General features: G+C 42.3%; 3 protein-coding genes across 4 annotated transcripts; all 3 read right to left on the reverse strand.

Moving 5' to 3' along the window:
• Positions 1-800: 800 nt before the first annotated feature.
• Positions 801-25,940, reverse strand: LOC104690338 (ovostatin-like). The gene is made up of 36 exons (XM_019286713.2): positions 25,861-25,940; positions 25,159-25,342; positions 24,684-24,840; positions 23,494-23,546; positions 22,590-22,610; positions 21,363-21,531; positions 20,693-20,777; positions 19,784-19,895; positions 19,336-19,450; positions 19,018-19,127; positions 17,689-17,847; positions 17,105-17,332; positions 16,726-16,783; positions 16,110-16,255; positions 14,888-15,037; positions 14,146-14,316; positions 13,712-13,844; positions 13,004-13,100; positions 12,276-12,504; positions 11,593-11,716; positions 11,152-11,270; positions 10,654-10,705; positions 9,773-9,856; positions 8,721-8,897; positions 8,122-8,203; positions 7,493-7,649; positions 7,002-7,076; positions 5,843-6,008; positions 5,364-5,584; positions 4,607-4,822; positions 4,055-4,179; positions 3,787-3,877; positions 3,154-3,222; positions 2,137-2,242; positions 1,728-1,801; positions 801-997 (listed from the first exon to the last, which is right to left on the reverse strand). Exons 1-35 carry the CDS (start codon positions 25,923-25,925, stop codon positions 1,740-1,742), a joined length of 4,368 nt encoding a protein of 1,455 aa, XP_019142258.2. The 5' UTR covers positions 25,926-25,940; the 3' UTR covers positions 801-997; positions 1,728-1,739.
• An 8,887-nt stretch (positions 25,941-34,827) lies between these two features.
• LOC104690276 (ovostatin-like) lies at positions 34,828-64,659 on the reverse strand. Of its 2 annotated transcripts, XM_010400983.3 has the most exons (36): positions 64,519-64,659; positions 62,789-62,972; positions 61,977-62,133; positions 60,998-61,050; positions 60,500-60,520; positions 59,577-59,745; positions 58,825-58,909; positions 58,042-58,159; positions 57,292-57,412; positions 56,975-57,084; positions 55,939-56,097; positions 54,969-55,193; positions 54,702-54,759; positions 53,510-53,655; positions 52,998-53,141; positions 52,220-52,390; positions 51,512-51,632; positions 50,360-50,450; positions 49,456-49,684; positions 49,115-49,241; positions 48,151-48,272; positions 47,460-47,511; positions 47,062-47,145; positions 45,902-46,078; positions 45,333-45,414; positions 44,288-44,444; positions 43,738-43,812; positions 42,290-42,455; positions 41,519-41,739; positions 40,212-40,427; positions 39,948-40,072; positions 39,662-39,752; positions 37,152-37,223; positions 36,295-36,397; positions 35,446-35,520; positions 34,828-35,055 (listed from the first exon to the last, which is right to left on the reverse strand). In XM_010400983.3, exons 1-35 carry the CDS (start codon positions 64,581-64,583, stop codon positions 35,468-35,470), a joined length of 4,350 nt encoding a protein of 1,449 aa, XP_010399285.2. In that variant the 5' UTR covers positions 64,584-64,659; the 3' UTR covers positions 34,828-35,055; positions 35,446-35,467. The 2 variants fall into 2 exon arrangements, with proteins under 2 accessions (XP_010399285.2, XP_010399284.2); XM_010400982.3 differs by having other exon boundaries at positions 34,828-35,520.
• A 32,699-nt stretch (positions 64,660-97,358) lies between these two features.
• LOC104690279 (transforming growth factor beta activator LRRC32) lies at positions 97,359-108,471 on the reverse strand. Its single transcript, XM_010400984.4, has 3 exons — positions 107,972-108,471; positions 104,482-104,572; positions 97,359-99,876 (listed from the first exon to the last, which is right to left on the reverse strand). Exons 2-3 carry the CDS (start codon positions 104,566-104,568, stop codon positions 97,945-97,947), a joined length of 2,019 nt encoding a protein of 672 aa, XP_010399286.3. The 5' UTR covers positions 104,569-104,572; positions 107,972-108,471; the 3' UTR covers positions 97,359-97,944.
• Between the last annotated feature and the right edge of the window lie 5,287 nt (positions 108,472-113,758).

Consider the following 113,758-nt stretch of genomic DNA (forward strand, 5'->3'; position numbering starts at 1 on the left):
CCTTCCGCGGCGGGTCCCGTTGTGCCCGCGGCTCCCCGCCCGGTGCCCGCCTCGCTCCGTGCCCGCTCCCGGGATGCGGGCGGCGCGGAGCCAGGGCGCCGGCGGGCGGGGACCCGCGGCTCTGGGAGCCCGGCGAGAGCTGCTGGCGCCGCTGCTGCTGCCGGGAAAGACGAGCAGCATCCCTATTTCTTTTCCGAGCCCTCCCGATGCTGCTCTGCTGGTGTGTTTGTGTTTGCAGAAACCACCACGACTCCAAGCGTAAGGGATGACCGGAGGGGCAGGAAAACGGGGAGGCTTGCTGCCGGTGGCTGGTAACACGATCCATCGTGGTGTGGTTTGGACAAACTCTGGCCAGGCGTGTGGACTGGAGGGCCTGACAGGGTGAGAGCCAGGGTGTGGGACCGGGCACTCACCAGGCCGGGACTGCAAGCTGCCCCTTTCCTCAGCCTGTCCCCTGCTAAGCATGATACGGAGTCGCTCTGTTGTGTCCACACCCAAACCCCTACTCTTATGCCACAGGGGCAAAGACAGTGTCCCCGCAGGCTGGGGAAAGGTGAGGGGCTGTGCAGCAGCCATGAGCAGTGGGTGCCATCTCTGGGTGTGGGAGGCACTGAACACGATGTGTATTGCAGTAGAGGGCAGTGGTTACCAGCTGTAGCTGAGGGAGGAGGCAGAGTGCTGCAGGCAGGACCAGTATGTTCCTCTCCCTCCCCCAGCCAGCAGTCATGACACGTGGACTATCATTAAAATGCCTGTTCCGTGACGCTGAAAAAAAGCCAGTGCCCAGTGTAACAGGCAGGTTTATTGGTGGAAAGGTATACACGATTATGCTACAGAACTGGAGAGATGTGATGTGAAAGGAAACAGAGAATCAGACACCAGCTCAATCAATGTCACAGAGTCCCACTGTGATTCCTAAGGTGATATGGCCCTTTCCAGGACTTCATGACAGAAGAAAATAGGGTGCTTGGCCACTTGTTCAACATTTATGATGTTCCTGAAGGTGAAAATCCAAAAGAAAATAACCTCAATGAGATCAAACCAATAGCTGCAGGTTGCAAAACACAGGTATTTTTTTTCAAGATACAGGGTAGTCAGTTCTTTCTGTGCAAAACAGACAAAAGCTGGACCAAGGCCTTGCAGAAAGCTGTGCCTGGAATGCTCAGAAACTGCTCATCAGATACCAGCCAGCAGAACTGCTGTGCTGAGCAGGATGCAGACCTGGACCTCCTCTACAGCCAGGCAGCATCATACCTCTGACTAGCTAATAAACCACCTCTGTGATTCATGTCACCTCGTGTTCTCCTCAGATAATGTATTAACTGTCCAAGAAAAAAGTTTCTGTTAGTCCATATGGAAAACTTTGCTTGGGCCTGGGAAGCATAGGCTCCAGAGGGAAGACTTTCAAGGATGGCCATAGGTAAATGGTTCTTTGCTATGTATCCATGCTTTTGAGGAAGCTTTGAAGGTATTTCCCAGTCTTTCCATTATTCTGCACTTTGGCTTTCATTCTAAAAGCTAAGCTCTTCCCAACAGGCAGTGACGTGGTCCCCACTTGGATTCCACTGGTGTCATGGGACAGGATCTGGCCACTGTCTCTGCCTGCTCTCTGAGAAGCCTCATGGAGACTTCATTTTTTGAAGAGTGGTTACTGTTCTACTCACTCTACTCCTGCTGCTTTATACTTCACTTTCTTATCTGCTTGGTTTTTTCTGGCTTTCACTTACCTTTTTGAATCCTTAGTCCACTTCTGCAACAACCTCTTTGCAAGGTGATGTGTACTGAGCAACAGCATACTCTTCTGGAGAGGAATAGAAATGTTCCTGTTACCTTGAAGGTGGATATAACTTATGCATGCTTAAACTGGAGATCCTTGAAATGTCCTTTATTCTGGTGCGTGTATTTTCATAACTCTCTACTCATGCCTACTGGTCAACTTGGTTGGGCATGAGACCAAGTTTATTAAAGTGAAATGAGTCTCTCCTCTGGCCTTAGATTCAGATACTGATGGAGTTCAGAAGAGTGCTGGTTGCAGCAGGGCTGGTTCTGGGTTCTGGGTCTCCCTGAAGCCACACAGTGTCTCTGCTGTCCCTGTCCCTTCCCCACTCTTCAGACTGGTTGAAATCAAAGACCTACCTGTTTCATAGTAATCATAGATCTGCACAGGAGCTGGCTTGGGGTGGGTCACTACAAAGTCCTGCTCAACTGAGAAAGTGATTTCTTTCCTTTCCTTCTGTGAGATCTGGAATGGAAGGTCAGAGATCGCATCAGTCTTTTTATTTGTACAACACCATCTGGAGCAGGTGAGGGTGGTAACTGACAGGTTGCATATTCCAAATCCCACTGATGGCACACATACAGATATGGGACAGCCATTATCTCAACATGCCTGGAGAGTCCAAAGGGAAACTGAACTGAAAAGCTAATAGGTTTTTTATCCTGCTTGTATCACATGATTCTGTAATTCTGTAATTATTACATATCCTATTGCCAGAGGTGGAAAATTATCCAAAGGGACTGGGTTTAATTTTCCAGGGTCTCCCAATTGTCAGGACAATAAAGTTTTGTATTTCAATCCCTCCCATTTCAGAAATGAATATTATATGCCACCAGCAAACTGGGAATCAATTTACAGTGTGCATCACTGGGGTATTGGCTTCTACTAGTTCTACAGGGCCTGAGCAAATTAATACTAAGAAAACTCTGACTCAGGGATTAGATTATATGTACAAGAGAGGCAATGAAAATCTTTCCAGAGGAGAATGAAAGCAGTGTTCCCTGTCCTGTTGGATGGACTAAGGTTTATGAGAAGCCTGCCAAAGAGACATACACACAAGGGAACCTCTTTTCTGGTGTTCACCTGCTTTTGACTGAAAGGAGAAAGATTTTTGATTAATTCCAATGTGCTTTTTTTTAATTAACTTTTTTGTTTTTCTAGTTGCTGGTAGGACAGGTGTTAGTTTGAAGCCATTTGGAAGGTTGGGATGTTACATGCAGTTTGGGAAGTAAGCAGCTTAGTGATTACAGTAAAAAACTGATGAGGAAGAGAACATGATAAATGCACCTTATAGGGTATATCCATATTATGGTTATACCTATTACATGCTGTTTCCATCCTTTGTGGAAATCAAATTGTTAGTGACCAGAACTTACATTTTGCAGATAAAGGAGGACGTGATTTTTCTTGTTTTCTACTTGCATCACTGCATGACTGTCAATGAGCTTTGAAACAAGAAAATGGAGATAAATATGTTTGCAAAACATTAAAAAACAAGTGCTGCCTCAGACCCTACCACTGCATGTCAGTGGTATTCATTCTTCTCCTATTCAAATATCAAGGGCTGGAAGCTAACTTTTAGAGTCCAAATGTTGCTGAATACATTGAAAGGATGGATAAAAACCTACCACTTGACTTAGCTGAGGGTATGAGCGTTTTCCAAATGCACTGATCACTGCAATTCCCTTGGGGAATACTGCCTGACTCTGGTGTGATCTACATCTCAGAGCTAGTCTGAGAGGTTTCTCACCCTTTCCCTACCTGGGCAGTGCCAGCTCCCAGTTGCAGCTGCCAGCTGCTCTGGCTTGAGTTGAAACCCTTCCTAGTTTTAAATATAGGAAGGTCAGTGTGTTTGAAGCTCCCTGGAGGGCATTCCCTCCACCCAGTGAGGAATAGTGCAGCCGTGCAAACACCTCGCACAGCCTGGGGCTGAATGATTCTTAACCACGCCTCTGGTTTTCTCCTCTGTCCCTGTGGGGAGTAATTTAGTCTTGCTCCTCTAAGTTTACCTTATCCAGGGAAGACTTAACAGGAACAAAGCCAGAGAGCATCTTCACATCAATAATGAGCATGTTGGAGCTGCTTCGTTTCCCCGTGTAACTGAAACAACAGAGGGCCCTGTCAGTGGTCCTTTGGGATACTGTGTCTCACAGGCTGACCTCATCAGCATGTCGATCAGCTTGTGGTTCTTGACTTCAGAAGCTGAAGTGAAAACACACAGCAGTGTTCTCTGTGTGCCTTGTCATCTGTGCAGCTGGTTTGCTGAGGGCACATTACCTGCTTATGAGGACAATATCAAATTTTGCTGGTCTATCCCGTGGGCAGGAAGCATTTGGTGTCTGTACTGAAAGCAGAAATCCAAAGTACCCCTCTGGAAGGTGAATGTAGTATCTCAGTGCTGTCTGGAAGAGGAAAAAAAACCAAAAAAACCCCCCTTTTGTTCAAGCATGCTAAGGATTTTTCTTTGCATTCCAAAAAAACAAATGTCACACTTAGTGAACTTTTCTGGCAATGTTGCACTTGGTTTTATGTGGAAGATCCTTGCTTGCATCAGTGATAAACACATCAGACTTCTACTCCTTAACAATGAAGGTGCTTGTACTCAGAGTCACCTCCCAGAAAGAAACCAGACGTTGATCAGAAAGGACTCTTTTTTCCATGCCAGATTTCCCCAGGAGTCAGAATGTGGGACGGGGAAGAGTGTTTAAAGGGTCTAGGGAAATCAAGTAATTAGGAAAAATAAAGAGAAATCAGCTAGAAAATCATCAAAACAATGGCTATCTGGTCTGCAAAATGTGAGACACAATGAAGCAGGGAGAAGACATTTACTTGCACAAATACGCATCCACTGCCATTCATTGTCAGGCTGTATTTCCCAGGGACCTCTGGAAGGGGAGTCTGTTGCAGCAGGAGCCTGTTCTCATTGTTGACAATAAATACGTTTTCAAAAGGCTTTTTGGAAGTGATCTTGACTCTGTTTTGTGAAGCAGAGTTGTAGGTGGCCTCACCATAAGCAGCAAGGGCTTGAAGAGCAATGACTGTGTCCTGAAAAAAAAGGAAAATAATAAAAGACAATTGGCTGCATAGTGTGACCAGTGCAGAGGAGATCAAAGTCACTGTTGCAACATCAACTGCAGTTGCTTCATCCTGAATTTGTATAAAACTCCAGAGTTCCCATGCATGCTTTAGGGTAGAAGAATCCTAATACAAAGGTCTCAGAACATAAAATCTGAGCACCAGAGTACACTTCTAGATTTTTTTGTGGTGATAAAGCCTGTGTTTTCTGAGGAGGTACACAGAACTCATGGGTCATCTAACAGATGGGACTTGCTGTTTTCTAGGCTCATCCCTGACACAAATATCTGTATTTGTTGCTAGTCAAATTACTCTTGTATTGCTTTAACCTTTCTATAGTTGAGAAGAGGGGGGAAAAAGTATTTTGGTCTCCTAACAGAAAGGTTTGGTTTCTCTCAGAGACAGCAAATAGAAAAGATAAACAGGACTAGGTAGTCAGAGCTCTGCTGGAACGCTGAAACAGTGCCCCAATTCCTAGGACTGGCTGTGGAGTGGAAGGTAGTTTTGGCACCTGGGTAGAAGAGAAACCTCCATAGGGATTCTGCTGCCTGATGAGCCACTGCACAATCCCTGAGGCCTTTGTGAGATCGTCTTTATTCCGGTTGGGTTTGTAGAGCAATGCCAGCAACACGTAACTGGTGATCTCAACTTCAGCTGAAGGGGCGTGGTCAAGGAAGGAGGGAGATTTGTCTGATGGAGACCTCTCCTCCTGCTCCCAGTGCTGTGAGCCATCTGGATAAACAAAGAGAGGAAGGAACCCATATTGATTACAGGTGTCACTGCTCTGTGCTGCCTCAGTGTCCCACTGCATCCAGGCCTCTTCCTCAACAGGGCTCTCTGCAGATCAATGAATGCACTGCAGATTAACTCCACAGATTATTTGTGCAGTTTGGTTCATGTGCCCATACTCTCAATATTGTCAAGGTTAGACCATCAGTAAGATCTGTTCCATCTTCCCACATCCCAATTCCCCAAGTGACTGAAACTCACCAACTTCCTTTGCTGATTTCTGTAACTCTGCAAGGAATGATTCACATTTTTCTGCCTTGCCAGCTAAGCAGAAAGCATAGGCCATGAGTGCCTGAGTGTAAACATCACTGATTCTCTTCTCAGATGCAGTCTCCAGACAAAAAAAAGCATTTCGGATTACAGGGTACTTAAAAACAAAAAAACATATGGCTCTATTCAGGACAGTAGTCTTCACCTGCTCAAAAATTCATTTTCCTTAAACCTGTTCCTCATCCTGTCACTATCACAGCAATGAGAGTGGGATTTCAGCTTGTATAATGACTTCAGGAGAGAGAATACAGAATTCTTCAAAAAGGGATTTCACAGGAAGCATCAAACAAATCAAATAGCTTTCAGTGGTGTTCTTAAAGAAGCTGGTCTATAAACAGAAGACTCTTCTGTTTCATTCACAGATAATTCCTTCTACTTACCTTCATAATAATTTGCTCTGCAGTTCTGTAGTCAAGAGTTTGTTGTCTTGAACAAATCTAACTTAGTAGTTTCTATCCTCACTGACTTTGGTGTAACTTTAATTCTGTGATGTTGTACTAGGTTTACACCCACAAAAAATCTACAGTTTGACTCCATGTCCTCAGAAAGGATACGACAAAGTGGAGGCTAACTCACCTATTGAAGTCTAACATCTCTGTAGTTGCCTTTGTACTACCAACTATTTGAAAAGGACAGATCAGCTTTTGCTCTGATGGACCTTTGTTTTTCCAACATAGCTTTTAGTTCCATTTGTAGATTTTATAGATTAACCTGCAACAACTTACTTTCTTGACTGGGCTGTCTTTGAGGCTAAGCTGTAGTGTGTGTGTTACTACCTGTCATGTGTGGGTTTCTACTTGTCAAGTCTTTTTGTTGGAAGACAAGGGGTGTCACTACATATTTTGTGTCTGTCAAATGAGAAGATCTAACCCCACTGAGGTTTGTATGGTTTCTACTCAAAGACTGGTGGTTTAGAGGTATAGGGATGGGGACCTCCTCTATCACAGCAACCAGTTCAGATGCAGAGCATGGTCACCTACTCTGGGAGCTCTCTCCCTCTCTTTCTCTCTCTTTACTACCCAGACAATTAAGCAGATGCTGGACCCAAGTCAAACTGGGGACCAGTTCCATCTGAATACCAGGACCTTACCAAACTGGAGTGCCCAGCTTCCAGGATGGCAATGGTGATGTAGGCAGAGAGCGACAGCTCGTCATCTACTCCTCCCTGAAGACAACATGGAGAGAGGAATAATCAGCGAATGCCACAGATGAGAAGCCTTTAAATATGAATTGCCATATCTCAGCTGAGAGAGTGTGGTTGGTTCTGGAGGCAGTCCAAAAGGAAGGAGAGCATTCTCATAGCTCTTGAAGAGCTCACAAATCCAGAGAAGCCCTTTGCTATTAAATCCAAAAACACTACTCCTTCAAGCTTACAGTCCTGTAACCCTATCTCAGGTGCACATAACATGTAAAGTAGGTGTAGGAAAGCTGACTGAGCTGAAAATAGTCATTATTAGATGTGGAGAGTTAGCCCTTGGAAGAAGACAGGCATTTGGAGTGAAATATAGTTCTTGGCAGTAATAGGAGAGCATATTCTTAATGAAAAAGTGTAAATTTGGCCAAGTAGTAATTCTCTGCTACCTTCAAGGCATTGTTGAAGAGTGTCCCAACACTCTGGAAACAGCCCTCTATCTTCTGTTTGCTTGCCAGCCACATCAGGGTTTGAGACTGGACACTGTCATCAATATAGATTAAGTGGCCAGCTTGTGCAAATGATCTGTACACAAAGGCAGTGAGCCTGCAAGAGAAAGATGAAGCTGTGAGATGAGCACTGGAAGAAACAGAAGAAGCCAGTCCTCCTATTTGTGCTTTTGAGGAGCATGAAGAGTTAAAGCCAGCATGTTGGTGGGTTGCTTTCTCTTTGTGTGCTCCTCCAAGAGAGAGAAGTTACAGGATGAGCAGCTAAATGGGACATGGGAAGGAGGTCCAGCACAACTCTGAGGCTGATCCTGTCTACAGAGCACCACAGTGCAATGGGTTTCATGGGAGACAGCAGGAGCGTGAATCAGAAAGTCAGCTGGGTCTTTAGGGACCAACATCTCTTTGTACACCCTGCCTGACAGCGGATGGAAGGCATTTCTTTAGTACTTACCAACCCCCAGTCCTAGACAGCTCTGTGCATCTGATTCAGCCAGTAAACTGCCACTTATCTGCATCATGATATTGAATGCAAATTCTCCTCTGAGCCACTTCTGCTCCCAATCACTCACCAGGTGTTCCCTTCTTTATCTCTGGTGCCAAAGATGCTGTAGGACCCATCAGGATGTTTGTATGACAGCTGCTTCTGGTAGCCTGCAACAACATGAAAAAGGAAGTGTTCTTGGATGTAAAAGCAAAACCCTATTTTGTTTGCTTACATATTTGTCTGAAACCACAGCGGGTGAGAATGGAAAGGCCATGTATATCTACCAAGCAGGAGGGGAGCCCTGAGGGATCCTGTGAATGGAAGTATGGAACATCATGTCCTGCAGAAACACTGAGTCACAGGGTAGGCAGAGCTCTGTCAGCTCTGTGCTCCAACTAGACTAACAGAATCAGCATACATACTGTGCCTGAGTGGAAAAAGAGAAGGGGACTGAAAGACTAAACCGCAAAGGAAACGTGGCGGTTGAATGCCAGAAAAAGGCATAAGATAAGAAGATAAAGAAAAGTAAAAAATATCTTGATCAGGGCAAACCCTTGGGTCACTGGGCTGTGCTACAAATGTGATGCCATCAGCCAGGGTAGCCATGCTGCTGCTGCTGCTTCTGCTCACTGGCCCTCAACAGGAATTTCAGCACACATTGTAAGGGAACCACAAAGCTCTCACCGCTCACTAAGTATCCAGTGGCCTTGGATTTGACCTCCCAGCTCAGCTGCCCTGTCTTGTTCAGGTAGTCCAGGATGTAGATGTTGGGTGCAAAGAGGGCCATGTTCTGCTCCCCACAGCCAAAGGGCATCTGGAGGAGCTGGTGCAGGTTCTGCATGGCAGTGCCCATGATGTCACCTGGGGAGCAGGAGATGGGAGGGGGGATTAGCACAACTCATGGCCACTGAAATCACCAGTAATTTCAATTCCACAGGCAGAGTCATAAAAGCCTAGCTGGGGTTGGGAGCCACCCGAACAAGCATGAAGCTCTCAGTGCTGAGTTCTGTTGTGCTTTGCAGCCAACAAAGAGTCCCTTTCCTGCCTCTCCTTACTTAGTCTAAATTGCCCTTACCAGAAACACTTATTTTAGTGCCACTTCAAGCAGATGCTTCTTGTTGGAAATGAAAGGAGCTTGCAGGAAACTTCTGTTTCCAGAGGATGGAAGGGAATAGCCAGAGCTGCTACATTGCAACATTTATTGCAGAATTAACAACTAATGCTGCAAAGAGACATTGATAGATGTGTGATAGACCACCTCTAAATTTTTATTTCTAGGAAAGGTAGCACAGACCCAGTAAGGGATTTCTGGAATGAGCTTCTGAAAGTCACCAACATTACAAAGCAAGGATTTTATGGCTAGTGACTCATGTAACTAAGTCCATGTCCTGAAAAGACTGAAAAAACTCTAATGGCATCTCTGATTTGCAGGTGGGTGTGTAGAAAAAAGTCATACTGGCATGAGTCTGGCTGAGGTCATAACTCAGAACTGTGCTGCAGTTTCATGCAAAGAATTTCAAATGCACTAAATTTAAGCAGAGTAGTGAAGTGATGCAGTGATATCTAAACTCCATCTTGATGATGCAGAACATTGATGGACAAGAAGAGAATCAGACTCTTTTCTCAAAAGTTTCCCACACAAGGAGTGGAAACTCACATTCTGAATCCTGAAAGAGCCTTCTTTTTATATTTTCTACATTTTCTTTATTTTTATATTTTATTAATTATATATTTACCAACAACAGAAAATGAGGCTCTGGCTGATCCTTCCAAAACGTTTGTAGGTAGCTCTAGAGCTATATCTTGAATAACTACATCATCTGTGGAGAAAAATATTTGTCATTTGTATAGGAATATTAATTGTAACAGTGAAATGCTCCTGGTACAAACTGCACGGTACAAAATTGCACACAAGAGACAGCAATAAAGTGAAACTCACAGCATTCACCAAGAACAGACACAGCAAGAGAGAAGAGAGAATGGACACAGCAAAATCAAAATTGTGAAAAACAGATCAAGTGGTGCAGTCACTGTCATTGCTCAATAGAAAACAGTAAAACAGGGAAAGATTAGTGCTCACAGGCTGCAGTATCTGTGAACCTGGGGATTTCTTCAGTGACAGAGTGGGAAGAGGTGTTTGGTGGGGGTCAGAACTGCTTTTTTGCCTCTTTTAGGCCAGCCAGGAAACCTTAGGAACTGTTTGCTGTCAGCACTGAGATGGTGTGGAAAGGAATATTATATTTGCCCTTCCCACTAGAGGTGGAAAGCTGTAAGCTGCAGGTATCCAAGGAATAGAGGACAACAGTCACCATGAGTGAATGAAACACAGGACATACTTTGCACAGAAAGGTCATCTCCCTTTGAGAGCTTCACAGCAGTCTTCCTTCAGCATCTGAGCACTTCTGACCACGGCACAGACTCTGCCTCGGTGATGTGCACCAGACCACACAGTAATTTGGTAGCAGGGAATTGAACTATTACACTATTACACTCATACTAGCTGTCATATGGACAGCTCTGGTAAAAAGGGAAAACATCAACAAGCACTGCAGGAAGGAATGCAAACTCCAACCTTCCTTTCAGTTCTTCTCGAGACAGCAGTATATAAGACCCTTACCTTCTGTACAGATTAAGGAGTTTTGAGTCTTTTCCCTTCTGATTCCTTCAGGCTGCATGGAGATGGAAAGAGGAGACACAGGCAGTGGATGAGACAAAAGCATGCAGAAGAAATTCAGTGACAAAAAGGCCACACCCTTGCCCAGTCTGCTGCATGATAAAACAGGTGGATTGAAACAACAGTTTACAAGCTCATGTACAGTTTGGCTACTCCTAAAAGGGAGATCCCATCAGATGGAGTCCCTCATTTCCAGTTTCTCCTCTGCACGAGGGAGACATGCACTTATCAACACCCACTGATCCTCATGGAAGAGGACATCAGATGGGAGTGGACTTGGACTTGGGTTGAACAGCCAGACACTGTCCCACACAGGTAGAGCCATACCAGGAGTTCTTTAGGGAACCTGAAAAACTTTTACTTGCTTTTGGTACTTCTGCTGTGTTTTAGTTTCTGCAGGAAAAGGAGTACAGGACAAACAGGAAGAGCTGTCAGCAGTACCTCAACCAGCAGTGTTCTGATCTGGGTGTCCCTGTAGTCAATACTGATGTTCCCAGGGGCTTTGTCTCCACAAGCTTCATCATCCTTGGTCTCTGCAGTAACGCTGAACACTACATTACCTTAAATAGCAGCAGAAAAGGAAAAAAATGGACCTCTATCATAGAGGATGATTGAGAAAGTAAGAAAAGGTTGATGAATAAGATAAAGTAGTTCAACATAATGAATGGTCAGTCACTGTAGGTGAGACATACGGGAAGAGAACTGATCTCTAAAAGTGGGAATGATAAACACACTGAAGTTGTGGAGAAGCTCTTTAACCCAACTGAAAAGACCAGTAGTAGACCAAACTCCCTAGGTTGGAAAAGGATTAAATTTTTTCAGGTGAGATCTAAATTAGTATCAATCTCAGAACAGAAAACCAAGTAGATTCAAAGCACATACCAATTTCTTGGGGGAAAATATTCCAGACATAGGTCTTTCTTTGCTTGGCACATACACATCCATCATCCTCTGGGGAGATGAGTTTGGCTTGATAATCAAGGGAATCCGACAGTGAAACATTAATCTGAGAACAGAAAGAGCAGTGTAATGGGGTGAAGGTTTTGTACCATATGCAAATGGTGCTTTATTATTAGAGAGGGGTGAAAGACTATCTCTTTATGTCCAGAGTAAACAGTGTAAAGCAGATTTAATGCCTGAGATGATAGCGTTTGATTAATCATCCATCAGATGTGACCTGAACATTTTTCCCTCTTGTTTCTCACAACATTCTCGTTGAGATGTTAAACCATCCTATGCACACCTGATTCCTAAGGAAAAGACCCCACTTAAGCCATTGATAGCTTGCACAGCTGTGGATGGCGAATGATACTCTGCAAAGCACTTCTTTCTTTTCTCTATGGATCTTGAGAGAGTTGCTTTATAGACCCATTCTAGTTATAGTTCACAGAGATCTCCCTTTTCTTTGTAGTGGTTTAAGAGGACAAATCCAGTCATGATATCTGTTGTCAGCTACAATGAGCAGTACCTCAATCAAGAGCAGATCCAACCACCTGCACCAATCATTTTGCTGCAGCTTCTTTGGAGATGGGGTAAGGTCTAACCATCTGGGCAGAAGTACACACCTTAATGCACTGGTTGAGGTAGTTGAAGACAGTGGCTCTAAGCAGGAAATCTTCTCCTCGGATGATAGAGTATGGCAAGGTCAAATCAACAAAGAAAGGCTGCAAGGCTGTCAGGGTGGCAGGCACAGATGTGCCAAATCCAGCCAGCTCTTCCACACAGAAAGCACTGGCTTTCCATTTGGTGATGGTGTCAGGGATGGTGTATGAGATGCTGGCTTTTCCAGTAGAGCTGATGGGAATGGAGAAAGGATGAAAGTTTTAGAAAGGGTAAATTTCATATAACTTGCTTCTCAGTAGAGGCAACATGTTTTGAAAACCAGAACTACCGTTATTCTATCTGCAGACATCCCATCCCACATGAAATTTATCACTAAAATCTGAGAAAAGTCCATTTGAGAGTTCTTCTGCCCATCATTTCCTTGGGTTTGGAAAGACAAATCAGAGTTCTTGTACTGCAAATCCGTATTTTAAATAGAGGTGTCCTTCATCTGAGAAAGGGAATATGGCTCATGGTACACACATTGTGGGGACAGGTGTCTTTAGGGACATCTTTGATATTTTGTTCATGGAAAAGAGAAGGGCAGATGGGCAGCTGGTGATTGAAAAACTGGGTTTTATGGGCCAAAAACGAAGAAGAGTTGGCAAAGGATTGCCACCTTGCAGGACATCAGGGGGCATATTTACCAATTCCTTAAGCAAGGCAAGGGGATTAAAGAAGCAGTACTCACTTAATTTGAACTATATCCCAAATCCAAGCTTCAGGGAAGAATTCCCGAATAGTCTCAAGGATGAGTCGCCTCTCTCGTTCCTCCCTACCAGCTTCAGCTGGTAAGAGATAATGAGAATTTAGTAAAACCTGGTTCACAGAACGGAGACTCCCAGAAAGGACAGGTTTTAATGTACATGGGCCAGTATGAAGGACAATGAGTGTTTTACCATTTCCTTCTAACTGAGACTATATGCAATGCCACACAAATATTATTTTATGTTACTAATGTATCCCCGGTTAGGTATAACCTGCTGTCAAAGGAAAAAGAAATCATTATTTGAAGAGTTTTGGTCTCCAAATATAAGCGTGAGACCTAGGGCTAGAACTCAGGTCACTTGGCTCTTAACTCAGTTTGCTGTCCCACAGTCACACAGTCTTTCCCAGCTAGCTCTGGTCAGAAGGGAATCATAATAACTAACAGTGTTAGTTTTGTGTGACACTGCCAATTGCCAACAATTCCCAGTGTGAAACTGGACATGAATCAGAAGTGTAGACCTGAAAGACTCTTTGGGGCATTGGCCATTAGCTTAAGCTATCTCATTCTGTGCCAGGCCAGTACTCAATATCAAAACCAATGTGGTTAATGAGTACTGTCCATGTTCCTATCACATGAATACCACTTCCTTTAAGGAGAAAGGTAAAATCTCCTTCCTGTCCCCTGTGTTACCTGATGATTTGACATGGTGTGCAGAAGCCATGTGTCCTTCATTCAATGCATATGGTTGACGTCTTACAGTCTCACTAGTGCATACAACTGGTTGTCGAACCTTTGAGTTGGTAAAAAATTTAATTCCCATATCCTGTAAAAAGCACATTTTGGTGTTAGCCATAACCATACTGTAACTGAGGTTTGTTCCATTCTTCCCTCTTTCCCATTACTGTGTTTCCACCACAGAGGTGCCCAGAGACATGTATGCAGAGACTTTTGGGAGCTTTGTGCGTGTTGGAAAATCACAGTAGGCACCAAAATCAATTGAACATAGAGGTCCAAGAGGAGAGTTTGTCATGTATAGGTTTTACTAACAGGATCATTAGCAGAATCTAGCACTACAGTAGCAGAAACTTACTTCAGCATATTTAAGTAATGTACAGGACATTTACCCTGAGGATTTGATACACATCTGGGCCTAATCCAGACATTACAGGTGTGTAATACAAGCCTTTGTGAAAGATGTGGTCAGATGAGACACAGGGCTCTTGGGAGTCTTCTTCTAGATTGAACCCCTGGAAGATGTAGCCTTGAAAGTCTTGTAGGGGATGCAGGCTGTATATCTGTGAGGGGTAAGGAAACACAGAAAATGTGTCTGTGTGAAGATCAACCTTAATTTCACTGTCAAATACTGCAAATTGCCAGAGCTGAGATGTCAGCCTGTTTGACAGGCTCTGTTTGCTCTGTTTCCTGGACTGAGAAATGGCTGAATGGCTGGGATTAGAGGGCAGTGGTCAGTGGCATGAAGTCTAGTTGGAGGCCAGTAATTAGTGGTGGACAGTAGGGTGCACCAATACTGGGTCCAGTCTTGAACAACACCTTCACTGATTGCCTGGATATTGGGACAGAGTGTACCCTCAGCAAGTTTGCTGATGGCACAAAACTGGGAGGAGCGGCAGATATGCTGGAGGACTGTGCTGCCAGAGACCAGTCACAGGTTAAACTGAATCCCACATGAAAGAGGACTTCCAATCCACAGGAAACAAATCTCTTTATTGCCTACTAGAGATGGTTTATGACCAGAACAGGCCTAAAGCTGTAGAGCTCTAACACAGTCTAACAATATCAAGTGGAGAGACACTGTAATGGAGGAGGAAGAAGCCGTGGAAGGAGACAAGGCATTTGGCAGCTTACCATTTCCGTGGTCAGCTCTGTCTCAGGCTTCAGGAGCAGCACACTCTGATCCACTGCCCTCACAGCACAGAAGGAGTTGGCAGCAGCCTCAATGACCAAACTGACATTGGAAGCTGGGTTCATTTGCTTTTCAGAGAATTCCAGGTGGACCTGAAATTCATTGAACAGATGTTGGCATGGGTAATCCATGCTGCTGGGGCTGAACTCTGTGTGTGAGTGGAAGGCAAGAAGGAGAGGGAAAGGATTTTCTGTTAAAGCACAGAAAATCTGCCTGGTCTCCACCAGGCCTCTTTTATAGCAGGGACCTAGGCAATAAGCACTCTTAGATTCCTGTGATAGCTTAAGTGAAGCCCACCTCAAGTAATTTAAAACAAATTGTGATTCTTTTGCTGTTATTATCAAATCAAATCAAACCTTATTATGACTTGTCTACATGCAATAATCACTACAGTGAGCAAATAATGTTTTTCCTAGGTCCATGGCCCATGTTAGCAAATATATAAACCAGATTCTGTTTTGGACCCGTTCAGAACAAAATCAATTTCACATTTGTGTTAGATAAGAGGAAAAGAAATAGGAGGGGTAACTAGAAATGGGTAACTAGAAGTGGGTAACTAGAAACATTTTGTTTCATGTCACTTGGTTTGCTTTGTCCTATAATTTCATGCATTTTAGCTTTCAGGAGCTAAAGATTAGAAAAATCTTAATGATGAAATTTGATTTTTAAATTATAAATGAAAAGGTACCATTAAAAAAAAAAAGGAAGAAAAACTTAAACCCCAGATTGATTTTTTTTTCTTTCTTTTCTGTGTGTATTTAGTTCTCGTAAACCTAAAATGCATTTTTCAACAAAAAAGTGTGAAAAATTAGATTCAATAGTCTAGGGCTAAGTCTAAAATGTGTTCAGTATCCTGAAGGACAGAAAGTGCAGAAACTAGATGGAACACTAGTAGAGTTTAAGAGAGGCAAGAATTATTTAGGATTTATGTGGATTTCCTGAAATGTTTTTGACATTAAAGGAAGATCTATCTTTTGACAATAAGGCCAGGCGGTAGAGGAAAGATGTAAGGCCAAAGAGAAAAAAGAAAAATGAAAGGACTGATGCAGAGAGAAGTGGAAGGAAACAAGAAACACAACTGGAGATCTGTTGTTGAATGTATACACAAAGAATTTGTATTCACCTGACAGCAGGTAAGACTTGCTATATCTTAGTGCCTCTCACCTTGTTTTTGAAACACTTCTCAACTGGCAATTGAACACTGTCTGCCACCAGCTCCTTGTCAGGGTGTAAGGTGTACACCAGCAACCGAAGGGCTGGAGCCATTTCCTCACTGACCACAAGTGGAATGATGAAAGTGCCATTTTGGCCTGTTAGAAGAAATAAAGGCACCAATAAGGAAGGAATATCAAAGATTTACTGTAGTAGTAGCCAAACTCAACAGGCATGGAATTGTACCAGTCAGTGGAGCAAGCTAGATTTAGATGATAAACTGAAACATTTTCCAGGAGGTGATGTGCCAAGGTTTAATCCAGGTGGTCTCAGATTTATTGTAGATTTGAACATGCGGCCATATTCAGATTAGCTCCTAAGGCAGACACTCTGCATTCCCTACATCATCCTCTGGGAAGATCTTTAGAGAATGCTATTTGACTGATATCAATTGAACTTATTGCTGGACTAAACCTGACTTTATAGTGATCTTAGTGGTCGTGCTACTATCATGCACACAGGCATGGACAAAGAGAGATACAGCCCTCCCAACAGCTTCTAGATTCAACCATCTGGGTGTTTGTTTGTTTGTTTTAATGCAAAAATATGGATTGGCAACTTAACTTACCAGCTTGGATATTAACTTTAATTTCCCCTGTAAGGACAATCTTGCCTTTTGCCATGCCCTGTGCAGAGAAGATCAAGACATGTATGGGTTGGTAGAAGTTGGAGGGAGAAAGCAGCAATCGGGTTTGTTGTGCATCGATAGGACTATCCACAATGAGATGATCTCGAAAGCTTAAGCATAAGCCTTAGGGCACACTGAATGCTCCCACTGCTGCTGCTGGGAACAATGCTGCTGGTCACAAAGCAGAAGCAAAAGGAAGGGAAGAGAGAGGCAGAGAATACCATGAAGAGCTCTCACTGCTGTAATTCCTGTAGATGGATTGCCAGATAGCTGCCCAGTAAAGCCCTTTCAGCAAACCAACCCACAACCTCCTACTCACCACATAGTAGAAGTTCATGGCATTGATGCTCCTGTATCCTTCTGTGTTTAAGACATAGTGCACAGTGATCATCCTCTTCTGCCCACATTTCAGATCTTTCCATAAGGGCCCAATCCTCACAAAACTGCTAGTCCAAGAGTAGAAGCGCTGGACGGAGAGAGATGCTTCTGGGTAGTAAGGCTCTATCCAGCCTTCGTAGTGGCAGTGGTCACTGGTTTTATAAATTGCCTGATCAGGAGAGGGAGTGGGGAAGAAAAGGAAAACAAACATGTATTGCTAGGGAAATCATCATCACATTCTGACATCAGAATGATTAGTTCACATAATGCATATAGATAAGAACTGCATCTAAAGCCAAACTGGTAAGGGAAAAGCAGCCTTGCAACAAGCCATTGCATTGCAACAACTCAGATGTTTTCCTCACTCCTCTTATGGTCATTTTTGAGAGCTCTAAACTGTAAAATAAGATGGAGAAAGTACATTTTTATTACCAGAACTCAAATATAATTCCATCTCTTCTTTTGGTCCAGTTTGAGACCAGTCATCTCTCTCTGTGTCTCTATTCAGCCTTGTTTTGTACTCACTTTCAGACTGATCTCAGGATCAAACATTTCAGATGTGTCAATGCTAAACTCAGCAACACCCTTATGATCCGTGGTGAAGTTGTCTGTGTTCTTGTTATTGACAAATAGCTGAATAACCTCATTGGAAATAGGAGAGTTGTCTTTGTCTACCAGCTTGACCTGTAAAAGGGAACATGAAACATGTTGAGCATATTGTCTTTCTGTATGTAGATACTGATATTTTGCACTCCTTTGCTCTCCAAACAGCAAAATTGTTTTTTCATCTTCTTTCAAAGCAATACTTGACAACTGAAATGTCTCTCTTCACTTTCTGGCAAGTATTTGACTTATCTAATGAGGTTTGGAGCAGAAGCTTCCTCAGCATATGCCACACCATTGATAATGTTGTTTTGTGGAGCAAGAACTTGTCATGTCTCATCTCTTTCCTGATCAGTGCCTTCTGACTATACATATTAAGTTTAAAAATATTTTTTCTTTTCTCCCTTCCTTTTTTTCTTCCTTAGTTTTGAGAGTCTGTTGATGCTATTTTCAGTGTCTGAAAGCCTTTTATCCACATCTTTTTTTTTTGAACATTTTTCTGATTGTCTACAGGGTCTCTGCTGTTTATGTGTTAAACAAACAAATAGGAAAATAACAGGCCCCACTAAGTAAATTTTATGTTGCTAGAAATGAGCGTTCATTTTGATTTTTAAAAAGAAGAGAACAGAGTGAGAATGGGAACCAAATAAGAAAGTTATATAGACTTTCCAGAGGGGAAAAATCTCCACACTTGAAAGACAATCTTATCTCCTTTCAGTGCTACTGGTCCCCCTTATCCTTTCCTCATTGACAAAAGCTGAACTGAAGGAGAGAGATTTATCCCTACCCTTTAAACCACTGACAGAGTTATGTGGGTATTATCATGAAACAAAATAATGGAAAACCTTTTTGAGAGAGAAACTGTTGTTATCTCCTAGATTTTTTGTGTGTGTCTTAGATTCCTTTCCCTCTTTCTTCCCTCATCCACCAGTGTTTTTATTCATGTCTGGCTGGCATGTGGTGGTCAGTTCTGAGGGGAGAGGCAGTGATTTATAGCAAGCTTAAAATGCAAGTTAGAAAAATGCTAGTTAATGAATTGTTCTGATTTAAAGTGTTTCTGGCAGAATCAAACTCAGAATAAACAAATAGCCTTCAGTATTCAGAATTACCAGTAGGGCACTGTATGTAACAGAAGAAGCTAGGGGAGAACACCCCCCCCCCCCCAAACAGTCCCCTAGATGTTGCCATCGTTGTTGTTATGTGATTGCCTGTCTATCATCTTCAATACAAGCCCTCTAAGCTCTTGCTTACCTGTCCAAAGTAAGGAATTCCTCTTCTGTAGTGGTGATCCATGTTCTCAAACTGTATGGTGCTCATCACCTGAGTTATGGAAATAACCTGAGCAGCTGTAAATTGCAGGCCTGGAAGACATGGCCAGAGTCAAGAGAAGATACACTTTGTCCTGCACAGAGCATCATCAGAGTTTGCCTGGAGATGCTCACTGTGCTTGTAAAAAGGGACCTTCCTCAGGGAGACATTCTTGTACTCAGCAAGTAGAGGCTGAGTATCTCCTACTCTCCTCCTTGCCCACACCACTGCTGCTGTTTCTGACTGTCCAGAAAGGATTACCTGTTCCTTTCTCTGTCACAGTGGCTTTCACGTCAAGGTTCCTCATGTAACCAGTGCGATGTAGCTCAAAGATGTTGGAGCTGAAAACACGGGAGAAGCAACCGTCTGTCTCCAGCTGGAAAGGGAAGAAAAAGCCTGTTCTCAAGGCTCATAGTTTGCAAAGGGTGTTAACAATACACAGGACTCTTTAGTGAGTGAAATCTTTTCCCAGTACTTTTAACATGATTTACACATGTTTATAGGAAACAGAGTCATGAAGATGAAACATGCAGGAAGCCAAGAAGAGAAATGAGGTGCCCTGAGCTCCTAGCTAGTGATACAAGCAAAGAGATGAGTAGAGTGAAGAGAAGGATCAAAGAGAGAAAAAAAATGTGATGGGAAAAGGGGGAGACACAAGAACAGAGGAGAGAGGACAAGCATGAAGAGGAATATAAATTATGTATCATACATTTGTGGTAACGGATTGACAAACTGGGCTCTTCTTGCACCTCCCATATGAATCAAAATCCCTGCACACACTGAGCTGGACTTTGCCTTCAACAGGCTGGCCATAGGTGTACCTAGGGGAAGAGGAAATATGAACTGATGAGGTCTGTGAGCTAACAGTTGAAAAATAATCTTAAACTAATGTGTGCAGGAATAGATCCAAGACAAGCACTGAGCTGGGAAGCCAGAGCATGGAATAGTTTCACAGGCTTTTTACTAACTCTCCAGCTGTAACAAACAAAAAATAAAACTCAGAAATCAAAATTAGTTCTTTTTCGCACCTAAACCCATGAAACTAAGACACAACTTAAATGAGAAAAAAAATACCTTCATAATGAACAGACATGGCTACTGACCAAATTAAGACTGTTGTCTCCAATCTTCAGCTTTGACTGGAGTTCTAGACTCACTGAAATCAAAGCAAAGCTCCTCGTATCTGCAAGGGGATCAGGATTTCAACTCTGGAATTCAAATTACAAGATCTTGGTGTTGCTGTAAGCAAGCTCCTTCTGAAGGACCAAGCTTGGAGGAAGAGTTAGACAGCTGGAACCATAAGATCCCTGCTAGAATTTAATGGTGCTCTGCTTTATGAAGGTCTCCCTCTGAAGTGGGTTTTTGGGAGTGGACACATCGTACTTTGCCAGGGAACCTCTCAAAAGATTTATCCAACATGTGGAACTGAAAACTCATACAATAAAATGAGATGAGCACACAAATAAATGAAAGCTCCAATGACCACATCAACCCTGACCAACCTCTTCTGGGGCCCTGCATATTTTGGTTTCTTCTCCAAGCCCTGGCTTTTTCCCCAGTTCTTGGGAAGTTCTTCCTCTTCAGCATATTTCCTAACAACTCTGCACTTGGTACTTACAAACCACAGACTTTCACTGTGAACTCTGAATCCAGGACTGTAAGGCTTTCTGGTACAGTGACTGTGACATCAAATTTTGGCAACACTAGGACAAAGAATGGAAAGAAAAAACCCAATACTGGCATACAGTAAATTTGCAGACCTTCTTAAGATGAAAGCAAAAATGAGGATATATCTCATTGTTAGTCACAGAAGGAATGGGATCTCAGAACTGGAGTGGCAAAATGATTAAGAACTGGCCTGATCTGCAACAGCTTACTGAAATATTTCTGCAACATTTTGAAGAGAAGACAGGACTTCTGAAGTGAATCCTGTGATGTCTAGACTCCTTGCAGATCTTTGTCCAAGAAAGTTCATGGACATAGCTGGGAAAAGTTTAGTTTGTCTCACTGAAATTTGCGAATTACTTGATTTCTTATGGAGATTATTTTGCTGGCTGAGTATGTGAAAAATGTTAAATTTTTCTTCTTCGGTTTGTGGGGTGTTTTTTTTGTTTTTGTTTTTGTTTTGTTGGTTTTTTTACTGTTCTCTTTCTTTTTTTATCTCTCCAGTTCTTAATGGCAACTAATTGGAGCTGCCAGAAAGCTGTTTGAAGTTTTAGCACTCAAAAGGGTTGCTTGATATGGGCTCATCTCTAATAATGTTTTCTACACTGAGTAAAAAAAAATACCATATTCCACCACAAGGAAGGAGTGACTTGTTTTATCTCCTGACTTCTTTGCTACGATAATTTTGTAGTTCCCCAGGATAGGCTCTTCAGTGAGTGGGAATTCTAGCTGAATAATGTTCATCTCTGACTTCACATTTTGCCACTGAAAGATCCTGTTGCCTCTTGGATCCTGAAGAAAAAAAGAATACAGACTCACAGGCTTTTTGGCTTGGAAATCTTTTGCTTTTAGCACACAAACCCAGCAACAAAGTAGAAAACAGAGCAGATTGCTTTAACTCATTGGAGAAGCTGCTTAATGCAAACACATTGAGTTAAATCACGCCTTTGTACTCGGATTATTCATGTTATTATTGATGTTGCTAGATTCTCATCTATTGTTCTCAGATTTAGGCATCCTCTGCCAGCCTACTTATTAGTCTCAGTCATCAGGGGAAGTTGCATAATACTGCTCTTCCTGCTCTTTAGTATATGTCGCTCTAGATTTGCACCACGAGGGGAGAAAAAGAAAATCTTCTTTGTGCTTTCCCTTCAGACAAGTTTATCCCATGCAAATCTTGGCCTTTAGCAACCCCAGACTTTTTTTCAGCTGCCAGGAAAAGGAAGGAAGCATTAACTGGGGTGGCATTTTCCTCTCAGTATATGTTATGCTAGTTAGACTAAAGAAAACACATTCACACCATTTCCTTGACTCTTTACAGCAATGACTGGAAGCAAAACATGTGGAGAGCTCAAAATATGTATGTTTTCACTGCAAAGAAAATAAAGTCTCCTCACTTCACAGTGTAAAATGAAAACTTGTAAGTTTGTATGCTTGTAAAAAACTTGTATGCTGTCTAGACATGAACTGCAATTGTGTTAAAAATCACCAGAAAATGCCATGAAAGTACTAAGATCACTGGTAGTTGTATTCACAACCTATATTTGTTCATTGTTTTTAGCAGCACTAGAGTTATAGAAAGATATATCCCAAAATAAGTTGAGCAAACTGGGGGAAGGGGAGGGGAGTCAAAGGCAGATACAAGAACACTACAACTTTTGACTGCTGGAATGATTATAGGTGTGCTTTCCATGTCAGTCAGGCTCAAAGAGCATGCCTGTGTTTTGTGGAGTTTCTGTTAATTTTTGCTGGTGTACTCAGCAGCAGAATTTGCCTGTGTATGGACACATACAAACCCACATAAGGACGTGTGCCCTGAGTAATGCAGTACAAAGACAAAACTTTCTTACCTGAATTGAAATCAGTGGGTACTGAAATAGGAGAAAACAAAGTGGAAGAAGAGATTAGAAGGCTGATCAAACAAAAATTATTTTTTCTCAAGACTGTGAGAAATGTATAACCAATATTCAGTATAATACCATTAATAAGAGGTGCTCATCTCTTACTTTGATCAGCTTAACAGCAATTTTACTTCAATAAGAAGCTTTCATAAAGGAGAGAGATGAAATGAGAATGGTGGGACAGTTTCTGATCATAGTGTTTTTAGTGCAATCTCAGAGCATATGAGTGAGCAGAGTTATAGAGGTGCACACAAACCATGATTTGGGCTTCGTTTTAGCACCAGCTCTTTTGTTACTGCAGTGCTGTCTCCTGCATTACAAGCACAGGAGAGGAGGTCAGTGGAGACCCTTCCATTGATTGGCTTATGGACTACGAGCATGAAGAGAGACTGCTGGCAGTGGAAAGAATACCTCTGAGGAGATAAACAATTGCGATAACAACTTCCTCTTTCATTTCCCCCATTTCTAAAATGGGCAAAGTGCCAGGTGGATGATTTACTGATGCCTGCAAGCAACAATTGCTGAACGGCAATAGCAGGAGACTGAACCATGGGCTTTCTGGTCAGAGCAAAGATAATGTCTGTGGCAATGAAGTGGAGGGGTTTTTTAAGCCTCTTTCCCAGTGACAGCAGAAGTTGTTGTGTCAGGAATTCAAACTGCTTCACGCTTGCCTTCTTCCCTGTGCCTCTAATGACAGGGTGGATTACAGCATGTGCTTACGAAATCAGGTAAATTCTTTGGCATTTAGTCTCTGCAACATCTCGTTTTATCCACAGCAATCCTTTATGTAAAATTTGAGAAGAAGTTGTCTCTCAGAAGTTTTAAATCCAGGGGAATATTACTGGTCACTCACCTTCTCCTGAACAGGTTTAAAATTGAAATCCAGGGCAGCAACACGAAACCTCACTGGAAAGGCAAGGAACAGGGTGTTAGCATTGACCATGGTTTGTTTGTCTGAGCATGATTTTTGCATTCATTAGTACCCCCAGTTTCACAGGATATTCCAACAGTCCCACTTGCACAGGATGCACATAATGAAGTGCATCTGAAGGTAGAAGAATCCTACACAGACTTTGATTAAGGGACTTTTCCCTAGCATGAAGTTCTTGTACTCTCTCATAAAAGTTTCCTTTAATGTTACGAGTGAAAATTTTACTTTCATAAAAGTTTAACCTCACAGAAAGGGGATGACTGAACAAATAAAACTGCATTACCTTTTAATAATTTAGTTTAGTCTGCTGCTTTTCCCAGCTCAAAACCAAGCCATTTGACCAATAAACAACCCATGTTGGACACCTTGGTGGCACCAAATTCCAACTGGTAAGCTTTCCTTCATACTATGTATCTATGTAGATAGAACTCAATTAAAATAAAACTAATCTAGTCTTATGGCTGCATTATGTGACTATTCTCTGGGAAGAAGTTTTCTTCTAGTATTTCCTAAAGTGTGTGCTAGAAGCCTTAACGCCTAGAAGTGAATTGAAGAATGGATCTAGATAAATGTAGCCCTGCTTCATGGCCAGGTGAGAAGCATGGGTAAGGGAATAGCATAAGTGCAAGAATGCAACATGAAAATCCAAAGTCCAAACACTTCAGGAGCCAGAAGGTAAATAGTATGATTTTGTCTTTAACCACTTATAATTAATTTCGAAGTAATGGATTTCACTCTTGGTGTTTAGACTATTTTGATGCTGACCAGCACCACAGAGGGAAGACTCTGGAAGCATGGTTTTATGCCAGGTAGTGATCTATTCACCTCTTCCCACTATCCTGGCCTGTCATCAGTAATGAAACAGCAGCAGTGATAGCTTCTGCCACCTGGGAGGAAGGGACAAAGAAAATAATAGAGATCATGGGATGACGGTCTCCTGACATCCTGAAGATGATTCCCTAAGCTACACAGCAAACAACTGTAATAGTTTTAACAGAAACTCTGAAGAAACTGCCTAGAGTGTAGCTCAGCCTGAAAAACACCGGGCAGAGAAATTCTGTCTGAAGAAATTGCCTCCTAAGGCCCATGTTATAGACAAAGTGAACATTCACCGGTCTGTCCTGGTCTGTAGATGGGTTTGTCTGTCTGCACGAAGACAATGCTGTCTGTGTTCCAGATCATCACTGACCGCCGCTCCTCTAGGCTGATGGTGGTGCCCTTGGCAGAGAAGGAGATGAAAGCCAGTGGTGCAGAGTGGACAGGAGGAATCTGTGAAAAAAACAGGAAAACATGGAGAGGTTGTTAGTCCTGAAGTAATTTGCCCCAGAACCTGCTGGATAGCAATATCTGTGGCCTGGGCTCCTATGAAGAGACACAATCTCGCTTCTACCAACTTCATCATCTTACTACTGTTGTCCATAAAAAATGTCTCCTTGTCCATTACTGTGTTACTCTCCTATGCTTCCTTTTGCCTTTAACAAGTCTTATTTCTTTCCCTGCTTGTTCCTCTCCTGTGCTCTCTGCTTTAATTTTCTTGTCCCTGTTTGCATTTCTATTCCATGGGGACATAAATGAAAATTAACTTACCTTGAAATTGAAGCATTGTAGACCACTGTTTGCTGTCACGGTTTTCTTAAAAATAGTGGTACTAACAGAGCTGTATTCTAGGGTTACTCTGACGGATATTGTCTCATTGAGGTTAAGGAACTGCAGGCAAACCTGACCTGGAGAGTCATTTTGGAGGACAGCAGGCACCATCAGGACATACTGTCTGTGAGATCCAAACATCAAAGTGATCACACTCATATATAAAGGAGAAACAGCCTCCACAGGATAAAGCAAACACATAACACTGTTACTACTCAGTACCCAGCAATTACTTTACATTAAATATGACACACTGCCAGTGCTCCTCATTCTGTCCTGCAGCTCTGAACTAGCCCAGCCCTGGTATTGCCCCCAACTCTGGTATTGCCCCCAACTCTTGCCCTTTTGCCCTTTATTTGAGCCCTGGGCCCACCTGGCTTTAGCAAAACATCCTGCTGTCACTACTGCTATTGCCTTTTCTGGACACATGTCAACTTCTATGGAAGTTCTGCAATAGGTAGGAGGTCTGATCATATTATATGAGAACGATTCACTTGCCATCCCCATTCCACTTCAGCTTTCCAGATATAAAAGATGAGCCCTGGCAGTATTTAATATTTAGAGCAAAATGAATAACACTGATTAGCACTGTCTTTAAAGCCTTTCCATAAATACTAGTAGTAGCAATAGGGTAGTTCTTACGGCTCAGGTTCCTTTGCAGCAGTTACATGCCAGAGAAGAATAGCCAAAAGAAACTTCAGCCACATTTTTCTCACTGGGAGACAGAAGAAAGAGATAAGTTCTCTTCCTGTGAAACAATTCCTTGCCTACTAGTTTAACAGCTCTGCAGCATTGCTCACCCAGTGCTCCAGAGGAGAAGAAGTTGGCTCTTCAACTCCTGCCTGGCTCCTTCCTTTGATGTTAGTGCCTTTATAACTGCAGCAAGGGGTGGAGATCCCAGTCTATCCCATCCCTTGCAAGAACCGCCCCTAACACTACTGCAATCAAAATCAACCCACCGTCTCCAGACTGTAACACTTCACTGCAGTTCTCTGAATGTCTGCACAAAATATCTTTAGTGGTCTTGTTTTCAAGGGAAGGGGCTTCGGTTTTTACACTGAAACTTGTCCCAGCATGGAAAAGCACAAAGTGACCTAAACCAAAATAAGTCTGTCAAACCAGATTAACAGTTGAAAGTTTTCCCCATTGTTCTTGGAATTTACCATCTGGATTGACAGTCTGGGTGAAGTAGACTAATTTTCTATACTTTGTCACCAGATTCTGACTAAAATAATAGATTGACCTCTCTTTTCCCTTGCTTTATAGGTATTTTGAAAATTGATGAAATGGAAAAATAGAGAAGCTAGAAACAGAAAGAGATCTAAAAAGTCTTAGTTACTTCTACCTTAGCCATTGAGCACTTAACAGCATTGCTGAAGTTTGATTCATTTCAGCTTGGAATTAGCCAGTTGCTGGGTCAATGGAAATTTGTTAGTTCCCCAGGTTTCCAGTTTTCACACCTGTGTGGAAGCTAATTGAGTTTTTTATTAGGGAGAAGGAAGGTCTTTTGTTCTTTTGTTCTCTAAAGAGAAAACAAAGCACTCAGGTGGGCTGCTCCCCACAAGAAAAACAATGCTGGAAAGCAGTTATTTGATAATTGTACTTAATTTTTTTTCCTATTAATATTGGTACAGTGTCTGTCTGGGATGAGGTTATGAAGTCAGCTTTCTCCGCAGTAGCCTGCTGTGCTTTGCATTTGAGGCTAGAACAGTGTTCGTAACTCACCAGTGTTTTGGCAATTGTTGAAGAGAGCGTGCAGAGTGTCAAGGCTTTCTACTTCCCCCACCTCCCAGCCAAAAGCCAGCAGGCTTGGGGTGGGCAAGGGACTGGGAGGGACTATAGCCAGGACAGATGACCCAAACTGGCCAAAGGGATATCGTGTACCTACCGTATGACACCATGCTTGGCACTAACAGGTGGGGGAAAGGAGGAGGAGGGACAACATATGTGGCAACAGCATTTGTCTTCCAAAGCAACCACTACAAATGCTGAGGCCTTACTTCTCAGGGAGTGGTTGGACATCTGCCTGCCAGTGGGAAGAAGTGAATAAGTCCCTCTTTTAGCTTCTCTTTCACGTGCACCTTCTGCTTTCCTTTTTAAACTGTTTTCATTTCAACCCACTAGTGTATTTGACTTCTTTCCTGGAAAATGGGAGTGAGTGAAAGATTGGGTGGCTGTTTGGCTGCTCCCTGGGGTCAACACACCACTGTACATTATCAACATGGCTAAATACTGTAGACCTGGAGCCAGAGAGCTATGGGTCCAAAGGGAGAGTACCTGTATGGGAACACGATTTTCTCTAATATCCTGATATATTTTGTGACTGTTCCTTCTAGTTTCTTGCTAGTGTGTGAAATTTTCTTCAGTAGAAACACAGGACATATAGGATGGCTGTGAAATGTTTTTCACTTATGCCTTCAAATTTTTCACAGAAGTCTCAAACCATATGGAAATGGAACAGGGCAGAAGTAAGAGGTGTTTCCTCAGAGGTCTCTCTGTGGCATGGTGCGGGTGCTTAGAACACAGACAACAGTCTGAGGTTCTGTTCTGAAAGCCTGCTTCACTGTCTTTTCTGTTGAAGAGGATCTCTACAGACTGTACAGTTTAGGAGCTTCACTAAGTATCAGGCTTTATTTCCTCTGCCATGGAATACCCGTACCAGGAGCTGCCAAGAATAGAAATTCACTGATGAAGGCTTGAACTTGAGCTGACATTGTGAGAAAAAGACATGGTCAGAATTGCATGTTCTTAATTTTTGTGACTTTCTCCAGTAGTTACAAATTTATTGCAACATAACAAAGCATTAATTCCAAACAAGTGGATTTGACAATCATTACCATGCAGAAGCTTTCTGAGGCTGCTTTTGAAAGTTTGATCAGAGGGTCAGGTAGGTTAGGTGACATTCAAAGGTTGTAAAAGTAGAGAAGGGTAGTTGTGTATAGCTTACTGTTATAATGAGCAGGGGTTTTGCCCCAAATATAAGCTGGATTGTGACTTTGGGGCACTTTTGTATCTCCAAGAACCGACACTAGTCACAATGTCTTCTGTGCACATACACCTTCTGAGCAGTAACCAGATCAAGGACAAAGATTACCCATGCATCCCATATCCAGATAATTCTCTGCACCAGTTTAAACCCTCCACTCACCACAATGAAGAAGGTGCATGTGGTAAGGAAATACACAAACAAAAAATGCAATCATCTCTAATAGAGAAGTTATTGCATCAATATGTTTGCAACCAAACAAGTCTCCTGGGTGAAAAAAAGCCTTTGTACACAACAAAGGAAACTAGAGGTCATCCCATCTTCTTGGCTGTAACATATAACAATTTGTCTTTCACAGGAAAATCAAACAACGTTCTACTGGATACAACAAAAATGTTGTTTTCAGGGTTATGAAACCATTGACTTTTTTAAAATGATTTTTTATCATTATTATTTGCTGACTGCATGTCTTTGCTTTTCAGATCCTACACAGTCTTTTTAACTCAACTGCATGTGTGCAAGGAGCTTGTGAAGATTGCTCTATGGGGAAGTTAGACAGATGATACTTCAACACCAGGTCACAGGACTGTATTTCATAGAATCAGAGGATGGTTTGAGTTGAAAGGGACCTTAAATACCATCCAGTTCCAGCCCCTCTGCTGTGGGCAGGGACACCTTCCCCTGGACCACATAGCTCAGAGCCCCAGCCAGCCTGACCTTGAACACTCCCAGGGATGTGGCATCCACAACTTCTCTGGGCAACCTGTGCCAGTGCCTCACCAACCCCACAGTAAGGAATTTCTTCCTAATATCTAACCTAGACCTACTCTCTTTCAGTTTGAATCCATTCCCCCTTGTCCTGTCACTACCTGGGCTTGTAAGTTGTATCTCTCCATATTTCTTGTGGCTTCAGATACTGGAAGAGGTTCTTGGTTTTGGGTAATGTTGGAGAAATGTCTGTATACAGACGGATTATCTTGCATTCTTGACTCAAAGGGAGCTTTTTGCCAGGCTAACTTTGAGTGTTACCTGAGCCATAACTTCAGACCTCAGTTCCTGGTGCTTAGCTGTAGCACATAGAGAGAGATCTGTGTGTTTGTAGCTGGAGAGTAATGAGAGGAAGCCTTGGCAATAGTAGAATGAGCTGTTTGATTTAGTTAAATTTGGTTTACTTACCTTTATTAAAACATGTTCCACCAGCTAAGTACAGATAGTTTTCTGCCACTGAGAGGGTCCTGCTGCAGGCATAGTTAGCAAAAATTGTGCCTTTATCGTTGTGGTTTGGTTTATTTGAGGCACTAGATAAGTTCTACCAGTAAAAGATTATCTTTACAAATAAAATCTGTCCTGCTGTGAAAAGCTACAGTAATACTACTAAGCTGCAATTATTTTTTTCATATAGAGCTGCTCAGTTACAGTAATTTCTCTGTCTTTCTGTATGATTTCTTGACCTCAGTTTCACTCACTATTACTCAAAAGAGCTCTATCTCTTTCCTGTGGGAATCATCAAATGGCTCTGGGAAAATTACAACAGTCTCTGGAGCTCCAGGTTTTTTTCCTGTTTTTGAAGCATTTGTGGCTGCTCACATTTCATTTAGTTCTAGTACTCCTTCTCACTCATGCAGTCTAAAGCCAGCTTGGATGTGTCTGCAAGGTCTGTAACCATATATTTGTGGTGTAGGCACTGTCACCTTTCTTGTGAATGGCTTAACTGCTGCATTCAGAAGAGGATCAACGCAAAGAAACTTGGCTATTAAAGCTACAAAAATTAGTTGAAAAGCACTGAATCAATCTGTGATTTTGGCTATGACTGCTTCCTATAAAACCTTCCTTAAGAAGATTAGATTGTAACAATTTGTTTAGACATAGTAAAGGTTGAAATGCTTGGTTTGGCCCAGGTGTTTGGGGAACAATGCTGAAACATGGTAACTACAGATAAAGCCCTGCTCGGTCAATAGGGTCTCTAGTCAAGCATGCAAGATTTCTTTCATTGTTCTAAGACGTGAGCCTTGGCAAAGCCCTCTAGCAGCTCTGCAAGCTAAAAGGATAGTGAGGTCATAGAAGAAAATAAGTATATCCCTAGTGGAATAGTTGCAGCTTGCAGTGATTTTGATGAGTGATGGAATTTTTTTCAACAACATGTGGTGGGGGGGGCGGGACCACAGTTTATTTCAGTGGTCTATGATGCCTGAAAAAAGCAGCCATATAAAAGATGGAGGTAGTTGAAGGTCAGCCAGTTGCAAGGATTCTGTTATGCCAATGACTCTGTTGAGTGAGGATGGGTCATCCATAACCTGTTTTCAAAACTGCGATCTTTCTTCATGTAAGTGTAGAGGCTGAGGTCTGAGCAGGCATAACTGTGTGAGCTGAACTACTGAGACTGTCTTTGCTGTGCAGCTTTGGTGACAGACACCAGAGAAAGGTGAGTGAAGCTGGAATCCGAGTACTGTCACTGCCCCTGCACAAGCCTCAGAGTGGATGCTAGTGGATATACAAATTAAATTATCTTTCCTAGTTATACACAGATTACCTGGCAGCTTTCAGGCTAAGCTACGAATGCAGTGCTACAGTTAGGCTAAAAAGAGAGTCTGCATTACTTTTGGGAAGGCTTTGCAGTTTTACTGTCCTGGCATGGACAGGAACCAGAGTTTTTCAGCCCTCCTTTCTTTGTGGTCTTTATAGGCAGCATCAAGGGTTCAGCCCAAATGCGAAGAGGTTACCAATAAAATATCTGAATAAGCCGCTCAAAAAATCTCAGGTGCTTAGTAATTCATTCTTCACACTTGCAAATATAAATCAGGTTTTTATGACAAAGGGGAAAAGAAAATACTTAACAATGAGTATCAAGAGGGGAACATTTGACGTGTAATTCATAAAATATAAGTAGTTAAGCCTTCCCCTGTGGTGGGACAACTAGTCTGGCTACATGCTGCCCCCCTAAACCTCTCATGCCAGCAATCAGCTCATGACTGGTTCTGAGAAATCATCCTGTGTACCAAGAGCTGACACAAGCTGCACAGGATTTTGTCATGCATTGGCTCTCCTGGCTACCAGAAAGGTGTCTAAGACCAGCCATCTCTAGCATGCTGAGGGATGCCCAACTCATTCTCTGACCTTTTCATCTCTGACCAAACCCCTAAGCCTTTGTTTCTATTTCACACCTGTGCACAACTATCCTCTCTTTACAGCTTCAACTTCTGCACTCTGAAGGTAGAAGCTTTTACTTTCATTTCAGGTGAAAACTCATGACAGACACATGTGGAAAGAAGTAGCTCTCTGAGGCTTTCGTATTGCCATGGCTTTTCTCTGCTTTATGGAAAGCCTGTTTTTAAATTTCATTCTGCAGAAATAACTCATAAATGTATTGTAATGACAGATTTGTAAGTGTTTGAGGCTCCATTAGTCCTTATTTTCTGCTCCTTCCCTGGCTGGTTGCCCTTCTTCTCTGGATTGAATTAAGAAGGGTCATACAGTTCTGCTTTCCCTTGGGATTTCAGCCATCAGCCTACAGATCCTACAAGGGCTTTACTGATGTAATCATACCCCTAAAGTCCTTTCCTGGAGCTGCAGCCACTGTTGACATAAGAGACTTGAACTCTGAACTGCAGGTTGTCTGTGGGAGAACTGTGAAGGAGCAGTGTTTGTACATGTGTCTTTGGATGCAGCTTTGTGGGCCAAAGGAAATTTCTTGGTCATATTTTCTGGGAAATGCTGTATGTCTAATCCAACTGCTCTGAGAAAGGAAGTGTGGATCTCACTCTAAGGCTGTAAAATGATGTTATCAGAACCAAAAGTTCATAGGAGTTGAATGCAAGATGTAAGACTTACATCTTTTAGAGCAGGGGTTACCTCTTCTGATTTCTTTGAAGTCTGTCTTCAATGTAGGCATGATATTGCTAGGACTTGAATGTGAAAGAGAGCTTGGGGTTAGGAGTCTCTCACAACTGACTGATAACACTAAACATTGGAGCCTCAGTCCTTGTGAGTACTTTGATCTTTTTGCCATTGACCAACATCTACCTTCTAAATCCATTTGTTGTTGTTGCAAAGGCTTTTTCTTTCCACGACGACATACCAGAAATGGAACTTGTTCCAGACACATTATGGAAGGCATGCAAATGCTATTCAGAGCCTGCAGCTTTCTCTCCCTTTATCTGTTATTATTATCTACTTGGCAGCAAAACAATACTCTTGTGTTACCCGGTATATTAATTGCACTACTTTAAGGATGCCCCCCAGGGAGAGCCTGTTTGTGCCTTCAACCCCTGACCTTATGCCTGAAAAGTTTTTTTGACCCATTCCCTTCACATAAAGGCTATTTCTGCTTTGTCTGCAGTGAAAATATATTCTGCAGCTATACACTGAACTGCTGAGCACTGTACAGAACAAGCTGGAGGATCTGTCCTTGATGAAGACTTGTCAGTCTTTATTATCTTTTATTAGCTTCCTAAACAGTTGAAGTTTCCAAGTTGTCTCAGGGCAAATAAGCTGGCCTCAGGCAAACAGGGAGTCAGAGAAAGTCCTGATTGTCCTCTTTTGAAGAGCTAGGTGGTTTTTATTGTTATTGACCCATAAATGAACAGCACTAGGCAAAACTGTCTGCTGGAGAGCACTGTGTGGAAATGAGGGAGTGACTGGAGCATCACATCCATGTCTAGTGTCACTCATAGTTGCTTGTAGCACAAGTGCTTTGCTATTACACAAAGCAGTGGCAGAGTCCTGGCAGTTTACACCTCTGTAAAAACCCCCCAGACCCTGTCCTGGCACATTCCCTTGGACTACAGCAGATGGGCCCCATAGGAGCTGCTGGAAGAAGTGTAAGGAGGTAGATGATCTTTTTTGCACACTGAAAGTAAAAGGGAAGATTGATTCATGATAATTTTAGAGCTCTAGAGCATCTTTTTAACTATAGCAATCAGAGTAAGGAAACTGAGTGTAAATGTATCGCATTTGGCATTTTTGGAGATGGGATACAGCCCTTACTATTTTCTGATTGATTCACATGGTCCTACAAGCTCAGTATCTGAAGCTCCTTTCAATTGTCACATCTTTTCATCTGACTTGCATTGAGATTAAGCAAACTGAGTTTGTGAAGCAGCAGGTTCACATGATGCAAGTTCCATGAGAAAAAAAAATTGATTCAATAGTTGCACTGCAGTTAAAAGAGTTAAAGAGGTAAAAGAAGGCTGTAAAACACAGATTTTGCTAGGTACTGCTGGCATTGTTTTATCCACTCCCTCTCAGCCTAGTGCTTTGGGAATTTGTAGTAAAATTTAAATGCTGTGCTTCTGAAAGAATCTGCATTTCATATCAGTTTCCATCTGACCAGGCTTGCAGTTGGCCATTCACTGCAATGGCATTAAACAAAGGCTTTTGTTTAGCAGCAGGCTGAGTTTACACAGCTGAGGAAGGTGGATTGAAGTAGCCTGACTGACCCCTCTTGAAGCTCACACAATCTTTTTTTGCTGACAGGGATGGGAGAGCAAGGGGGAGTTTAGGGTCAGAGAAAAGCAACTTGTCCCCTTAACATCTGCAGAGTCATAACTTATTTCTCAGCATGTGTCTGTCTGTAGCAAAAGTCACCCCAGGTCTCATGCAAACATGAAAAAATTGTTTTCAGTGTGACTTTTTGGGTCAAGGGTTGTGCCCAGCGGTTGCTTCTGATGGGAAGAGAAATGCTGGGGGTAGAAGCTCTGTGTCTTGAGCAGAATTGAAAGAGTTAAAACCCACTCACCTCACAATATATTTTTTCTCAAAATATCGTTATTTTTTTCACAAGGTAGAAATTCCACCAGAATCAGCAGGGAAGAAGCTACTCTTGTTTGTTGGTAAACCAAGCTTAAATGCAATTAAAATAAAAAAAAAAAGCAGAGAACGCCATTCTCACATTTCTGTCCTTCTTAAGGAAAGTACCCATAAATGTAAGTGGCATATGTGCTCATAAATGTTGTTTTATGCATTAAAGTGCCCCTTCAGGCTCACCTGCACGCACAGTGCTACCACATGAAAAGCTGCTCTGTGCCTGATGCTTTCAAATGCCAGAACGCTGAGAGAATCAGTGCATGGGGCCACGTTCTCAAGGGTGTTAAGGCACTTAGCTCACATCTGCCAGAATCTAAATTCACAAAGAGCCTTAGGTTCCTATGTACAGTTCTTCATCTCTTTAGTGCAACTCTCTAGCTGCTTCCCAAGGTTTCCTAGGTCCTGGTGTTGCTGAATTGCTGAAGTCTGCTTTTTTTGCCTGAGCCCCAGTGCCACTCTCAAGCTGAACACCCTTCTGCTGGTTAGCTTCTGTCATCGTAAGCTCCTTGTGGATATCTTTGTTTTTCACTCCCTCCAAACCATTTTATTTTTCTCCCTCCAAGGGCTCCATTGGACCCACCATTCCTCCCTAACCCCTTTTCCAAGTTTCTGTGTTGCAACTGTCTAATTTTTCCCAGCAATTGCCTTTGGATGGAAAGCTTCCATCACATGGGTCAGGGCCCCCATCATGGCTGTGCCACAAAAAGTCCTTGATGTCAGGAAGTCGTTGATTGACCTGTCCAAGCTTTGAATATTTTAGCTTATAAAATACCTTGCATCACCCAGTTCTAGATAAACCAAGGAGTGGAGACTGGGACAAATACCATTGCTAATCAGAATGTTTTATTACAAACAGCAGTAAAACATGAGATGCTAATCTGAAGAAAATCTTTCTAAATAGAGGCAAAACCTGCAAAAAAGTTGTCTTCCTGTGAGTAGAATTCTGCCATCTGTAAATGATTCAGTTCAATTGCTGAAAAAGGTGAGGATCAAAGTAATTTCTTCAGGATTTTCCTTCTGGGTAATGGAAAGACTAAAACAAGTAAAACCTACAGAAGCAGAAGGAGCACATTATTCTCTGAGATTGGGATTTCTTAAGAGGAATCTATGGCCAAGAACACACATTTCAAGTGTTTACCTTTACACAAATCTCCCACTGGAATATGTCATAAGTTTCAAAACAAGATGGATGGTCAGAGTCAACAATTGCACAGTTGTCTCCCTTGTCAGGAAAAGCACTTTATCTGCAGTTTCTAATCCACATTGACCCAAAGTTCTTTTTGAAGTGTGGGCCAGAATGGGTCATTCTGATCTACGGCAATATGGGGTTTGCTTATTCCTCATTATTCTACATGTTTTTCATTGTGCTCCCAGAAACAACCAAGTCTCTTATCCTTTTTGCTCTACAATTGCTCGCCTGGTACTCTCTGAATCATTACCTCTTCTGGCACACATCTGGTTTCATTTGGAAGGTGGGGAGCAGGGTGTGTTGTACTCTGAAAGGGCATATTCGTCTGGAAAGAAGAAAGGAAGAAGACATTTGTATGAGAGTAAGAAATCATTCTGACCCCTGTCTATCTGCACCTGTCACTAACACACTACAAAACAGAAGACATTTGATAAATTTTGTGGTAGACTCCCAATTGTCAAGGCCCCCAGTTGCAAGGGTGCATAGTCAGAGACCAGTGCACTCCTCTGGCTATGTTTGTTAGGACACATCATTGCTGTCACCATGCAAGATGTGGATCAGGCGGCAGAAAACACACTCCAGGGTCAATTCTCTGACTGCTGCTGCTGCTAATCTGCGAGGATGTTCAAGAAAGGTGGTCAGGCACTTAATTTTATAGTTTTGTTTACTTAAACTCCTCTTTTGTTAAGTGGGACTGTCATTCCTACTTAAGCATTTAAATTCCACTAAGGAAGGTCTTTTTGCTGCAGTCTACTATGGCAATATTAAGTAAAAAAATTAGATAATGCAGTTCAGGGAAGTCAGGAACACTGCTGCCTTTGAGTTATTGATTTTAACCATCATGACCAAACTGTGGAAAGAAAGTAGAACCACACTTCTTTTTGTATGTGCTTTGTAAGAAAGAAACTCCTCATGTATCACTTTCTTAACTGCTTAATGTTGAAATGAAGCAAGAAATGAAAACACTGGAGGACAGGAACTGCCTGTGCTCTGCAAAACCTTTGCAGTCTAGTAATCAAAACCAGCAGAATTGCTAAGTGGGTCCCCCCTTGTCTCTCCTTTGATATCACAGGTTTTATTGACTGCTGGGATCACCTACCTGTTTCATAATAATCATATATATGTACAGGCACAGGTTTGATGTCTGAGACAGGCAGGCTTTGCTCCACACCAAAGGAGAAGCTGATTTCCTTCTGGGACACCTGGAAATGACACAACAAGAAAATGCATCAGAATTTTCATAACTATGCCTGAGGCTAAGGTTGAGCAAATTAATTTCTGAATCAGACAGTGTGAAAATGTGTCATTCTACTGGTCCCTCCAGTTTGTAAACTTGATGTCAAATCAGATAATTGTTTAAAAGCTGTTGTTAAATACATTTTATTGCTAAAACTATGTGCTCTTTTCTTTCTTCCTCTTCCTATTTCCATTGCCAATTATCCCAACCTAATTCCCTGCTAGTGTGGTTTTCAGCACATCGGCATTCATCCTGTAATTGAAAATTACTGTATGGAAAATAGTTTGTTTCCTTGCCTTTTCCCAGCTAAAATCACCTTCAGTACCCCTAAGAATCTCCTCCATACTTTCCTCTCTCTAATTACTTTGATCTCAATAGCCCCATTCTCCCCTGTGATTCTGATCCTCATTCCATACTCTTGCAGCCAAATATACTGAACTACTTTCCTCCTTGCTCATCTTCCTCTGATTTTCAAGCTTCCTCTGGAGTGAGAAGACTACAGATCGACCGATCCATCTATCTATCTATCTATCTCTCTCTCTCTCTCTCTCTCTATCTATCTGTCTATAACCATTTAATTTTGGATTGAGTGAAGTACATCTTTAAGGCATGTGTATATGTGTATTGTTAATATGCCATTAATAAGATTTTTCTTTTATCTGGGAGCATGTTTTAAACTTCCAGTTTAATAAAACCGAAAGGAAACCTCCCAGACTTACCTTCTGAAGGTAGAAGAGTATGTGGTTGTTCTTGATGTCTACACGATCCACAACAGAATTCTCATACCGAAGCTTTAAACAAGGCAAAATACAGCAATGTTAGCCCGGGAGACTTGTCAAGGAGACTTAGAGATTCCACAGCCAAACGCATTTAAAGCGGCTGTCGCGCTCCTTTTATGCCACCCCGCCATCTAGTCGCCAAAAAAAGAAATGCAAGTTGGGTGTTTTTATAACCTGATGCATCCAGACTAGTCACAGTGGTGAACAATTTTACCACTCGGCTTTGATACTTGTGACTTTTATCATCAACCTAAACATGCTCTCATTTCAAAGAGAATTTACAATTAATTTCTGCAGCTCAAGCTCATTTGCTAGTCCATTGTATGTTTCAAATAATGAAAGTTTAAAAACATTTAGAAAAGAATGTGAACAAAATTATTTTACTATCAAAATATACAAACCTAAAATATTCCAAACTTTGAAAACCAGCTATTTTTCCCCCAAGTGTTTATGAAGAGGAGTAGGATGCCAAACAGAATAGCATCTCAATAGAAAAATCTTCCGAAGAGAATTTATTAATTTCATACAGTTCTAGCCAAAAAACAAACTCAGGCCTGAATGCTGAATGATTATAAGTGCACAAAGCTATGAGCAGACTCTACAAAGAACTTCATTCTTCTTTTATCTACTTGAAAATTCAGCTCATGGCTTGAAGCTAACTCATCTATAGTGAATCTAAATTGCATTAGGAACAGAAATGAGGTGCTTATCAGTGCTGTCCCAAGCATTCTCATCATCATAACCAAGTTTCTGGATAATAAAGGAGGAAGATCAATACCCGCTTTCTTTTGTTGTTTATGAAACTGTACTGGAGAGGAAGAAATAACCTTTGTCAAAGGGATAATAATGCAAAATGCCAATTAAAGCAATTAAACGATGGTGGAAGTATTTCTCACATGGATTCTGTTAGGCTGTGTGACTACAGACTCATACACACAAACACTAAGGAGCACAGGGAAACCCCAGCAACCTGAGCTGAACCACTAGAGCACTCTGACCTGGTTCCCATTGGAGCTCCCACAGGACAGCAGCCAGTCCATTGTCAGCAAGTGAGACCCACCAGGTGAGTCAACAGCAGAATATTCCCAGATCAGCTTGCAGACTGAAGGGGAATGCTGCCTATAGACCATGGGGCTGACTATGAGATGCTGGGACTCATGAAACAGGTGTTTAGGGGAAGAACCAGGAGTAAAAAAGAGAGGGATAAAATCCAATTGGATGGAAAAAGGGTGGAAAATTAGATAAAAGAGGCCAGTTACACGTTAACAGGTTGGTGGTTAGCACATTTGTCTGCCCTGCACCTGGTCACCACAGCCTCTCCTGCCTTCTTATTAATCTCTGCTCCTGACAGTTTTCCAGGGTGAAAGGCTCTCTATTCTGTGTGAACGTGTGTGTGGGGAGTGACAGTCACTGAAGAGAGGATCAGAGATCACAGGGACCATGTGCCTGGAGTGCCAGCATCCTGAGACACCAGACTTCAGGGTTCTTGTTGGGGTATGTATGTCAGTGTGTGGTTACTAGTGATAAACTGGCCTAGCAGCCAGCTACTGAGTCAGGCATAAACCTGACCCGGGTATTGAAGGCACCAGAGGATCCAAGACAGCTACCAAAGAGACCAGTATGTCCGAGCCATTTTCTGGAGAAATCATATGGTCTTGGAGGAGGACACTGGTCTGGCTATTGGTCTGGAGCAGCTGGTGGACACTCATTTGCCTATGTCTCTGTATGTGTCTGTGTGACATCACTGTGAGACCAGGGAACCCCAGCCCATCTGCTGCATGTCTAAGACAGCTTAGAGAGGTCCCACCACGCATACATGTGGGTGATGTGGACCTCAGTTCCAGGCACTGAAGTGGGGCTCAGGCCTTGAGCAGGCACATGTCCATATGCCACCAACTCAACAGAAGAAGGGTTCAAGGGCAGCTACTGGGCAGACTGAGTGCCTGAGGTCAGCTACCATAAGGACCCACATTGTGTATTTGCATGTATATATGTGCATGTGTATATTTATGTATTTATTTATTTACCTTTTCCACAAAGTAGATTTTAAGCTGATCATGCAGAAAAGGGAACAGGATAAGGCCATTTGTGCTATCTGTGTTTGTGGAAGTGCTGTCTTTCCTGTCTACTACTCTGTGTGGCCAGCATGTATATTATGGATATATGGATATATATGTGTAGTGTGCATGTCTGCTTATTGGGAATGCACACTGAACCTTGCTGTTGGTTGGACCTGGGGATACGAATTCTTAGCTCTCCTGGGCTACTGGATTTGGCAACTCCCAACAGATTTGTCTTCAACACATAAACAGCTACAAATTTGAAACACAGAGTATGTGAGAGAAGGACTTAGTAGTGCTCCCATGGGCTCAAATTTGCTAATCAGAGACTATTTTTATCAACTGCCTATGTTTTTAGGCTTTCTTATTCACGTTGGTCCCATTTTTCACCTTTTTCAGGGAAGATTCTTCAGGAACAAAACCTGAGAGCATTTTCACATCAATAATAGCCATGTTGGAGACGTTGCGGTTTCCTGTGTAACTAAAATGAGAAAAATTCTGTTAGTCTGTTTTGAAAATGAAAAGGAGAGCAGTGAATGACATTTTTAGCTCTCAATAATCCTGTTTTTTCTTCCTATAGCTTCAGGGAAGCCATTAACTGCATATACTTAGATGCTTTCTCAGATGCTTTATCAAACTGTGAATGCAAGGGGGTATGTCAGTGAAAGGAAGTTACCTGGCAGAGAGAACAAGGTCAAACTTTGGTGGATAGTTGCCTGTGCAAGACACATTTGCCATCCTTATGGACAGAGAAAATCCCGCAACTTTTTTTGGCAAATGGATGTTGTATCTCAGGGTGGTCTAAAAGAGAGAGAAAGTGTGAGATGGTCACAGACTTAAAGGGTTTTATGTCTCCAGCACAGCATGTGGAGAGGAATAAAGCATGGGGAACCCCCTGCTGAGTTCCCAGAGGGTGGTGCTGAGTTCCCAGCTTACTTACCTGCAGATAGACACAGTCAGTGCCTTCCACCTCCACACTGTAACTCCCTGGAATGGTGGGTAAGGAAGTCTGCTGCAGTAAGAAGCGGTTCTCGTCATTCACCTGGAAAATCTTACTGGGGGACTCCATGAAGTGGACTTTGACCGTATTAAGACTTTTTTTGGAGAAGGTGAGGTATCCGTATTGGGCTAAAGCTTGGAGAGCAACCACAGTGTCCTGAAAAGAATAACATGATCCAAATTAGATATCCAGGTGTAAGATGGTCGGTGAGATTAGCACAGATCCTATTTCCCTGATGCTTTGTCGGTACTCATAAATGCAGGGGGGCTCTGCAAAGAGCCAAGGAGACAAGACACGAGTTCTTGTAGAACCCCTCCTGGTGGACAAAAAGCTGCCCCTGAGCCACCAGTGTGCTCTGGTGATCAGTAAGGCCATCTGTGGTACATTAGGAAGGGCTTTGGCAGCAGGTTGAGGGAGTTGATCCTGCCCCTCTACTCAGCCCTAGGGAGGTGTATCTGGATTGTTGTGTCCAGTCTGGGCTCCTCAGTACACAAGAGACATGGAGCTCCTGGAGCATGTCCAGAGGAGAGTGACAAAAATGATTAAGGGACTGGATCATGTCTTGCAAGGAAAGGCTGACAGAACTGGGCCTGTTCAGCCTTGAGAAGAGACAACTGAGAGGGGATCTCACAAATATCTGAAGGGAGGGTGTCCAGAAGATAGATCCAGGCTCTTCTTGGTGGTGCTGAGCAATAGGACATGAGGCAATGGGCAGAAACTGATGCACAGGAAGTTCCACCTGAATATGAGGAATAACTTCTTCGCTGTGCAGGTGACCGAGCACTGGAACAGATTGCCCATAGAGGTTGTGGAGTCTCCCTCACTGGAGATTTTTGAGAACTGTCTGGACACAATCCTGTGCCATGTGCTCTGGGAAGACCCTGCTTGAGCAGGGAGGTTGGACCAGATGACCCGCTGTGGTCCCTTCCAGCCTGACCCATTCTGGATTCTGTAATTCTGGAGCAACAGATTTTAATTATCCCAGAAGACCTGGGATAATGTTGTATCAGCAGTGACTGCTGTCCATGGCTAACTTCAAGTTCAGGTAAATTCTCATTGCTTAAAACCAAATTGTGTGTGAAGCTATGAAGAGCATGGTGTGCCCTGAAAAGGCAACCAATGCAAGCACCAATTATCCAGTATTATTCAAATCCATATGCAGTCAGAAAGATTTGTCATACGTCAAGATTCAGCTTGCAGAACAGACTGCTCCCAGAAGCTTTCTTTTTGCCACACTGAGTTGTTACCTGGCTGGAGGAAAAGCCTCCATATGGGTTCTGTTGTTTGATAAGCCAGTACACAATGCGGGAAACGTAAGATAAGTCTTCTGGAGTGAGTTTGGTTCTGCTGAGCAGAGCCAGGAGCACATAGCTGGTCATTTCAATCTCAGCAGAAGGGGCACGGGAATAGAAGTCAGAGAAACGTTCTGCTGGTGGCTTGTTTTCTCTCTGCCAGTGAAGAGAACCACCTGAAAACAGAAAAGTAGGGTATAAAAAGCATGGGAAAAAAAGTTTTTTCAGATCTTGGTGTCCCAGACTGGGTAGGTTTTACTTCCAGGATGGAAAAGAAAACAGGAAGAGATGGAAAGGGAATTAACAAAAGCAGCCTGTGTAAGTCAAAGAGGGATTGAAGCGAAGGCAGTGTAGTAGAAGGATGCTAAGGCAGTCACAAACAGGACCACATGACATAGCCAAGGGAAGTGGGTTTGTTCAGCATGTAGACGAGAAAGCTAACTGGAAAATTAGGTACAATCTTCCAATACCTTGGACTGAGACATGCAGGGGACTTTCTCTCCACCTAAATTACTTCACAATTTCATAAATCAGACCACAGCTCAAACTTTTGTGAAGCCAGAAGAGACAGACAGAAAAATTCCTAGAGATAAATTCAGCAGCATAGCAGGCACGAAATGAGAAGGGAGAACATGCATGACAAAACTGTCCATCAGAGCAGCTTACATGACACAACAGGCCATTCCATCAGCTGCACTGCCCGCACCATGGCCACGCTGCACTTACCAGCCCTGACACCTGCCCCGTCCAGCTTCTCAAGGAAGAACTGGCGTCTTTCCTCTCTGCCAGCTAAGCCATAGACATAGGCAAGGAGGGCCTGGTTATACAGGTTGTGGACCCCATTGCTAAATGCTGTCTCCAAACAGTTCATGCCACTCCGAATGACAGGATGCTGGTAATGCAAAACACAGTAAGGTGTCAGGTACATGGATTTGTGTCTCCACTTCTCTTTAAATACTTCCATCATCGCTTAAGCTGCAATCTCTGACTCTTCATGCTAGAAATATACATGATCCATGGCATGTTTAAGGGCCTACAGAGTGTATCCTGCAAAAAAATGCCCTTCCAGTCATGCTGCCTCCTTTCTGCATTTATTTAGAGGCAGCATGGCCAGAATAACAGAGCACAGTTTCTTTTCCTGATTCATGTGATAACCTTATGCAAGTGAATCCTTTGTCCCTCAGTTGCTTTAGCAATAAAATGTGGGCCATTTTTACTGAACTATGTAAAGTGTGTTGAGACCTCATGAATAAACAGGCTCTCTCAAATGGACATTGCTCATTTGCTAGCTATAACTATCAAGGCAACTCTTCAGACCTTTTAGCCTTACCGACTATCTCTGTGAACTCTTCTTCATCTCAGATAACACCAGCACACTACTAACCATGTCTTGTCTCTGCAGCTTCACTTAAACAGGTTTTGGAGTTTCTTATGAAGGCATTGGAAACTAAATTCATGATGCTGAATAACTATATGATTATGCATAATGTTTTCATCCTGGTGGTCTCATGTACCTTAATGATGGCCCATACCCCATGTCTGAGTGATGTGCAAAGAATCAGCACATCCAGCACACATTTGTCAGATTTGGAACACTTCTCCTCCTCCCCATTATACAAAGAACAAAGTCAGCATAAAAACAAGGTCACAGGGATGTGCAGGAAATATATTACAGAGAACAGAACTTGGCTCTCATTTCCCAATGCCTAGTACTACAACCAGCAGATCATAGTTTCCTTCCATTATTAAGATTTCCGTAGGGAAATGGAAACACAGCTTGGAACTAAAAGCACAAAGTGAGTTTGTAGACTGAAGATTTGGATAGCTTGAACTTTGTACTGGGCAAATTCAGAGAAAATTTCAAAGTGGACTCTGTATGGAGTGGCCAAATTCAGTCTGGATTTTGATCTACTTAGACTAACATTGTCTAAAAACAGGTGGATTCCTCAGGGTTTTTTCAAGTGAATTCATAGGCACTGGATATGTAACTGATTTGTAACACTCATTAAATACTCGCAGGGGACTGCAGGGCTCTGAAAACTGCTGTCTACAATCAGCTACTGTCCTACAATCAGTATTCGAGTTCCTCACTGCAAAAGAACACTGATGTGAGGACTGTGACTTGTGCAGTTTGACAAATGGCTGACTGGGCTAACAGAGTACCAAATACCTACTGCAGCAGAGTGTCCAGCCTCCAGCAATGATGCCACAACATAGGCTGTGAGGGAGTATTCAGCTTCTTCTCCACCCTAATGAAAAACAAGCAAAGAAATGGTTAGGACGAATGTCCTAGAAAGAAACAACATATGAATTAATTCATAGTTCATATATCAGTTAGATTTGAGATCAGCAGTAATTTCTGTCTTCCCGTGTGCACAGGAACAAGAAAGATCAAGTTCACTGAGGATAAAGCCAAAATAATTGACTGCATCTTCTTGACTTTTGTATGTGTGTAATAAAGCACACCATAGCCTGTGACTGAGCATACAATGCAGTGGTGGAAAGTAAAACCTAAGACTTGTAACTCAGTAAGTTCCGCTTGTTTTCACCTCATCATCAAGAGCACACATAAGAATCATGCCCTGCTTGTATAGGAGAGACATGAGATAGCAGTACTAGAAAGAGTAAGGATGTGGTGAAGAGTAAGCTTATGTCTGGCAGAAATTATCCAAATCAATCCAGATGGCAGGACTGGAAGTTTGTGGCTCTACTTATCTCAGTTACCTTCAAAGCATTGTTGAAATGTGACCCAGCATTTTCAAAGCAGCCATCTGACTTCTGCTTGCTTGCCAGCCAGATTAACGTTTGAGACTGGACGTTGTCATCAATGTAGATGTAGCGTTTGGCTTGCTCCAGTGACTTGTACACAAAGGCAGTGAGCCTGCAGGTGCCCCAGAAACAGAAAGCAGGTATGGTGTGAACAAGACCAAGGAGATTTACCAGTGCATAGGATGTGCATAGAAAATGACGTAAAATGAACTTCATAATGTTTGAGGTTAAAGAAGAAGGTGTTTTCTAAGTTTTAAATAAGTAACATATGTAAAATCCTGATACTAAAAATTGACCTGCTATTTCTCCATTACTGTGCTGAAACCATTCTTTTAGAGCAGCAGTAAAGTATAGGCACAGCTTGATGATTGATGTTACCAATTTCTGGTCTTAATTAATTGAATTATGAAACAAACCAGGTTGGAAGGGATTCTTGGAATCTCCTGTTCAACCACCTGCTTAAACTAAGACCAACTTAGAGCTATGTCAGGCTGCTCAGTATTTTGTCCAGTCGTGAAAATCTCTAGGGATAGAGATATCTACATCCTCTCTGGGCATTTGTCTCAGTGCTCCAGCCTTCTCCTGGGGAAGACTTTTATTCCTTCTACCCACTTGGAGTTGTCTCTGTAGCAACTTGAGTAAGGACAAACTCTTGTCCTTACTCTGTGAAGATCTGATAAGAGTTTGACTCTGTTTTTCCACAATGTCCATCTAGGCAGCAGAGAGGTTTACCCAGGTCTCCCATTAGCTTCCTCTTCTACAGGCTAAACAAACCCAGATCCTTCAGTTTCCCCTTGAACATTATGTACTCCAGCTCCCAACCATCATACCATCCTTCTGTTGCCCTCTTTCCAGTTATTAATCTCTCCTTTACTGGGGGATTCAAATTAATTGAACTGTATTCACTTAGTCTATTAAAAATAAGAATCACTGAATACTTGCATCATTTTTCAAAGCCTAAAGATCCTGTGCTGGGGAAATAGAAAGTGTTGTCACTTACCATACACTCCCTTCTCTATCTCGTAACCCAAAGGAGCTGTAGGATCCGTCCCGGTGTTTGTATGACAGCTGTTTCTGGTAACCTGAAAGCACAATAAAGAAGACATGTTTTCTAATCACAGAAGAGGATTAGTTCTGCTGTTTGTTCAACTGAAGCAGTAAGACTTTTGGATTTAGTATCAAATAATGTATGTCCAGCAAATAATGCCAACCACTATGAATTCCAGCTGCTTTTACTCCTGGAAGAATGACATGCTGCTTTGAGGTGCTCTCATGGCCTGCTCCTGTGCAATAATTGGGGTGCTGGAATTTAGAGAGGAGTGCTTACCATGTAGAGCTGAAGAGTTCAACGCACACAATCACAATATTAGATCACAGAATCCCAGTTTAATCTGAGTTGGAAGGGACCCACAAAGACAATTGAGTCCACCTCTTAACCATGCACAGAATCCCAAAAATCACACCTTATGCCTGACAGCATCGTCCAAACACACTTCTTAAACTCTGACAGGCTTGGTCCTGTGACCATTTCCCCGAGGAAGAAGATGGAAGAATCTGAAAACCTCTTACCTGTGGATAAATATCCAGTACCCCTGACTCTAATCTCTTCAGTCAGCTGCCCAGTCTTATTCAGATAATCCAGGGCATAGATGTTGGGTGTGAACAAGGCCATGTTCTGTTCTCCGCAGCCATAAGGCATATGGAGGAGGTTATCTAAGTTCCGCAGGGCTGTACCCAAAATGTCTCCTGAAGAGTGAAAAATGTAAGAAGTCAGCTCAGTTCAGACATGTTTTTATTACATAGCATTATACATTGCTCTATACCATCTTATTATGAACCCAAGGGCAATGACTAATAAAGAGAAATCATAGTAACCAAAGACACATCGTAGAAGAAAAGTGATGAAATGGCCCCATTTTTCATTTCTTATCAGGATAATGGCCACCTGGGAGAAACTGAGAATTTGAGAGAACAAGATGAGCACCAATACTGGCTGGCATGGCTTCTGAGAAACAGCTATGAATCCTTGGAAGGGTTAGATTCCCCTGCCCTTTACAGCCTGCTTCCTGCTTCTGCATGTACATGTGAAAATGTTGTGTGGGGTACGATGCTGATGGGCCACAGAGGCTGTAATTGCACAGCATCAGCACATCCCACGCAGACCTGGGCATGCAAACCAACTGTGTTTGGAAAACAATCCGAGTTCAGAACCTCAAAAAATTTTCACTGAAGAGAACCCTTGAGTCTTGATAATGACTTTCAGATCAGTAGAGCTGATTGGGACCTGAAACTTTTATTCTGTGGGAGCTTACTGACTTACCAATGTTTTTCATTATGCAAAATGATAAATTTGAAATTATGCAGTCAGCAAAGTCCTGAAGATTTCTTTCAAAAAAATTAAGATAATTTTTTTCCAAAGAAGTCTGCCTTATGTTACTTTTCAGCTGAATTAGCTGTTTTACTCTACAGAGTTGGATATGCTAATGCAGTATAATCTGAAATGCAATATAAATGGAAATTATTGGACTATTTTGTCCTCCCTTGCTATGAGAGAATTTTCAGCAACTTTTGTGTCTCACTGCCATTTTGCAAAGTAGAAAACTTACCTTCTAAAATCAAGAAGAATTACTTCTTCAACTTAACATAAGGTTTGTATGCGTATACCTGATGGCAATTGGTGCAGCACAAGAGAAACACAATTTTGCATTTAGTCTAAGTACTAAACTTACCAATGACAGAAAAATAAGCTCTGGCTGATCCCTGCACTACGTTACTTGGCAAGCTGAGAGACACTTGTTCAGAAATCTTTTTGCCTGATGACAAAATATGAAAAACAGAATTGTTAAAATTATGGGGTTTTTTACAGAAGACTCTACTTCATAAGCATAACTACAGTGACTGCTACAGTCTTCAGTCTGGGTAAAGAAAATGCTTCAGAGACTTGCCCAATGAGTCAAAGGTATCTGAAAATCCTGAATTTTAGCCTAGCACCCTGACCCTGAAAATCTCTTTCCTCCCCTGGAAGGATCTCTGGTTCTGTAGGACAAGATCTACAACACAGTGAAGCAGTTCTACTTTACTCCCTGGAATGACGGAAGGAATGAATGAAGGAATGAGCTGGCCTTACCTTTTGCACAGACAAGGGAACTCTGAGTCAACTCCTTTTTAATACCTTCAGGCTGTTTGATTGCAATGAAGCGGTCAGGAAGAGAAAGAAAAGTGCAGAACATCACCATTAAACCATGACAATTTAGCAGTGTTAGTATGTGCTTATCCAGGCTGTGCACCTCTTGTACCCAGTCATATCCTAGCTCCACTAGAATATCTCGTGGTCCATGGATCCCTCTCTTACCCCACATCCCATCCAGAGCAACTTCCTACTTAAAAAGCAGTTAAAAATTAGGTATTTCCAGCCTCTGAGATACTCTGTCCAATTAATCCAATGTAGCTGTTGGTTTATGATGCTCAAGATAAACCCTTTTCCTTTTATATCTTCCCTCCACCCTCCTCCCTAGTATTCGAGTCACAGGCTACAGGTGCTTAAAAGTAAGGTATGGAATCTCCTTCCTCCTGGCAACGTGGGCTGTCAGGACATGTGTGCTCATGGTCCCATGAAGGGGACAGTGGGAGGAGGACAGTGGATGCCGTGATCACTGTGATTTTCACTCTTATTTTGATATGGAGAAGCCCACTGTACACAGGTACTGTAGTGCCTCCTCATTGTACTGCCCTCCCTCCCTCCTAACTGCTTCTAACCCACAGCTACAGGAATTCCAGTTTCCATCAGGCAGAAAGCACCTGCAGATTTCCTACCATACCTCAACAAGTAGGGTTTGAAACAAGGTGTCCCTGTAAATGGTCTTCTCTTCTGAAGATGTGCCATTTCCAGTACCTCTGGTGTTCAGTTTGGCCTCAGCAGTAATCACGAATTTCACCTCACCTGGAAAGCCACCCACCAGCCCAAGAAAAGGAAGTTATCCTCAATGTCTACAATTACTCCTGGTTTTGACTGCCTCTTCTAGGCTGATGAACTGCTGAGAAATGTATTTTCTCTAAAGACAGCTCAGTAAAACCAAATTTCATGAAGACTCCACGTCTGTTCATTAGTGGAAAGGAGTGCTTGCCTGGGGCCCTTATATCAGGAATGAAAAAAGGGTGATCCTGACCAAAAAATGGATATTCACTACCAGTTTCCCCATCTCTCTAGCCTTGTACTGAGTTTTCTCTGGCCTAGGGCAGTGTTGCAATAGTTTAATCATAGCTCTTCTGCCTTTATTCGTATTTCAACTTTTGGAGCACTTACACATGCAGGTAATTACAATTGCTTTTAAAAAAAGTGTGGGCTTGAAGGCAGTGTGGATTAACACAGCTAGAAAACTGGGAAGGAGCAATGTCCTTATTGCCCACTGAGAATCCAGTCCAAAATTATTAGCACATTTTATTCTTACTAAATACCTTTGGTTAGATACAAAAATGTCAGCTGAAAGATCATAGGCACATGAAATCCTGATAGTATTTCTTACATCTGGCAAGTGAAGAAGAGTTCTTCCTAAAATGAGTAGGAAGTGGACTAACCAAAAACCAGAAGAGGTGAAACACCAGAACAATTCACCTGTCTTTCAGCACATCTAAGGGAGTTTTAGCAGAGGTCCAATGTTAAGTTTGGAGCAATTAATGGAGTTGTAAGGAAATGCCTGCTTGTGGATTACTGATGCTGCCCTAACGAGTGGGAGTAGAAAGATCAGACAGGGATATATCAAGGTGATAAAAAGACAAACTTACCAAGTTTTTGGGGGCTAACAGCCCAAATATAGGTTTTTCTTTCATTGGCACACACTGTTGCTGTGTTGCCCCCAGACGAAAGGATCTCTGCCTCATAGTCACTTGACTGTGCCAGTATGGCACTGATCTGAGACAAAGAAAGAAGGAGCAAGATTACAGATGGAGGAGAATGACCTTAAAGTCAGGCTGCAGAGCAAGGGAGGCTGCTGCATTACTCAGTATTTACTGTGTTTTGCACAGCACAGTACCCATACCCTCTGCTGAGGTTCCTCCTTCAAGAGCAAAAAGATCTCTTGGGAAACAAGCAAACCACATAGGAAGTAAAAGGGAACTTGATATACCTGGACACACTGGTTGAGGTAGTTGAAGACATTGGCTATTAAATTAAATTTTTCCCCTCGAGTGACAGAGTATGGCAGGGTGAGGTCCACAAAGAATGGTTGGAATGCCGTCAGTGAAACAGGTGAGGAGATGCCAAACCCGGCATCATCCTGCACACAGAAAGCGCTGGCTTTCCATTCTGTGATGCTGTCAGGAATGGTGTAAGAGACATCGACCTCTCCTCTGGAACTGAAGAGAATAAGAAACACAGAATGAGAAATGATCTTTGGAATTTTTCAAGACAAATCATAGAATAGGCTCTCGGCTTGAGTTAGAACTTCTAACTTTTTATCTCATTTTCTACAAGATACCTTTCCATATTTAAAAAAAATGTTATAATGCTTGAAGTAAAGATAAAGGTGCTGGTTAACTACATGTTAAAAAGCACTTAAATACTCAACTTTTTGAATTTAGAGATACCAATTGCTGAAAAACCAGAATGTCCAAACACACAGATTAGAAGTAATAAATTTAGATTAATGTTCTAGAACAGCATCTGGAGGCATAGTTCAAATGGAAATATTCTCATTGCAGATGCTGTGATAGCCTGAAAGAAAAGAAAAATAAACTGAGTTTTTTGCTGCTGAATTAAAAATTGGATGAAAAATAACAAGCTCCTTCCCTCTCCTTAAAAAAAACCTTTCACTCTTAGCTCCTATTTATTTCTCCCCATCAGAAAGACAGGGAACAGAGCACAGCACATTTTTGTCTGCAACAGTCATTGATCAAGATGGGAAAAGTAGATCCATGTCTACAAAGCAAACATATCTTCCATGGTTCCTTCCCAGAGTCCATTTTAGCTAAACGAATCAACTCAAAAATCCACACAGGAAAAAAGAAGTGAAGATAAACAAACATACTTACTCAGTGTTAACCAGCTCCCAAATCCAGGTCTCGGGGAAGAATTTCCGAACAGTGCTGACACCACCACTCCCACCAGTAATCACCGACTCACCTACAAGTGGGGATATCGTTAAAGGATAATATTAGAGACATCATGTGAGAAGGATCTGAAGTTCTGTCACACATGCTTCACATCACCAATGAAACTAAATATCCCATTTGAGCATTTTTAAATTTTTTTTCCCTGCCATATAATAGGGGAATTTGCAAGAGATATGGGGATGTGCAAAGAAACAATTCTTATCGATTCTCTTTTCCCATGGGAAAATACTGGAAAAATCAGCTATTTTACAAGACATTTTACTTTGTTTCATACAGAAAGGTCTCATCATTCAGTTAGAAAAATGTGTTCCCCATCCTCTACAACAAGCTCTGCTTGATTTGTAAACGGGCAACAGTAGCCAGTATTGTCATCAAAGATTATAAATGCTTTACAATGACTTAGAATCATATAATTACAGAATCACTGAAAAAAAATCTAGGTTGGGAACAACCCCTGTAGTTCTCTAGTCCAGTCTTGAAGTAGGATTAACTTCAAAGTCAGATCAGGTTGCTTCTCGTGCAGCTCAGTTTTGAAAACCAGCAGTGATGGAAATTCCAAAACCTCCTGGAGAATCCTTTCTAGTGTACCACAATTCTCACAAGGAAGAACTTCCTCCTGATGTTGAATAACACTTTCCCTTGTTGCAACTTACAACTGCTACTTTCGCTCTTTTTCTGAGCAATCTGACTTGATAGAGAGATAATCGTAACTCTTGCTGATCTATAAAGGTTTAGGAGACTTTGTGCTAAGTGTGCTAAGTGCTGTTTGAACTCTTGACTCTTAAATATTTAATTGAATTATGATTTGATGAAAGGTTCTGACCTGAAAACCCAATATCAGTTTATGAAAGAAGCAGCATCACAGTATTCCCTGTCTTTTCTATTTGCACCTGCACCTGAGAGAAAATTGATTTTGCTGCAAGGACTGCCAGAAAGATTACAGGATGCCAGCTGGGACATACAGACCTATTCCCCCCAACCCCCCAATATACTTGCTGTTATTTTATACAGGCAACAGTTTTGAAGACCCCATAGACTGAGACTGGAGATACAGAGTGAACCTTCTTTTACCTGAGACCTTGAGATCGGCGTTGTAGTAGTGAGAAGGGTAATCTTCTGTATCTGATCTGTCTTCATTGCACAGAACTGGTTTCCGTAGCACAGAGTTGGTGAACACTTTCAGACCCATTTCCTAAATGTGAAAGAACCTATCAAGTCACTCAGGGCATTTACTAACTGCCATGCCAATGGTTATCACTCCTCATTTCTCCCTTCCTTCATCACATTCCATCACATCCCACTCTTTCAGCCCTGAATGTCTCAACTCTACCTGGCCAACCTCTGTGTATTCTTACGGAGCAGTGACACTTGTGTTCTGCAAAGAATAGTGATGATGAGTCTGATGTTGGCCTTATGTCTTAGGGCACAGGGCCAGTGGGCAGTGGAGTCCACAGTATTAGGAATTGAGTGACCTGCATCACAGGCACAGATCATTACAAGAAATGCCTGAAGTCATGAGCCAAGGCCGTGGTCCTGCCTAGGAAACATCTACTGCACCATGGGCAGCACTCCAGTGATTTTCTAGCAGTGATTTTCAGACCTCCTGAGTAAGTGATGAGGACAAGAAGGCAGAAAGTGGGTGATCAGATGCTTTAGGCAGTTTCAGGCATTAGCTGCCTTCTTTCAGCAGTAAGAACCACCACTTGGGAAAGCTGAATGCTAATGTGCCTGAATTTTTCTGGAAGCCCTCCCACTTAGTCTCCCACAGAGACCACATACCCTGAAAATCCTGTAGACATCTCCATCACGACTGACATTCACAGGTTCAAAGTACAAGCCATCAGAAAAGATGGTTTTGGATGGGGTACACGCCTGTGGCCTGTCATCTTCCAGGTTGAGCCCATTGTAGTAATAGCCATATAAATCACCCCCACCAAGCTGGTAGTACACCTGGAGGTGAGAATGACTAGTGTAAGCACGAGGAGGGTCTCAGGCAGTTGCAAAATCACATATATTCAAAGCTTATGGTGGACCCTGAGCAATCCTGTAGACTTTAGTGGGCTTGCCTAGTGATGCCTACATAGAGATGAATAAGCAATTTGGACTGGACTGGACTGTATCCTCCTCCTTCTGAGCTGCAATGGCTTTGTGGAGTGAACTTGAGCAGAAAGCATGGAGATGTACTCCTGAGTGATCCTGAGAGGAGACCGGAGTTTTACAAGACACTAGCTGTCATCTACAGCTTTTGTTCTGGGCTCAAGGCCTACCTGTGCCATAAAAATGCATTTTTGATGTAATCACTCCACAGAGAGGAAATATGCTGTCAAAGATTTACATTAGGCATATTCTTGGGATACGTGTTACACTGCCATGCTTCCCAAAAGCAGTGTTGTGCTATCAATTTCTGTCTTTGAAGAATACAATTGCCTTAGACCTTCCTTTAACCACAGATGTCTGTTTCCAAAGGAAAAAATAAAAATACAGTCAGCAGCAGCATCACCAGTGGGAACTGTGCGTTCCTAGCTGAAAAGAACACAGGACTGGGGATGTGACTTACGCTCTCGGCAGATAACTCCTGCCCAGACTGAAGAAGGACGCTCTGAATTGCTCGCAGGGCACAGTAGGAGTTGGCGGCAGCATCCAGGTGGAGTCCAACTTTAGAGCCCGGGAGACCCTGCTTCTCAGAGAACTTGAGCTGGACCTGGTGGTTAACAAATCCAAGATGGAACTCAGGTGAATCAGATTGGCACACAGACCTAAATCTCACCTTTCCCGGACACTCAGTCTATTCCCTGTGGGACAAAGCCCCTACCGCTAGATGGCCCTTCTGGATCCGTTTGTAAAAATTCGCGTAATCCCCTAGCCACCCTTCTCTCCCTGCTGTGTGCAGTTTTGTCTGAGTCTGACCATATGTACCAATTCCAGGGACAGTTTCTCACGATCCCAGTCACATCTGCACCTTTTCCATTCCTAAATGCCACCCGTATTGTGGGGCTCTTGATGAGGTAATTTCCTGACTTTTGCAGCAAACCCTGACATGTCCCTCAATAAGAAAGCAAAGGTTTTCACCTTATTTTTGAAGCATATATCACTGTGTATTCTGGAGCTGTCAGCCACTATCTCTCCATGAGGATGCACCGTGTAGACCAGCAGTCTGGCGCTGGGGGCGAGCTTCTCAGTGACAGTCAGTGTGATGGAGAATGTACCTCTGGAAGCTGTGGAAGGAACATGGATCAGGGAAGGACAAGCCAGCAAAAGAGATAAGACAAACCTCAGCTTTGGTGGAAGGACCACATATTTATTCATAACCTATTAGCACCTTAGAAACCCAGGGAGTTGGATATTGGAAGATTAATCTCTCAGTGGCAGAGGAACAGCTCCCATCAGCAAGACAACAGACACAAAATGGAGGATGCTGAGACCAGAGTGCTTTGCAGAGAGCAGTCTAAACTGGGAAGAAGTTGAACATGGAAATCTGTGCACAATTGTTATGAGAAGAGCACAAAGTTGCCTTTGGGTCCCAAAACTAGAAGCTCCTACCTAAACCAGAGGAAATAAAGCAATATCCTGAGTTAAAAGAGAGCTCTCTTAATACTAAGAAATAGGGAATTCTTCTCTACATGGATGAAAAGTGCAAGCATATGGACGGGCAATTAAGCTTAAGACTAAAGATGGTAAATATGAAACAAGTCCTATATGTGGATAGAGGCTTACTTAAGCTACCTCCTGAAGTCTGCAAATAGACCAGGTTCTGCAAGAAAAGTTATTTTTAACAACAAAAGGATGAAGATCAGCATCACTATCATTTGTGGGTATTTGGAGACTTCTGAAGGAGCAATGAATTTCAAGAGTTGACTGCTAAATATCCCTGTCAAATGGAACACCTATTTTTCCAAACTTTAAAAAGTGTTATTATTCTAATTGGTGATGACTAGGATGTCACACAGTAACTGTGAGATTATAATACTCCTTGGTGTAATAAAATAATACAATAAAACAGATGAAGAGTGCATTTCATGCGTTTGATCTCAACAAAGTATCTTTCTATTAACAAGATAAAATTGATTTTAATATGGGGGGTTAGCTAGATGCTGCAGCAAAAGAAAATGAATCTGTGAGTAGTAACACGTCATGGGATTTACGAACTAGTACCTGATTTAGCCACAGTTCTCTGCTTTCATCACTTCTTGCAAAACTTACTATGCTCTGGTGCTCAGAAGGATGCTCTGAAGTACAAGTAGTAAGATGGTCTGGAACTTACCACCAGACATGCTGACTTGCTTCTGGCCACTGAGAGTAATTTTTCCTTGTGTCATCACCTGGGCATAGAAAAATCTCATGAAAGTGAGTCAAAAGCACCTTCTCCCTTCCACCATGAAATCATTGATTTTGAGTATTGTTCTGAGAAGCCTCGAAGGCCATCAGGTTGAGCCATGATCTGTAACCACTGTCTGATTGTGAGTTTTCTCCCTTATAGGGTGTCCAAGAGAAGGTGAACAAAAGATGTTTTAGGAATGACAGCACTTACTACATAGTAGAAGTTTGTGTGTGTGGCATTGCTGTAGCCCTCTCTGTTCAGGACATAGTGAACATTGATCATTTGCTGCTGGCCACAGATGAGATTCTCTGTCACTGGCTCAATTTTCAGAAAGCTATTGGTCCGTGAGTAGAAACGCTGGACTAGGAATGAGGCTTTGGGCTCGTTATGAATCCCCCAGATAAAGTCTTCACATTCTTCTGGTGCCTGTTGGACCTATGAAACAGAAAACCGTAGATGGGAAACCAACAGTGTGGAAAAAAAGAAAATGCAAAGCAGGTGAGAGGCAAAGGCATCTTTCCTGTAAAATATTCTGTTAAGGAGCTCATTTTGTGAGGCTGTAAAAGCCACAAGAAAGAACTGGTGTGAAAAATTTGTGCTTCACCAATGCAGAATGAGCAGCCTTCTGGATATGTTAAAGCATCCAGATGCCTGTGGCGTGTTGCAATAGTGGGGTTATTCCAGTTTCTTTCAGGCTTGGGACCAGTTGCATACACTGCTGGGACTTACTGTGAATTGGAATGTCATTGTTCTGAACTACACACTTTTTCTGAGCTCTTCCCATCCCACCAGAACAAAGGCATGACAGTACAAGAAGACCACATGATGGTGACAGGCATGAGTTTGTGCCAGCAGAAATGCAGGGAAGCAGGCAGCAGCAGTGAAAGGTGCTAGCATGCACCAAGGCTAGATGGGGAAGGCAGTGCAGTCTCTGAGGAAGGTCATCTAACACACAGAATAACGAGAAGGAAGATGAATGCAGAAAGAGCTTCTGGGGGGAGGGAAAGGCAGAGAGGGACTAAAGATCACTACAACCCAAAACCACAGCTGGGGTGCAGTCTGCCTCTTCTCTGGTACTGCTGTTTTCTCATGAGTTTCACAGTTTGCAAGTATTCCTTCTAAATCCTCTCTCCCATGAAGTATTCATTCATTAATTAGACTGTAGCCTGTGTTTACTTACTGTCAGCTTAAAACTGGGATCAAAGAAGTTGGATGTGTCAATTGAAAAAGCAGCAGTGCCATTTTTGTCGGTGGTGTATCTGGCCAGATGATCTCCATTGAGCTCCAGCAGGACAGAGCTGTTGGCAACAGGCTCACCATCTGCATTTGTCACAGTGATCTGAACACAACAAATACCCAAGGGATTTAGGAAAAAACCAAAGAACAACAACAAAAAAGGAAAGCTCTGTTTACTAGAGGATGCTCACTTAAACACTGAGGACAATTGCAGGGAGTAGAAATTGAGAATGAAATGTATTGAAGAGGCAAATGTTCCACAACATTTTGAGGGAGCAGGAGTTCTGTGACAGGAAAATGCCCATCAGTGGGGAATTCCCATCAGTGCATAATGGGAAATTCCCATCTGTGCAGAACAAACTATGTACCACAAAGGGAGGAGGAATGTTTATTGTAGAACATTGATTAGCACACCTAAAACAACCAGATGACTGCGTGGCCACAGGCAATCTGTGGAGCTCAGTAGCACCTCTCAGCTCCTACGCATCTGTGCACACCCACAGTCTCCACTTCGTGTCAGGATGATGCTGTACAGGTCATTGTCCTTTTTGTGCCTGTGTTTACCCAGCATGTGTAGGTTGCTAAGAAGTGGGAATGTGCTCCAATATCTATACTGCTTTAAGTGAACATCCCTGGGATTGTGTGATGCAATGCAGGGTGAATTCTACCTTTAGTTTAGGCACAACAGTTCCTGAAGTATTTTGTTGAAGACTCCTCTTCCCCACTCATATGACCTTCCACTTAGTCACTTTTTAGACGTCCTCTTACTATAGCAGAAAAGAGACCCTGACACTCCAGGTGTAATACAATTTTTTTTTCTCTAGGAGTATCAAGAGAACTACACAGTCATTGTTATGCAGCATTATCATGGGAAGCTGACAGCTGCTCAGTCAGGGAACAGCCAGAAATGGGGCAATGCGAAGGTCATCATGCTGTACCTCAGGGAGTTTGGGTCTAAATGTATCCTCTCATGTACCTACCTCACCATGGTAAGGAATTCCCCTCTTGTAATAGGAATCCATATTCCTGAACAGCACTTGGTCATTTTCTTGGTTGACTGAAACGTAGTCATAGGCCTTCATCTGGATACCTGTGAGACACACCCAGTACAAAGGAGAGGAAACAGAAGTCAGACATGGGCAGAAAGCTGTTCCTTTTGATAAGCTGTATGGAGTGGTGATGCTCTGGAAGGAGAGCTACGCAATGAAAACCATGATTGCTGCTTGTTTGCCACACAGATGGTGGAAGTTCCATGCATTAGCTTTAACCAGCTACTCCCAACCTCCACTTGTGTTACCTGTTCCATTTTCAGTGACGATGCTTTCTATGCTGAGGCTGGCATACATAGTGGCATAGCTGCGGTAAAGCTGGAATTTTTTTATGGAGATGACAGTGTTGAAGCAGCCGTCCTTTCCCAGCTGAAAAAGCAGCACAAAGGGGAAAGCCCATTTTTCTCAGTGTTTGGAAAATTGCTCCTAAATCTGTATTAGTGTGTCCCTGAAGAGCTCCCCACCTACCTTACATTTATCACTCCCCAGCTCCCATCCCAGATGACTGTTTCAATATCATTTACTCTAGCACCTGGAAGCTTCTCTCCTTATCCTCTCTAGTCTTCGCTATGCTCATGCTCTTCTTAAACCCATTTTATGTGATGCCTGTGCTTTGTAACCACAGCACATTGAGTCTGAGCTAGTGAACGAATTAATCATTAATTTAACATTAAGTGTCCTCAAAGACTCCCAGTAGAGGTCTGCTGATTAGATTTGGCAAGAATGCAGCCCCAGTGTTATAGAAATGATTGCATATTTACAATTTCATAGGTTTCCCTTCTTCCTACTGATTCTTTCTGAGGAAAAAATCAAAGTCGTTCAGTGAGGTTATTGGTAAAAGCTACGTTCATGGTCTTTCAGCGGTACCTGTGAGATAGTGAGAAAAACCACACCGCTGAGATTGCCTCTCTGGTGTTCCCTTGGAAATTAATGAGGCCACCAAATACTGTGCTTCATGTAAAGCTGGCAGGGAAGAACAGACTTGTTATGTATCATACCAGTCCAGTGACAGCTTCACAGTTTTTTTTCCGGTTTTGTTCACACCGTGGACTGTAAAAGCGCTGCCAACACACATTGATTCGGGCATTCCCTTGTACTGGCTGGCCGTAAGTGTACCTAGGAGAGGAAGAAACACAAGAATTCAATCATGTGGATTTAACATGAAACCTGCAGAAGTTGCAGAACAATGCAGACTCTAAATCCCTCTGGAGTGCCCAGAGCGCAGACGGAAGAGCAGCTGGGAATTACAGTCCTTTAGTGCTAGGAGAATTCCCTTCTACTATTTTTAGGCTGTTTCTGCCATCTTGTTAAAAACCCCCTGATTTATCATTGTCTTGGTGCAATCATTCTTCTGAACTGGAAAGTGGTGCTGGACTCAGGATATCATTCCCTTCTGCTTTTTCTCATTAGTACCTTACACAAAGCAGAACATATTGCAGAAAGACCCTGTTCACCCTTTTAGCTCCTGGCACCCTGCACTTTGGCAGCATCACAGCAAGCAATTTGAATGATAGACTCTCCATTTCTGTAATAATAAAACACAACAGCTAACAAGTATGAAGTGCTTGATTTGGACACACACAAACACTCCCTGTTTTAATTCTGCTATGTAGCAGGAGAAGAGTTATCCTATTTATATCATGAAAGTCACAGCTAAAGGAAATGCTCTAAGCATTCAGAGCATTCTGAAGCAGCAGCAGGATCTCTGCTTCCCAGCACAGCACACCATCCAATGCCTATCCCATTTGTTGTGCACAATTGTGTTGTCTTCTGATACTTACGAAGCACAAACGTTCGCCCGCACTTCTTCATCAAAGAAAGAAATCCTCTTTGGCCCAGAGATTGTCACTTCAAATTTTGGCAGCACTGAGAACGTAGTGTGAATATGAATGATCAGCAATTGCATGCCATACACATGAGTGTGTGTGAGACAGTAAAAAAACAGTTGGCAAAGACATTTTGGCAAAAATTGGCAAAACAGTTTGGCAAAGACATCTCTCTCACAAGGGAGAGGAAATGAATCAAAGAAGAATCTAACTAAGAACTGTCTGTAGTATATTACAATAGAAAAAATACCCTTCAGTGGTAAGATGAGTAACTTCTTTAAAAATAAATAATAATCATACTAATAACAGTCACAGCAAAACCCATGATAAATCACTTTAATCTCTTTTCTTAAAGAAAAATGAGTAATGCCAATGTGCCAAACTAGTTAAGTCCTGGAGAACAAAAGTTATTACACAATTCAGTTGCAGTGAAGGAGAAAGGCAGCAGGTTGAAATAGTAAAATGAAATAGATCGCTGACACTGCTTCTTTTCAACTTATCTTTTATCCCAGGTCACCAGCAATAATGACAATATAGCTGGGAAAGGCCTGTCTCTCATACACCAGTCCACCCAGCTCTCTCCACGTCTTTCTCTTCCAGGCATGAAGTGGAGCATTCAAAGAACTTAAACTCTGCACTAGGAGCTCTTATCTGACTTAGGCCGAGCCTCACTGCTACCACAGGGTATTTTATGAGCCTTTGCTTACCATATTCCTCCACTCTGAAGTACTGGTACTCTTTTTCACCTGACTTTGTCTCCACAGTGATTTGGTAGGACCCCAGAATGGGCTCTGGGATTAATGGAAAGGAGAGCTGGGCGATTCCATGCTTCGATGTTACCTCCAGCCACTGGAAGATACTGTTTTGCTCTGGATCCTGGAGAGTGGAAGAAAGAGATGTAGCAAAACCTTTACCACACTGTTTCTTGCCTCCTTTCAAGTGCTGTCTCCTGATATATTGGCTAAATGCCTCACAGGCTGAGTGCTTTGGAGCTGATGATGTGCTCTGACTTTCCATATCCACTTGTGGATTAAGCAAACCTAAGTTTATGTTTAACTGGGAGTTAGCTACACTGACAGATGGCCTCAGATCATTCAGAAACAGTTCCTGACTGAGACACAGGTTGCGTATCTGTAACTCTTCTAGCATAAATCTTTCTGACTCAACTTTCTCTGTAAAACAGGAATATTATGCTGGCCTCTCTCAGAAAGTGCTTGGAGATGTAGTGATTTGAAATGTGGTACAAGATGATTCATTGTTAGCCTGTCCCTGTGAGAGCATGGCATTTCAGAAAGTCACTATTCTTATGAGCTATGAATGAGAATGAGGCTATTTCACCAGTTATTTGCTGTAGCCCTCCCAAAGTGAGACTGGACAGAACACTCCTGTTTGAACTCTAATGAACGACAGAGCAGCAACCCCACGCCATTTCTGACTAACTTCTCCAGATCTGCTGATTTCTTCTTCTCTATTGCTTGATAGTGGATATTGCCACTGTTCAACCTCAAATCCATTGGCTTTAAATGGTGTGCTCTGGATGAGTCTCCCTCAGCTGTTGACTCTATGGGGAAGGATGAAGCATAGTCTTTCCAAAGGAACTTGTGCTTTAATTTCATGTTGTATCTCTTACCTTAATGATGATTCTGGGATACTGCAGGAGGAGAAAAGGGAGAGAAAAAAAATTATCAAAACATCAATTAACTGACTGTGGAGGTTGATAAATACTAGAACATACGGAAATCTGTGAACATCTTTTTCTGGATAGAGAAGACTGGGCCAAAGAAACAATTTGAAACTCGTCTCTGTAATTAAAGAGAAAATTTTAAGAGGATAACCTGTTTGTGAATTTATCTTTCCTGCAAAAATATCCAGTCTTCTTCTGCATATCTGGGACAGGAAAAGTGACTACAAAACCTGTGTGCTGTGAGAGGTTTCCAGAAGTGCTTTCAGAGCTTTTGCTTTCCATAAAGGCAGGGAAAAGATGGAGTGTGAAGCTAAGGAGTAACAGCAGTTCTCAAAAAATATCAGGAGGCTTATCCCAGGCCCTTCTTATTCAATATCTAAGTGAGAGAGTCTCAGTGAAGAGGTACCTCAAGAGGGTACTTGAAAAGTTTTGAGTTTGACTCACCGTCTCCTGAACAGGTCTGAACTGGGTGTCCAAAGTGACCACACGAAACATCACTGAAAAAGAAACAGGACAAAAAAGGATTACAGAATCATCAAGGTTGGAAGAGACCTCCAGAACTGTCTAGTGTAGCCATCAACCTGGAACCACCATAACCACCCCAAGTGTCACATGCAGATGCCTCTATCATTTATTTTATTAGCAGTGATAAATAATTTTCAGTACACAGCTTTGCCCAGGCTTTTTGGGAAAACTAAAGAGTGCCCAGAGAACATGAAAGGAATTGATTATCTTAACCAGTGAAAAAAAGAAAGCTACAATAAATGTCAGTTGAAATATCTTCAATTCTGACCCACTTGGACTAAAACAACCTCTGTAGTAAATGCAGTTTACTGCCTTCAATCCTTCTTGAAGGACTCCATTCTTTGGAGCATTTCCTAAAAAAACCCTGTTTATACAAACCATTTCAATGAAAAATTCATAGAGAAGGAAGAATTTGTCTTTCTTCTAAGTGTAAACTGTGCTGTGTAGAAGTATAATTATGCTAAAGAGATAGCTAACTCCACCACAGCTAGTACTGTCATTTAAATATTGTGATGGAATCAGCACTTTGAAATAGTTCAGCAGTTAAGGAGAAAGACTTGTTGACAGGAAATAAGGTGCTTGCTTCATTTTTATATTAATTTTAATAGCTCCAAACTCAACCTATTATTTTCTGTATTTTTACGGATACTTTTCATGTGACTGTCCTCAAGAAAACCTGACAGAACTCGAGAGCCTGAAAATGCAATTAACCCAGTACAAACACATGAACTCTACTACTTCGTTGTGTTTTTGTGAATTGGTTCTATTTTTCACTAACTTTGATAGTCCCAAACTCGGATGAGATTTTTTTATTGCGCAAGAGTAAGTTCCTGTCATCCTAGACCCACCCTTGCACGCAATTTCTCACTTCTCTAGCTGACTCAAACTCATCATCCACCTGTTTGCCCTGGTTTGTAGAGGGGTTTGTCCGTCTGGATGAAGACAGCACCATCCACGTTCTGAATTGCCACTGATCTTCTCTCAGCTAAGTCGACTGTGGCGCCTTTAGCAGAGAAGGAAATGAATGCCAGAGGATCAGAAGCAGCAGGAGGAACCTGGAGAGGAACAAAACCCCGGAGGAAAAGTGGTAAATGAGACATGTTGAGGTTCCCTGAGGCCCAGGGTTTTTGAGTAAGACACTGTCAGTTGAGTCACAAATAGCTTATACAAAGTCATGAGAAGTCCCACCTTTGTCAGCTGGGTAATTTCTGGGAATTCCTGCTGTGGAAGTCCCATAATCTGTCACCAGACAATAAGATTTGAAGCTCTGCTCTGTCCTGCACATTTCACTGCTTACATGCAGGTTGCCACAGTCATATTCCCTTAATTCTGAAGTGTTTTCTCCTGCTGCATTCTGGAAGACCTCACCTTGGGACTCTCTGTCTTGTCTGTACAGATCTTACAGAGTCATAGGAAAGGGAATAACCCGTCTGGGTTCTCTTGCTTGATACTTAAACAGTCCCCTAAGGAGCATGCAACTGTGATGACAATCTAAAGCTTTTTTTTATTCACTCTGTGAGTGGTGATGGAAAGTCTTTCTCTAGCTCCCTTCTACCACCCATATGTCTTTTTTTCCTATTTTGTCAGCCTTTCCAACAGTTTATCTTATTTTAAACAATTTGTCTTCTTTCCGTCACTGACAAGGGGAGTTGCAATCAGAAGTATTTACAGCTACTACACCCTCTTAAGTAGTTTCAAAAGAGAAAATACCTTGAACTCGCTGCACTTGAAGAAGTCAGTCTCTGTCACGGGCTCCTCAAAGAGAGTCTTTTGGACACTCCCATATTCCAGGACAATGCTCACGGAGAGTGGCTCGCTGAGGCTGTGTAACTGCACACAAGCAGCCTGTGGAGCGCCGCTCCGCACAACCGACGGGACCAGGAGCACATACTGGCTGAAAGGGGGCAAGACCAGATCAGACAGTTCAGTCATGCAGCAAAGTCAGAGCAAAAAACAACAGAAGTGCCATAGAAGTGAAGGAAGACATGATCCAAAGGTTGCTCAAACCAGTGGAAGGATTTCAGTTTCTTTCAATGAATTTAAAATAATACGCTAAGAAAGTACGAATGTCAACATTTTAATCCCTCACAGTTCTTTCTGAGCTGAAATACTGGCATCATTCTATGCAGTGTCTTATCCAGCATGATACTACACCTCTCCATTCCAAGTATTTACACAGCTCCACTTACTGAAGTGGCTAAAGCATTGTTGCTTTTGTCCTCCTATGACCTAGGCCTGTACTTAAACCTCTGCAGCCTCCCATAAGGAGAAACAATATTTAGCTTCTTCTTGGGATCAATGACAGAAATACTAGTTAATGGTTGCAACAATTTTTAAATTTCTTTTTCTCTGGATGTCTCTCATATAAGAAGTGATATAAGTCTATCCACTTAATGCACAAGAAATTATCTTGCTTTTCCATTTTGCAGAAAATTCCAGGGAATGTTCAGTCTAATCTGCACACTCAATTCTGTTTCCATGCCTCTGGTTCCATGCTTCTCCCAATGTGGTTTCCTTCGTTTCTTTCTTCCACTGAACTTTTTTATTGATACTTTGGCTCTCTATAATTAAGGCAGCCTTCCTCTCCCAGATTCTTCCTCTGAAAAACTTTCCTTCATATTTGCTATGTTTGTCTAAAATTCTGTTGCTGTCCACCAGTTTGCTACCCAAACAAGTCTTCCCAAATAATGTATGACAGAAATAATTACTTGGTTTTGTAGCATAACAGGAATCACACAGTCTTTTCTTTCTAATCTGATCCTTTCCCTTTTTTTTTCTTCCCACAGTTTTGCCAGCTCATATTACCCTTATTTTTACTTTTGCTTGCCCAGTTCAGGCTGCATGAAATTTAAAGACCAAAATTAAGATTATTAAAATGAACAGTGTACAGGAGGAAGCTAACCTGCCTTTCACAGTGTTTTCCTTTAGGATTTTTGAAAAGGGAAGCTCTAATGTTGCTGTATTTTTTAAAACTGTGGCTGAAACCTACTGTTTGTATAAAGCCATGGACATGGACAATGCTAATATGAATACTAATTTTACTGGGTTTGCCATTCAGCATGGTCCCTGGTCCCAGCCACTATCTGGCCTCTAGCACCTCCCCATACACCGTGCTCCTTCTGTGCTGCTGATGCATATCAATCCTAATTAGTATTACTTGTTAGTCTAGTCCTGAGTCTCCTTCCCACTTTACCCATGCACATCCCACTTCAGCTACTCAAATTCCAGGTTTCTGTCATTTACACTAGATTTCACAGCAGTTTTACGATGGAGAGCACCATTCCAAACCATCCTTCAATATCATCTACTTCCAAGTTTACACATTTAAAGATCTAGGTCTCAAATATCCTGTTTACTGTATAAGAAACAAGAAGAAATAAGATGGTGGGAAATACAATAAAATATATTATCATAAAGACACAGAATGTGTGACCACTTACGTTTCAGAAGACACTATGGGAAACCAGTTCAAGGAGAGAATACCAAGAAGAATCCTTGACCACATGTCTGTGCATGAAGAAACAGAGACTGATATCAAGCTGACAGCCTGTCCCGGGTTTTTAAGTTGGCCTGAAATGGTGCTCCTCCTCCACGCCTTCAATCACACTCTAACAAAAGATATCTACATAAAATTTGCATATGTTTAATTTCCTCTCTACTGTCTGTTCTCACACTCTTTGAACGCCCAAACAACAGCTTTGGAAAGCTCTCATATTTCACATAGCTCTGTGAGGTATTGCAAGCCAAACCGGTTCCTGCCTGTCTGATTGTTTCATTGAAGGTTACCTCTTTGATTATCGTGTCATTGCCTGAAGATTCCCTGACGTTTCAACCTGTTAGTATTTGCCACTGTTGAAGTGTTTCCTTATTCTGCATGTCACTCAACAGAAAAAACCATAACACAGTGCTATTGCATGTCTGCGTGGCAGCCAGGATGGATAAAATACAGTGTCAATACAAACTCAGCTATAGCTGCATTCAGAATGGCACAAAAGGAAACTCCTAATGGTAATCTGGATTTCTTACTGCAGACACTGACATTCAGCAAGGAATGATATTGGCCAGTAATCTAGCATTTTTTGCCAGTGGTCAGGACAAGTATATCTCTTGGAAAAGGAATCTGATAGCATTACTCCATTTGTTCACTTATCTGTCTGTCAGACTGCTTTTTCCCCCCCTCATCCCTGCTCCCCCCATTAAATGACTTGTACATCTGTTGGTGAATTTTAGTAAATCTGAGAAGAAGTTTCAGAATAATTAAGATATAGAATCACAGAATAATTCAGATAAGAAGGAACTTCCTGACATTATGTGGTTGAGTCCCTCATTTTAAGTAGGGCTAACTTCAAAGAAGTCATGTTTTGAGTATCTGGAGGAATGGAGGGTCCACATCATCTCTAGACATCTCCTCCCATGCTTAACCATCCATGCTGTGAACACTTCTTTTCCTTAAATCAGAATTTCCCATATTACAGCCTGTGTCCATTTTTCCGTGCCCTTCCATTGTGTACCTCCAGGAAGAATCTTTCTTCTCTATAATCCCGCTTTACCTTGTGGAAGACTGAAATTATGTCCCCATGCAGCCTTTTTTTCTCCAGGCTGAATTAAAAGAGACTGTTTCCTTCTGTAGGTTTGTCCCAGTCCCTGATCATCCCAGTGACCTTCCACTGGACTCGTTTCAGTCTGTCAATGCCTTCCTTGTACTGGACGCAGAACTTCATTGTGGTCTCACAACCACTGAATAGAGGGGAAGAATCAGTTTCCTTGGTGTGTTGGTTAAACTCTTGGTAATATTACCAAGGAAACAAAATAATCTATAGTACGTGGAAATTGGATTCACACTCTTACATAGGAAATGGAAAAAAGAGCCAATCTGAAACAAAATTAGGTAGCCAAAAAACAGCAGTCTATAACTACAACCCCAGGGAAGAAACAGGCAATTTCCTTTCCAATTTGTCTTCTCAAGCAAACAGATGATGAATAAGAAGAGGAAGCTGAGTATACTCCAGGAGTAATTAGGAACATGAAAAAGAGCTGGGGGCACTAAAAAGGTGTTGAGCAATGCAGAGCGGGCCTGAAGTTATTTAGTGGTGAAGGGTATGAGGAGGAAATGAGGACTACTACAGTAATGTGGTGTAGAAATTGATGTGTGCCCGTTAAAAGCCAGACTCTATCAGTTTCAGCTTTCATGACAAAATACATTATTTCAACCCTGTAGCTAATGATTCAGCCACACTGAGGTTATTCTTTCCATCAGCATAGCTGATGTTTAAAACTACGTTACGTCTAACCAGCATACCAACTCATCTTTCCTAAAATCTTTCTGATGACCAAGTTGGGACACAAAGGAAACTGCCCAATGCTTTTCAAAGGATGCTTTGGAAATGCTGGAGCTTTGGGAAGTATTATTCCCACTTTGCTGCTAGTGAGAAATATTACACAAAGCTTCCCGGAATGACGTGACCTTACAGTGACAATGCTGAGTGGCAGGTCTGTGCTATGCAAAGAAGACAGTCACACTGTGAAGGAAGATGCTTGCATTAGTTGAAATGAGGTCAGAAGACAGTTAAGAGTATGTCAAAGATATTTGCAGCTTTGGAGACCCTCAGACCCCATCTCTTACTCTAGACAGGTACTAAGTAACAGGCAAAAAGAGTTAAGGAGGGGGGGAGGAAATAGCAAACAACCCCAGGGTGTAAATTGCTCCAGAAACACACCTTTATTTAAGTGCAGTGTGCCTTTGTCAGGAAGGTAAGAGGGCTTTCTTGTTAACAACCAGACATGGAAAACAAAAAAATAAGGAGTTTGAAAAACTGAAACCCTAGAAGACACTATGTTCAGAACAATTGAAAAGCACATGTTTCTCTGTAAAAAAAGCTATTGAATTCATTACTTCAGTGGAATTACTGATTCCAGAGGACCTCCTTGTATTGTAGCAATGTTGTGATAAGAACACATCACTACCAATACAGGCATAATTCTTAAGATCCCACTGCAAGGAGGAAACTATTCTAGGTGTCTTTGGTAAGAGGGGAAAAAGAAGACATTTTCAGCTGTATAATTAAGAAACTAGGAGCCAGAGAGGATAAATCTAGAAGCACAAAGATCAGGATTTAACATGGAGACATAGCGAACCTCACACTATGCAGCAGTTACAAGAAAGACACACAGAAAGTTCTTTGATACTGGAAATCTTAAACCAGTCTGTGGACATGCTTTGTATTGGCACAAGGAAAGATGTAACTGGATATCATGGTCTGGCTAGAAATTTAATGAAATGAGGAACAGTGTCAACTTCAAGACAAGCAATGCAAATACAGATGTATGCTTGGTTTTCAAAGTAGAATTGTGTCACATGTCTTTTGGACAGCAGAAAACCAACATGTCTTCAGCTCACTCAGTCCAGACTTCAGAAAGTTACTGCTTTAGCTCTCTGTTATTAAGGAATTTTAGATACACATACTTTCCCCCCCTTCCATTCTTTCTCTAGGTGAGTCAAAGTGATGATTGGAGTTGCATTGAAAATGTGTTTTTCATAAGTTAATTTTCTTTCAAATAAAGTTGAATCTGCCAATCCATTTTATCAGCCTAAGTGCACCTGCCTTCTTCTTCTCTTTCCTTTTGGCCACACATACAGGCCAGGGCAACGTGAAGTTTTTCAAAGCTGAACCCACTCACGTTCTGTGAGTATTTCAGTGTTTAGCATGTACACTGCTCTAACAACAGAGCATTCTGTGATGCTGTGACTAGTCACTTCCAGTACCCCAATTAGCTTGCGTAGATTATGTCAAATATCCCTACACTGCCCCAAAATTCCCAGCATATCTGTATGTGCAGGATCTAAGCACTAGATAGAGTCACAAATTAGAAAATAAATTTGTTGAGGAATATCTGTCTGGCAGGCAGAATGCTGCATAGTCTGAATGTGGAGCTGAGACATTCAAATTCTTGGTCAATATGGATCTAAGTCATGCCTGTTTTCTTTTTTTCAGAGAAGCAGCAGGAAGTTCAGAAGAAATAAGATCAGCTTTTAGCAGTGGAGCCTTGGATTTTCCAGAAGAGTGAGTAATATATAATTACCTGTTTCTGCTCTATGGCTTCACTTTATATTTGCATAACACTGCATAGCAAGGACTGTAAGTACTTTTTAAGTCATGACTTCACCTGAGATGACGTACAGACAATCCACCACACCCCACACACACTACAATACCTGTTTTATTGTCTGATTTCTTTACGTGAAAGAGGTGGATATGGGATCAGAGCCCCAGCTTCCATTTGACTGAGGCAAACACCCTCACAACGGTCCCAGGCTGTTTACTGGCCTGTGATTTTCTCAGGAAACTATAATCTGATATATGCTTTCCCACAGCACATTTATCAAATGCACTGCGATGAAACATCTTGTTTTAAAAAGCCAACATATCTCTGAATAGTGCTGTGCATGTCTTAAAGTTTACATACTTTGGATAAATTTGCCCACACAGCCTTCTATTTTTCCAAGGCATATCCTTTTCCTGCAAGCTTTTAGGTTTGCAAGTGAAAGTGTTTCTCAGAATGTTTGCTGGCAAGAGGCCATAGTGTGGCTGGTAGAGTATTCTGTATCTTTTCATGTTGAATGGATGGAACATTTTTCTGATATTGCTCATTTTCTGTTGGAATAAAGATCGGGTAATGTTAAACATTGTAACACTCTTCTATTGAGAAGAGCAAACCATAAACTATTCAGTACCTGAAAAGTCTTTGTTACAGGTAAACTGTTAGTAAATTAATGCTAAGCTTTCAACACCATCTTTACTGAACATGTTCTAGTTCTCCTTCTGAAAAATTAATATTGCAGCCTCATATGTCATGAAACACTTGAAATACCAACCATTTTTCTTTATCTGTAAAGTAAGGTAATGTATACAGACATCCTTGAAAAATGCCTGCTGTGTCTAAATTATGAAAATAGAAGAGTGTAAACATAGCAAGGCAGGCTAAAAAAAAGAAAGTTTAAAAAGAGCAGCAGAGACAATCAAAACCAGTCATCAGTCTTTCTTCAGAAACAACAGAAATAGGAAGCCTGCTAGAGAATCCACAGGGCCATGTAATGAAAAGAATAGATGAGGTCAAGCAGAATGCAGGAACAATGCAAACAATCAGTATTGTTACGTATTGGTTTCGTTAATCTAATTATTTTTAAATATTACTGTATTTAAATGAACAACTTGATATTAAAAAATCATTTATCATAAAATACCCAACAATCTATGAAGAAGGCAATTTTTATGTAGTAATTATGTTGATGACATTCTGAATTAGCTCAAAATCTTGAAAAGAAACGACATCTTGAGGAAACTCTAAGATTCAGTTGTTACAGACCTTTGCCATAAGAAACCACAAACATGTATTTCATTTGATCACAAAAGACAAAAATGTGTGACAGTGAGCCTTTCAAAGAGTAAAAAGAATTTTTACTTCAGTAGAAAAGCTTTCCTGTCTTCACTGTTTTCCTTGTTCCCTTATTCATATCGTTCTGCTCTTTGAGTCAGCTTGGGCAGACTGACTCACCAGGCTCTAAGGCACTCAGACAGTAATGGAGTTAAAATAAAGAAACCTATTTGAGAGCTGTCTTTTTTTAAATGTTGTCATTTCAAATTTTGGATTCTGATACAAAGAAAATGAATCAGTTCATTCCAGATTCAGGTTCTGAATGACCTCCCACTCCTTGTGGTTAAAGGACCTCATCTGGGTTTTACATCTTTCTGTTTTTTAAAGAGAGCCCCTCCCATTTCATGGAATCCTCTGGTTTTACCCTTTCAGAAACATCCAAACTCTATGAGTCAAAGCAAGAGTTTGCAGTCTCAGGAAACTGAGATTGATACCCCAAAAACATTGCTGGTTTTACTTCTCTGAGTCGACCCAGTTCTAGGCCTCTCAGTTCAGGAAGGACACTGAGGTGCTGAAGCATGCCCAGAGAAGGGCAGTGGAACTGGTGAAGGGTCTACAGGGTCAGTCCTATGAGGAGTGGCTGACAGAGGTGGGGTTGTTTAGCCTGGAGCAAAGGAGGCTCACGGGTGACCTCCTCACTCTCTACAGCTGCGTGAGAGAAGGTTGTAGCCAGGTGAGGATTGGTATCTTCTTCCAGGCAACCAGCAATGGGATGAGAAGAAATGAATCGTTAAAAAACCCGGTATTCAGGGACAAAACTCTCTAACTAATTAAAGTTAGAAAGTGGCATGTTTATTACGCCGGCAGGCAGTCGCCTCCTAGAGACGTGCCAGCCACTTACACAGTTATTTGCCCTCTATTTATTTCACCAAGTGGTACATATGAATCATGTACATATCTCCAGCACCTCCCATTCCTGCTTCCTATTAAAATGAAGTCACTGGTCCTTTGTACGTGCACAATTCTTTTCTTGATTTAGGTCAGTGGTCTTGATTTGAGTCAGTGGTCTTGAAAGATGAAGTCAGGGATCTCTTCATCACCATGAACTTTCTACCTTCTATTCTGGGCAAGCCTTCTAGAGACGGTCCATACTTCCTGCCTGTATTTGATCATGCAATCTAGGTGCTAGCTATAATTCTATCAGCTTCTTTTGTCTTTATGACAGTTCATTTACTATAAGCAAAGTTTCAGACAGGTACATAATAGTGAGTAGCACTGTACTTCTTAGCTAAATTTCTAATTCTTCATTAACTTATCTTTTAGTTCAATCAGTACAAATTGTTTCTAACTCCTAACTGAAGTTTAACTCTTCATAATCTTAACTCAGAAACGGCCCCAAGTTGTGCCAGGGGAGATTCAGGCTGGGCACCAGGAGGAATTTCTTCATGGGCTGCTAAACATTGGAATATACTGTCCATGGAAGTGGTAGAGTCACCATCCCTGAAGGTGTTCCAGAAATGACTTGACGTGGCACTTTATGCCATGATCTAATTGACAAGGTAGTGGCCAGTCAGAGGTCGGACTTGATGATCTCAGAAGTGTTTTCCAACCTTAATGATCCTATGATCCTTGCCAGTAGACATTTCACAAGATCTGCTCAGGCTGAGGCTACAGCTGGTCCACGAGCCAGGAAAGATCTGCTCACTCTAGAGCATCAGCTAGAATTGAGTCAGAGCAAAACCTATGGGCAACTCTTCCCCAGCTGCGGAGGCCAGAGATACAAAAAGACAAGGGGACTACCCCATGCAGGTAATCAGGCATCTTGATCATGAAACTTCAAGTTGTAAACACTACAAAGACCAGATCATTTCATGGATAACCCAAGGCCTAGTTAACATGGTCTTATGTGCTGCCAGTTGTTCAGGAAAATTGGTAGTTCAAAGACAGAAGAGATCCTGGAGAAAGTGTGGTGATCCCTCTTTGTATGTTAAGACCTCATTTTTTCAGTCTTTGGGACAATGCATAAGCAATGGCTCCAAGACAGGCGTTGCAACTCCAAGATTTCCATTTAGTACAAAGCATTTTTCAGGGATGTTATTTTATCTAACAAAGGCTTCTGGCTTTCTTCTGGTGATGTGAAACAACCGACACATGCAGTTTCAAGTCACATGCACCTCCTGTGCTTCCCACTGTAATTCTGCAAGGGGCAGCACTTGATTGAACTAATCTGCAGGCAACAGAATGCTGGAAAAGGCTTTTAAGAGGGACTCTTCAGACAGCACAAGTAAGTCTTTTGTATTCCTCCTCATTTTTCTGAAGAGCCAGTCATTCTTCCAGTGACCAGAGACTGAAGACTCTGCAGATCAAATCACTTTGTGTGCCCATCTCACTTTTTCCAACCAGTAAGATCATGCTGCATTAAGGACCTTGCATTTTCTAGGGGAATCACTTTTGGTGGTACAAAGCCCTGACAGCTGTTGATGCCATTTGGGTTCATGAAAGTGCTCGATGTCTGTAGATCTGTGTGGTGGCCCTGCATTTATGTCTATCTGTGGGGTTTTTTTGCATGTACCAACTAGGAATAACAACCTCAGCCTCACTACTAGTTGCACCAGGAATTTCATCTCTGTTGGCTGACAAATTCTGCCCTCCTTGACACTCTTCTGCACTGTGTCCTTTATAAGACATGTTTAAGGACTCAAGTACAAGAAGAGGGCTCTGTCTTCTATCTGATTAGGGAAGACATTTCAGTAGAAGGGATGTTGAAGGCAGAGCTTAAAGGCAATTAACATTATTTGTAGACTACTTCTGTGTAAACTCATTATTCTGGTCTTTTCCTAGGAGGAAAAATGAGAAGAAGCACCAGTGTCCCAGTCTCTCTCTATTTGCTAGTGTAAATCTTAGAAATTTTTAAGCACCCTAGCTACTGAGTTCCTAAAAATAAGGCCACGTGGCAAAAAAACCCAAAACCAACAACTTCCATAAATTAACAAAGAAATACTTTGATATATAATTTGTGTTCAGTGTTCCTAGAGATCCTCACATGCAACTGCATGAATGAACATAGGGAGCCCTTACACTGAAGACCAAGTCTCTGGAGACAGCATATTACTACCCAGGGGCTTTACTGTTTTGTAGCCAAGAAACAAGTCCAACATGTGCAGCAACAGGTGGAATAAGAGAATAGGTCTAGCTGTGGCCCAAACCTGCATTTTATTGTATGAATCTTTACTTTCAGTAAAAGTGCCTTTAATTGTATAAACAAGACCAATTCCCTTCACTTGGACTAGTAATTGCTCTAATTTTCTGTGTGCCTGAATCTGAAAGGAACAAATGATCTGTCTCTCAAAGCAGTGAATACAGTTCAATCAATGCTAAAAGCAAATGCTTTGAGACACTGATGCTTAAAGAATATTTGAATATCCCAGGAAGTGGACTATTGTCACCTTCCAGTCTACAACCAATCTTCCTGGGTACTGGTGCTGCAGTACAAGGAATGTATTTCTCCACACTCCTGTAAATGCCAGATGTATATTCATTAAAATCCTGGATTACGCTGTTGTTTTGCAGCCTCCAATCCTTGTTCAGGCTCCATAAGAACTAATAAAAATAGCAGTTCCTGCATGAATACAAGAACGAGTCTAGCTACATAGCTCAGGACTCTCCTGCACAGGTGGGAATGAGGTCCTCCAACCACAGACCAAAGCAGAGCTGGTTTGGAGGTGATTCTGTGGCAAAGTCTTCGCCTGGCCTAGTGAACCATGCTAGCAAGGTGTGCAGGAATAGTATCAGCTCAGGATTATAGTCTTGGGATGACTACCCAGTAATTAATGAGCAATCATGCACAGCTCTTGAAATGTCCCCAGCCATCCTGGGGCTGTCAGGAATCAGGAATCGGGAGTGGTGGCCATGGGTGTGGCAAAAACGCACAGACAAGCAAAGAGAAACTGAGTGCATGCAGAACTGCCAAGGCCAAAAGCTGCTGTTAGGCATCGATTTCCCTTGGCATCCCCATCCGAAGCCACAAACGCAGGATTCTGTCTCTGCTCTAACACCTAACCATGGTGGTGACCACAGCTAGCAAGAAAAAGGCCAGCTGCCAGCTAAGGCTCACATAAAAGTGGTCAGCCATGAGGGCTATTGCTACTGAGAACTATTTTCAGTCCCACCCAAACCAGAGCTCTGCCTTTAACACCTATGATCACTATCAGCCTGTTGAAAGGCTCCAAAGTCAAGATGAAGAACCTAAATGCACCATGACACTCTGCAGCTCTCCCCAAGTACTGATCCAAAATTGAAAATATCTGGCAAGTGCTCCCACAGAAAGATGCCAGAAAGGTCCTACTGGCTTTCACCTTTCCCCCTGTAGCTTTTCAGCAGCAGCACCAACACTGCAGGCTATATGCTTGCCTAGCCAGCTAAGTGTACAGTCACACTCCCAGAGTTTAACAGAGATAGAGCTCCAAAACTGAAAATGCCTGGCGACTGCTCCAACACGAAAGGTGCCAGAACAAAAAGCTGTTCCTGGCCTTATCCTTCTCCATGTAACCTTTCAACAGTGCATCCAGATGGGAATATGAACTTGTCTAGGCAGCTAAATGCACCACCACAGTAAAATAAGCTCAGATACTCAGAACACCTGATGACGACTCCAAAACAATAGGTGACAGAGCAGAAAGGTGTTGTTGGCCTTTACCTTCTTGCTGTAGCCTATTCTTTCCCTGTGCATCCTACAAATTGCAGCACTGGCACTGGGGCTATGCACTTGCCTTCCCAATTTAAGTGTACAATCACATTTTTTTCACTGTTTCAAATGGCTCGTGGTACTGGATGTGTTCAGTGGGGATCTTAGCCTGTGCTGGTAGTGCAGTTTACCAAAAATTATAGCAGTTTACAGGCTGCAATAGGAGAGTGAAGGCCAGCAAGAGTTTTCTGTCCTGGCACTTTTCTTTTGGAGCAACCCACGAATGTTTACTGTTTTCAAGCTTAGTTGCTGGCTATTAAAAAAACAGGATTGCACTTTTAAGTGAGAAGGAAAGCACATAGCCTCACTGTTTCTGATGTAGTTTACAGCCTGCATGAGGAAAGAAAAAGCATGCAACAGCTTTGTGGCCTGGCACCTTTTCTTTGGGAACAGACTCTGGACATTTTCAATTTTGGAGCTAGAATCTGATGCGAGTAAATAATGTTATGTACGTTTAGGTGGGAAGGAGAACACATAGGGCCAGAGTTTGTGGAGCAGTTTATAGGCTGCGATGGGAAAGTGAAGGTCTGCACTGCGTTCTGCCTGGATGTTTTCTGCGGGAGCAACGCGTGATGTGTTCAGTTTTGGAGCTGCCCTTGGGGTCCATGCGGGAACATCACGGTGTTTTGAGTTTGTTAGGTGAGTGCCTTGCCCCATCTGGTGGTTATGTCGAGCGGCGCCGAGGGAAAGAGAAAAGCCAGCAACAGCTTTCCATCCTGCTGCAGTTCGTGGGGCTGCGCTGCAGTTCCTGAACACAATAGCAGCGGAGGCACCAGGGACACCAAGAACGCCTGGCAAAGGCAGGGTTTCCATTCTCACTCAAGCAGCTACTATAGCTGCTAGGACAGTACAGGTAGCTGTACAAGACCTTCCAGTGTCTTCCAGTACCTAAAAGGGACTTTCAAGAAGGCTGAAGAGAGACTTTTCACAAGGGCAAATACTGATGGGACAAGCGGAAGTGGTCTTAAGCTGAAGGAGGGTAGGTTCAGATTACATTACATTCCCCACCTGCCCTAAACCTTCTCACTGAACCTTTTTGGGAAATTCTGCCAAAATCTGGGGTAAATTCAGAGATGAATGAGATAATACTCATTTTCCCATTTCAGTTCCTGTAGTACATAATCATAGAATCAGAATCACAGGATGGTTTGGGTTGAAAGGGACCCTAAAGATGGTCTAGTTCCAACCCCTTGCCTTTGGTAGGCATGCCACCCACTAGACTACATTGCTTGAACCCCCATCTGACCTGGCCTTAAACATTTCCAGGGATAAAACACAGCTTCTCTCAGAGACACATGCCAGTGCCTCACCACCCTCATAGGAAAGAATTTATTGCTGATACCTAATCTAAACCTTCTCTCTGTCAGTCTGAAGCTGATGCCCCTTGTCCTGTCACTCCATGTCCTTGTCAAAAACCCCATGCCAACACTCTTGGAGCCCCCTTAGGTACTCAAAGGGTCTCTAAGGTCTCCCTGGAGCTTTCTCTTCTCCAGGCTGAACAACCCCAACTCTCTCAGCCTATCTCTATAGCAGAGGTGCTCCAGCCCTCTGATCATCTTCATGCCCTCCTCCAGCAGGTCCATGTCCTTCTCATGATGGGGGCACCAGAACTGAACAGATCAGTTTTATGTGATTCTTAGAGTATCACATCTTCTTGTGCAGTTCAGAACAAGGTAAGTCCTTCCCAAGATCTATGATGAGTGTTTTGGAGGAACTTCTCTTTTCAAATCTCCTGTCCTTTGCAAAGATTTTTTTTGTACAGATATAAGATTGATCCTATCACAGACTGGTGTGCTCCCTGATGGTGTCAAGAGCTATTTTTTTGTTTCCTCTCTCTGACTGCAGCTCTGTGTTTCTAACAAACGAGCTATTATAATTCACACAGGTTTATTCAGCACACTGTCAGACCTGAGTGCTGTCAGGCTTGTTTATTTTTTTATGTCTTTCAGGCCTTTTGTAGGAAGGCACAAAGAGCCTCACTTTCAGCACGTACACCTCTTGTATCAACAAAGTGCTGAGTAACACTGTTGTCCTTCCTCTGGCTGATGGCTTGTTAAATAAAACTCATGTCTTGCTCTTGTTTCTGAAGAATTGGTTTTACCTCCATAGACGAGGAAGACCCAGACAAGCTGACACATTTCTATAATATGTTCAATGCTAAAATATGTTAATTTGCATGGTATTTCTCAAATTTGGGTAAGCAGAGAATCAACAAAAAGTGATTTGTAAAGAAAAAGTTTTCTATATAGCCTTTTAAAATTTTTCCTGCTAGTCAAGTGTTTACTCTGTTTGAGTAAATTCTTCTGAGGAATTTCAGTAATCGCTTCAGCTTTTGAGTGTTGCTCTTTCTTGAAATAGGCAGTGTTGAGATAAAATAAAGATTTATTTTCTCAGCGGGCCTGCAGGGCCTTTCCTGAGGCTTACAGCCAGATTTGTGCAGCTCCTTGATCTAAAGTGGAAACACACTCCTCACCCCTGCACAAGTCCTCCCATCACTTGCAGTGGTGACCTTTGAAAAGTGAGTTTGAAGAAGGACAGTTTGGAGGTTTGGCAGCACATCTCTGCTGACCTTTACCGAAATGCTTCTTGCTGTCGAGCTGTCATCACCGTGCATGTTCCTGCTCTCAGTGTACCTCAACTGCGCTGGGAGATGCTTGTGCTTAAATCTCTCCTCTGCCGCTTGTGTCAAAGTGGAGTTGTGCTCTTGCACATTAAGAACGTGCACAAACCAAGTACCAGAGCTCAGCTGACAAGCTGTAACTTCTTAACCACCCACTTGAATATATATAGCTGTTTGCCTAAGGGCTTTCATTAAGGGCTTTCATTTAGGTTTTGACCCCCTGTGCTTGTGAAAGTATTCATGCACTTATTTAACTTTGTGTACACAAGTGTCTGGTGTCAATTAGCCCACTCTGATAAATGAAGTGTAGAATATATGTAAATGTTTGCAGGAAGAAGCTTAGATCCTGTTTATATCTTTCATATCTGTAAAGGAAAATAATCTATTGCCTCGTAAATCAGTCTCTATGAAAAACTCGTCGCATCATTTTACTATTGTGCAACAATATTGCTGTTGCTGTGGCAAGAGGACACAGTCTGAGGGCTTGAACCAGCCAGTCCTCAGTAGAATTCATTCCACAACATTTAAAACTGGGTCAAAAATGTCCAGAGTGAGGAAAAAGTTTCCTAAGTTCAGACACTGGGGAAAACTTCAGTGCCATTCAAATTAAAACTTAGCAATGCCAGAATTTTACCGCTGCATTTGGTTTTGAGCCTGCTAGAAAAATATATGTCAAGTTTCAAACGTTGTGTAAAGTTAATATGTCATCATACATAGAAATGAGGTGGAATAGGGGTTAGATTTCTTCTTGAACTGTGTTGAAATGCTCTTCCTAGAAATGTCTGGGATTTGTAACCCAAGAGATACCATGAACCTGAAACTGTGGTCACTCATTTTCTGATGGGTCTGACGTGGTCCATCCCTGCTCCTTTTGCAGTGGCCCATTTAGCATAATGTTGTGAAGAACAGAGAGAGAAGTATTTTGCTGTATTAATCCCTGATCTGGCATTTTGGCGAGTGGGTCAGGGTTATAATTCCTTTTCCATACACATAGGGAGAAATCTTTGCCTTCTCCAAAGACTAATTCTATGAATTGCTTAGACTTTTATGTGCTGCACTTGTTTATCCATTCAACTTCATTGTAACAATATGGTAGAAGGGGATCGTCAATTGATTTTTAAATTCATTCTACCTTAAAATTCAAATAAAGTTGCTTTCATCCCACTAGTTTATTAACTACTGTCTGTCAAAGCCAGATCACAACTATTCTCACTGCTATGAATTTCCATTTTGACGGAGGGCATACATGGAATTCTCTCCTGGGGCAGCTTGAAGAAGCCCTTATGTGATTTATAGTCACATAAGATTCTGAAGAATGTGTAATCTTCAGTTCTACATTATCATCCTGCCCTCACACCTTCCACCTACTCAGTGCTAATCATCTTCTTGCTAAAACATCTGGTCTCTAGACACCCAGAAATTGTACTGAAATATAAACTGTGAGGTTGCTCTTCAACCTCTCACATTATCACTCAATAACAGATATCAGAGAGACTTTACGTTGAGTAAATATTGTATGCATTGCAATGGCTTTGGAAATCTTTGTCCTTTGCTAGGAAGTAGGAGATACCCAGCTGCAATATCAAAACTGTAAATATTTGAGACTAAATTGCACAAGATGTGCTTTCTATTTGAACCATAATGTTGGGATTTGCCAGATTAAATATAAAAGTATTTGATGGTGATGTTTGTGTCTGAGCTCACTTTTTTTTTGCTACTGGAGAGAAAGAGGCACTTTTAGAGACTGTTTGTAGAGGACTCTGATCCAGCAATTGATCTTTATTCCATACAATATAGAGGTGCAGGCTGGGAAGATCTGGAAGAGGTTACCTGAGCCTCCATTCAGTCTCCTAGGCTGAATCAAGCGCTCCTGGACCTTCTTTTGAAAAAGTATGTCTGAGCTGTTACTAATAAAAGGGAAAGACCAGGTGCTGGGTTGACTTCAGTAGAAAAGACATGCACAGATGGCCTCAAAACCTGATGATTATTTGTATCTAACACTTCATTTCAGCTTCTGTAAAGTTATGTACCTGCTTGAAGTTGTTCTACTATTGGCCATGGAGAGAGAAAAGAATCTCTGAAGATCATCCTTTCTGCCCCAAAATATGTAAAATCATTTCTTGGTGATGTGACTCCTCTGGAGGTACCTCTGTCTCTCTGTTGGTTTTAGATCAACACCTCAAATCATCTGCCCATCTTTAAGCAAGAGGGAGTGAGATGCGATTAATTTGTACATTATCAGGGCAGAACTCAAAGCTGGTATCTGAAAAAAGATTTTCATAAGATGATCCTGAAAATGATCAGATTCCAGACTTAATTTGTGACCAGTTAAAAAAAAAAAAAAAAAAAAGAAAGAAAAAGAAAGTAGCCTCTACCAAAATAAAGACTTAAAACATGCTCCTGGACAATGTGAGCCCATGTACCTTAGGTGGAAGAGATTATCTATATATAAGAAAAAATGCCTGCCAGTGACAAGCTAAGATCAGATCTCCTTAAATGGCTAATTTGATTCAAAATTGACATAAAAATTCTTGCAAGGTAGAGACCAAATGGGAAGGGCTAAATGACCAGAAGATCACCAGTCCTCTCTCCCACCTGCTATTATTATTTTTCCATCAGAGCCTGATGGATAAAGTGCATCTTAAAAATTCAGCACTCCACTCTGATGGCAATAGGAAGAATTTTTCTGTCGTTGGCAGTGTACACCAGGATATTACCTTGACTCTCAGGATTGTAAATGCTGCTGCTGTCATATCACAGCTTTAATGGGCAGTTCAAGGCACTACTTGGGTAAGCTGAATTCTGTGTTTGAAAGGCCCTTCTGAGTTCTGGTTATGTCACTAACTATGCAAAATGCATAAGAAAGTAAATATTGTGGAAAGGAGTAAGAGGGCAACCATTGTGCAAATAAGGGAATTCCTTATGTGTCTAGAACAGGATTTCAGATGACTGATTGTTAAGCATTACATTATTATGCAATTTCTATATATCATTAACAGTCTCCCTTTGTAATCTGCATATTTTTCTAATATAAGATTCCTTTGATGATAGTCCATTTTATTATGCTTGGTGATTTGTCTAATTACCAGAGTCAGTGCATCATTATTTTTGCTGTTATTACACTCATTAATGATCTGTGAAGATTTTTTCCTTTTGGATGTTTTCCCCGGCACAACACGACACATTGCTGTAATGGAAGTATTATTTTGAGAACAAAACTAATTTTCCCAATAACTGTTTCCTGATTATTTCCCATTTTCTGGTGAAGCCCAGACACAAGTTTGTAGTCTCTCTTGGTGTCAGAAGGCTGTTTACATGTTCTGGAAATGCTGAGACCAAACACATTCTCCAATAGCAGTGGTGCAATGATTTATACTGGATCCTTTTAAGACTGACTCTTGGTGCTTTTCATGTGCTTAACCAGTTGTACTTGAGCTTAGGTGAGTCCCAGGTCTCCTTGATATCTCAAGCAACGATTTAGAAGTAAATGAGATACTTCAAGTATAAAATGGCGCATCTTGAGACTGGAATACCAAAACTAGAATGCAATAAATCTGAATTCATTCAGGAAAATATCTGCTAGGAGTAAAAACTGAGAACAAACATTCCCAAGCACAGACAATAAGAGAAAAGAGAAGAGATTATAAGGAACAATGAGTATGGATTTTACATTGTTGTCCTGGGTTGCAGTGTATTCTATTACCATCCTCATGAGCTGTTGAAATCAGGTGGGGCAGTGTTTCCTTGCCTCCTCCCCCCGGACTATCTTCTGTTAATGGCCCATCAATGCCATGCCGCATGAGTCATTATCCCATTGTGAGATGCTCCACCCAGAGGGAGGAACCAAGCATTCCATCCTGGATATAACCTGAGATTCTGAACACCGCAGGCCCCCTTTCCACTGGATTCTCAGAGGACAGGAGCTACACAGCCACCACTGGACCCTCTGAGGAAGAGCAGACCCTTTTTCTACAGGATCACTTCTTCAGGAGGACTGCAGCCACCATTCTACCAGACTGCTACCACCACTCTGACTAACAGGGTGTCAGGTTGTAGCCTGACTCTGTCAGTTTAACCCAGTGTTATCCGCCTTTATTTTTTTCCCTCTTTTTATTTCCCTATTAAATTGTTATTCTGACTTGGTGTCTCCCACTAGTTTGTTTTCAAACTAGTACAATTGTTTATAAGAAAACAAGTCCAAATACAATATTTTGGATACGTCCTTTATGAAAGAAGCACAAACCAAGTTTGGAAGCACAGATCCACTCTCAGTTCAGTCTTTGAAATATGGATCAAAGTTGTCTGCTCCATGGAGGCGTCAGTCAGCTCTGCTCTGCTTATGTTTCTTGAAGGCATCTGCTTTGTATCTCATTGGACTACTGCATAATTGTTTTCTGCTGTAAATTTTGAGTGACTTTTTTTACCCCTGAAAATGAAAGACATAAGTGGCATCTTACTAGCAAACCAAAACTTCCTGGGTCTGGCTAAGGCTGTGTGTGCTGCTCTGAAGTGTGACTGCCTCTGTCTAGAATAGAGCTGGTGGAGCTGTGGTTGATAAAGATTAATCCCATCACACATATTGCTGGTTCAATTACCAAACTAGAAACTAAGCAGATAAGTTATATCAACTTGAAATGAAATTTTTAAGCCATTTTCTGTTGAGGTGGACAAATAAAACAGTTGGGTTGAACTGTACAATTTTATCTATTTAGATCAGAAATCAGCAGAAACCAAGGCAAGGATTATGTGCCATTCATGAAATGGAAGATTAGGAACAGGTCAATATCAGTCCCAGGGAAAAAGAATATCTCTGGGATAGAGAACAATGATTCAAATACCTCCAAGTCGCTCCAAAGTTTTGGATGTGTCCTCAGTGCTGAGTGCCATTCACTGCACTGAGCTGGATGAAGGACACAGGCAGCACCACAATCTCTTCCCCATCAGTTAACCATGGTTAAGAGGTTCATGGGTTAAGCCTCTGGAATTCAAGTACAGCTCCAATGTTTAAATATTATTTGGGTGTCCTGTTTTTGCTTCATAAGCCTCCTTCAGAGATCTCTTCCTCAAGATCGTCCTTCTTCTTCCCCTGGTGTGCACAGCAGTCTGGGTTCATGCTTGGAGATGAGAGATGGGCATCAAGATGCTGTGTCTGACTTCCTGTGCCCTTCTTTGGCATGAGATCTGGATCCCTGGACCAGGCCATGACAGTACATCCATCAGTAGCATCTGGAAAGCTGTCAAGTGAGTCATCATCAGTCATCAGTGATATCAGCAGCTTCATGCTGGTTTCCTACAGTTATTCATGCAAATTTTCATGTTGAAATTTGGCAGGACATGCAGCAGAGGTGCAGCCATGGTTTCAAGGCAACGTGATGTGTTTTTTTAGAAAAAAAATAAGGTCTCTTCAACCATGTGTCTGTGCAGTGAGGCTCCTCAAGTCCACAAACTGTGTGATCAAAGCTACATTCTGCTCCCTCTTGTCCCAGCTGAGTGGGATAATGTACAGTGACCTTTCCCTTGATTTTGCTGAATGACACACATGTGAAGCCACATAAGTGGTTCTGGGATCATGCTGGCACATTGGGTTAAGTCAGTGGAACTGAGGACTGAGGCTGTTATTTCTCCTCATCTCCATGGCAACCTCTCACAAACTGCTATTTTACTCCTATGCAAACGCTTAACAAAGAGCATATGCTCTTCAGTAGTATAGGATGTTGTGTTAAAAAACCTCCTATGCAATAAAATGCTGTTCCACTGTAAACTACACTCCACAGCTGGAGTTCAGGCTGATAAGCTTTTGAAATCTTTTAAAACTGTAATTTTCTATCTCAGGTGAAATGGGCTAAAAATATCTATCTGTTTCCCCTGGTTTCCATAACAGCTTGTCAACACACTGGAGGAAAGGATGTCATCCTGGTCAGATTGAAGAGGTGGACCTTTGTGAGCCTCGTGAATTCAACAAGGCCAAGTGCAAGGTCCTGGGCCTGGGTGGGGGCAATTCCGTAGCACAAACACAGGCTAGGTAGAAAATGGATTGGGAGCAGCCCTGAGGAGAAGGACTTGGTGGCGCTGATGAACAAGAAGCATGACATGAGCCAGCAATATGCATTCACAGCACAGAAAGCCAAGCACATCCTGGTCTGCATCCAAAGGGAGGGGATTCTGCCCCTCTACTCTGCCCTCATGAGACCCCACCTGGAGAGCTGCATCCAGCTCTGGAGTTCCCAGCACAAGGATGTGGACATGCTGAAGCAAGTCCAGAGGAGGGCACGAAGATGTTCAGAGGGCTGGAGCACCTCTATTACAAAGACAGGCTCAGAAAGCTGGAATTGTTGAGCCTGGAGAAGGGAAGCCTCTGGGGAGACCTTAGAGCTCTTTCCAATGCCTAAAGGGGCTGCAAGAGAGCTGGAGAGGGACTTCTGAGAAAGGCATGGAGTGACAGGACAAGGGACAATGACTTAATATTGAAAGAGGGAAAGTTTAGATTAGAAATTAGGAAGAAATTCTTTCATTGTGAAGGTGGTGAGGGACTGGCACATGTCTCTCAAAGAAACTGTGTCTGGTCCATCTCTGGAAGTGTTTAAGGACAGTTTGGATGGGGCTTTGAACAACCTGGTCTAGTGGAACGTGTTGAAACTTTAAGGTCTTTAAGGTCTCTTTCAACCCAAAACATTCTATGATGTATTTTTGCGCCTTATCAGAGATCTTAAGTATTGTGTGTGTGCAAGCACTGTTCTTCCCCCTTCTGCAGCAATAGTGTTCTATTGTCTGGTTTTAATTTGTAGTTCCCTTTGAGCTCCTTTAGGTTCCTCAATGAGTTCTCAAATTTCCTGTCTTGGCAGTGGTGCCCTGGCTGGAGTCTTGCCACCCTCTGCCAACCAAAACCCTGCATGGCCCTTTTTTGGTTATGCCATCAGTTAACCTTGTCATGAAAAGCAACCTCTCCAACAAGCAGAACCTTTCAAACTCGGGATGTCAGGTAACTGCTAGTTGTAGGTATTGGTTTGTCATTAGGCTATTTACTTCTCTGATGTTAATAGTAGATTGCTGTTTATTTCTACTGGCCTGGCTAAAGCTGCCAGTTTTCAGAAACGGAAGGTCTGAAAACAGTACAAGCAGTGCAAACAATACAGGGAAACAAGAAATTGACTGTGACTCACAGCTTCTACATTCAGTTTCCACCTACACTGCTACAGTCAATTAACTCATTCATGGCTCAGTTTCAATACTCTACAAGAGCCCAGTAGTGACACAGGAGTGTGATGGTCTGGGCAACCTTAAAAGAAAGGGGCTTAGATATTCAGACACTGATAATTAATTTAAATACTGTAAATAAATGAAAAATGTTGATTAGCTGTTGATTTCTATTCTTACCTAGTGATGACAACTGCTTGCTCTCCTCCAGACCTCTGCCCTCCCAGCAATACAATTCGTGTGAACTGTGATTCAAGCCAGAATTTATGGGAAAAATTTACAAAGGCTATCTCTGCAGTGAGAGCCACCTGAATGGGTGAGCAAGGACACAGGAGAAGGGAAGCTATGCCAGAAGGAAGGGTGTTTAGTTTACCTTGCAATCACTGCAAATAAATGTGTAGAGAAAAAAACGGTGACAACAGAAAAAAAAAAAACCAAAATGTCCTGTGCCCTCCGTCCACATGCACCCCAGTCTGCACTGCCTGGAACTTTTCAAGTAGAGGCTGAAGACCTAAAGCTATCCCAGGAAAAGAGAGTCTCCTACCTTACATGATCTTTGGCTGTACTCCAGCCAGTTTCTCATGCCCATTTGGGCATTTTCCAAGCCACCACAATAGGGACAATCCTCCCACTGTGAGAAAAATGTAATATTTGGCTTGTTAAATTGACTATTACTTCTGCAGCTGATAATCAGGGAACTACTTATCTGTTAATCATCCCAGTCAGGATCAGGCAGCCAAATATTCTGCATGAGTTACATTGCTGAATCAGGCAAAAAACCCCTCCTCTGGGCTGCTCTATGGCCCCTTTTCACCCCTCCCAGCCTATCTTCCCTCTCCAGGACAGAGCAAAGGGCTTTGTTCTGCTCCCAGGGTCTGCTTAAACCTATCCCGTCTATCTCTGCGCTTTGCCGGAGTCTAACCACGATATTGCAGAGACAACAAAAAGCCTGGTGAGGCCTGGGTAACTCTTTCTCACTGGGAAGGAATGGACTGCACCTAACACAGTCCTTAGCCTGCAAAACTACTTCCATCCTTACTTGATTCTTCATCCTCAGGCACCAAATATAGCTCTCTCCAGAGCACTGCTATCCTGCAAGTGCCACAGCTTTCTCCAGAGCCCCAAAAATGGGGCTGCTTGTGTTGACTAATCATGGGTGATATATAACAAGTCCTTATCTCTCACATCCCAGGTGCCCATCAGCCCAGCTATCCTGGTTTTGTGATGTTAGCAGCAATCTTGGGACCATTTTGCAAACCACATGTTGTGAGACGTTCTAGCACACTGTGCTGCCCTTACTGGGACAGCTTCCTTACACTGGATAAAAGCAGCACTGGCCATCAGAGATACTGTCTGGCTACTGAGTCATTGCTGCCAGCCCAAGGGGACCAAGTGGTTGGATAGCTAATTCCTAATTTAATAGAGTGGAGTGCCGTAGGACAGCTTCATCACCTCCTGGCTCTTCAGCCTTTGACTTCACTTTGAGCTTCTCGATGTAGACTCGATAGGGCAAGAGCTGACCCTGGCTGGGGCTGTGCCCATGACAGCTGTGAGCTTTCAGTTCCTTGGTGAAAGCTGTAAGCTCAGGCACATGAAGCCCTGCAGATCCCAAACAGAGCTGGCATAAGGCCGACCAGCTCAGCACCAGGGTAGAGCAGATATACAGCTCTCTGCACCCATCCGTGCGGGGTACCATCGGGGAGGTCAAAGGGAGCTGCTGGCAAGGGTTGTCCAATGCCTTTTCCCAGAAGCATTTTCCCCAGCACAAGATTTGTCTGGAGTGACCCTCCCCAAGGGGCTGTTTCCTTAAAGGAGGAATGTACTCATGGCCTGATGAAATGTTGAGTTACAAAGACATGATTTATGACACATTTTGCTGCATGAAAGGAAAACAGTAGCACCAAGTAGGTAGGGTCTGGGGAGAGCATGGTTTATTCCCTACAACTGTACCCAAAAGCATCCCTAAGAGGCAGCGAGTCTGCTGATAAGCCCCTGGGTATGTTTTCACTGCTCCCCCCCTCTCTTCTTCCCTCCATGGCGATGGGGAGCTGCACTTCAGCGTTACATAGGTATTGCTAAACAATGGAAAGCTGCTTTCTCTCACAACCTCCTAGGGTCCAGCTCTGTTCTGGCAGCAACATGTGTGCTTTCCCAACCTAAAGGAGGGAGGAAGGAAACCAACCATCTGGACAGCAGAACAATATGGGGAAGCCTCATTCCACTGAGCTCTGGACAAGATTGTTGGTTTGGTTCCTAAACTGGAAGCCTCAAGTTTAGCTTCTACTCCAGGAGATCTCAAGAGATGAGGAATGGCTGTTAAAAGGAAACTCAGTAAAAGTGCGTTGAGATTGGTGCAGAGCCCCTGCCTTGTACACAATTGCATCCTTGGCCAGTGCAAAATGCATTTTGTTGCAAATACAGTGTGTGAGCTACTGATGCACACTGCAGGGTGGGAACTGTGTGCAAGCCAATATTTACTGCACATGGATGCTCCAAATGGAGTCACCTGGTGCAGTTTCTCTGTGTCCTTGGAAACACTTATTCAGGTCCTCCCCGTGTGTGAGAGGAACCAGGTAGTGCTCCTCTCCAGCCATTTTTGGTTGAGTTTGATTGGAAGCTTTTCAGACATGTTTTGATACACAGGACAGTCCTTATTCCTGCAGTCAGTGGGACTGTAAGGTGGAAAGGTTCTCACTTCAAGAATGCAAAAAAATTATTCTTCTTTCTCTACCTAGGTTCAAAGGGTGCACTGATTTATAAGTGAATTTTATGTAGGTTCTGATGAAAAATCCTCCTTAAAAGGAAGTTCACAGGTTTATAAGTAATCTTTGCTGCTTTGAAGTCCTTTACATGTGCTATGGATAACACACTCCGCCACACGTTGGATGTAAAAATGCTTTCAGCTATGCTTGGTAATCCAGACCCCTACACTGTAGAAATCAACTGGGTCAGGAGAACATATTACAAAAGGGAAAAAAACTCCCATGAAGATTTGACCTTCTACCTTTTCAGTAGGACTGTGGTGGTTATGCCTACACTATGAACAGTTAAGACCAGACACCATTTTCCCTTGGTCAGAAGTTTTTGAGAACAGCTGCATTTTTGACACAGTGCCAGCCCACAATTCATGTTTGCCTGCACCCTTTGCAGCACAGACTTGGTTGGTACTATGGTATTTTGACACATTGAACAGACTGTTCCATTTAGAGTAGATTTGTTTCTAGTCAATAATATTATTTCCAAAAATGTAAATGTTCTAGAAATAATAAACAAGGAAGAGAGGTCTCACTCCTTGATGAAATATGGGTGCCCGAATTCCCCTGACCTAATTTCCAGTACACTCAAATATGATACAGTTCAAAAGTTCAGCTTGGGTTTAAATTTTGTTGAGTTTATGTTCTGTTTGAGACAGATGGCCTGAAATAGACAGGAGGAGCCCAGTGAAGAGCAGAGGGAGAGGAGGTCACTGGTCAGGGTGGAGTTTACAGAACAGCTGGGGAAGAAAAAGCAAGAAATGCATTAAAAGAATGAATATTTTGTACAAAGCCTCACTTTTGATGGGGTTTTCACATTGGTATCATCAGCTTTCACCTCGGTTGTCCTCTGAGCACAGTTCAAGAAGTTGCTGGATACATGGAACCTGATGAGCACCACCTGATGTCATCAGCTGTCCCATGCATGTTGTTGGTAAACCAAAAAGTGGGCACCAGTGGCAGCAGGGCCTTCACTGGTGTGACTGAAGCTGTCCTGCCAAAGGGTTTCCCCCAGTCAGGAACCTGGATATGCTGGTTTAATTGTTCTGGGACAATTTTCATTCATGGAACAAGAAGGATTCAGGCACTCAGGCTGGTATGAAAACCATCCAAGGCAATTAGAGTTGTCATAGAAGTCCTGAATAATTTACATTTCAACATCTCTAAGTCCAAACTGATGGGAAAGCATCCACTCCTTTCCCCATGCAAAAAGCCTCTTCCAGGAGGCAGACTCTGCTGCATTCCCCAGGTTCAGGATTGACCCCAACATACATTTACATCTATGCCACCACTGAGACTGTTAAACTCCACCCAACATTTGACTTACATTTTCTGTATGTTTCTTCCTTCTTCCCCTCTGATTCAGAATTTCCCTTTCTGTTTATGCACTTTAATTGTCTCCCTTCCTCTGGGAATCAGCTCTCACAACCTTTTTGTAAAGGTCCCATTTTTCAAACCTTTCCCAGTTGCTCCTGGATCCTCTCTGAACTCTCTCAGAGTGTCTGGCTGGAAAACTTTGCCAAGATTTTTAACCTTATTCTTGAGACCATGGTTCTTGAGGAGCAAACCTGGGAGCTCTGCAAAGCCAGACAGCACAAGGCAGATAGGAGCAGCTGCGACAGAGTTGTGTCCTAAGAAATTATCCCTAATCAGGATGTTAATGAATCTGCAGATGGTCTTAGCCTGTCCCATTTGTCAAGTAAAACATGAAAATGTTTTAAACTACTTCACAAGCGAGGAGAGGTGTAGAGAACTGTGAGGTCTTGGCTGGTAAACAGATTGTAACTTGACCTCATTCATTTACTGGTGAGACATCTTCAAAAACTGCGCTGGTTTAACCAGAAAAATAATTTTCATGACTTCCCAATGAGGATAGCATGTTGTTGCAAATACAGTGTGTGAGCACTAACTTGTGGGATGTCTGAAACAGCACAGTGGAAGAGCAAGAGACGTTTGGATGTTTTTGTAGGAAACTCAGCTATGTGCTAGGCATGTCTTTTAGGCTTTATTAATTGAATAAAGCATTTTTTTTTATTATTGGAGGAGAAAAGAGAAGAAGATCTGCTCATTTTATTTAATCCAAATAAAGCAAGATCTTTCTTTGAGATAAGAGTTTATTCCCATAACAACTCTTGCACTAGACCAAAATCACAACAAGCAAGTTGTGAAAGAAGTGGTAAGAAAAAAACACCCTTTGGTCTACGAGATGCTGACAGCATTTCTCCACAGACAGCAGTCAGTGATTTGTTTAAATGTGCATCAGCTGGGTACTGTGATAGGAAACATCAGAGAATGCTTTGTGTGGGTGAATCAAGAGGCCTACTGAAAAGCAGTTGGAAGTACGTGCTGCAAACCAAATGCAGTGACACATTGTCTAGTGCACAAACATGTGATGTCATTGCACTTCTATTGCATCTACCGGAAAGTCTCCTCATGAGCAGTCTAAGGAAGCAGGAGGCTGGAAAAGTAAACAAAGAAGACAACATGACATTGGGTGTGCACAGGCAGAGAGCTGTGCAAAACTTTCCTTGATGAAAGTTTATCCTGATTTCTAGTTTTGCTTACTTTTTAAGAGAATAAGCTGACATTAGACTTCAGAGATCAGGTTTAACATACCAACATGTTAAGGCAGACCACTTGGAGCCTCTGGTTTTTGAACTAATTCTGACTTCTTATCCAACAGTGAGCTTGACTGGATACCCACAAACGGGGGTTCAGTTGCCTTTCAGATACCCTGGGGTATGCTGATGTCATACTCCTTCATGGTGGCACCATTGTTTTATCCTTCCCCAGTGACTTAAATGCCTCAGTATCTGGGCTAGAGAGGGAGACAAAACTGGTGGTTCACATCCATAGACCTCCCACATGAAACACCATGACTGAAAGTTGTGGTGACTTTTCTTTCCCTTCTGTCATACAGCCTGGTGTTCAGAGCACCATGCAGAGTATGGCACACTGTGGCTCAGTGTTCCTGCAGAAGGGAATTGCTTTAAGTAGTACATCAAGAAATATGGGAGGATGCTACTTTCCAACAGTCTTACTCAGGCTCTTCCCCTCTGCTTCTGCAGTCCCAGTGGCCAATTTGTTGTGTTCAGTTCTCCAGAGATTACTTAAATGCCGTTTAAGGAGCATAACGTTCTATAAATGGAGACAAAAATGAGGATAAATTGATAGTGTTCCCCAAGGACTGCCAAGGAAGGCACCACTTGGGGAATAGAAAATACCCATCAGGGTAGGAAAGAGAATTGGTTTGGTCACCTAGGCATGGAGTTATCATGGCAGGTCTATTTCCAGCTGCACTTCATTCAGAGCTTTTTCCAACAGTGATGCTTTGGCAACGTTTATCTGCTCAGGAGATGTGGTACAAGGATGCTCAACATGACAGCCCTGTTGGGGCTTGCACAGATACAAATGGTTCTGTGCTGTTTGTGGCATTTCTGAATGTGCCAATGAACAGACTGTGAAATTCATAGGTAATTTCAACATTAAACACAGTCATCTGCAGACTTTAGGCACCAGATGGAAGAAACAGCAACTGTAGAAGGACAGTAAAGATGTATATTTTGGACTTCTATATCTAGAGAGGCAATTAAAGCACCTGGAACCTCACCTGACTGGGCATCATTCCCTTCAAACAGGAAAGGAGCTCGACTAAGGTGTGATTGGTCCAGTTCAGCAATGCAATAACTAGCTTGATGTCTATTATGAAACACAAGGGGCAGATTAGAGGAAACATATGGCCTTGAATCACATATGTAAGGCAAGAAACATATGCTAAAGTCTGTTACAAGCAGCTTTTTCCAAGAGTAAACAACAATTAATGAAGCTGAAGGTTTGAAATTCCTCAATATATGACTCTTTCCAGAAGTTTTTGTAGCAACATTTTAAAGTGAAAGGCAATGGAGTCATAAAACTTGTAAATATTATAAAAAGCACAAATTACAATGTAAGTACTCATGATGGAAAGAAGTTTTACAGCAAAAAACATTTTTAAACTAAAATCTTACCTGACTGATTTCTTCTGGAATTTCATAAGTTTACTACCATTATTTTATTTTATGCTCTTCCTGGGTCCCAGCACAATTGAAGTGTAACAATATGAAAACATTTACGTAGTTTCAAGAGCCTAATATATTTTTTTTACTTTGTTTTGTTTTATTTTGCTTTGTTTTGTTTTAGTGATAGCTGGGAGGGATGTTATTTAGGATTAGCTGATTGAGACATTTCCTCATCTACTCTTGAACAAAGATAGTAAAAGCAAACAATGTTGCAATGATTATTTTATGATAGGAGAATGTGCTTGCTAGAGTAGGAGTATCTGAATTCAAACTGAAGCTCTGGCCTTACAAAGGACACATTTCCCAATCTCACTTTTTTCAGAATTTTCATGGAAAATTTTGAAAATATTAATTTTGAGCCACAAAAAAATGAAAACAAACAAATAAACAAAAAAGAACGATGTGAACACAGACTTCAATAATCTGACCAGCTCTGCCCACATGTGACATCATCAACCACTTCTGCTATCTCTCTGGACATTTCTACTGTCAAACCCCTTTTACTGCATTGATACAGGGAGCAGATGCTGCTTGCAGGCTGTTGCTCCAAAGTTTCTCTGCTACTCTGTTCCTCGCCTAAGTCCATGACCCACATCTGTTTTGCAAAGATTTGGAGAATAACTAAAATTGAAGGAGCCTCTGGAAAACCCAGTCCAACTTCCTGATAAAAGCAGGGCCAACTTCACTGTCAGAGTTGGTTGTTCAGGGCTTTGCGCTGAGGAGTTTTGAATGTCTGCAAGGATTTTGCAGAGTTCAGACTCTTAGTGTTAAGGATTTTTTTCCTTATGTTTAATGGGATCTTTTGCAGTTGCAACTTGTCCTTCAACCGAATCCTCCTGGGAGAAGCTGATGCTGTCTTCCTTGTAACTGCCCATTCAGTCTCCTTCTCTGGAAATATTCTAGGTGAACCTGCTCTAGCAGAGGGGCTGGACTAGATGATCTGCAGAGGTTGCTTTCAGCCAGAACCATTCTGTGATTCTGTGATTTGTATTCCAAAATCCTGGTTTAGTTATCCTTACTCCTCTTCTGCTCTCCTCATGCCACACCTCCTACCCTGTTGTCTGTCCCAAACTTTCTTCTCTTTGTTGGGTTTCCTATCTGAAAATGAAATCCTCTTCTTCTCTGGTCTTGTCTCCAGCACCCTGGACTCCCTTCTCCCCTCCATTTTTTGGGAAAGTCTGGAACTCCTCTCTAGCCACTTCCCAGAATGTTTCTTCACAAAGTATACTGCTTATGAAATGGAAAATCATAGAATTACAGAATGCTTTGGACTGGAAGAGATATTAAAGATCATCTAGTTCCAATCCCCCTGACACAGGCAGGGATGCTACCCACTAGGTCAGATTGCTCAAAGTCCCATCCAACCTGGTTTTCATAGATGGGGCATCTACACCTTCTTGGCAACTTGTGCCAATGCCTCACCTCTCCACAGGAAAGAATTTCTTCCTCATGTCTAATCCAAATCTCGCCTCTTTTAGTGTAAAACTGTTCCTTCATGTCCTGTTTGAATAGCCCATTTAAAAATCTGCTCTCTTTTTTTATAAAATCCCTTTAAGTACTGAAAGGCTACAATAAAGTCTCCCATGTGTCTCCCAAACATGTGTCTTTGATGCAATGACTGCTAGACATGGACAGGAGGAGGAAATCTGTGGAACTAGCTTGGCTCTGCAATGCAGCAGGACTGCCATGAACAATAGCTTGGGAGAAAAGTGACTCTCCCAGTGTTGCAGGACTGTTCCCTCATATTTGCCAAAATTTTCATTAGTATCACGTTGCATCAGCCTCCAAATATCTTTCCTTGTGAAAGAGTGTTGCACAGTCTGACAGACCCTCCTCAGAAAATTCTTCTGTCTCTTTTTCCTCCCATTTCAGCTTCATCCCATTTCCATGTCTACTTTACACTTCTCTTTTCCACCCTGCATGAACTGATGTCCTCCTCTGTTTTCGTGCATCACACACTTGTAAGCATGTTGTCTAACCTGTGTCTCCTCCTGCTCTGCACAGCTCAGCTCTGGCTACCTTTTTGCAAAGCTTTTCCTATCTCTCTCTCTTTGATGCTCTTCAGTTTCCCGTTACACTTCTCTGTTACCCATCATGAAGACATGAATTGTACTAAAACTCTATTCTCCATTTCCCTTTCATCTTTCAGTTCTTCTATCATCCTTCATTTCTGTTCCATTATTATCTGTCTCCTAAGATCTCTTCTTACCTTTCTTCTACAAGAGATGGGGTGAAGCTTCGCTTATCTTCTCTAAACTCTTGGGGAGAGGTGGGTAAGTACCTACCACTGCCAGTTCCTCTAGAGTATTTTCACTTCTTCACTTCTCAGAGGGAATTACACCAACACTGTTTTCTCCTTTTCCCATCACTCACTCTGAGCACTTTGATGGCTCTAAACCCCTCTCATTCCTCATTCCTCTTTTTTCTTGGCAAAATATATTTGGACCCTCACCAATCCAGGACCTGTGGGACCAAAATCTGCTCTGGCTGCATAGTTGCAGACACTACACTTAATTTTTGTTCTTTTCTTATGACTATTTTTCCTTTTTTCACTCAAACTTACCCACAACAATAGCTGAGGATGGGAGTGAATATGGAGAGATAGTTAACTTGGGTTAATATGGTCCTTGTGAGAGCAGATTACAGGGCAGAGGAAGTGTTGACAGCAGTTTTGCTGTTTTTCAGCTCTTCAGATGCTCCAAACAACTCTGGCAGAGCAGAAACTATCATTAGAAATCTCTAAGTGAAATAATTATATGTACATCTGGACGACCTCATTTTTTCCTGGGGCTTGTATAAGACATACCGCAGAGCCTTGGTTTTGAGAGGAAATGGACCCAGTTTTCTGGAAAATGTGACTTGTTTCAGGGTTGGCAAGACGCAGGCTGCAAACTTAGGCATCTGAAATGAATCAGTGATCACTTTTGAAAATCTTGATCAAAATGTTTCACATGGACAGGCATGAAATGGGAATCCACAGGCAGCAGCACCACAGGCTGTTTGTTATTACAGATGATCATTTAGCACAGGCTGTTCTAATTTAGGTTAAACAAAGCTAATCCCGAAATGATCTATTTCTTGAACTAGCCCGTGTGTGTCTATGCCTTTGCACATGTGTGCACAAACAGAATATGTAACTGTTTATGGAAAATAATATGGCCAGAGGATACCTTGCATGGTTTTCTTTCTCCTGGAGATACAGGGGATCCAAGTGGTTGTGTCAGTTTTTTTCTCCCCAGGAAAGTAAGAGGGTACTGAATGACATGGGGATTAGATAGGAATAGGAAAACAAATGCTTCGGGCCCCCAAAATATTAGGAGGCATTTACTGTGTTGTATACTAACCTACTGTGGCTAGTTTAGGACTGAGTAGAGTCCCTGTAGGGATGTCTGTAGCCAGAGACCCCAGTACTCTGTTAGGGTACTGTCTTCTCTTTGCTAGAAAAGAAGCCAGTGCTTCTGGAAACTGAGACTTGATTTTCCACGGATGGCTAACATGAGTCATGACTTGATGAACTTTTAGGGCCTCTCTCTGTTTCTAGTTTTTCTAGTGTTTCTACTGTTTCCAGTACCTATATCTACCTGGTGCCAGGCATGTTTAGACTAGATGTTGTGAAGAAATTCCTTACACAGAGGGTGGTGAAACACTGGAACAGGTTGCCCCATCCCTGTGAAGTGTTCAAGACCAGGTTGGATGGGGCTCTGAGCAATCTGGTATAGTGGAAGGTGTCCCTGTCCATGGCAGGAGGGCTGGAACTAGATGGTCTTTAAGGTCCTTGACCATTCTGCAATTCTAGGTTTCTACTGTCCTATACCATGCAAACACCTGCAGACAGGAAGGCACTTGTTGCATGAAGCAATTAAAGAAACCCCAAAACATTGCATTGGCTGCGTGAGTCCCAAATGCTTTATTACATATCCCAGAATCCAAGGATGATATTCCTGGCTTAGCAATATGAGCTTTCGTTGCATCAACAGAGTCTCTTGCAAAGACTTTATGAAAAAGCAGTGAATGAGGGCGTAAATTCTTGCTTGCAAAATTCCAGTCAAAACAGCCTGTATCATGCCTACTATCCTGGTGTCAGCTGGGACAGGGTTAATTTTCTTCTTCATTAAACCATGACACCAACCTATTAGGAAAATGGGGCTGACAGGTAGGAAGATGTGTAATGTGTGAGTAAGGTCCATGTTTGATACAGGATCAGGTACTTTGGCATTTGGGCTTCTTGCAGACACAGTAACAGACAAGAGGTGAGAGCTGGGCCTGTCAGCTACACACCCCTATTTTGTGATGAATAATATAATGCAGGGCTCACAATTCTCCCTGTTTTTCCTCTCTGCTCTTTTATTCATGTTGTGTTTTTTTTTTTTCCCTCTTGTTCCTCACCCCATCCAGAATAACAGAGTTGGCTACTTAGAGGAGCAGGGTCGTGTCACTTCTTGGTTGATTATGCTGTTAACAGAAAAATCCAAACAAGCCATGTTGCATTTTACTCCTGAGGCTTATTCTTGAGAAAACTTTCTGCTCTCAGGGAAGTCAATGGAAACCTAATTAGTCCCAGATGTTTAGTAATAACAAGCACTTCCTTTTGGGAGAGCCAAACAAAAGCAGTGTGAAAAGTATTAATTAAATGGGTTTGACTCTGTCATCAGGTTTTAACTAATTCCAGCCATGCTAGTCAAGTTAATACTGGCTCTGAGAAGGAGATTGCCATGCTTCACACAAAAGCCATAAATTCAGAGTGTGGCAAATTAACCTGTGTCTGGACACACAACTCAGCTTGCCTTCACACCAAGGGAAAAGCTCAGTGACTTCAACATTGGACTTCCAGCTAGTTCCTGGGACTGCTGCTTGCACAATCTACTAGACTAGAGACTAGAGACAGAACACTAGACTTTATTTCCCTACTTGAATAAAGACTTGAGCCGATGATGGACTCAAGCATGGGCTTTTGTAGGTCTTAGATCAGGCCCCATTGCTGCTGATGGTTTGTACAAATTTGTAGAATCATTTAATCACAGAATGGTTTGGGTTGGAAAGGACTTGGAAGATCATTTATTTCCAACCCCATTTCCATGGGCAGGGACACCTTCCGCTAGACCAGGTTGCTCAAAGCACCATCTAACCTGGCCTTGGACACTTCCAGGGATGGGACATCCGCAAGTTCTCTGAAGAACCTATTCCAAATTTTTGCCTACCTCTTCAGTAGATGTCCCTGGTCTCCAGTGGTTGCACTCTAAGGAGCAGCTGTCCTGTCTTCAGGACTGAAGGTAGAGGTCTAAGGTGGAGTCTGAACACCATAGAAAAATGGGAAAGCTTTTCTTTTCATCTGTGGAGCATTTCAAACTGGTGCTTTAATGTATTCACGACCCTGTGCTTTTTACAGAATCCAAAGATGTTTTTTATTTTACAAAATTCCACAGTGAAATCCACCAGCCAGTTTCTTTCATAGCTGCTTTTAAAAAAGAATTGTACACCTTTTTGTAGTGTGTTAATTTTTACATTCACTAGCTTGAAGAAACAGAAATGAAGCAGCAATTTGACTCTGAGTTATTTACCTGGACGGGTTTTGGTTTGACCTCTATTTCTCTTATATGCCTTAGTGCACAGTTTCTGGCATTAACAGAAGACCTGATATAGTTCCTTTTGAAGCCATTGAACCCCCTCAGCAGGTCAGGCTCACACTCTTGGTGAGCTTTTCTTCACTTCAAAAGGGTGAATTTTCTGTCAGGGTACAGAACAAAGTATCTGTCAGTGTCAACTTTCAGCATGCTAGCCATGTTAAACCCATCACAAAATGAGGATCTACATGACTTTTCTTACAGCCTATCCTCTAGACTATAATATCTTTTTAGGGTGACACAGTGAACACCTGATCTAAATAATAGCACAGGGCTAGGTTCCCTGTGTATAATGATACAATGGTATCTTTCTGCAGCCTAACCTTCCATGACCTTTAAAAATAGATATATTATTCTTTTGCACTGAAATGCAACTGTATGCTGTGAATTTCCCACCATTCTCCTTAGAAACGTAAGCATTTCAGTCCAATGCTGGCTGGTTGAAATTCATTCTCCAAGATTTTTCTTCTGAAAAGTATTCACCCCAGAGATTAATTTCTTCACATTATATCCAGTTAAATAGTATTGCACATGAGAGGCAAATTTTTCCTCTTTTAGTTAAACTGTGGACCTGTGACCTTCTGAGCAGATCTGGGTAACATCAGCAGTTGTTTCATGCTTGAGATTTCTTTTACATCCCTCGTGGGTACCAAGTGCCAGAACTAATTGACCTCATCTACCTTTCATGTCTTGCCCCAGTGACTGGAGCAACAACCTAACACATAAAAGGAGGTATCCAAAGAGCTTCCTACCACATGCTCTTTGGTCTCCATAGTCAGCTGTGGATTTTCTAAATAGTAGTAAGGAGCACAATGAACACTAATTATAATTTCCATTTGTGGTTTTTTTTGGTTTTAGGTTTTTTTTTTGTTTGTTTGTTTTTTTGTTTGTTTGTTTTGGTTTGGTTTTGGTTTTTGGTTTTTTTTTTTTTTTTTAAGCTAAATTCTCATTGTTTTGGAACTCAAGGGGAATTTCAACCAGCTACACTGAGTGAAGGTTGTGTTTTGACCCACTCTGCTATATCTTTTTATGATTTCAGTTTAAGAAGGGTTAGGAGCTAACCAGCTAGGGAAAAGCAAAGCTCAGACCAAATCAAAACATCTTGTGGAGGCACATAACTTTGGGAAGGGATTTCCTAATTGCTTGATGTCATCATCTGAGCTTAGTGAAAAGTCTCGGGTCTCAAGACCTTAGAGCTGGTTTTCTTCTGAGCTGGTTTGAATTACACATCTCTCAAAACAACAGCAGCACTTTACAGTGGCTTCTTCTAACACTGTGTAGTCTTTTAAGCAGATCTGCATGTGAATGAAGCAAGTACAAAATGGAGCAAATTCTCCTTCCAGTGCCTGCAACCCAGACCACTACCAGTGGTGCAGTTCAGGGGCACTTCAAAACCATCTTAAAATCCACAGTTAAAACTCAAAGATGAGAATTTTATCCTTCATTTCTACACAGTGCCAGGGTAGCACCTGATTTCTTCAGTTTTCAAGGCATTTTGTGTTCCTATGCTTTAAACTGATGGCTAAAGTTTTGCCTGCGGAAGCAAAGAAATGAACCCACACCAATGATGAGCACAGATAAAACGAATACAAATGTTAATATAATGAGGAGGTTGATTTTCTTCAGATCCTCTTTTTCACAGTCTTCTGGTCTAATGTTCCCAATGTGCATTTCTTCCCGATACCCAAAGTTCTGAATGTACTGGCACGTTAAGTGCTCCACGTTGGGGATCTGGACATTCTTGTTCTGGATGATTGATGAAAGCCAGATGTTTCCACAGCAGTTGAGTGGGTTCCCAGAGAGATACAAGTTTTTAAGTGAATTTTCTAATGCTAAAATATTGCTGTCCTCTAATGTACTGAACCTATTGTTCCGTAGGTCTAGAACTTCTAGTGGAGAGTCACTACCCCACTTAGGCAGCCAGTTCAGCTGATTTTCAGAGAGGTTTAAATGTTTAAGGTGACTAAAACAAGGCAAGTCAATATTTAACTCTATCAGGCTATTACCATGTAAATGCAAGTATTCCAGAGACTTTTCCAGTCCTGATAGTGCTTTAAGTTCTATTTTCAGTCCAGGATTCATGGAGAGATCCAAGACAACCAGAGGAGTCTTGTAGAAGGTGTGTCCTGGTAGGATGTTCAGCATGTTGTCAGCTAGGTACAAGTACTGAAGAGTAGGAGAATTGACAAATGACACGCAGCCACTTCCCTCTGCAGCAAGTCTTTGCTTAGAGTACGTGTGGCAAAGGCTGATATTATTGCTCTGTAGATTAAGCAGTCTGAGTCTAGGAAGACTAGAAAAGATATCGAATTGCAGGGTCTGAAGGTTGTTGTTTTGAATATGAAACTCCTTCAAATTTGGCAAAGCACCAGCATCAAGGAGAAGGTTCTGCAAAGCATTGTAGCTCAAGTCAAGGACAGTTAGGGAGATCAATGCACTGTCATACCTTACTGCAAACGCCTGAAGACAGTTTTTGCTGATATTAAGGGTCTGAAGGGACAACATTGACTCAAAGAACCCATCTGGAATGGATTTGATGTCATTATAACTTAAGTCTAAATATACAAGCTGGGACAAGTAAAGAGAGCTTATATTTCTACTTCGCTTCTGATCAAGAAGATGAAAAGAAGCATCTAGCCATTCGTTATCCCTGTAGTCCATTTTATTATAAGGGGATTCAGCAGTGAGTTGGATTAAATTATTTGATAAATTCAGAGTTACCAGCTTATTTACCTGAGGGAAGACTGGGAAGCGAAGCAATTTGTTTTCACTAAGATCCAGACATCTTAAGCTGTATTCGTCATCTGACTTTGTGATACGGAAAGTCTCAATGCTGTTCCTGCTAAGGTCAAGTATCTCCAGCTGCTTGAGATTGAAATCAGAGATGCAAGTAATTGAATTTGTGGAGAGATTGAGTTTGGAAAGGTTCACTAGAGTCTCAAAAGCACCTTCTTCTATGTCCATTATGATATTTCTCTGAAGATCTATCTCCATAAGACTGGGAGATCCCTGAAACATCTTGTGTGATATCATTACAAGACTGTTGTCTGCCAAGGAAAGGTACCGCAGTGTTGGAGCTTGCTTAATGAAATACTCAGCCATCCCATTGTAGAGATTGTTGTGGGACAAGTCCATTATTTCCACCTTGGGTAAAAGGCCAATCCCCTCTGTCCCATTCTGAGCAAGCTCATATAGGTTATTATTGGCTAAATTTATTTCCAGCAAACTCGTCATGTGTGCAAATACTCCAGATGTGATGAAGCTTATCTGGTTGGAGCTTAAATCCAGACACTGGAGGGAAGTGTAAAATGATAATGGCATTTCAGGGATGCTTTGAATCAGATTTCCAGACAGATCTATTTTGTTTACATTGGGATGGAGCTCATGAGGGATTTGGTGGAGGTCTTTGTTGTGGCAAAATGCCTGTGAGTTTGCCTGCCAGAAAAAGAGAGAAAAGGGGTCATCACATGACAAATGGAAAACATTTTTGCATGATATATAAGGAAAATAACATTCAACATCCAGGCAGAACCTCCTCCTGAAACACTGATCACACTACTTTCTCTGACCACTCAGACAGCTAGAGCAACAGTCCTAACACTCATTTGCAGCTAACAGCACTCTTTTCATTTTAAAGACATCTCTGACTTACAACAGTAGAGTTTTATCTCTGTATGCTACATATTAAATATTCTCCTTTTTGTACCTTTCTCCTGGACTCTTTTTAATAGTCCCAAGTGAAGGAGTTTTGTCCTTTTTCCATTGCAATCAAGCACCATTTATTCATTTTTCTTCTGATGTTTAGTTTTCTCACTTTCATCTCTGTATCAGATTTTTCAAACTCAGCTTGCAAGAGTAAATGGTACTTGAAAATGTTTCACTCTGTTGGCTGTGTGGGTGCCAAAGCAAGGAGGTGGAAAAATATGTAAGGATCATATATCATAAAACCTGTCTCTCCTTCATGGTCACACCCTCAGATATTTGATCACGTCTTCCTTTAGCCACAGCTTAGTTTAGTAATGCACCTTTATCCAAAATGGGTCGTTTAACAACTGAAACATTTCTGATGTAAATCTTCAAACTCTTCCTGCTTTTACTATCCATGTTTACATGTTTATCCTTTTCCTAAGGTAACAGTTCCCTTCTTCTTGCATGGGGAGAGCACCTTTTGAAACTGCTCCAACAAAACACAAGTGACACAACATGGAAAAGACAAATTCTGCAGTTCCAGCTCTTGAGAGAGAAAAAAGCTTTGAGATGCAGTGAAGGTCATACTTTTTCAGGCCAGTTCTCAGCAGCAGGTAGAGAAAAAACCAAATGTCAAAATCAAATCCATCTTCCAGGTGCAAGTCTGTTTAATTGCAGCTAGGATTGAGTCTGTGTCCAGACCAAGATTTGGAGTGTGTGTTCATAAAGAAGATCAGGAACAGGAACATGAGCATCCTTGCATAAATATCAAGCTATATTTTGTTAATAAAGACAACATACAGCAGTGTGAGGAAGTGGAATGTGAAAGGTTTAGGCACCATTTAATTTACTGGAGGAAAACTCTTGTCATGAGTGTATTTGGGTGTCTGGGCCATATGATGTTTGTAGAAAGATCAGAAAGGAAATAAATAAAGAAAATATCTGTTGAATCTTAATTTTTGTGGAGAAGCAGAATCTAGATTCCATGACACAAAGCTTTTCAGATATTAAAGAAACATAAAAAGTAAAAAATATTAAAACCCATATGTCTCATGTGAAATTTGAGGTGAATGAAGTGGCAGGTCTGTTTTGGAGAAGTGTGGCACTAGTCTTTCGTGAATCTCTTTTGCATCATCTGAATTTTGGAGACCACACAAAAATGTGTCATAGAAGTATAAGTGCTCATCCAAGCTCTAGATGTAGTCAGATTGCTCCACAGTCCTTCCTATAATACATCTTTCCCAAAGATCCCAAGTAAATTGACTAGTAAGACCTGAACACCATTTTTTCCCCCCTCCAATTCACTTAAATCTCCCCCAGCTAAAAATATTAGGGAGAAAGAAAGAAATTTCCTGCCTTCTTCCTGACGTTATTTTTTTCCTGCAAAGACATCGTAGAATTGCTCATTTTGAGCTAAAATATGCCTAAAGTTGGGCTTAGCTCCAAGTCATGAGAAGGAAGCCTTTTTTATTTGGTTTGTGGAAGAGGAGAAGCCAGAAGGATAAAAAAAATCCAGAGTGAAAAAGCAGCAGGTGCTTCACAGCCTAAGGCAGATGCCAGGTTTCTTCACACACTTTCAGCCAAATCTCAACAAGTGTAGAGCCCCCTCCACTCCTTCTGGCAGAAAGCATCTTAGGAAAGTCCTCATCTAACTCCTGTCCAAGCTAGCCAGCCAGTTTTCACTGAAGTCAGTGGGTGAGAGGTCAGTCCCCGATGACCATGTATCTTGCAGGATTTGGCCTTTAATCTGCATCCACAGGGGTAAAAGAGACAAATAAAATCTATACTTCCCACTGTCTGCCATTTGCTCCTATAACACTTCCCCTCCAATTTTTCTTTTTAAACTTTCATTCCTTTTCACTGACTATGTTGATCCTCACCATATTTCCTATCTTCTGCACCTTCTTTTCTCTCCTGAGGCTCAAACTGCATGCATTTCATCCTCATCAGGAGTAGGAAGAAAAGATGAAGCACATCTCAGTGGGATGGAGCAAACAGCATCTGTTAGGTGTATCTCCCCTCCTCCCACCTCTTAGCCCAATGGCTTGGTAGCCTGAAACTGGAAAAGATGGTTTTGCCAGTCTCATGTTCTGACTTCATCTTTTTTGCCAGTGCTGCTATCAGTTTATTTCAAGTCCATTGTCAAGAAGTACTGCAGGGTGAGGAGCACTTGGTCCCTTCAGTGTCTGGTCCTATTCATGTGCTGGCAAAAAAATGATCCAACAGCTCAAAACCTGAGCATTATTAAGATTCTGATTTCAGTTCTTCACTGCTCAGCACTGGGAGGAAGTTGTCATCCATGTTCGTAGGAGCCCTACAAAAAAAGCACCTGGATCCAAGCCTCCACTCATGTTCTTCTTTTTCAGCTCATGAACATTTGAAACAAAGATTTTGGGCTGGGGCCAATTGGCACTGACCTGCACTAGTGTGGTGTCTATGGCCATTCTTAGAAGAGCTGCCCAGGTGGAGTCTCAGCTACACAGCCAAACCTCAGCAATTTTCCCAGGCACCCCACTTCAGCTAACCTGTGATAACTGGTTGTGCACACGTTCTTGCACCACCTCAATGCAAGGTGAGACAGAATTTCCTAAAACTCTTTCCCTTCTGTAAATTATTTCAAAGCTTATCATTTGCCAGGCAACATGAATTAGCATAAATATCTTTCTTTGGGAGGTAGAACATGATCTACTTGAAGCCTTGCCTCTTCTTGGTAGGCAGCATGAGTTAGAAAGAACCTCTCAACTTTTAAGCTGTACCTTGTTATCTTGCAAATAAGTAGGTGTACCATAACTTGTATAATCAGTGCAGCTCACTCCTGTGTCAAGGGTCTGGCAGGGACTGCTTACTTCCTAAAACACATCTTAGGGTTCTAGTTCAATGACAGGAGTCATTGAACTCACCAGTGGTGAGTCAGAGATGGGCACAAGCTTCTGACTCATGCCTGCTCCAGGAGACTTGGGATGGAAGTATTAATTTCTGAGTTTTAGAACTAAAGGTGTCACCACAGGGAAAATACCATGTTAAATAGTGAGGCTGTGATGAAAAATAGTAATGCAGGACTTCAGTGGACCCAGCAGCTAATCCAGTAGATCCGTCTTTCTTTACACGGTGTTTGGATTTACATGCGCCTTCCGTTGGAGCAAACATCCAGTGATCAACATCGACATCTGCAATGCTGAGTTGTTAATTTATCCGAGAGGAGCATCCCAGCCCCTGACTGCAGTTTTTGGTCAGAGCTAAATTTATCTCCATTAGCTGCTTAGAGCCTTGAGTCATTGACTTGATGAAAGCAGTTTACAGCGGAGTGCTGAAAACAAGCAAGTGTTTACTTAGCAGTCAGCCCAGTCTGTGACCCATCCAAAAAGTGGGATGGGACTAATCTTCTTGGATTATTGTGTGTCTTGCCCAGCCTTTACTTGACTGTGATACATGGGACCCAAGCTTCATCAGTCTTCTCTCCAGCCAATGAGCTGAGCTACTCAGGCACCTTCCCAAGATCGTTCTATATAAACTAGGTTTTAATTTCTTTGGAATTCAGGAAGTGCAGCAACACAGCAGGGTGGGCAGGAATGGAATGAGTCCCATAAGGGAATTGTGTACAGCTAGCAAATATTTTTTTCCTATTTTGGAAATTCTTGAAGGTTTGTGCTGAGAAACTTCAATATTCAGGGAAAAAAATGCTATTTTTAAAAGCCTGTTACAGTCAGAAACACTTTGGTAGGGAAGAGAGAAAGTTCAGCTGTGAATAAAATTTATAATATTGTACCAGGTGTTTGCAAAAATCCAAGGAGAAAACTTTGTACTAGAGCAAGAGGCTTTGTCACATTTTTTTTCCTCCAGCAGAAGTCAGGTGCCACTTCCCTGGCAGCAATGCTGTGTCAGGGCAGAGGAGGTCAGTCTCCTTGCTATTACAAAAGTGCTGGTATAGATATATTTCACAGAAGATTCTTTATTTAAAGCACAAAGAACTTAGGCCTGATAGAAATGAGTTGATTTTAGGTCTAAGTCTTTTCTCTGTCTCAGTCCCAAAACCTCTCTACGGTCTTAGGGAAATCAGGTCAAATGTCTTTTACCAGCTCCCCTTTAGAAAAAAACTGAGATAATGACCCTTCTTTCCACCTCACCCCTCCTCCACCTCTTTAATATGCTGTCACTACAAAAAGGACGTAGCCTGAGAACAGTCTTCTACCCATCCCATAACCCTGCAAATCCCATAACCTCTGCCACCACAGAAAGTCTGGTCCTGGGGTATTTCCCTTTTCAGGGACTACGGCTCTTTGCACAGTGCCTGTAACCAGGGGGTCCCAGACTCAGTCCATATCCCAAAGGGCCTGAGCAGAGATCCTGCCTTACCATTTCACAGGATGTTCCCTCTGTGGGGTGATAGTTAGAGGTTCCCGTGTTCACCACTGCCAGCAAGAAGACGATGTTCAGTTTCATGGTTCTGAAGGTAAAAGCAGTTATGGTCAGATTTCAAACGGAACACAGAAGTCAACACATGCAAAAGCTGGCACCAGATCATCATCTAATATGGAGATGGACACAAGCAGGGCCATAAATTAACCCATCTCTGAGCTTACTATGCTTATGACCTACCTGTGTAGCTTTACATTCCTTTGAGGCTGGTGGGAAAAGGAAGATGCAAGGCATTTAATGGGTTTGTGTGGTTCCAGCTGCTGCCTAGATGATATCCAGGCCACCCAATGAACTCCTGGGTTCATGCTGGGCAGTGTGTCTGGCATCATGTAGAAAGAGCCCTCAAATGGAAATGGTTTCTGTTTAGATCCAATGAATTAAGCTGAAGATATTAGCCACAACAGGACAGCAGGCTGATGGACATGCTTCTGTCATGCAGAAGATGATTTCAGATGGCTTGTGAGTTCAGGATTTTATTTTACTATTTTGTGCTGCCCTCTAGGGCTGAAGCAGCTGTCTAAATGCTGCTTTCCTCACTTCCTTCTGCTAATTAAGTACTGCTGCTGGAAAACTCACCTTTACACAGATTTCCCCATTGCTTTCTCACAGAGCCACAGGCCTGAACTGTTGCAATGCAGTTCCCCCATGGTTGAAATAATATGCCAAAGAGCTGGGCTCCTAACACCTCATTTGCTTTGCAATGCACCCTGAAATGAGAGGCATAAATCCCAGAATCATAGAATCACAGAATGGCTTGGGTTGGAAGGGACCTTAAAGACCCTCTGGCTCCAACACCTCTTGCACAGTTAGGGACACCTTCCTCCAGACCAGGTTGCTGGTCTAGCCATGAAAATGCTATGAAAAGATAACAAGGCAGGGCATGATTAGGTGCAATGGATAGAAAAATCTATGTTAATCTTTCAAGAACACAGTCTGTCAGTGAGATTATCACAACCCCAGATATGTTCCCCTTGACTGGGCTCTCGTCAGACTACTTTTGATCATCTTCCCTCAAGCACATTGTGTCTTGAGCTTCCCTTGGCCGGAGGTGGCTGCAGTGCTGATTTTGGCATGCTTCCTGGAGTCAAGCTCTCTATCTGCAACCCCCTTGGGGTGAGCAGGGAACTCATGATGAAGCTGGGGACTGCTGTGGTGTCCAGAGGTTTAAATTCCTTTTGGATGCTCTGTGTTTAGAATTTGCCTTGTCAGCAGTGTGCAATAGCACTTGCAATGCACAGACACTTTCACAAGGAAAACCTCAACCATTTGAAGCCTCCATGAGAAAACAAATATTTTTTAAAAAAGGATAATTTGATTTAATTTAGAGATGGAGTACTAATATCATACCTGTAAGGAAGAGCAACAAGTGACCAGGATGACTGCAGCTTCGCATTTTCTACACATGGATGTTCAGAGCACTTTGGGAAGTTTGGATTTGCAGGGATAAAAATAGCAGAGATTTTTTTGGTTGTGCTTTTTAAAAAGCCAGCTCAGTTCCTCAAGCTGTTTTACCAAGTGACCAAACAGTTGTGCCAGGTGAACTGTGAAGAAGAGCCTGGGCAGAAACAAATGCCAAAGCAGGAGGGAAGGGCATGCACTGATTCTGCTGCTCAGGACTTTGCTTCATTAAAATCACAGCCAAGTCAACTCTGCATACAAAAATAAGGACTCCTACACCTCCTGTGAACCCAACATGGCTTTTCTCCTGTCTTTTGAAGCTGTTGCCTTCCTCATTTCTCTCTCTGTCCTCTCTCCATTCTCACCTGTATCAGGTGTTTAGCCAACAACATTTCCCCACCAAAAATTAACATTTTCAATTAACTGGATACGTGGGGTTAGCCAAATTCCCTATTTATTCACCTTTTATTTTCTACTCCTCTCTCCAGGAAAGAAAAAGAAAATAAAATGACAATAGCATGAAATCCACCAGCCTGGAGACTTGCTGAGTGAGGGGGTGCATGAAGGGACAGTAGGAGGTGGGAAAATGAAAACACTTATATCAGCAGAAAGTGACATTTGCAGATTAAACTATCTGACCATGAAAGCAAACTATGTCCCTGGAAAACAAAGTTCCTGGGGAAACTCAAATTCAGGAACTAAAACATAATAATTTCTCGTATTATCTTAGTGCAGCAAAAAGAGAGAAAAATAGACTTTTAATTCAGCAATTTGTTTAAGTTGACAGTGGAGAAAAGGGAAAAGGTCTATCTGGGAAAAGGTCTATTCAATTTATGTGATTCTACAGAAGAAAAAATGAGGTGAGGATAGTTATTTCTGATAGATCTGATTGCATGATACTGATACCCCCCCCCCTTTGAATCCATCCATCATTATATTAGTAAAAAAAAAACCTGATACAGTCACTGAAATGTAAATATCTGCTTTAAAAAGAGATTACTTCTGGTGAATTTCTATTATTGAAAATTAAAGGACTTCAGCATTTTAGAGTAATAAGTTGATTTTAAAGTTGAAATGATTACATCTTAGTAAAAAAACCCAATCAAACAAACAAAAACCCCCACAAAACATATCCACTGTTGTGGAAAACCTAACTTTTGATTCTGTTTAAAGGAAACATATCTGCACTTTCATAAAAATACTTTTATCAAAATACAACAGGATTTGGCTTTATAAATTTATCTGTGACTTTTATATAAATTAGGATTTTCTAAAACTTTGTCAGTTCCAAATAATGTCTAAATGTTAATCCCCATGGTAACAGCCCAGATGCAGCAGAACCCTCTCAGTAAGTCATTGTTCACCCAAGGTGACATTCAAGCTGTCAGGATCTTAAGAGTGGCAAAATATCGCTGCCATCTCACGCCTCGTGCTCCAACAGGGAGAGCTCAATGACAGTGCTGATGGTGAGAAGAGCAGAGGAGCCAAACAGCCTTTTGCCCATTTTACCCGGGGCTGTGGGATTTGCCCAAGGCTGTGTTAAGATTCAGGGTCGGGGAGCTGGGCGAGTGGCATTTAATCAGTGAAGGCTGATCTCTGCAGCACTCCTGGTTCAGAGCACAATAATGCAGCAATTCCACAAACAAAGTCCCGTAAAGAAAGAAAAAATACCCAGACATGTCCCCATCTTCCATTACTGTAAGCAGAGAGAATAATAACGAACCCGGCGTGTGACAACTGCATTGTTGTAAACTAATCAGTGCCTCCTTAACATAAGGGATCTGACTCGCTGCAGTGCAAGTCCCTGATGGATTAAATATACAGCTGTGAGGGTAGAGCCATCTACACAGTGTGCTTAGCCACTTCCTCAGCCTATCCATAAACATGGTATATTTTATTTATACAGTACCTTCCTCATCCGCGTTACTTTTAAAGGCTGCAGCACTAAGTAACCAGAGCCCCCATCTCTCCCGCAGTCAAAAGCTCAACTTTCCAGCACACTGCCAGGTTCGCATGCATCTCCACGTACCTGCTCTGTGGCTGGAGGAGAAGGAGGAGCAGGATTCACCTCTGCTTGCAGCCTTCTGTCTTACAGACTCTCCCGGCAGCTTTTCCAGGGCAAGTCGAGGCAGAGTTTCCTTAGGGAAGTCGTACCTCTATCGCATGCCAGCTGACTCGAACTCTGTGAGCTCCGAGAGAAGTTTGAAGTCACAGGGAAAAAAAATGCTCCCCATAGACTGGTCCGTGCATTCATTCCTTTGCAGTCACGATCTCTTATGTATTCCCAGGCTCCCATGAGCATGTGAATACATACCTCCGTAATTGTTTTAAAATGTGTGTGTCCTCTGCGCTTCTCTTTATTTTCCATTTCGTTCATTCAGTCTTGGCTTATTTCCTGCAGTTTCTCAGCTGGTAATTACACTCCTCTCATATTGACACATGAAATAGTCTGTAAATTCCACAAAAAGATCCCCTCTGCAGGCTTTGAGGACACATGCTTGTCTCTCTGCCTGTCCCACAGCTGTCAGCTTGCAGATTCCCAGGGGATGGAGTAAATCAGGGGCACTGAGCCAGCTGCAAACCCTAGACTCCAAGTCCATGCAGGATGGGATGCATAGCAAAAGGGTAGATGGGAGGGAAGTTTCGCAGTAGGGAGAACATATGTATTTGGCTTCCCAACAACTCAGTTGTGTCTCTGTGGCACAGCAGTGGGATGACCAAACACACCCTTGGGGGAAAGGATAAATTCAATTTAATGCTTGAATGGGAAATAATGTAAACACCTTCTAGAAAGGGCAGTGGGATGGATTTTTCTTTCTTCTCCGTGGATGTGAAGCTCTCTTTTATTTCAGAAGCAATACTCTTGTGTAAACCAGTGGGGTACCTGTGCATTGCTTATGTTGTCCTTTTCTGCTTAGATGTGCCCTGGTACCTGGGCAGGGGTGCATTGGCCTCTGCATGACAATTTGCAGCAGTGCAAACCTCTGAGAGCGTTTGGCAAGCTCCTCAGTGGGTGTCTCAGGACCAAGCTGAATGTTGGGTTCACCAGCCAAGACAAGCCCTGCCTGGGCCACCCCGTCAGGGAGCTCCTGCAAGCATCAGAAACCAAAGCAAACCTCCCAGGGACCACTGCAGACACCCTACCCTCTTCCCTGGATGCATGAAGAGTATGTCCACCGAGTGAACTCCTGCCTGGAGGAGATTTTTGACTTCAGCATTGTGTGTTTTCCCCTCTTTGCACTGACATCTGCTATTACAAACAAGGATTTTGGATGGACCAAAAAACCGGGGGGGTGGGGGGGGGGGTACTGACTCCCTTCTCCTGGACAGCATCAATTCTGTCCAACTTTCCTGGATCTGTTTGTTAAAATCAGATAAAAACCATGTCCTTTAACACCATGGGCCAAACAGCTTTGTGGATTCTGCTAAACGTATGCTGGCTCCAGGGTTTGCCCTCTGCCACAGGTTACTGTTCATTCTCTTTAGCACACCAGCTCCTCACAAGGTTACTTCAGATCTGCACCATACTGGGACATTCAAGATGAAAATGTCTACAGATGTGAAAGATTTGGTTTGTTAAATGTCACAGTAAGTACATTTGTATGTGTTACTGCAATAAGAATGTAACAAGGATAATCAATTTAAAAGTAATGTGTACATTATGGCAAAGAAGTAAACAATAGTGATACATGTTTGTAATTGTATCATGTATGATAATGAACATGTATAGCTGTATATGCATATTTTTTAAAGGCCAAATGATTTAACAATTAGTAAGTGAACTATTTGTCATTGACTTGTCTTGGCAACAGAAGCAGATCTGGAGGAGTTCACTTGTGTACAGCAGCTCCTAAACCTTATTGAGGACCTGAGAATAGCACTTACACAGGACATAGGTGGTCCAAAAAATACAGCACACTATCAACGAGTGAGAATGTGGTCTGAAAACTCCAACAACCCTGTACTGTGCCTAAACTAGCAGTCCACTCTAGCTCTATCTTGTGGCACCGTACCTCATGACTATGGCCATGCTATTTGGTTTGGCATCAGCTCAACACTGATGTGTTGATGTACATCTCCCACCCAAGCTGCACCTCCCCTCAGGTGGGACTGACAGAGGGAGGTCACCAAAGAGATATTGTCTCCCCTCCTGTAATCACACCAGGGCAACCTGATGGCCAACTCGATGTCACAGCAGCCAAGCCTGGAGGATGTCTGCATCCATGCTGCTTGGAGACAGGGGCCAGTTGTATTTTCCAGGTGGTGCATGGCTAGATAAAGGAAAATAGCCTGTCACAGAAAGGATAGGAACTCTCCTGACAATGAGTTTCAGATTTATATGGAAGCAGAAGAAATTATTCACCCAGATGCTGCTGTTGTTACATCTCTATCTCTGGTGTGGGGGCTGCAGAATCCTGGGTCAACCATTGGCTGATAACCAGTGACACCTGAGTGCTGATGCTTCTCCAGTTAACATCTCTCCCACTAAAGGTATCTCTCCCAGGGAGTGATCCCTGGCTGGATCCATACAGACTTGTCCCTTCTCTAGAGCAAGTTGACTACTTCCAGGTGTGTATCACTCAGATCTCTAACTCTGGGTGGTTCCCCCACAACCCTGAATTTGTTTTTTCACTGCTAGCTTTCTTTCAGAATACCTTGAATACTGTGGGGACAGCGTCCAAATCTGCTGTGGAATAGTGTGGGAGGACTGTGTGGAGCAGCAGCGACCAAACCTGATGCAGGCCCTGAAGGAAACCTCAGAACTACACCCAGCTTGGAGGGAACAAGCTGGCTTTGTGGGAAAAGGTAGCCTTGGGAGATCTAACCCTCAGTGGGATTGACTCTGGGCAGCTGGGTTATGTGACAGCATCGATGCACCCAAGCATACCCCATGAAAGAACCTGAGGCTATGAGGAGGGACACCACACCCTGAACACTTGTAGGATCTTGCCACCAAAGCTGCTTACAAGCACCAGTCCTGTGACAACCTGTGCTGGTACCTGCTATGCAGAAATCCTACATGCCTCCATACTGAGGCAGCAGGATGTGGCAACCAGCAGGATGTGGCAACCAACTTTTTTTAAGTGTGTCCCACTTAAAAAAAAGTGCCACAGGTTCAGTTTTGGTCACCCAAAGTCAACCCTGGGCCCTCTCCTTCCCTTGTAAGTGTCACGCGATTCCCACTCTTCTGTGGGAGAGGGGAACAGGCTTGGTTGGTGGGGCTGGCATGGGGACAAGCAGTAGTGCAGGAACAGAAAGAAAAATTCCCAGCTCCCTAGGTGCTCCAAGACACCACTGCCAGTAAAAGCATCATTATCTTGAGCCTTATTATTATTGAGCATTATCTAGACCTTAGCCCTGTTGCTTTTTTAGAAATTACACTTAAAAAAAAAAAAAGGAAACCAGCCAGGAAGAGAAGAACTGGCTGGTTTTAATAACTTGCAAAAGATTAGAAGTTGACCATGTGCTCACCTCACAGTTAAAATAAGTCATGTCTTGTCAACAAGATGTCCATCTTTAATAATAAATTGTATTTTCCCAGCCTGAACAAAGTTTGATATTTATGCTCCATTTCCTCCAGCTTTGATTATAGTCCCTTCTTTTTAAAAAACAGATGAGGAACTAGAGCTTTGCTCTGGCTGCTCTTTTTGTGTTTCTGCTGCTGTTGAGGGAAGTTTGTTGCTCAGATGATGCTTCACGCACTGGTGCTGATGCTGGTGGTGAGCAGAAGAGTGAAGTTGTCCTGATCACCAGGTCAGCTGTGACTCCTGTTCGAACTCAGCCCTCATCATATGGTGCCTGCAAGTCTCAGGAACTGTGACATTTTTGAACTCAAAGAAGATGTTGCTCTTGGCGTTTCCCCAGACTGGATTTGTGTCAGTCCCCTTTGGTACCAACCATAACCTTCCTCAGGACCACACGGCAGGGTGAAAATACGTGTCCAGTTCTGCTGGGACACTCCACACTCACCAAGCCAGATGTGACCAGCCATGAAGGATTTAGCTGCGACCGTGTTATGACACAGTGATCTGAAGGATGGACAAAGTTCTGGCTCATCTGGTTAATCTTGGGTGCCAGGGTCCTCAAGCACTTCTTGATACCTAGACAGACAGTGCCAGAACATTGAACAAGAAAGCAAAATGCACATAATGGTGCAAAAAGGCATTAATGGAACCCTTGAGAGATGTTATACATCACTTGGAGTCGCAGATATTGTGGAAACTCCCAGCATAAGCAGGTATCGCCACAGGATATAGATGGGGTGACTTTGGTGATAAGGGTTTTCTGCAGAGTCTTCTGAGAGAAGGTAGCACAAATAAGTTGGGGAGAAAACAATGCTTGTTGGGGGGGAGCTGCTGGGGCTCGTGGTAGTGAGGCAGTAGGAGAAAAAAGAGAGGGAAACCATGTGGGGAAACTCCAAGACAAGTAAACTGATATGACAGGAGCTACAGAGAGTCTCAAAATTTTGGGGGGTTGAAATGGTGCAAATAGAATTTGTGTTTATATTATGGTGGGCCAAAACAATCTCTGGCTTTATTTTCCAGACCCCATGGTCCTCAGACATGCACCATTGTTCAGTGAGACTTTGAGGCATGGCTTGCAAGCAAAGTCAATAGGTGGCCATCTCGAGAAGACAGAAATAAAGGCAGAGACTTTCTGCCTTGCACTTGCCCTGCCAGCTCTGGTGTCTGAAGGGAGCCGGCATCCTACCCTGATTTATGAAGTGTCTCTGGGTTTTTCTTGCTGTCTTCTAACTTCTCCAGGGACATCTTCTAGCCTGTGTTTGAAACATCCCAAAGCTTTACCAACAGGTTCAGGAAAGTGTGCTGCATGTGACAAATCTGATTTATCTTGAATTGCAAACCAAATGAGATTGATGTGGTTTTTCTTGCAAATATTTCCTTTATCTCTGCTCTACCACTACAAAAGCAGAACAATCTATGAATCAGGTGGTGTGGAACAAGCTTCAGAACAGTTTGCTCTGTCTTCTGTGCTAATGGGGCTAAAGATCGTGTTTCTCTCTAAATCTCCTGCTTAATTTAAAATGTGTAATAGCATCCATTCTTCTTCCTTCTCCTTGTTTTCTTTTGGTTGGAGGAATGATGAAAGCTGGTCTCTCTCCCCAGCATTTTCAGTGTCTACTATTGAATCAGACCTTACAAAAATGACCCTTATCTGTCAACCACCATTTAAATAATCAATTTTCCCTTTTTGTTGTCCCTTCTTTCCACCTCTTTACTGTGTTTACTTTGGATAGGTGGTAGGTGGTGTTTTACTGTAGGGAAGCTATAATGAATGGATTACTGGCATTATATCTGTAAGGCCTTGGAACTGATCGTGATACAGCTGATCATGATACTTTTCAGCTCTTGCAGAAAAGTATTTCACAACAGTTAATGGAGAGTATGGTCTACTCTGTGTTTTGCTCCTCCTATACTGTTTTTTAGGCAAATGCTGAAAAAAAAGAAGGTTGGAATCATAATCATAGAGAGAGAAGAAATGAGTTAGAAATGCTCTATTTTTGTCATGTTCCTTAAACCCTTTGATCCTTCCCACAGCCCCTTGATCCGTCACTACGTCATCACTTACTGAAATCATGGAGGTTTTTTATAGCCTGCAGTGGGATTCTGGGTTACTTCCAAAACGTCTTTGCTTACTGCTCACTGTGTTGGCTTTTCTTGAATAATCTAACTCCCACCCCCAATGATATGACTTGGACTTCTTTTTTGCATGAAGAAAAAATATTGAAACCCTTACTTAATTCCTTTGTGGCAATTGCTGAGCTACAATCATACATCATGAGAGTTCCTGTGTG

The sequence above is a fragment of the Corvus cornix genome, chromosome 1 (genome assembly GCF_000738735.6).
Source record: "Corvus cornix cornix isolate S_Up_H32 chromosome 1, ASM73873v5, whole genome shotgun sequence".
Lineage (NCBI taxonomy): Eukaryota > Metazoa > Chordata > Aves > Passeriformes > Corvidae > Corvus > Corvus cornix.

Bases quoted from the DNA above. Each gene is read 5' to 3' on its own strand.
- LOC104690338 (XM_019286713.2), bottom strand. From the start codon at position 25,925: ATGTGGCTGAAGTTTCTTTTGGCTATTCTTCTCTGGCATGTAACTGCT. The intron at 25,343-25,860 runs GTAAGAACTACC...TGGATCTCACAG, and splicing joins GCTGCAAAGGAACCTGAGCC to ACAGTATGTCCTGATGGTGC. The intron at 17,848-19,017 runs GTAAGCAAGAGC...TCCCTTTTACAG, and splicing joins GAATTCCTTACTTTGGACAG to GTCAAGCTGGTAGACAAAGA.
- LOC104690276 (XM_010400983.3), bottom strand. From the start codon at position 64,583: ATGTGGTCAAGGATTCTTCTTGGTATTCTCTCCTTGAACTGGTTTCCC. The intron at 52,391-52,997 runs GTAAGTCACATC...TCTCACCTCCAG, and splicing joins AGGAGTTATCTGCCGAGAGC to GTGTACTACCAGCTTGGTGG. The intron at 40,073-40,211 runs GTAAGTAAGCTG...TCTCTCTTTTAG, and splicing joins CTGACTGTGTCTATCTGCAG to ACCACCCTGAGATACAACAT.
- LOC104690279 (XM_010400984.4), bottom strand. From the start codon at position 104,568: ATGAAACTGAACATCGTCTTCTTGCTGGCAGTGGTGAACACGGGAACC. The intron at 99,877-104,481 runs GTAAGGCAGGAT...TTTTTCTGGCAG, and splicing joins AGGGAACATCCTGTGAAATG to GCAAACTCACAGGCATTTTG.